Raw genomic sequence first — 144,179 nt, forward strand, 5'->3', positions numbered from 1 at the left:
CACCTGATGATGATTGCTTGTGTTGCAGTCGAAACGTTGTGAGAATTTATATGTTATATTTTTATTGTATTATTTCCCTTCTAAGTGACTTTACCGAAAAAAACAAGAATATGAATCCCTGCAGTCACGAAAGCTTTAAATCAAAATTTAGTCTAAACTTTATTTTTTAAATCGCGTTATAACTTTTATTTTTGGCCACTCCGGCTATCCGTAGTTGTCCCCCACCCACCCCCGGCGTGGTAAACTTCCGGGTTGCCCCACGTGTGCCCTGCTCGCTGCCCTTGTGCGACGGAAAGTCGCAGCCGCTGTGATTTTTGGTGCGGAAATTTCGTTATTAATGATTTACTCGAACAATTGTTTTGCTTGTTATCTTTGGTAATTGTCTTAAATTTTTTTTAATAAATTCTCCAAATTTTACTTCCCATGGGACGAGCATGACGACGCTGCGGTGAAAGTGGTTCTCGACAAGGCAGGGGGTCGCGCGTCTTCTCCCGTCCGCTGCGTGGGCTGTGATCGGCATCGCGAACTTAACTCCACGTAAATTAATTAAAAGTCTGGGCGATCTCAGGCTCAGTCGCCCGATTCACTTTGATTTCACAGCGTATGCGTCGTGTGCACGGGTGTTCCCACTGCGAAGCGAATTTTCCGGTGTCTTACGTGCTCTGCTGTTGTGACAATTTGTGCCTTACCCCATTGGAACCTCATTTGCCAGTAAAAAAATATGATAATTGTTTTTTTACCCTTTTATCTGGCAACAGATAAGTTTGAGTTGTGCGCCTTTTGGCGTCATCTGGTCCAACACCATGTGAGACTAGGCTCTTAAGGAACGCTGTCTCGGGTGTGGACCAATCAACTTTAAGGACATTGCATACATTATCAGAGTTATGATTTTTGTTTGCATTATGACTGCAGGTATTGTGGTCTATGCAAACATGACTCCTTGTAAAAAAAAGTGTCAGTTTTGTTGCCAGATAAAAGGGTAAAAAACCAATGATCAATTTGTGCCTTGTTTAATTTGTTCAAGCGGGGGGGGGAAGGCCCTTCCGTATTGAGACTGAAGGAACGTCTCCTATTTATATCCGTCTCAACATACAAAAAGTAAAACAAAAATATTCAACTCACCTTCTGGCATTGCATAATTACAGCAGCAATGGTTTAGAAACAAGCAATTTCAATAGACCTGTTTCGATCTACAGTGTCCCATCAGCTGTCACGCTTCCTGCTGGTATTGCGTGACTTTACCGAAAGACCCAAGAATAATATTAACCCTCTTGTTTACGATATGGGTTTGAAGCAATATGATCCAATCGGTGTTGGAGAATACAAAACGAAGGAATGTCTGAACCAGGACCCGTATTGAAAAATAAAGTCCTTGCCTATCGCAAGTTCGCCAGGATCGATTCAAGCGAGGCTAACTGCTGATGAGACTCTTCTCGAAACCGGTTCACAGTTTTCTTGCCTTGAATCAGTGCTGCCCTAATGATGCATTTATAGCACGCAGTACGGCTGCTGGGCTGTGTACGAGATACTTAGGTGTGTACATTTAAATAAAAATGCGATTGAACCATTTACATTCGCGCATTGAGATTTTGAAATGATACTTGGGTTCAAAAGAAGAAAAGTACAGCTTACAATCAAAATTTACTTAATTATCACAGTTATATGCCAAAAGTAAAACAATATGACAAATTACTACAATCTGAAAGAAAAGTCTTTCCCATGATCTATTAGCTACTTGCTCAATGAAGACCTCTCAAAGCCGCAAACCACCTCTGGAGGGCGCTGCGTTGGCTAGGAGATGTTAATTACCTCGCCTTGTACACAGGAGGTCGTGGGTTCGATCCCGACCCTGATGATGCCTGCTGAATATTTGGAGTTTGCATGTCTCTCATCATCATCACGGTGGCGAGATGTTAATTACTTCGCCTGGTATACAGGAGGTTGTGGGTTCGATCCCGACCCTGATCATCACGGTGGCGAGATGTTAACGACCTTGCCTGGTTTACAGGAGGTCGTGGGTTCGATTCCGACCCTGACGCCTGATGCATGTTCTCCCCGTGGTCGTGTGGATTTTTCTTCGAGTTTCCCCCTCCAAATTTAGAAAAAACATGCGTTGAGAGTATTTGGCTTCTATAAATTTCCACAATAAACCACTCTGAGCAATCATTTGTGGACATGTCGCTTCTGAAAAAGAGCGAAAAAGCTCAGTGGACACAATACTGGTAAAATAAAAAGTGTATTGTGGTTAATGCACACATGATTCCTTGTAAAAGGTTTCAGTTTGGTGTTTTAACATCTTAACACCTGTTTTGTTGCCAGAAAAAAGGGGAAAACCTATTCTCATATTTTGGTACAAAGGAGGTCCCATGATAAAAAGTAGTTATCTCACGATCTAACAACCCATCTGAATGAGCTGATATCGATCTATACCGCGGTGCCACGCTGTGGTTTGTCCAGAATCACTGGCGTCATATCTTAAACTAGCGACGTGTCCTGCCTCAAGCCCACGTTTTAACAGGCAATATGATGCATGCTGCATGTGTTCCACAGTTTTATTTATTCATGTGTAATGACAAGTGTGCATCTTGGAATGTTTATTTTTGCTTTTTTCAGCTTTTTGTTCCATTTTTTTCTCTGTCAATGCCCATTTGTATATATATATACCGTGTATATATTTGTATTAGTGTCATGGTAGGTAATATACATTGATGTATCTTTCTAGAGGCACATTGATAATGTTGCTTTTCTTTATTCAGCTCATATATTTAATCGTTGTTATTCTTCAATTCCTTTAATAACTGCCAGAGTTATACATACTCATGATTTCAGGTTGTCCCACTCACAGATGCCTTTAATATTTTAGAAAGCTCGCAGTATATGACTTGCTTTGGGAATTTTTATATTGAGCCTAACGTTATCGTCATTACTCTTTGGTTCTTTCGGTAAAGTCACGTAGGTAGAAAAATAAAAAAAAGATATATATCACGACGTTTCGATCGCAACACAAGCGGTCGTCCTCAGGTGGAAAAAATTGTCCAGCAGTGGAAAGAAACACGGCGAGAGAGCTGTTACAACAAGACGTTATATATGTGGCGAAGGGCAAGCAGGCGGGGGCTGAGCTGGAAAGGAATTCCATCCCCGCATCCGTCGCCGCATAAGAGTATCGCCCCCGCATATGCGCACAACAGCAGTGTCAATGGGAGATTAGTACTATGTTGATGGGAGAGATTAGGCAGGGAGATTAGGGGGATTCGCAGGTTAATGTCATGTCTATGTGTAACACAAGCTGCGGTGCTGCCAACTGCGCTGTGAGGCAAGCACGTCCACGCAAGAGAACCACCGCAACGGTGGTCGCGCCAGTCAGACACACAGCCCATCACACAGCCAGAACCATCAATACATCGAGGCTAAGGGAGCAGAGGTGGCCATGTTAGTGAGACCCCAGCCCGTTAATGCAGAGGCACCCAACAGGGCAATGCAACTCAGAGAGTCGGAGATAACAGCCATACGGCAGGGAAGAACGCAAGCACCACAGCAAGTTACGACTTTGCTTGGTTAATAACGTCCTTCCAATTATTGCTCAGCTTATACCCATCTTCTCAGTTGAAATTGTGTCTGTTTATATATCTGGATGGCTTCATGGACAAATCTTTGATAGTAGCCCGAAGGTTTGCAGAGTACCTTGGTCTCGGAAAACAATATCGTGCGAGCCCACTGCGTTATAACAAAGATCAGCCACGGCAGAGGTATTGGTTCTACCGTGTTTCAAATCTGCCTTGTGTTAGCGAACGCGGTCCGGTACATGTCGTTTCGTTTCCCCAATGTAACTTCTGCCGCAGACACAACTTAGTTTGTAGACACCAGGGTATTGCATGTCAAGAATGACATCCTTCACAGATGGGATCAAATCACGGATTTTGTGTACTGTATTGAATCGGACATGGATCTTGTGTTTAAGATTTTTGGAAATATTTTTGGTAACACCTGCTATGTATGGCAAGGTGATAGTCTTGATTGGGTCCTCAGATGGTTTTCTCCCCATGGTTGGGGATACAGCTTTGCGGATTGTGCGTTCTGAGTTTCCATTCATATTGAGGGCTTGGTGTACGTGCTCCAGTTCACTGGCTTGGTGGCGCTGGTCGGAGATGCAGCGGGCCCTATGGTGTAGTTTTTTGATGAGGGAGTTCTTCTGGGCCGGATGGTGGTGGGAGTCAGGCTTTAGATAGGAATCCGTGTGGGTGGCTTTCCTGTAGATGGAATGTCCCAATGAGCCATCAGGCCTCTTCTCGATCAAAACATCCAGGAATGGTAGCTTGCCATCATTTTCCACTTCCATGGTGAATTTGATGGATGGGTGTATGAAATTGATGTGGTTGAAAAATTGGTTCAGTGCTGGCTGGCCATGTGGACAAATGCCGAAAGTGTCATCTATGTATCTCTTCCACAGGGAAGGACGTAGGGTGGATATCAGGATGGCATCTGTTTCAAATTTATCCATGAAAACATTCGCTACCACTGGTGATAAGGGAGAACCCATAGGGGTACTTTCATTTTGTTTGTAGAATGTACCATTCCAGATGAAGTAAGCGTTGGTAAGGCAGTGCCTCACCAAAGTTGGTACATCAGGATTCGGTCCCTGTTGGACCAAGTCTTCAATGATTGCTATGGTGGCAGGTACAGGTTCCTTGGTGAACAGAGATACTACATCGAAGCTGACAAGCAAATCATCTGGAGAGAGTGAAATGTCCTTGATTAGAGAAACCAAGTGAGCTGAGTTAGGTACTGCTGAAGTGGTCTTGTCCGTGAATGGAAGCAGGGTCTCAGACAGAAATCGGGCCAGTTTGTAGGTAGGTGAGTTGATGGTGGAAACGATTGGACGGAGTGGAGTACCTTTATTGATTTTTGGAAGGCCATAAAATCTGGGTGGTCTAGCAGCCGAAGGTTTTAGAGAGAGCTGCTTGGTCGGTTCGATTAGAGAAGTCGAATTAGTGATGATATTATTGGTTTTTGTAGCCAGGAGGTTGGTAGGATCTTTGCTGATTTTGGTGTAACTGCCATCATTAAAATGGTCCTGGATTTTGTTGTATGTGATTTTATCCATGATGACTGTGTAGTAATTAATTTATTCAGTAATTTTATTCAGATCAATTTCTGTTGATTATGTCCGTTGCCTGTAATGACTCGTACGCATATCTAGGATGGTTACTATTGTTGGAATTTATGTTCATGTATTTATTCCCCAAATCGAATGTTTAAACAATACTAATCTCACTGGATAATTCGCAAAAGCTTTGCAGCCATGTTTGATTTAATTTCTGATATGCATTTTGTTGTTGCATGCAATGTCCAACTTCATTTTTTTTTACAAAAGTATAATTTTATCTGTACAGTGTATATGTAGGCCTTAGTTTGTGAGAACTTGTATGACTGCATTTAGAGCCAAATGCCTTTTAATATGCATTAATTTCGAGTCAAATATCTTTTCATAGTCCACAATGCCTTTGTACACATTAATGGTATTAGATTTGCATTAGTCTTTTCCAGAATCTGATTGTCTGTGATCAATGTAGGCAATTATTTCTTAAACATGGCTTGCCCATGTGCTTGGTTGGGCTTAATTGTTCTGTTCCAAATGAGACTCACAGTTTTTTCTATGCCATAATAAGTTTAATGGATCTGTAATTCTTCAGGTCGGTGTTTCACCCTTTTGATAGATTAATTATTGAGGCATCATTCGTTCCACGATTTCACATTGCTCTCCTAAATGTTTTCCGGTTGACCATGCTGTCCAACATTTTGGTGCGCATGCTAAGAGCTGCAATTCAGTTTCTGCAAATCAATTCCTGATGAAGCTCCCAGCGTGCGCAGCAAAACGTCGAACATGAAACTGAACAAAATGCCGTGCAACCAGAAACACATCAGGAGAAGTGTGTACAGCACAATCACGACAAACCCATGTAGGAGTATGTCCCTAATACAGATGTGCAGTAAATACCAGCGTTCAGACAAGAGTACAAGTGGTATTTGTTGTGAAGTCACCAGCTTTCAGTGTCAACTTTGCATTTCATATTCTTTGGGTCTTTCGGTAAAGTCACATAGGTTATTTTCTTTCAACCTATTTACGTGACGTTACCGAAAGACCCAAACAATATGAATTCCTGCGGTCACGAAAGCTTTAACTTTGCATTTGCTTTACAACATTTATCGGTTGAACAAAGAAAATGTTACTGATCACAATGTTACGAATGGATGTCAACCCTCATCATGATTTCTGGGTGTGTGAATATCAGGTGACTGCAGGATGTCGAAGCTCAGGAAGTTGAGGGATGTGGATATCAACCCGTGTCTGGAGGTAAAAGTACCACGGCGATGCATCACTTCATTGACGTTAATCATATGTTGTATAAGAAAATGTAAAATAATTCTAATAGGATATTACATACGTTGTTTCACTGGTCTTAAAGAAAGCATTACTTTGGAATATTAAAATTTTAACCCATAGGGTACGCAACATTTTTGTTGATTCTCTGTTTTGGCCATTTGGGAAATTCTATTTTGATATTGAGTGTGGGAGATAACATAAATGCTTCAAAGTACAAACATTTTGTTCCGATTGTGGAACATTGTATTATATTGCAAATAATATTCACAATTTTAATTGTTTATTTTAAAATAATGTATTCTGTCAAGACATTACGCCTGGTACAGTTGCTGTAAATCTTTGTGAATTGACATAATTGGTTCATAATCATGGTAATATAACTTTAATACGTGGATGTTTATGCTTCAAAGGAAACTGATGCTTCCCGGAAGTGCATGGAACGCAATGGCTACGACAGAGACGTATGCACAAAATACTTCATACGATACAAAAACTGCAGGACGTTTTGGGTGAGTTATTTTTTTCATTCATTAGAACCAATTGCATGTCGCAAAAAAACATTTGCACCAAATATCAAATACATTTATACAGTTTTAAAATGAATAAAAAATCTCTGTTTCAGAACAAAATTATAGTGAGACGCCGGGGCGAAGGAGTGGAACCCGCCATTCCGACTGCGGAGGAACGAAAGCACATTCTGGAGGAACTTGGACAAATACCTTACTAAATCCTTGAACGCAAGGACCTGGAGCAGCATTGACATCGATTTCTCCACCCTCTTGGTTGTCTGCAGTGTGAATAATCCTACGAGGCACAACATTAACAACTGCCAAGACGCTGAATAACTTTGAAATGTATGCAACCTGTTATATTTTGACACGTGCACCGACTGCACATTTCTCCGTAATAAACATGCTTGTTTGAACGATTGTTTTCTCTCAAGTTAGGCACACACTCCACAAGTTTCCATTTGCAACAGCTGCCGGGAACATTTTTTGGTGACTCACCGCCAACCACTGTGGCAGGGAGAGTGTTGGAGAACCTCAGCAGTTACGGCGGATCAAATTTGTTTATATCCCCTGACCTGACTCGCCAATCTGGTTGAAGTAAACAGCAACATATGGTCCAAGAATGCCTGACATCACGGGACCATGATGCGCCCATCTAAGCAAAGTGTTTTTCATTGTGAAAATAGAATCGTGTACAGTACTTTTTTTTATTGAATAGGAATTAAGTACTTTGAAGTATTACAATAGAGAATTGTCGCACTGGTGTCGTGGTTAGCGCATTGCAGTCAGCCCGGTGACCCGAGTTTGATTCCAAGGTCATGCGTGGCTCATATCAGTGGTGAGTTTTTGTCTACACTGTTCTGGGGCCACCCTTCTTCCCCAACCCGCACTGATTAGTGATGTATGGCCAACACCTGACACGGTGTGGTGAAGCTTTCATCCAGTAGTGGATTGATAGGACTGTAAATGTTACATTTGGAACTACCTGCTCCACGACTTAGGGCCATGCCATGGGGGTGTTTTAACCATATTTCACCACACTTGTCACTGAGTTTGTGAAGGCGTGCAGCATGGAAAAGGTGGCCCATAGAAGTGCAGTACAATAATTGAGTTTGCTTCACTGCCTTGTGTTGTGCATCTTATAACACCTGGTATGCATAGTGGGCACTCACCCAAGCACTATTTTAGTTGAACACTGCTTAGCTGGTGATATCTAATGATATAAAGAGCATTGTTAGTCAATAATGTGCAGTAGATTTACACAAATGCTTATGCACATGAAGCAAAATCACTTTTTGAGAGTTACATCTGCATTCTAGTAGGCTCTAACTTGGTGACTTTTGTTGGATTGTGGGTAATTGTGGGAAACTTGTGCAGTGTGCACCCAGTGTTGGATGTGTTTGATCTCTGTTGGCTGTATGAAATGTATTCAGTTATTTGATCATACAATTATATTACAACTGGTGCTGGAAAACAAAATTTTATGTTTGTACTGTCTGGGATTAATGTACGTAAATAAAACTTTACCGTTCCTGGAACGGTTCCTTTATGCTTCCCATTGCTTTAAAGCTTTCGTGACTGCAGGGATTCATCTTCTTGGTTCTTTCTGTAAAGTCACGTAGAAGGGAAGTAATAAAATACTAAAAATAAAACATAATAAAATAATTCTCACGTTTCGGCCACAATGCAAGCAGCCGTCCTCAGGTGAAGACCAGGTCTGCCTTCACCTGAGGACGGCTGTTTTATATGTTTTATTTTATTACTTCCCTTCTACGTGACTTTACCGAAAGAACCAAGAAGACTTCCCATTGCTGTTTGCAAGATGACTCAAATAACCTCAACGTACTGCACGGCATGGAGTCCCTCTTGTAGAATTGTGTTGACAAAAAGGGATGTTCGTATGAACGTGGGCTAGCTTCACCCAGGTTCCCCAAATGTGTTAATGGTTCTAATTTTAAAAAAGTCGCAAGGCAGTAACTCATATTTGCCCCATTAGAAAATAATTTGGAGGCCACGCAACACCATCACTCTACATCCCTAATTGCACCGTTAATGTGTGTTGGTCATGCGAACACAAGTCCCATAATTCCCTCCACACACAGCCAGAGAAGTCCTTTAGGTCTCGTGAAAGCAGGTGAGGCACATCTTCTTGGTTCGTTCGGTAAAGTCACGTAGAAGGGAAATAATAAAATAATAAAAATAAAACAAAATAATATTTATTATGTTTTATTTTTTTATTTCCCTTCTACGTGACTTTACCGAAAGAACCAAGAAGATGAATCCCTGCAGTCACGAAAGCTTTAAATCGAAAAAGGTGAGGCACAGCTAATAATCACGTCTTGAGGATCTGTAACCATTGCTGACATTCCTAAAGCTCACGAGTAGCTAGCTGGTCGCAGTGGGATATGTTGAACAGCTGGTCCCTGGGGTGAAGAGACTGCTCTGTTGACGATGTTATAAACCTAGCCTAACTTCATCTTCTTGGTTCTTTCGGTAAAGTCACGTAGAAGGAAAATAATAAAAATAAAACAATAAAATAATTCTCACGACGTTTCGGCCACAACGCAAGCAGCCGTCCTCAGGTGGAGAACAGGTCAGTCACGAAAGCTTTAAATCGAAATTTAGCCTAACTTCGTTCTGTCTCCATGCATGAATACAATTATACAGTATACGCTTTCGACTATCAGCCTAGTGGCTTTACAGACCAATGTTATTCAACAGCGTTTACGGGTCTCAGCTGTAAGGCTTGTTTTAAAAAAATATCCTGAAAGTCAAAGCACAATGAGTTTTGTGTACGATATTGCTTTTGGCGTTGAACAGGGTCCCGTAATTTATAATTGGAGTGCTCTTTTCCGATAACATCTGGTAATCCATCACCATTTTCTCAACAAGCCTGACTGCCCATGACACCCATAAAGTTGAAACCGGTCCGGAGTTTGCCTCCTTAAACATAGGCCGCTCGATAGTGTTGGTCTGCAACCGCGACAACCAATACGTTGAATTTTGACTTAAAACTTTCGTGACTGCAGGAATTCATATTCTTGGTTCTTTCGGTAAAGTCACGTAGATAGAAAACAAAAAAGACAATAATAATAAAAATAAGAAAAATAAAATAAGAAATTTAAAATAATTTTATTATTTTTATTTTAACAAAAAGTTTTCTATCTACGTTACTTTACCGAAAGAACCAAGAATATAGCCAATACGTTGGTTGGACTAAAATAACATTTATTGTTTTTTATATATTAGACCAGTGGGTTTTTCTTTTCTACCTGGGGTGCACGCACCCCCTGTGAGTGCGAGATGCCCTTTCTGGAGGTGCAAGACATGCCAGATTTTTTTTTTTGAAATCCACGTTTCATCAAACCTACATTTATTCTAATTAAGTTAATATTTATTTTTAAAAATTTAAAGATTGAGAACCAAATGGGTGCAAAGGCTGCGGCAGAGGTGACAAGAACCCACTTGTTTTAGACCGAGTATAAAAAAGAGGGGGGGGGGTAAGTGGGTGGTGGAGGCAAAGCCTTAAACAATTTTGTCTTGGGGCCCCTTTGTGAGTCACTGCCAAACGATGACGACGCATGGTCATGAATGGGCACGGGCGGGGCAATGGGCTCAGTTGGGGCGGGCCCAAAGGCGGAGTCTCTCTCTCTGTCTCTCGAGTTTCGAACGGAGTTAACTTTTTTTGGAGTTGCCATTGAAGAAAGAGGAATACTGTTAGGTTGTTGTGAAAACCGTGCTTCCTTCTACAAACGACCAACCACTTGTACGGTGGGGTGGGGGGGCATTGGAAATCCTCCACCACGGTGTGCCCGGGGTGGTTTGTTGGTGGTGGTGGTGGTGGCTGGGGTGGAGAGGGAGGGTGTTCAGATTGAATACGGAGCAGAGAGGAGTCGGGGAAGAGAAGGAGAGGCGTAAGGGGAGAAGGTGGGGAGGAGGGGGGGCGTCAAGGACGGGGCCAGCAATGCGTCTTCAATGGGGGGCCCTCCGGAGTGTTCTGCTCGGTCTGCTGTTGGTCGTCTTCGTCCTGCAGAACACCGGCGTGCAGGCTTGCCCGAGCCGCTGCCTCTGTTTCCGAACGACGGTGAGGTGCATGCACCTCATGCTCGAGACCATACCCGTCGGAGTGGCTCCACAGACCACCATCCTGTGAGTTGTTTCCCTGTCTGCCGGCAAAACCCAGACCCACTAACCACCACCATCACCACCAGCCATTTGCGCATCTCCCCCCAACTCAGCGCACATCACAGATGCGTTGACTTTTTGGTTTTTTTTGTTCTTCTTCTTGTACATACAGGGGGGATGCAGCACCGTAGATTCACATAACATTCAATCACGCGTGCCTGCAGGGCATTGTCACAGTGCTACAGGGTCGTGCACCAAGCGCTTAGATTCACATCGCATTCAATCACTCACATCACCACGTGCCGTGGCAGCTGGATTATCAGTGTACCGCTGACAAAACTCAAACTCAACTTGTACACCAACAGCACTCGCTGGCTTGAAAGGACACTTGATGTGCGAGGTGACGTTTCGGGCAACGACCCCTCTGATCATAGGACGCATGGGTTGTTGCAGCACTCGGATCAATCACGTCAAATATTGCGAAGTTCTTTTGTTTTTGTATCGGGAGATGTTGCGGCACGGTGGGGTGGGGGGGCATTGATCCTGCCCCATCGCGTCCCCGTGCTTGAAGAAGATTATTGCCATACCGCAGGTCACTGCGATTTATGTACTATTGCTCCTGTCGTCGTTGCAGCACAAAGGACCCATCGCACCGCAGTTGCGCTCTTTGGATTGTGCAGTGCACGCACTCTCTCGCCTGCATCGTCCGAACTGATCCGGATGAAAGCCATCTCGCACAAAGACGTGTTGAAAACGAGATCCGCGCGTCAATCGAGTACACGCGTTCGGTTTCTGGCTAACAAAGAGGTCACTCTTACAGACACATTTGCCACCAGGAGAGAGAGAGCGAGAGAGAGAGAGAGCGATTTGTAAAAGAGGGATGACTACAATGAGCACACGGAGCTTAGGAAGGGGGGAAAGAATGGCTCACACAATGCCTAAAAGGGAGAGATGCAGTAAAGGATTAAAAGGTTTGTTTAGTGAGTAAACAAAACACGATTGTGTTGTGGCCACGGAAATCAGCACTTAATGCACAGTATTTTGCGAGTGTGGTGTACTCGTCACCATTATCATCCATCATTATTAGGCATTATCAGTCCGCTACTGGACGACGAATGCCCCTCCAATTTGCTTCCATCTCGCCCGATCCTGCAATTATGACAGTTCACCAATCGACAATGTAAGTCCACAATGTAAGTCATCTTGGGTGCGTTCATTATTCTTGGTCATCTGTCTTCATCTCTTCCAGCCTACGACGTGTACTACTAAAAACCCATTTACTTATTTTTTTTTAAAACAGTTTGATGTCATTAACTTGCCTATATTCTCTAATCCACTTGTCCTACTTTCACTCTCTCAAGGCAATTAATTTCAAGCGTGCTTCACTGTTGGGAAAAAAATGTATACTGCACTTGGCAAGGAGAAACGATAACGCAAGATATAACTCATTACGTAAAAGTCCTGCTTTGCATTACAACAATGGGCGTACAAAAGTGTCATTCTTAATTAGGCTGCATTAAGTTTGGCGATGCCCGTGACCCAATGTCATCTGCGATGTGACCGATCATGGAAGCTCAGTATAATTTGGCCTGGATAGTGCTTGGATGGGTAACCAAATAATAGTCATGGCCAGCAAAGCATGGGGTGATCCTCATCCAGCATTAGATTGTCAAAAGCCCGTACGTACTTTACTACTTTCTACCCAATAATCGTTTCCCCACTTTAACGTGAAACGTGGACTAGCAGTATTTAGAAGTTGCCATGGGTACTGTATATAGTTTGCACTTGTGTGGGCTGTGGAATGGGAGATATTTCAGACATTGTATTAAATTTCATTACTGTCTAGACTCGCCATTTAAATTGTGAGACACCTTTCCACTGCAGCTGAATAAATATAGTTGTCCGAACTGTGATAAGGGGACGTCATAAGAAGTCACCACTGTGCTTGACATTTTCCAATGCTTGGGCAATCATAAAAGATTCCACAGAAGTTACCCCACATTCATTTTAGCACAACGCGGTACATGGCGTCTTCCCATATCAAAACTGCATTCCATGAACCGATACTTATTAGTTTCATATGGGGTCACTGAGCATACTTCATTCGATTAACTCTGCAATCAGCACATGCGAGTAAGCCTCGCATGCCACCTTGTTTATGTAAACACCATCATTGCAGGTGCTTAGCATTCTTTGTTTCTTATATTGCCCATGGCAGGGAAGACCATCAGCAGGACTGGAAATGGGCAGAATTTTACTGGGGAAACTCATAAATTATTCTCCTCACCCCCCACTAGATCGAGACCGCAGACTAAATCTCAGGAGGAGGCGCTTTGCTCCGTCTGTGGGTCTCTGTGGTCATCTGTGGGTCTCTCTGCTCCTCTGTGTGTCTCTGTGAATTTATGTGGGTCTCTGAGCGTGTCTTTTGGTCTCTGACCGTGTCTGTGGGTCTCTGTGTTTGTCTGTGGGTATCTGTGTTTGTCTGTGGGTATGTGGGTGTGTATGTGGGTCTCTGTGTACGTCTGCGGGTCTCTATGAAATTATGTGGATCTCTGAGCGTGTCTTTTGGTCTCTGACCGTGTCTGTGGGTCTCTGTGTTTGTCTGTGGGTCTCTGTGTTTGTCTGTGGGTATATGGGTGTGTTTGTGGGTCTCTGTGTACGTCTGCGGGTCTCTATGCATTTATGTGGGTTTCTGAGCGTGTCTTTTGGTCTCTGACCGTGTCTGTGGGTCTCTGTGTTTGTCTGTGGGGTCTTTGTTAGTTTATGGGTCTAGCTGTGATAGATAGACACAGTCGGGTCCACATTTTCACTCCTACAACGGAGTTCCGGGGTGCTCCGGCCCATTTTCACCACTGAATATACCCAATTTTGTAGTCTTTAACTTTTCCAATACGGATTTTGCTACTGCTTCCAGTGACAGAGTTTTAACTTCTGTAAATGGATGCCAGTGGTGGTTATTTTTTTTGTAAATAAATCGTTATAAAGTTGTGTCAGTATATTTTTGTAAGGCAGCAGTAAAGGCCACAACTGAAAAAAAATGTAATTACGTCAGTCTGGCATTTGATATTATTTTGCCAAGAAACTTTCAATGGAATATGTGATACTTGAGAACCGCACGCTGTTTTTATAGGTTTAAGTACATTTATTTTACAGCGCTTCCTCTTAAAGAATAAAAAAATAAAGCACTTTCAAACTCTTAGTAACACATTTGCAATTGTAGCACTTGCTTATTTGTGCTAACCTTGCAAAGATATTGCATGTTTTTGTTTTAAATATATACACAAATGTGTTAACGCTTTTACAGCTGTTGACATTTTTCCGGACTTGACCTTTTGAAGCCAATAGTGTGGCGAGACTGATTGAGAAAATAATTGGACCTGTATGTTGCTGACTAAGTTTGGAATATAAACAATGAAAGCCTGTGTGTTGGTTCATGCCTTGGTGAAACTCGTCTCTCGTTGGCCGAGTGTTTTTTTTTGTTGTTGCCCCAATAATCACAGATGGTAATTTTAAATGCGTGCTCCATTCCAGGCAATGCCCAGTGGGAAAATGTTTACCTCGTTTGTGCTTTGTAATACATAAATATCACCGGTCTCAACCACGGGGCATCATCCCTTCTTATGATGTATCAAGCTCAATAATGAAATGGCAGCAGCGGCAGAGAATTTGCCCGAGAGAATAGCCGCTGTGGAGATGGAAACGATTAAATACATTCTTGCGGAGGAGTTGAGACGGATTGTGGCATCATAGAACCGTGAAGGCTGACGGTGTTATGGGGAGGTCTTCATCCAGCAGTGGATAAACAATGGCTAATGACGAATATGGATTTACTTTCGTATGTGTGTGCACGATATCTAGACACTTCATACACAGGTGACTGTATACACCTCCTGAAGAAGGACGCTTGTGTTGCGCCCGAAACGTCGTGATTTAATTTATTTTAATTTTTTTACCTACGTGACTTTACCGAAAAAAACAAAGAGTATGTATACACCTCCTCTATGGTAGTTAATAATTATATTTGTTATATATGGGGCCGTCCATAAATGACGTCATGCACCTAGGGGGGGGGTATTCAGACATTTGTGACGATGTGTGACGGGGGGGGGGGGTTGAGTAATGTGACGTCACATCAAAATGTGCAACTTTAAATAAATATAAACACGTTCTACTTAATTAAATACACTTTTTAATACATGTTTTCTCCTACAACATCAGAGTGCAGCGACACATTAAATACGCACTACAATGACAATAGTCTAAAGCGATTTGAAGCATGTTTTATTTTCAAAATGGAAATATGGTTGGGGGGGGGGCAGAGCTTTGTGACGTCATATTTGAGGGGAGGTCTGACTTTTGTGACGTCGTCTGACTTTTGTGACGTCGTCTGACGAGAGGGGGGGGGGGTAAAACATAGTCCAAAATCGCGTGACGTCATTTATGGACGGCCCCTAACCGTCTCGTGACTTTTGCGTCCAACGTGTAAACGCAACATTTATTACCGCACAAGAATAGTGACGGGAGTAGCAGCCATGCAATGAAAGACATTCGAAAGTGTACCCACCAGAGGTGTGGACTCGAGTCATGTGACTTGGACTCGAGTCAGACTCGAGTCATGAATTTGATGACTTGCGACTCGACTTGGACTTGCATAACAATGACTTTGTCCCACCTATGAGATGTGGACTCGAGTCATGTGACTTGGACTCGAGTCAGACTCGAGTCATGAATTTGATGACTTGCGACTCGACTTGGACTTGCATAACAATGACTTTGTCCCACCTATGAGATGTGGACTCGAGTCATGTGACTTGGACTCGAGTCAGACTCGAGTCATGAATTTGATGACTTGCGACTCGACTTGGACTTGCATAACAATGACTTTGTCCCACCTCTGAGATGTGGACTCGAGTCATGTGACTTGGACTCGAGTCAGACTCGAGTCATGAATTTGATGACTTGCGACTCGACTTGGACTTGCATAACAATGACTTTGTCCCACCTATGAGATGTGGACTCGAGTCATGTGACTTGGACTCGAGTCAGACTCGAGTCATGAATTTGATGACTTGCGACTCGACTTGGACTTGCATAACAATGACTTTGTCCCACCTATGAGATGTGGACTCGAGTCATGTGACTTGGACTCGAGTCAGACTCGAGTCATGAATTTGATGACTTGCGACTCGACTTGGACTTGCATAACAATGACTTTGTCCCACCTATGAGATGTTGACTCGAGTCATGTGACTTGGACTCGAGTCAGACTCGAGTCATGAATTTGATGACTTGCGACTCGACTTGGACTTGCATAACAATGACTTTGTCCCACCTATGAGATGTGGACTCGAGTCATGTGACTTGGACTCGAGTCAGACTCGAGTCATGAATTTGATGACTTGCGACTCGACTTGGACTTGCATAACAATGACTTTGTCCCACCTCTGGTACCCACAGAGGAGATGGAGGCAGTGGGGGTGGCTGGATGAAACCGGCTCGTGTGTAAGTGCTGGGGGGATTGTTACAAATCCTAGGATTGTGACAGATGACAACGGCTTTCCTCCAGTAGTGTATTGAGCATGGATGATGATGATGATGCTGATGAGATGGCTTTCACCCTAACTTAAATAATATATTTATCTTCGCTTAAATATTTTTTAAGTGTCCAATAACAGAATGAAATACCACGAAGTGGTTTTGTGAATATGCCCCTTTACCATCACAACTGTAAAAATACCGGGCACTCTGTTTGAAACATTTCGATTTAAAGCTTTCGTGACTGCAGGGATTCATCTTCTTGGTTCTTTCGGTAAAGTCACGTAGAATGGAAATAATAAAATAATGAAAATAAAAAATCTTATGTTTTATTTTTATTATTTTATTAAAATAAAACATAATAATGTTTTATTTTTATTATTTTATTATTTCCATTCTACATGACTTTACCGAAAGAACCAAGAAGATGTTTGAAACATGTTTATCAATAGTCTATTTTGCAGTGATTAAGGTTAATGGCTTTACCTGGCAGAGGTGAAGTCTGGTGGAGCCCAGTAACTTGGCAATATCATTAATGTTGACAGGTCAACACTGTTTTAGCCTTGGCTCTTTTGCTTTGTTATTATATGTTCTATATACTGTCATTAAATATTCAAGGGGACATTAGTACAGTACTAATGTCTTTGGCGATGATAGTTGATAAGCATGTGAAAGTCATTGCACAGTAGGACAACAATAGTCCATGATGATATTGGGGAACCCTATCACGGATCTTCTCATCCACGGCTTACCTTGTAGGTTTGTCCCGTATTGTGCGGAAAAGATTTTGCACCAATGCAGTATGTGTCAAATTATGTGAGGAATAAGCCACACGCAGAAAAGCTCCAGAAATCCGTGACTTTTTTGCAGATTTCAGGATCAATGTCCCCACGGATTATGGCAGGATTCACGAAATACCAATGCTCCACGAATTACAGGAATTCGCAGATTATTGAAGTCCTACTGTATATATATAGATGTCAAGGGTTTAGAATTCTGAGCTGGCAGCACTGAAATCCTGGATTCAAACCCAGGAAGTCATCTTTTATTAAACCAGGTTCTGAAGTTTCGATTTAAAGCTTTCGTGACTGCAGGGATTCATCTTCTTGGTTCTTTCGGTAAAGTCACGTAGAAGGGAAGTAATAAAATAATAAAAATAAAACATGATTAAATATCCAAGCAATTATTTTATTATGTTTTAATTTTTTTATTTTATTACTTCCCTTCTACGTGACTTTACCGAAAGAACCAAGAAGACATGTTCTGAAGTGTTGCGAGTTGATGTTCTCACCTGATTTGTCTGAATAAAACATTTCTATTTGACTGTAATGCGTTGAACATTCCTCTCTATGAGCAGAGCAGCTGGGGAAAGTTCTGCCTCGAGTTGTGGATCAGAGGTCATTTGAAGGGACTGTACACTAGTTCTGTGATATATGCTTCCATGGGCAAGTTCTCTGACATCGGGTGTTTGTTTTTGTGGTGACATAATGCTGATAGCACAATTTGGCTAAAATTGTTATGGGTAAAAAACAAATATACAGTTGTGTAATTTGTATATTATTTTCAAAGCTTGGTGGATTTTGTTGTTGTTTAAATCCAAAACATCTAATATAACATAAATTGCTGCTTGGATATTTAATTTCATAAATCAAATAAACACACCAGGTGGTGGGAGGAGGAAATGAGAGGTGAGCTGTAGGAGCTTTAATCTCCAGGGCCCACGCTTGCCTCCCGTGACCACTCAATCGGACCTCAATGATGACAAACATACACACTTCGCTTTTTGTGTTTGGTCTCGCCAGCACCGTTAGACATGAGTGCTCAGCAGGATCCAGTGCAAGATCTGGGGGCAGATTAAAAAGTAATGTTGACACCGCCCGTTCCAAAATGTATTTAAATATAGACCTGCTGATATATATTTATGTAAAACTACCGTATCAGGTAATGGTATTCCCTGGGTGAAAAAAATCGAATGCATTGTCACGATCTAGATGTTGCGTGTAATTATTTTCATATTTTCCAAAAATAATTTCTTACACAGCTAATTTGGTGCTTGTCTATTTGATGCATAAAGGTATGATTATTTTAATGATGGATATGTTTAATTTAATGTTTACTCGTAATGTATGATCAGTATATTCATTTGACCTTTACAGAGGTCAGATTTGACTGCTTTTTGTGCTGTGTGCCTTTTCACAGCACGTAGCACATGTGTTTTACATTTCTACCACAGCCTGATCTAACCCCATTATAATTTTTTCATGGATTTCATGCCACCCTGACAAATGCTATGCATGGAAACAATATAGTATTCTCACAGTAATGTGTCTATTCAGCAAGCTCATTTAAAAAGTATAAAAACAGTATTGAGGAAAAACAATGTATACAAATAGAATGTTTTGGTAAATGCCATTCCATACTATATAATCTGTTCATCATTAATTTTGTAGAATCTGCAAACATTCTTAGTTTTAGAGAAATTGAAAATAGTCACACCTGCATATGAATCGTTGATATTATTTTTTAAACTAAATAAATTTAAACAATGTTTCATAATAAACGTTTTTGGGTTAGATCGCGTTATTTATAAATGTGTCGTAACCCTCCACCACCCGACACGGCCAATCAGTAAAAAAGTGTGACGTTGACAAAAGACAAATAGTTAAAAAATGTTTGTTGGAATACATTTAATAATGAGGAATGTTATGTGGAAAGGCATGTGGTAACTTGCCTTGCGGGGTCAGACTGCCATTCTGTGCACAATTTCTAACACCACATGCAAATTATTACAATTAAACATTTCTATTGAAGTTATATTTTGACTTCCCAAGCAGTTGTTTACTGGCATGGACAACAGATGGCATTGGCAAACGCTTGCATATTTGTCTCTTTCGAAAGAAATACAACTAATGCCAAACAACATGTTGTTCTCATTAATTCAAGCGTAAACATAATAGGAATGCGGTTTGAGAATGTTGTGCTCTAGTTAAGCTAAATCATATTTTGCTTTAAATCCACAAAACAATGTCTTCGCAAGGTGCATCCTTACAGTGTGCTCCACTACTAATTTGAAAAGCCTTGTTGTCAGGGGTGCCTTGAATGTTCGTATATGCTGTAGATTATACTGGTAGGAACCTCCTGGTTACACCAGCCCACAGGGGATTATTGTGTCCGTCCGTCGTGCATCCAAAAATGGGAGGGGTGGGGCTGGGTGGAGAGGGGAGGGTGGGGAGGGGCTGGGTGGGGAGGGGAGGGGCTGGGTGGGGAGGGGAGGGTGGGGAGGGGCTGGGTGGGGAGGGTGGGGCTGGGTGGGGGGTGGGGCTGGGTGGGGAGGGGCTGGTCACCCCGTGGTGCCCTTATAAAACTCAACGTTTAACCTACTCATGCCGGCTTGTGCCCACCCTCACAGTCGGGCATATTTGCGGAATACACCACGCCGCCGTTGACCCTGGCCATTGACCAAGCAACCCAACGTTTCTACCAGCTCCCTCCGCAGGAATGTGTTAAACTCACTCAAATCAGCCCAATCTGCCGGTCTCCTAATAGGTAGGTGGCATTGCTGTTTGATCACGGTGTTTATCGCTACACCTGGGAAATGTACAAACGTGGCACTAAAGTTATGTTCAGAATGCGACTCGAGTTTTTTCATTTAATTTCACATGATTGCTTTGCACAGCGCCAAAGGCTTCAAAAAACTCAACGCGGTCAACAAGAAACAGGACAAGTTTAGGGTGTAAGAGAAAAAAATTGATATTACTTGAATTGAGCAAGGCTACAATAACTTGGAGAAAAATAATACGTTGGAAGGAAATTCCAAAGCCGTGCCTGTGCGAAGAAAGAATCGCAAAGAGCGGCATGTTGGGTTGCGGTGTGGTAGTTGAACACAGTATGGATGACGGCAAAAGTCAGTCTTGTCCTTCACGTTGGTAGAAGGGATCAATGAGTGAACTTTATTTGGAACAGTAGCCATGGGTGGTAGGGATAGAAGTGTTATAATAAGATGACTGACCGCCAGTAAGTGAGAGACGTGAGTGAATTAGTGAATGCTAGATGATAAATTAACGTGACTGCTTTACGTTGAGCGGAAGATTGGGGAGGAAAAATAAAAAATACATTCACAGGTGAATATCCTGAGCACTGCTGCTGTTACGACATTGTACCTGTGTGGGCTGGAGTTTGGTGAAGATGGATGATGATGGGTTTTTTTGGGATGCCTGTACGATGACATGGGCAGGCAAACATTTTTTTCTGTCCTGCTGCCAAACTTTTATTTGAACGTAGTAATACTCGGGTTTTCAGTGGTTACAATATTGCGGTGTGTGTGTGTGTTTGGGTCAACATTTTTCTATTTTGTATGTAGTGCCATTCACATGTTCATTGTTCAATGCATACCCCCCCCCCCGCGTCTTTCATAAAGTGCCCGGTAAATGGAAATCCTCACCCTTAGTGTAAATATGCATGATATACAATCATTTTCATACTTCAAAGAAAACTATTGTTTGAAAAAGGTAAGGCTGCGTTTGGTGGGCAAAATATCGGCAGCTATCCATTTCATTTCGACGTCTTGTTTTCCCATGTTTTCCAAGTTACTTTGAAAGAAGGCAGCCGTATGGAGTTGAACACAAAATGCAATATTTACCAATGGCCCTCCGATGCATGTGAAATTTTCATTCACGGGAAATAGGGTTTGTAAGGTTGTGAATGGAAAAGCAGGGCGTGCTTTCCCGTCAGAATAATTGATGGGCTTGTGGCTACTCTTTTATGGCATTTCTGTGCAGCATGCGGTGTGGCATTTGCTTGAAGGATCATGGTTAAAAAGCAGCTTTTGGCGAAGGCGACAATCCAATTGTAAGGAAAACAGAAACAGGTGTACTGATTGATATGTGTTTTTGCAGCGTTACCATTTTAACGGCTTACTTACGAAAGCAGCTTTAATTGTGTCAATGTTTAAAGCTGCTTTCTGAACAAAACTGCACATGCGTCGTGCTGTTTTCCATTAGCCGGCATGTTGTAATTGCAAGCAGTTAAAATGAGTCTAAACGGGAGAGCAGTTTAAAAGAAAAAGAGTGTGGGGAAAATTGAAACAGATTATCTCGTTCCACCTGGCTTGGAAATTATCGGGCAGGCCAACTTGTGGTACCAGAATACACTTTTGGTAAATTATGTAACACAATGATCGCAAGATAATGCAGCCCGCGTATGTTGCAGAGATGCAGTTTTTTTTTATTTACAGTACAGGCAGGCATGATATCAACCAGCCCAAAATAAGTAATTCATATTACGTGTACATTTTGTTTTCATTATTCATAAAAGGACCTGTTTACTGACATCAGTATAGTAGCACTTGATTACATTGCTTTTTTAATTACAAAAAGTGTAACATTTAGGGGGGAAATTATATTAGTAGATGAGTAGGTAAATTAATTGAAATAAAAAAAATGTGGCTTGGGAATTGTAATGAATTAGGTATTGAACAATAACAAAAAGTGTAAAAATAGACTCAAGACTCATCAACAAGACTGCATTAAAAGAAAATATATATATAATCAGCGACGTTTTGGTTAATGGCCCTTCTTCAAAGCACACATTGCATGTTTTCTTACTTTAAAGCAGCGTTGTTGACGAGTGTGAGTTTTGTTGTTGTTAATTGTGCCTGTGATCCACTTCCCATGTGCGGCATCACCGAATAATCAGTTTGAAACGTGTTGTTTAATGTGGGGTGCTTACATATTGTTTATTTCCTCCATACGTTTAATAATTGATTACTGTTCATTGCCTGCCAGCCACCTGCTGGCAGTAAGAAAAGTGGAATGTGACGCTTTGCCTTGGAATCTTACAGAGCCATGAAATGTGACCTAAGTACTCCAAATAAACCACATTCTCGACTAAAAATTACGTTGCTTGCTTTTTGCCAACGTAGCAAGTTACATTCGTTTGTGAAATAAAATACTTGCATAATAAGACCGAAACACGTGAAGTCCATTGTCAGCCTCGCTGTTGCATGAAGGGCTTCCCATGGGCTAGTCGAGGAGATTGTTTGCCTATACTGCACCACGTAGGTTGGTAACAGAGGATGTGCAGGACTGGTCTAGAATTCACTCGTCACTGATACTCTTAGTTCTTTCGGTAAAGTCACGTAGGTAAAAAATTAAATTAAAATTAATGAAAATAAAACAATAAAATCACGACGTTTCGGAGGCAACACAAGTCTCCGTCATCAGGTGGGACCGTCACAGCCAGATTAGCTGCATCAAGTGAGGCAGGGATTCAAGATGTAAGCCCTTAAATGAAAGTTGAGGGGGGAGGAGAGGGGGGGGGGGAGCTTATCAGAATGTGGTAGCCAATGAATGGAACGTATCATTTTTTGCCTACGTGACTTTACCGAAAGAACTAAGAGTATGAATCCTTGCAGTCACGAAAGCTTCAACTCGGCACTGATGTTTGCCTTGGCCATGAATTATGTTGAAACAAATACAAAATAGCAGTGATCACCAAGTCCCTGTGGATTGCATGACATAACATTGTGGCAAAATATATCATGTCTATCAGTAATGTTTACAGTGATGATGTCACTTATGCCATCACGTGCACGTGTTCTTGTTTTCATTGAGTATGTATTATCGCCCATCCCGTTTTGCAACTTTGACCACAAATATTTGTGGAAATCGAAAACATTGCATTTTAAATGCCGAATGAAACATGCAATTTCACTCGGAATGCGTTATATAGACGATGACCCATGTGTATCCCTGGGTGCCAGGCATGCGTGTATTTAAATGAACAAAAATGCTAAGTGACAGTTTAATTTTTGTGGGAAGTATTTGAACTTGGAATACGTTAAGACTTGGAGGTTGTGCTATGCCAACGTAATTCCACTATCAAAGTGTGAGAGACAATACATGATGTGGGTTAAAGTCTGCACAACGGTGAAAAGTGTAAACTTCAAAGGATTTTCGTCTTGTGTAGAGTTGACACTTTTATTGAGTGGATATGTGTGAATGTCGTACGGATAGCAAAGAGCCAAGTAACATCTATGGGATCTTTTTTTTTCAGAATCAAAATGATGAAAGAATAAGAATAGGCTTCACCCTTTGTGGCAATCAAACACCAAATAAATATATTCGAAGCTTTCGTGACTGCAAGGATTCATACTCTTAGATTTTTTTCGGTTAAGTCACATAGGGAAAAAACTAATAATAAAATTAAATAATAATGATTTGATTAAATCGAGCTATTTTTTTTTACTTTATTTATTTGTTTTTCCCTACGTGATTTTACCGAAAAAACCTAAGAGTACCAAATAAATACCTATTGTAAGGCATCACATCTGCATTAACCACACATCCCTGTGGTAAAACATACAACCAACATGCTCTGGTAATATAAGGCATTGTGTTTGCAACGTATTGGCCTACACCAGAGACGGCCTTCTTTATGGCCTTGTCTAATTAGTGTTAGACCAGAGAATGCCAAAAGGCGAACACGACAAAGGCAATGCAAGTTTAAAAAGTGTTAATATCTCGGGTTGAGCAGTTATATCGATTTGACCTTTTTTCTCGCCAAGGTAACATTGAGTTCAAACAGAATGCATGTGGTGTGATCAAGACATTTTGAGGGTAAGGTGATTAAAAAAAAGTTCAACCATCTTCATTCGAGGCTTAGTTTGAAGGCTTGTCTCTACTAATAAAATGGAAATATTTGTCCGCATTAAGGGTAAATTAAAATCTATAATTCATTCCAAACTATAATTCATTCCAAACTTATGAAGCAATTCTAAAATTTATTTGACTGCTTCTTTGACATTTACAGTCATACATCCCTGCATGGGATTAATTAAACTAGTCAAAATTGTAACGAAAAAAAAAACCCTCACATTTTGACAGCTAACTTTTCAAACTAATAATCTGCGAAATAAATGTCTCATATGTGTCAGAAGCCATTCTGAGGTGAGCATGAAGTATGTATAATCGAGGGAATTTTCTCATTAGTATATAACGCAAAGGAGTAATGCATGACTGTTATTACCTATTTTGCAAGACATCCTTCACACAGCACACTCCCATGTGTAAGTAACGAGGCCTATGCGGTTGCAATGCCAAATGGGATATTACATTCTCACGAACAGTCACTAATGTGAAAAACAGGAAAACCAAACCCTGGACTTTGAGGTTGCACGTGCACTGTACACCACCAGGCAAAGGGACGAGGGCTATCAAGGCCTAGCAACTAAACCTTAGGATTAGCTTTCATCAAAGAGGTTATATTTAAGTTTGGGGGTTGCTGCCGTTGGGCAATGGTCCGTGCATTGCACCTGGAATCAAGCGGATCCTGATTCGATTCGGCCTCTTAGCGCTGCAGTTGAAACAATGGGCAATTCTCTTAAATCCTCCCACCTCCAACGGTAAAAGTGTTTATACTGCGATTAGTTAATAAGCAGGTTGTTTGTGACGGGGTAAAAGTATGGGTAGTTCCACATCTTCAAAGACCTCTTCCCAGCATGGAAGAGAAGGTGAATACTATCGAGAGCAGAGGTCGGCAACCAAACTAACAAGAAGAGCCATTGTTTTCTAATTCGGAAAAAAATTACCCGTAAAAACAAAGTTTTTCACTATAAATCCTTTATATGCGTGGTATCGGGGCGGCTAGAGTCCTCTCGTCCTCTGGCTTGAGATGGCTGCCACCTATGGGTCAGATGATTGTCTGGCAGCATTAAACAATTGGTAATTAAATATTGAAAATTTTTTCCCTAAACAGTGTAAAATTTAGGAACTTTTTTTTCACGAAAATGCATTGTCACGCACAACGAGTCTGTGTGCAAAATGTCAGCTCGATTGGATAAAGGGAAGTGGGTTAAAAAACGACCGAAAGATTTGCACGGTCCTAAGCAAGCAAGCGAACTTAATATAAAGGATTTTAAAAAACCTCTATTTCAAGAGCCGCAATGCCATGTGAATACGAGACGGTGGTGATCCTTAATAAATAATGTCACGAGGCAGTCCTTGAAGAGACGCACGTTTTCGACCCCTGATCTAGAGGAACTCTACAGGCCCCATGAGTGAAGGTCCTTCCACCAGCAGTGCCGTTAGCAAGCATTTGCAGGGCTGTGCCTTTAGCAGCTTTTACCTTTATTAAAAATGGAAACACCATTTGGAAAATTATTACACTGTGCATAATTAGAAAGATTGAATAGCTGGAACCATTCCACAGCGTGACTGCAGTCATCTTAGATTCAGTCTTATTGGACGGTCAAATGGGTTTTATTTGATTTCATGGTCAAAGTTTATTCTGCTTGTTCGTATAGCTCATGAGTTGTCGAGCCACGAGTAAACTAAAATGAAGCTGAACACATTTGTTATAAACACTCGCCTACATCAGACAAGATGATCAGAGGCTCGTGGTTATTCACCGAGGATGAAATCAGCTCATGTGCAGGTTGCTGGGTGGATTGTTGCATCGCGGGATCATGAGAGGCGGCTGCGGTTCGGGGAAAACCTTAATTCATCCAGCAGTTGATCGATCATAGCTGATGATGCTGAATGGTTATTCAGAGAATGGCCATTGCCCAAAAAATTAAGCCTCTTATTCAGTTTTTGTTGTTGATATCGGTCAAGGTTCATGATGAGCGTGGCGAATTTTATTCAGTTGCCCCCCTCTTTATATAATTGCAGTCTTATCACTGAAAACCGAATCTCTCGATCTCGTTTACTTCCTCTGTACTTCGTTATTGACCATTCCGTGCTTGGTGTGCACTCAATAAAAAAAAACCCGTGAAGGAAATGTGTGTGGAGCTCGTGGCATTTGTGGTGCTTGATTGTTTCCAAACTTGATGTTTCCAAAGCTAATGGTTAACATCACGTATTTTACATCTCAAAATACAGCAATGGCCTTAATGATGGCATTCGATTAAACAGAGATCTGTGGTATCACGTATTGAAGGGCATGTTTTCTTTGCGTAATGCTCGTAACAAAAAAAAATCCTTTTACAGAATTTTCACCCCCGTAAAGTCTGCAGTCACTTCATCAATGCCGTAAACATTATTTGATGTCTTTCATGACTTTGAATACAGTTGATTGAAGTGCAACCTCCACATCGCATTGCATCTCTGTTTAACCTGACTCATGAACATTATTCTGATGAGAGAATTTAAAGTAAAGGTGCGGCTCTGAATTTCCTTTCTCATGCCAATGCCGGTGGAAGGCCCTAGACTAGAATGAGTTCTAGGGAGAATATGGCCTATTCTTCCACAGTCGTCATATGCCCTGAGAGAGGTGGAAGTACCCACACTTTACTGCACGCAACCACAGGTTGGCTAATGTGGTCGTACAAACGTTATACCGCTGCGTGGACAGAGGCGTGGGGAATTAAGATGTGTGCCCAAATTTACTGCTGTGCTGGGAGATCAAATTGAACCGGCGATCTATGGATTTCAGGTTCGGTGTGCGAACCATGGCAGCAAGGGGCAGTAACTCATAAGAGACTGCTCAAACAATATATACTCGTACAACAAACCCAGGTCACATAATTTTCATTGATTCAATTACCTTGTTCTGTTGTCGATAAAATCCAGTTAGACACAAGTCACAACTTGGTAAAGTTCTGCTATCGCATGCCGCTATCGTTCTTACATTGTTTTTTTTATTCCACGACTTGTGGAATCTTTGTGTCTTCGGTTATGCCTGGTTTGGTAAAGTCACCTTGATTCAAATCTTTGTGGCCTTTTAACTGCTTGCTGCTTGCGTGCCCTTGTGCTGCTTTGTTCAAACGTCATGCACAAGGGAACACGTGGGAATGAATGTGTTGAGGGACGAAAAATAGCGTACGTTTAAGGCTATTGATGTCTTTCACTTGCAATGTATATTGATTGTTCACCGCATTGTAATGGCATCACTTTAAAGAGACATTGCGCGTACTGTGGAATAAAATATCCTTTAGATTTGGAATTTTGCATTAAAGGTCACAATGTCCATACCTGCTTGTTAATGCTTATGATTATTACTTTCTCCCTCTCTACCCCCCCCCCCCCCCCCAGAGATTTGCGCTTCAACAGAGTGAAGGAAGTTCCTGCAGGGGCTTTCAAGAGATTAAAAAATCTGAACACTTTGTAAGTACCCAAAGCTGCTAATGCTGTTTGATGAGGCCTGGAGACATTCTTTAGCGAAGTTGTTCTGGACAGCTCACCGATGTGTTTTCCCTGTTGCCCCGCTTGATGTTCGGCACAACGTCTACGATTTCCGCTCCTCTGGCTGGGAGCTTCTTCCAGGAACTAAATGGAGCCGCTTGACTTTCTTCTTAAATTGTCTTCATTGCTGTCTGCTGCCAGTGTTTGATGTAGCCTAGCCAATGGTATTTATTAGCTTCATTTATGTATTAGCTCTGTTTGCCGCATTTGCTACCTAAAGAACCTCCCAGCACATGGAGCGAAACGTCTGACATCGTGCCAAACGCCACGCGGCACAACGGAGAGCTGTACAGCACAATTGCGAAAACGCACATTGAAGCTCGCTATATTTCTTTCGACAAAAAACGGAGTATTTGCCTGCTGTATTTCATATTTGTCTGCTGTATTTCATATTTGTCAGATTAATACAAATGAGTGTGTAATGCCCGCATATATAGCCTTTTTATGCATAGTACTTAAAAAAATTTAAATGCCACGTATATAAGTTGCAAAACGTGGGTGTGATCCTTTGAGTATTGCGGCTGCTGGCATCATATTCAACTGGTGTATGCCAGGCCACACTAACATGGCGTACAATGGAAAGCATTCAATACAGTTCAGTGGATTATTATTTTTTTTACAAATATGGGAAAGCCTCTGTTAGAGTTGTCACCGGCAACTGTTCGGGGCTTGCTATACTGGTTCGATCTCCACATTTCCGTGTCTGTGTTTAAAACCAGCCCCTGGCCATGCATTTTTTATGCCACACCACACTCTGGCTGCTTCTACCTGCTGTACCAACAACGTTGTGCCAAGCACAACACAAAGATCAGTGGTATTTGTGTTTTTACTTTGCAGTGTCTTCTGTATTCTTGTTCATTCAACACAACCGATCTTTCCTTGGGATGCCTATGGAGAGTGAATGGACACAGCTTTGGGGCTGGGTGAATGGTGGGGTGAAAAAATTGAAATTCGCACCACATGCCAACTATAACAATGCCTTGCAGCACAAAGATTTATGACTTGTTGTAGAGCTAGCTATAATGTACTTTTAAAAGTTTGCTGTAGACAATGCAGTTGTTTACATAGTTGTGACTTTCAATCATATTTGCATTCCTGATGTTCAACAAAAGTACAGGACAAAAGTATAGTCTGTGGGTGATCGGCAAGAATATGGAGAAAAACAACCCCGCTGTTTTTCCTGAGTCGTACTACTTACAGGAAAGCTATGGGGCAGTAAGGAGATGGAGAGAGAAGGGTAGGAGGCGACAGAAGAAATTCAAAGAGCAGAAGGGGACAAGGGGTGTCCAGATGGATCGCATAATTGGGAGGATAACATCGAAATCAAAAGAAAGGGAGACCAAATGTTCATACACACCACCAGTGACTCTGGATTTGCATTGTTTTCACTTCTCATTAACATTTTTAGAAAAGCCATCTCTTTGTTCAGTGCTGTTCCATTACAGTAGACGTTTCTAAAATAGTTTATTTAAGTATCAATACAATTTCCTACACACCATTCTAAGGTTCAACTTCGGTGGCGGAAATTGGAAGTGGTAAAGCTTTTTTGTTGTTGTTGTTGTTGTTGGTGATCGTCACGGATTGCTATTCTCCTGAAAAGTCGTGCCTTTTATTTTGGCGGGTCAGCGAGGTAGGGATATGGCTGGAAAAGCAATTTGTGGGCGGTGGATTTGTTTTCATTCCCCGTTACCATGGGGTTGAACCTAAACAAACCACGCTCATGAATGTGTCCACGGCCCCCCCACACGCGGATCGATGTGCAGATTTTGCACCTCTTTTCCACGGTACAGCCGAGCTGAGCTGTGGGCCTGCAGATTACCCTGCCTGGCGCCATGTTGTTTTTGGGCCACAGCAGCAAACCACCGCCGTGCTGTTGACCGTGACACGTTAGTCGCGTTTGCGCACCTGCGATTAGCGCGGGTGGCTGCGCACGGCGCGGAAGAAGCTCAACATACGTCCATGATTCTCTTGTCAAGTTGCTCGTCTTGTCTTGCACGGTGTTGATTTGCTCCGTAAAAAGGTCACGAGGCAGTCCTTGAAGAGCCGCAAGTGTGCAGCCCCTGCTCTAGAGGGACTCTAGAGGGCCCCTCTAGTGAAGGCCCTTCCACCAGCAGTGCATACATACGTTTGTATGTACAGTATATACGGTGAAAATAATTCATAGTTGCAAGGTTTGATTTCTGGCTCGGAATAGCAAGTAGCCAGTGGAAAGCCGCCCATACCGAGAGGGCCCACACTAGCACAGTTGCTATGTGCCAGTGGAAAAGGGTCATTACAAAACATCGGCCTGTTCCTTTGGCACTGACTTACCCACTTTGCATTAATCCTAATTCTATTGAATTAACATTGATGTGTCAATTAGATTTGTCTGGCTATAGTTGAGAAAACAAAACACCAAAACGTATCTGGATAAGCAAGTACACTCGCAAAATACTGCATTTGTGAATGTTAAGATCATGGATAATGTCTATTCATCATAATCACCATCATGTCTGAACATGTATTTTATTACCTGTTTTTAAAGATTGTCAAGAGTAGCCTCTGCACCGTGCATGGTGTTCAATATCATCTTCATCATCAACACTTTCATGAAAAGACTGCTTCCAAACTCAATTTATAATTAGACTAAAATCTAGAAAAAAATGCAGACAACAGTAAAGACAGGTCGTTCCTCCTGCAAATATATATTTTTTGCAGATTTGTTTTACCCTATAGTTTACCTGTCAGCTTTTTGTTGTTGTTGGATCAGAGTGATTTTTGGATGCCTAGAAGCTGTCGATTACCAGCATGAGCGTTATCATTTATTATTTCTACATCGTGTTCATGTACAAAGTTGTTTTGTTGCAGCACACACAATTCAAAATCAGTTCAAAATAATCTTAAAAAATAAAAACAGCCAAGAGAAAAATATTGGCGGTCCCGACTACAAAGAGCTTTCACGCTGTGATATTAATCAGTTGAAAGTTCACCAAACAGATTGCGTTTTTTTGTCTATGGAGGGGATGAAAGGGGGTTTTGCATGCTTTTTTGTTGATGGTTGGAGCATTTGGGTGGAGTTGGGGATTATATTTTTTTATGATCGTTAAGTGCAGGCCCCAATGTGCCCAAAACCGCTGCTCGGCCAGTTGCAAACAGCACTATTCAAGACACATTAGTTCTTACGTTTCATGACCTTAGGAAGGTTGTGAGCAAGGTCTGGGCACCCTGTTTCAAATTGAGGAGTTAGGTGGGAGAAAGTAAGGTAGGGAGAAGAAATGTCGGCACAACGAGAAGAGTAGGGCCCCTCAGTGCTTGAAGTTTGTATTGTTTATCACAGGAGCTGCTATATGTGTGATAAAACAGCCACCCGCTGTGGCGTGGTGTGTGTTGTAGAGCTGGGATGATTAATAATTACATTATTGAGTTCATTAAATTGATTAGTTGACAAGAAAAACTCAATTTAATCAACTGCTCTTTTTGTAGTTGATTATTTTGGCCCTTTTGAATTTGGCGGTTGCTTCAATAGCCTGCACCCCGAAGGCAGGAAACCTCCTTTAAGCCACGTCCAGTGTGATGCGCATGATGATAGCGGTGAGGTCATGGTCCCGTCCAGGAGCACAAGTGCTGAAAGAGGGTGAGACTTTTTTGTTTGTTATAATTTTTGTGTTTTACGATTAGTCACAACTGCTTAAATAATCGGGAATAACCCAGGACTAGTGTTCTAACTGCTTGTTAAACACATTCCTGCGGAGGGAGCTGGTAGGAACGTTGGGTTGCTCGGTCAATGGCCAGGGTCAATGGCGGCGTGGTGTATTCCGCAAATATGCCCGACTGTGAGGGCGGGCACAAGCCGGCGTGAGTAGGTTAAACGTTGAGTTTTATAAGGGCACCACGGGATGACCAGCCCCTCCCCACCCAGCCCCACCCCTCCCACCCCCCACCCAGCCCCACCCTTCCCACCCAGCCCCTCCCCCACCCTCCCCACCCAGCCACTCCCCACCCTCCCCTTCCCACTCAGCCCCACCCTCCCCACCCAGCCCCTCCCCACCCTCCCCTACCCACCCAGCCCCTCCCTGCACGACGGACACAATAATCCCCTGTGGGCTGGTGTAACCAGGAGGTTCCTACCAGTATAACATTACTGACTACAGTATTCTGTATATTTATGTGGGAAAAGTAAGCATTCTACTTTTCTGTAATCGTGTTGCTGTCTTATATTTGTTTCCATTTGACCTGAGCCGCTTGCAAAGTATTTGTGAAAGTTTTGCTTGCAAATTGTTTAAATATTTCCATGGAATTCTGTTTTTATTAGCAGCGTATTGCCTTACCACTGGCTGAACAGTGTGTTGCGAATGTGAAATGCAATATGCATATCGCAGACCAACATAACAAGCCAAATTATACCCAGCTGTGTTTGTTTCTCATTGGCAAATATACCAGCAATAAGTTGAGACCGTAATTGTGCAATCTGTGTAAACCTCTCTGCATCGTACGTTAATCATCGTCTGAATACATGTTGACAACAATCTAGCTGCATCCAGCTTGTGTTGTACGATCAGTGCATAAATTAAATACCAAAATGTTAAACGGTATTTTTGTTTTCTATAACATAGTTTGTATTTTATCAGCCAATTGCAAGCATGTGCATAACCAATTGCTTGCAATTTACATGAGCAATTGCTTGCAATTTACATGAGCAATTGCTTGCTCATGCCACCGTCGGGGGAGAAAAAGCCCCTTTCGGAAGGAGCTCTTCCGATTCCCCCGACAGGACATTGCCCTACCGTGCCAAGCTAAAAGAGGTGGGAGTCCCTAAACTCTTACACCCCCCAACCACCATCACAACCACCAACACATTGCAACCTTGCTGATCGACGTTTCAGAAACTCTCCCATTGTTTCAACTGGTTGTGCTTGGGAGATTTATTGAACCAGTGTGGCCTCGTGCATTGCAAGGCCAGGGTTCTGGCCATTGCACAACAGTAGCGCATGTTATATAATGTATCTATTGTATTCATTAAAGACTAAACAACCCTTCCCCACCACACCGCTTCTTTGCGCGTCCTATTGCCAACAGCTGGCAAGTCGGGAGGCGGTGTTTGAGCCTTTCCTGTAGCTGGAACAGCACAGGCTTGTCCGATACGCCCCCGAGGGGATTTTCTCCCATGAAAAAAAGCAGGTGTGGTGGCTCTGTAAACGCCTCTCTCGATCCCGTCTGTGGCCTCGCGTGTGATCCAGAGGGTAGACAAGCCTGAAATAGCCGTGCTGCAGCTGTATCCAGCAAAGCAGACTTTGTCATCTTGCTTGAATGGCAACAGGTGTTCACTTTTGGCGTTGTAGGATGTCAAGAGTACGTGCACAAGGAGAGGTCACGCGGCTTTTTTGAGGGCGAGATGTTGTAAACAGCAGTTGCGGCAGTACAATGTACGGATGTTTAGTCTTAGGGGGCGTCCATAAATGACGTCACGCGATTTTGGACGATTTTGGACGATTTTTGACCCCCCCCCCCTTCGTCACACGGCGTCACAAAAAGTCAGACCCCCCCTCAAATATGACGTCACAAAGCTCTGCCCCCCCCTCCCAAAAAAATTTAACATGCTTCAAATCGCTTTAAACTATTGTCATTGTAGTGCGTATTTAATGTGCCGCTGCACTCTGATGTTGTAGGAGAAACCATTTATTCAAAAGTCTATTTAATTAAGCAGAACGTGTTGTCTATATCTATTTAAAGTTGCGCATTTTGATGTGACGTCCCATTTCTCAAGGACGACCTCGTCAATCGGAAGCTCACATATAGTGGGGTAAATTGTGGGTACCCTCGCCCCTTCCAAGACAGCTGATCGGAGTGGAAGAGTAGGCCAAACACACGCGAGATGTGCTCTCTCAAGCTCACTCTCGTGCAGGCCGCTTCGCCAGCAATGCTGTGAGAAAACAAATGCAGGGCTGCACCTTTATATTTACCATCTATATATAATACGGTGTTGGATGATAATCGAACTGCAGTGGTTAAGTTGTGCACTTTTAAGTCCTGATCCTCAGCATGTCTTGAAGAAGTTCCATTGCTTGTTTTTGAAAATGGGTTTAATAAAGTCGGCGTGGAATGTTCGATATATTGCGGCTCTTCAACGGAAGCACCGAACAATAGCTTTCTCGAGTTTCCACTATATTTTGGCCAATTCGTAATGTTGCAGAGAAGGTGAAACATTAAAATAACATGTCTTTATTTTTCACCATGTTTCATCGCACATGAAATAAAGATTCTTGATTAAAGCAACATTGGCAAATGCGGGCTATTTTGCTTTGTCCCTTTTTCCGATTTTATACATTTAACAAATGCCTTTTTATTAGCATACCCAAATCCGAGTGAAGTTTGTCAGACGGCGGCATAAATGTTTCTAAAAAATCTGGTAAGACGTAAAAAAATATATATCTGCCGAGTAGCAGACACTCCCACGAGATACAAAGTGCACAAACATTCCGACCTCGGCGTGTTGATATGATGGAATGTGATTATGTTGAGCTAATTTAACACATTCCTGCGGAGGGAGCTGGTAGGTACTTTGGGTTGCTTGGTCAATGGCCAGGGTCAACGGCGGCGTGGTGTATTCCGCAAATATACCCGACTGTGAGGGCGGGCACAAGCCGGTGTGAGTAGGTTAAACGTTGAGTTTTATAAGGGCACCACGGGGTGACCAGCCCCTCCCCACCAATCCCCACCCCTCCCACCCCCCCACCCAGCCCCTCCCCACCCAGCCCCTCCCCACCCTCCCCCTCCCCACCCAGCCCCTCCCCACCCAGCCCCTCCCCACCCAGCCCCTCCCTGCATGACGGACGGACACAATAATCCCCTGTGGGCTGGTGTAACCAGGAGGTTCCTACCAGTATTAATGTTTTCAACTCTGCCCAATGTCACGTACTGCTAGATGGTGAATGTGCAGCGCTGCAATTGCTCACGCCACTGCTGGCAGAATGGCCTCCGCTAGAGGGAGGTCTAGAGAGCCCCTGTCAGAGGGTATTTTGGTCTACTTTTCCACACTGGACAGACATCTTCGTGGTGAAGATGCAGCCCTGATATGTATTGCTCATGCAACTGCTGGGAGAAGGGCCTCCACTAGAGGGAGCTCGAGAGAGACCCCACTGGATTTGGTAATTGGTCTACTCTTCCACGCTCACCAGATGTATTGGACAGAGGTGGAAGTACCCACACTTTGCCCTACCGCACGCGATCTGTCGATCACCTTCCTCTGGTATGCTCATTTATACTGGCCACGGTGGCGAGATGTTAATTACCTCGCCTGGTGTACAGGAGGTTGTGGGTTCAATCCCAACCCTGACGCCTGGAATTTTGAAGTTTGCATGTTCCATCCATTGGTCGCGTTGATTTTTCTCCAGGTCCTCAGGCTTTTCCCTCCACATTTAGAATCAACGTAGCGGTTAGAGTATTTGGCTGCAATACATTTCCACGTGATAAGCCACTTCGTTGAGCAATCATTTGTGGCCAAGTCGCTTCTGAAAAAGAGCTACATAGCTCAAGTGGGGGCCTTACCTGGTAAAATAAAAAATGTTGACACAGAGTTTTAGTTTATACTTTTGGGTGGATAGAGGCTGGGGTGGGGGGTTAAGATTTTTTTGTTTTAACCGTCACGCGCGAGATCAAACCGGTGACCTCTGGATTGCAGGTCCAGTATAAAACCAAAAGCATTTTATTTTTATTTTACCAAGTAAGACCCACTGAGCTATGTAGCTATTTATCAGAAGCAACCTGGCCACAAATGATAGCTCAACAAAGTGGCTTATGTAAAAATGTATTCTCCGGAGGAGCCGGAGAAAAATCCACGTGACCACGGGGAGAACATGCAAACTCCAAATATTCTGGCACCAGGGTCAGCATTGAACCCACGACCTCCTGTATACCAGGCGAGGTAGTTAGAATCTCTTGGCCGTGGCGCCCACACCAGTATGCTAACCATTACACCACAGCGTCATCCCTGAACTTACCAAGAAGTGACCAGGAAATGCCTTGAGCATATTAACTACTGTATTGCATATTTCTTGGGTGCCGGGGGAAGGGTGAAACCATTAGAATGTAAAAGTAACTTTTCCAGGATTCCTTTATCGCTATTAGGCTCTACTTACTTGTGTTTTCTCGATGTTGTTTTATTGCAGGTTAATCAACAACAACCAGATAAAAAGAATCCCCAGAGGAGCCTTCGAGGATTTGGAGAATCTCAAATATCTGTAAGAAGGTCTTGCACATTGTTAAACATTGGTAAATAATCTTGTAATCGCTGCCACTGGCCTCCAAGAATGTCAACAATTTGTTTGTTTACTTTGCTTTCCAGATACACCATGGGAATGTGTATCTCAGTTCTAAATGTTTGCTGTTGTTTCATACATTTGCTGAACATTCCATTCGGGCCAGCCAAAACGAACTCGCCGGCTTTATTTTCATGTTGTGTGTTTACGCTGACATGCGTGGGTAAGATAAGGTTGAAGCTCCATGAAAATATCCCCGTGCATGTTGATAAAAAAAAAACGAAATACGTTTACAAATAGGCAATTGTCACTTGTAAACTTTGACGTTTTAGTTTTTTTGTCTCCAGCCCTACAATTGTGTTAAACAGCCACTTTAAATAACCCTGCCCCATATCACATTCACTTGCACTGTTTATGTTTTTAGGGTAATAACTGGAGTCATGTTGGGCAGAGAAACCTGAGCTGTTCATTATTGTTCTCCTTGTCCACACTTTAGCATTTTTTTCTCCATTTAAATGTGTTCATAAAAAAATACTGCATTATGATCGGCAATATATATAACGTGTGAGATTGTTCTTATTTAAAACCTATTATGCTCCTAACAAACATACATGTTTTGATTACTCTGCACTCAGCCAACGTTGTTTGTCATGCAAGATTCCCAAGTAAATGTAATGTCCATACAAAACATGACATTCTGTCTTCAATTACAAGTACATTTTGGCTTAACCAACCATTGCTTTGGCTTCACAAATTTTAAGGTTACGTTGAGTGTTTTTTTTTTCTTTCCAAATAATGTCCAGCTTATTGTTCATCTACTGCTGGATGAAGGCCTAACCCTGGCCCGTGACCATCATAGGGGTTTTTGACCATACTTCACCACACTCATAAGTGTAATACTTCTTCAAATGTAGGCCTAGCATCGGTTAGGAAATCGCTTGCCACTGAGATTAAACCGTGACCAGTAATCAAACACAACGACACAATGTACTAACCACTTTTCCACTGCTCACTCTCCCGCCCCCCCCAGATATCTGTACAAAAATGAAATCTCCTCCATTGATCGTCACGCATTCAATGGACTCGGCTCTCTGGAGCAGCTGTGAGTATGAATAACAACAGTGGCTTTGATGCCTCACCTGATTACATCCATGCACCACAACAAGTCACCGTCCGTGCAAATGTGTGATTAAAATCAACAGCAACAATAATTGAGTTTAATACAGCGTATGACACGTACGTACGCCTGTGTATGCTTGTGTACACTTGTAATTGTGTGTGTTTTTCTCTCTCGAATCAGTTGTCTTGACAGCATGGATTTCCGTGACATGTCTCTGTACAAGACGGAACAATTTGGCGAATGTTTAATCTGATCATGTTACGGAAGTCGTTGGAGATGTATCAAACTAATACGTCGTAATTTGTTTGATTGTAAAAAAATCTTAAACTGAAAAAAAAACCGCAGTGAATATTAATGTTCCACAGAGGCAGCAATTGCGGTAATTGCTATAATCTGCTTGGGTATATGTTTCACATGCATACATATTCCACAGGGAATGTGTGGTTTTGGGGAGATTGGCAGGAGCGGATGTAATGACTTTTTGACGAACAACAGAATGTTTATGCACTTTTGTCTGAAAATGTCGTGAAGATTTTGTCTCTAGTAAAATGTGCATATTTGGGAAAATGTCTTAAAAATATATAAATAAGTGATGACAATCTACGAATTAGATTTCCAGCCCTTTGTCATCCCATGATTGGATGAAGGCCTCCCCATGCCACGTCCGTCATGGGAGTGGCCTTGACCATACTCCACCACGTGTCTGTATGGGTTTGTGACGTGAGATCCGAGGAACATAAATTTCGATTTAAAGCTTTCGTGACTGCAGGGATTCATCTTCTTGGTTCTTTCGGTAAAGTCACGTAGAAGGAAAATAATAAAATAATAAAAATAAAACATTATAAAATAATTCTCGATGTAAAGCTTTCGTGACTGCAGGGATTCATCTTCTTGGTTCTTTCGGTAAAGTCACGTAGAAGCAAAATAATAAAATAATAAAAATTAAACATTATAAAATAATTCTCGATTTAAAGCTTTCGTGACTGCAGGGATTCATCTTCTTGGTTCTTTCGGTAAAGTCACGTAGAAGCAAAATAATAAAATAATAAAAATTAAACATTATAAAATAATTCTCGATTTAAAGCTTTCGTGACTGCAGGGATTCATCTTCTTGGTTCTTTCGGTAAAGTCACGTAGAAGCAAAATAATAAAATAATAAAAATTAAACATTATAAAATAATTCTCGATTTGAAGCTTTCGTGACTGCAGGGATTCATCTTCTTGGTTCTTTCGGTAAAGTCACGTAGAAGGGAAATAATACAATAATAATAAAACATAATAAAATAATTCTCACGACGTTTCGGCCACAACGCAAGCAGCCGTCCTCAGGTGAAGAACAGCTCTTTTGTCAAGGCGCTCTTCCCCCTCAAACCCAGCTTAAATAGACGCTCCAAGCCTGGGGTTGTTTCATTCAGACTCTGTCTTCTCGACAGACCTGTTCTTCACCTGAGGACGGCTGCTTGTGTTGTGGCCGAAACGTCGTGAGAATTATTGTATTATGTTTTATTTTTATTATTTTATTATTTCCATTCTACGTGACGACTTTACCGAAAGAACCAAGAAGATGAATCCGAGGAGCAGTTCAGATATCACTCATAACTGAAGTTAGCCACGGCTGGGAGTTGAACCCGGATTACCGGCTGCATAGGGCAGTGCATTCAACCCACCGCGCTACTTCTCCATCCAATGAAGAAGTAAATAGAGAAATGGCATTTATTACGAACGATGTAATCGTAGTCCGTTAAATGCAGGTAAGAGCTCATTCTGACCGAAAGTGGATTTGTCAAGGGAAGCCTATGTTCAGGACAAATACAGAAAACGTAAATATATAAAGTACAAAACGAAGGCAAAAATGTTTACGTCGTGGTACAATGGCAGTGGAATCACTTATTGTCGCGATGTGTTTTCCCCTTAATGGATACCGCCAATACATGTTAAATACCCCCTTAGCTGCTTCCCAGTAGCCACATGTTTTAACACTGATTGTCAATGCTGTTACCAGCCAGCGTTTTCTATAAAACACCCTCATTTGGCAATTTAAGTGGCTTAAACAACAGCTATGTGTGTAATTCAGTCATTTTATATCTACACTCTTTAACATTTCATTGCATTCATCGCAGATATGTATGACTTACATATTACGTGATGGCATTATTTTAACCACCAATTCAAATTTAGTTGGGCCTTTACAACGTAATATTATTTTTAATCTGCGCTACAAACAGTATTTTTACTGGTGTTTTTTTGTGCATAAACAAGTACATCTAAAATATACCAGCGTAGTGAAATATGGTCAAACAACCCCCCCCCCACCCCATCAGTGGATTGACAAAGTGCTGTAACCCGTTTTATATATTTAAAAAAAAAACTTATTTATTATAAAAGATTTACCTTGCTACGAACTTCTATCATCTATCGTAGCCACTTGTGTTTTATCATGGCAAACGTCACAAGAGCATGAGATTTTCAATCGGTTCATCTCAGTCCACAAGTGTGCATATGCTTTGCTCATTTCATTTGGTATGCCCCTAAGCATCGATGCAAAAAAACTCTGTAGGATCCCCCGTGTGGATACCCAAACCTAAAAAGGGCTTGTCACAGTGAGATTGCATTTTTCCAAATTTCCTTTGTCCAGATCCCAGCTCAGAACCATAGAGAGAGAGGGAGAGAGCAGTGCACATTTTATCCACCAAAGAAACACTCAAGATGTGAAGTCTTACAGGATTTGGCATCGACAGAGCACAGCTAACAATTTATTTTATAGTAATCAATTTCATACATGATTTTTTTCTGTGGCTGTTTCGTCATTACTTGGTTGAATGTTTATTTTCTCTCTTTTGAAAGATGTATTTTAAAAAAAACAAATACACAATGTTGGAAGATCGTTATGCTTCTCAGATACTATTTAATGAGAATAGCCTTATCGTCGAATAATAGTAAGAGCAACCATAAATAAAACATGGAATCAAATGTAATGAGAAAAACACAATTTTCAGTTTATTATGTATTTTACGTAGTTTAGAGTTTGTTTGCAACATATTTATATATCTAACCGCAGTGCATACAGATATCATGTTTATTATTATGATTACATTTTAATGCGCTAGTTGACCGTTATTCTTTTAAACACTTTTTTTTATCAGCATGTCGAACATTTGTCCCCTCTTTGTTGTATTATTGTGTGTGTGTGTAACTAAGCTTGATGTCCAATCTGTGCATAATTACTAACGCACCGACGATTTGCTCACTTGTTTTTGACAGATACATGCACTTCAACCAGATAGAGATTCTAGAACCAGACACCTTTAGCCATCTACCCAAACTAGAGCGATTGTAAGTGTGCTTTTCATGTCCACCTCATACGTCCTCAGTGTTAATGTGCACCAGCTGCTTGAGAATGCATGCAGATGGCCGATGCTCCCACTCATACTCTTCCTTTGCATGTGTGTTTAACACTCATGCGAGCATTGCTAACTCTCCGATATTCAATTTGCCATTGGAATCATTCCACAGCTCCTCGTTGTTAGTTTAGTTTCCATATCTGTCTCCACCGCACGCACACACTGGATCTGTTGCAAAGAAGTACCCACGATTTTTGTTGTAATTAAGTCGTTGGTAAGTTCTTTTTTTATTTACATCTCGTCATATAGATACATTGGGACGCTGCCACTAGTTAAATGGTTCGCACACTGGACTTGCGATCCAGAGGTGGTTGGTCTTATTGCATTCTCCAGGCACGGCAATTGAAACAATGGGGCAAATTTCTTAAATCCCTCCGTTAGCCAATCGGCAGGTCCCCTGTGGTGGGGTAAAGTGTGGGTACTCTCACCTCTTCCAAAGCGTCTGGTCAGCGTGGAAGAGTAGGCCAAATATCCTCTATAAGGCCTCCAATAAGGCCTCTCTACCACTCCCTCAAGTGGATGCCCCTCCACTATCAGTGGCATGAGCAAGCAAATGCAGGGCTGCACCTCTATCCTTTAAATAACCCAACACACTCGTATGGCCAAAACAAGACATTACATGCATGCCATGTTCGATGATATGCTTATATTTCGTAAAATAATTATAATTTATATATTGTTCATGCTTAAATCTATGAATGCCATGGCTGATGTGTTTGTGTGTTCAGTGTTCTATTTGAATACATTTTTTTTTCGTGTACAGGTTTTTGCACAACAACCGACTGGCAAAGATTCCTTCCGGGACCTTTTCTCAGCTCAGCTCGCTGAAAAGGCTGTAAGCGATGCTTGCATTGTGTCACATCATGCAAAGTTACTTGCGAATTTCTGCTCGCCCCAAATGTAAAACAATCAACAAATTCATCTTCTTGGTTCTTTCGGTAAAGTCACGTAGAAGGGAAATAATAAAATAATAAAAATAAAACATAATAAAATAATTCTCACGACGTTTCGGCTACAACGCAAGCAGCCGTCCTCAGGTGAAGAACGGCTGCTTGCGTTGTAGCCGAAACGTCGTGAGAATTATTTTATTATGTTTTATTTTTATTATTTTACTATTTCCCTTCTATGTGACTTTACCGAAAGAACCTAGAAGATGAATCCCTGCAGTCACGAAAGCTTTAAATCGAAAAATCAACAAATTACCAAGCAGATGAACACCCTTGTTCGATACTATGGGACCCCTCTTGCCAGCAATCGAAATATAAGAATAGGCTTTACCCTTTCTGGCAATGAAACAGCTGTGCTAAGATGTTTAAGCACCCAACAGAAACCTTTTGCAAGGAATCCTGTCATTGCATTAACCACACGTTACTTGTGGTGAACATGCAAAAAAAAAAGCATTCTCTGAGAATATAATATATGCATTGTCTTTGAAACTGATTGGTCCACAGCTTTCTTTTGAGCCTCGTCTCAAACAGTGTTAGACCAGAGGACGCCAAAAGGCAAACAGCACAAAGACAATGCCACCATCAGGGCATTTATAGCTTGGGGTGAGCAGCTACATCATGGGACATTTCTTGCCAACTTTCTGTCTGGTGTGGACCAATCAAGTTTCAAAGACAATGAATATATTATCAGAGCATGATTTTTTTTTTGCATGTTCACCACAAAGTTCGTGCGGTTAATGCAGACAGGATTCCTTGCAAAAAGGTTTTATTAGTCTTAGGTTCTTTCGGTAAAGTCACGTAGGTATAAAATAAAATAAATCACGACGACGCTTCGATCGCAACACAAGCGGTCGTCCTTAGGCAGAAAAAATATAATCCAGCAGTGGAATTGCTGAACCAGTGAGAGAGCATTTCGATTTAAAGCTTTCGTGACTGCAGGGATTCATCTTCTTGGTTTTTTCGGTAAAGTCACTTTACCGAAAAAACCAAGAAGACAGTGAGAGAGCAGTTATAACAAGAGGTTATTATATATGTGGCGATGGGAAAGCAAGTGGGGTCTGAGCTGGAAAGGAATTCCATCCACGGATGCAAGCACCTGTTTTATTGCCAGAAAGGTTCAAACCTATTCTTATACCCTTATTCAGGACTATGCCACCAAAAATAGCTTAAAAATTCAGCAAAACACGTCTCGGTGTTAGACCCAAGTTCAGCTGCTATTATTTTCATTTTTTTTTAACATATGCGGTGCGTGATGAGACAGCGTTGGCCTTGCCCGTCATCCAACAAGTTGCGCTTCATTACCCGATGGCATTGGAGGTGAATGCGACCTTACCTTCGACCCCTTCTCAATTTCAATTCTTCACTCCTTTCATTAGTGTACCGCGGGGCAAGGCCTGTAAGCGAGCACCTGCGAAGACCAGCAATACACACGAGGGCTACATTATTCATCACCACTTGTGTCAAATTTGTCTTCCGAGTGATGTTTGAAGCACTGCAGCAGTTACTTTTTTTTAGGCGAAGCCTGTGACTAATATGTGTACCAGTTAGATATCAATTACGAATGACTTAAGTTCCATTTCCTACTGGTATGGTGCATGTTTTTTTTTAATATAAGAACAATTGCTTATCAAAAGTGCAGAGACACAAAATATCAAGCGGCCAACAACAAACAGCAATTGCAGTAATCTGTGTATGTCCAGATATTATATCGACTGGGTTGTTGGGAAAGGTCGTGTATAGTGATAATGATCGTGCCACAACTCACCATACACATGTACTTATGTGTAAATATCGAGTACGGAGTTGAGTTGTGACTTAGAATTATTCCTATATTATTGTGTGTGACCGAGTCGACTAGGCACGTATATTTGCGCTCGTATTTATTATTTCTGTACGATGTACTTGCCCGCTTGCTATGTTTGCTCTTGTCCACGAGCATGAAGACACACACACACACACCAGACTTTTCGTCAGCAAATTTCACTTGACGCACATCAAACCGAGGAAGTGGCACGACCTTTTTGCGCCGCACTGAAACACGACGCCTCGACATTCGCGGCGTCTCATTATAATTAACAGCAATTAATGACAGCGGAGGTCAATTAACCTTGAATGGGGCGGCGGGGGGGGGGGGCGTGTGGTGGTGGTGCTGTCTCCCCCATCCCATCTCTTGACTTTTGATTGTCATTGCTCCTTGCCCCGTGCGTGTCCTTTCGGGCGACGGCGGCGGCGGCGGTGCAGGAGGCTCGACTCGAACGTGCTCATCTGCGACTGCGAGCTGCTCTGGCTCATGGAGCTGCTGCGCGAGTACGCGTACCACGGCGCCACGCAGGCGGCCGCCACCTGCGAGTTCCCGCGCCGCCTGCAGGGACGCTCGCTCGCCTCCATCACTGCTGAGGAGCTCAACTGCGCCGGCCCCCACCACGGTGTGGAATGTCGCCCCCCCCCCACCTCGTTCCCCCCCCCACACCCCCTCGTCCCCCGCCACCCCCCTCGCCCTCCCCCTTTGTCTCCCCCACCCCTCGCCCCCCCCACCCCCTCCCACATGTCCCCCCCCCCTCGACCCCCCCACCCCCCCTCGTCCCCCCCACCCCCCTTTCCCCTCCCCCCTCATCCCCCCCCACCCCGTCCCCCATGTCCCCCCCCCCTCGTCCCCACCCCCCTCGCCCCCCCCCCCACTCCATCCCCCATGTCCCCCCCCTCGTCCCCCCACCCCCCCTCATCCCCCACCCCCCCTCGTCCCCCCCATCCCCCCTCGTCCCCCCCCCACCCCGTCCCCCATGCCCCCCCCCTCGTTCCCCCACCCCCCTCATCCCCCCACCCCTCCCCATCCACCCCCCACCCCCCCTCATCCCCCCCATCCCCCCTCGTCCCCCCCCACCCCCCCTCATCCCCCCCCACCCCGTCCCCAATGTCCGCTCCCCATCCGCCCCCCCCCCCCCACGTGGGAATTTTGCTTCGAGCAAATCCTGCTCATCCTTGACACGTGCATTCGTCTTCTGCCAGTCCCTAGGTGTTTTGATACATTGGGGCACGGCCTATTTGCTTAATCGATATCTCCTCGTAGTGCTTTTCCACTTCTCTCTGCCCGTCGCTGCGTCTTTCAACTGGGACATCTTTCATACCGCCCAGTGTTTGATGTTTGACGTCCGGTCGAATCGCGGTCTTCCCTCTTACCCAGTGTTCACCTCCGTCACCATTCCCGTGTAGCCGGTCACCATTCATTCTGGTCACATGTCTAAAATGTCGCAGTTTCCTGTACGGTATCAGACACACCGCAGCTTTGATTCTTTATCTACATATTATTATGTGCGGAGCTTCCTCGCTCCAGTTGCATGCTCTTTATACGAACATATTAAGAATTCTCCAGAAGGCTTTCAATTCCAAAGGCAGCGATTCGTCTGTCTTCTTATTCTTCACACGTCTGTTACAAGGGGGAGATACTTTTCATGGAATTCAGCTGGTAGTGGAGAACAGCCCGAGAGGATGTCACAACACTTATTGTTACCTCTGGTTTATGACGGGAAAAAAATGTTGTACGTCAATGTTGAGAAATGTGTCACCTCTTCACTCTCTCTGCTCTGCACATATAAGCTTGCTATTGGGTTGTGCAATGAGGATGGTGCTGAGGTTTCCTTTTTCATTTTGGTCCCAGTACAATGCAATGTGAATGAATAATTATGTAATGGCTAAGTTACTTCTCAAAATATACACGCGTAGAATTAAATGTCTTAAATGTATCGGCAGGTAAGTTAAGCTAATAAATATAGGTGAAATGTAATTTGGAAAGCGATTTTCAATACCAATGGAATAAAAAAACAACTTCCAGTCTAAATTAACTGATGATTCTATAAACATTTATTATCATTATTATAATAAAAATCTCAAGTGGCTTTTCCCCTGTCAAAGTGTATAGCACACTGCGTCCGTGTATGTTTGTGAATCTGTTCCCTCTCAGAACGTCCACGGATCACATCTGAGCCTCAGAATGTCGACGTCACTCTGGGCAACGTCGTCTATTTCACCTGCCGAGCGGAAGGAAACCCCAAACCCGACATCATCTGGCTCCACAACAAGTCAGTGTCCACGCGACTCCGTGCACCCCCTTTTCTATGTACCTCCCCCCTTCCCCCGTGCAGATGTCGCAGTTCCATGCAGGCAGCTATGAATAACCTTGTGCAGACAGACACGGGCCGGTAACGTTTTCCATGTGTGCGTTGTGCACGAGTGCATTCTTGGCAGAGAACTTCTTTTTACTGACACAACTTTGTGAGCAATAGATGGAGGTTGGTGTGGGGGGGGTAAGAATGGCAGGGCCAAAACCTAACTGGAAGGTCACATTGCATTGGTTGGTAGCAGTATTAGCGAAACTATTCAAAGGATTTATAGTGCTTTGTTCAAGCCATTATCTAGGTCCATTATCTTAAATACCCGCGGATATATTTATGGCTATTATTATATGAGAACAAAGAGGCTTTCCATTAAATCTGGTGCACGCCCCCTTTCCAACAGCATGTTTTAGAAAAAATTTAAACGTTTCCATCGTTTCATCTTCTTTGATGGAAGAAGAAAAAAAAACTTGAAAGCAACGTTTCATCAGTTTTCAAGTCTGGTACAAAAAAGAATGCACAATGCTAACCAAATTAATATTTCAAAACGCTTATTACAATTCATGTATTCCCTCTAATTAAAAACCTCGCTTAAGTTATTTACTTTTAAATTAGATTTACTGAAAACGAGGTATTCGGAACACATAGAAGTGCAACGCTGCATGGTGCACTGAAACATTAATGCCTGCACTGTGCACCGGCCATTGATTATGAGCACGGGTATTGTCCAGGAATTACCCACATGTACAGCGTGCAGTGCCTACTGCCGTGACCATCGTCGTCATCATGATTTATTTACACGGTGCCTACCATGCACTACATCTCGTGGCACCAAAATAAAATGTGTAGTTGAGATCATTACAAAGGGACTGATTGCCAACTAAATGTGACGTTCAAAAACAATGTGGCATGGACAATATGCACAACAAACGTCCTTTCCCCGCACCTCCGACTAGCATGGTTGGCTACATACAGTGCGAAATAAGTTCGGCACACGTACGACAAATGAAAATAGGAAAAGTTAGAAAATTCAGCAGTGCTTGAGATGGCTCTCCTTATTGTCCACTTCAATGAAGTTGTGCATACTGCAGGCATATTTTGTGACAGCCGTCCCATCCTCCCCTACCCTCCCCCATCCCCCACATTCCACTCACCCCACTTAAAAACCTCTTGGCCTGAATGAGCAGCTCGCACGCGTCGATCAAACTTGCGATGGACTTTTCTCCGGCGTGCTCTCTCTCCTTTGGCTGCCACTTTCGCTCTTAATCTGGGCCACCGGTTGTCATCGCTTTTCCCAAAAAACGTTTCGAACGAGCCCACTGATCATATCTATTTGATAAAAGAGCCCGGTATGGAGCACGAGTGGCAGCGGGGGAAGGAGGAGGGAGGGAGGGGGGGGCACAGATGTTTCCGTGGACGACAAGCCCGAGGCCAGGTTTCCCTACGGGGCAGGGGAAGGTGGTCGGGCTCACTGCCCTGCTATTCACATAGGAGGCAACGTGTGTGAAACGTGGTATTTTTAGGAGGGGGGTGGGGGGCGTTGGATAATGTACCCAAACATAACTGCAAAATAAAGTAGCACGCACGGTGCCGAGTGAGCCTGTCGTTATTGCGAGTCACCTGGGGCAGTGACTACCTCGTGTCCATCCATGGACTGGTATGCCAAAAGTCCATCCCCTCCACCCCCTCCCGTCCACTATTTTTTTTTATTATCGTTGAATATTAAACGTCCCCTAACGCCCGCTGCCTTAGCTTGAACGAAAATAGCAAACCATTCTTGGAAAATAGCTGTTAACTTGTGGAAGGAGACACCCTCTGCGCACAGTTATTTGCTGGAGGCAATTTTGGCTAAGGCACAAAAGGAAAAAAAAAACACCGTACGTTAGAATTTAAAACTGTGACAGCTGCCGCGGGTCTTTGTTCAAAAGTTTAGAAATTGCATTACATTCAAGGGTGGCACTGTCTGCATACATAATTAAAAGTATTGGGATGGTCCAACAATAACTCCATACGCGCCTTGATCGAGCATATTATGCAATGTTGTGACACACCATTATCCAATAGGAGGCTACTTAGCCCTTCATTAGTATATTCCATTACATGGTAGGTATGCATGCCACAGCCAGCACCACCTTACTCAAGTAATGTTTTGATTTATTTTACCAGGTAAGGCCCACTGAGCTACGTAGCTCTTTTACAGAAGCGACCTGGCCACAAATGATAGCTCAACCAAGTGTTTTATCGTGTGGAAATCTACAGCACCCAAATAACTCCCTGAAGGGCTTTCATGTCCTACAAGGGAAGTGCGATCCATGGATTGAGGACGGCTGCTATAGAGGCGCTCGCTAATGTGAAACGGCGAGGACACTTTCTTAGCCTTTACCCTCGTTTTCTTTTTTGCCGTGGCTGAGCAGTGATGAGATCGACATGTCTATGGAACGGATGAATCTGCTGGAAGACGGCACCCTCATGATAAAGGACACCCAGGAGTCGGATCAGGGAGTGTACCAGTGCATGGCCAAGAACCTTGCAGGGGAGGTGAAGACTCAGGAGGTGCTGTTGCGATACTTCGGTGTAGCCGGTGAGGGTCTGCGCCAAGTGTAAAATGCGTGTGTGGTTTGTTTTCTTTTTCCCCCTGCGCAAGTGCATTCATGCAATTGTGAGTGAATCTACGGGCATCTGGAGTTTCCCTGACAATTCATCGATGGAGTCGATTAATTGCCTAAACATTGCAATCGACTAATTTCACGTGGTTCATTACTTGGGCGCCGCTTAAGCAAACAAACAAATAATCCTGTCTCTCGGAGATTGAGAAACCCCCGAATTGCCACGCCCAGGGTGTGATGTGGGCTGATGTGGGCTGACGATGCCACCAATTCCTGTCCCATAAACCTCCTTTCCAGCAGTGCACATGGGGACAGGTGAGACTCTTCGTGATGACTATTTTCATGTTATCCGTTTCGTTGAGTAATGGAAATGATAATCGGTAGTCACTGAATTAATTTTTTTTTGTAGATAACCAATCCAAAATTACATCTTTTACCTGCTGCTATGAATCCATACGAAAGAAGACGACCAAATTCCGCAAATAATAGCATTGCCTAGCTCTAAACTATAGACTGTATGAAACAAAGAATCAGATAGGATCCTTGCCATCCAATGTACATGCAATAAAATAGTTCTTGGTCATGTGTTTGAAAACAGGCTCAATCACCAGCGAGTAACTCTTCAAATTTGCCAAGATTATTTGGGCAGGACAAGCAAAGGGGAGGGCATGGGTAGCAGCAGTTACCCAACCGTATTCTTCTTCCTTCGTATGGTGGTTAGTTGATGAACAACGTTTGCTACGTTCGTGTGGAGGTTAGCGAGTGAGCCAATGGACATCTTCAGGAGTGGCTCGACTGCCGGTGAACAATGCAAGCAGGCAGCGACATTGCTTTGCGGTCTATAGCTTGAGACCGGTGACCACATTTTCACTCCTGTGGGGCTATTCTCAAATGTCCATTCGTTTAGGAAATAGCCACATTCCGGTTTAATACAGACCATTGCTTTTGGGATATATTGAGAAGGGGGAGGTTCATCCGTGGAGGTTTGCGATTCACACATTCGTGATGGATGCTGGGCATCGTCCCCAGGTTTTTTTCTCCACTCTACATCAGGATTTTGCACGCGGCCTCTCTGAGACCTCGCGCTCAATCCAAATGTGGGTTGCAGAACCAGCGGTGGCAGGCGCTCCTTGGCACCATCCCCCGCGGTAGTCAGCCCGGCCCGACCTGAAACTAAACAAAACTTTTTTGTATATTACCAGGTAAGGCTTACTGAGCCTGTATTGCTCTTTTTCAGAAGCGACCTGGCCAAAAATGACAGTTCAACAAAGCGGCTTATCACGTGCAAATCTAGTACAGCCAAATACTCTGAACGAGCAAACTGATTCTAAATGTGGAGAGAATAACCGGAGGACCCGGAGAATAATCCACACCACCACGGGGAGAGAAACATGCAAACTCCAAATATACAGCAGGTGTCAGGGTTCGGATCGAACCCACGACCTCCTGCGTACCCGGCGAGGCATTTCACATCTCGTCAGACCGCGGCGCCCAAAACGAAACGAGGGTCGTGTCTTGTGTGGGCGCAGCGCGACCCAGCTTCGTCATCCAGCCCCAAAACACGGAGGTGCTGGTCGGTGAGAGCGTGACGCTGGAGTGCAGCGCGACGGGGCACCCGCAGCCTCGCATCACGTGGACGCGCGGGGACGGCGGCCTGCTGCCCTCCGACCCGCGCTTCGCCATCACGCCCTCGGGGGGGCTGTTCATCGAGAGCGTGGCAGAGGCCGACGGCGGGCAGTACACGTGCCACGCCGACAACAACCAGGACGCCATTCAGTCCACGGCTTTCATCATCGTGCAGGGTAACGAGGGGCATGGCGAGCCGCGGGTCTTCTTCTGGCTGTCGCCTGATGATGCTGGTTGTAATCACCAGCGAGACGTCGTACTCGGATTGCGAATGTCGTGGGTTTACTCTCCAGCACATCGGTGTGCTGAACTTGTAAGCAATTGCCATGTTTTGTTTATTCTTTGGTTCTTTCGGTAAAGTCACATATAAAGATAAAATAATAAATGAAATACTAGCATACGACGTTTCGATTGCAACACAAGCAATCATCATCAGGTATAAATGAAATAGAAACACAAATCTAGTATACTTAGAAATGGAATGTAATACAACAGAGAGTCGGATAACATAACAGTCAACACCCTACCTGGTTGATTACGTTCTTCCTGAGAATGCTAAATTTGAGAGAGAGATAAAACACAGAACCAGAGACATATAGACAGACCTATAAGCAGACAGATATCACAGAGATACATAGAGAGATAACTAATTGGCTGTAGTGGGTTTAATGACACATTTATATATACTCGATCTCACCCGAAACACCTCTGTTTTGGATGTTATTGGTTGCAAAAGCCTACGTGTTTAACCACGCAGCTTTTCTCCATGGAGAATGTTCATGAAGGGCGAATGTCACCTTTTGCAAACCTTTTCTGCTGGACAAATGTGAAAAAGAGCCTTATAGCTCATTGGATTCCTCGAGTATAAATACATTTTCTGGTTCTGACAATACTTGCGATATCTCAGGCATGTGACGATGTAATTATTCTGCAAAAGTATTGCAAGACCACTCTTGCCAATGACATCTTATATTCCAGCAGAATTTGTTTAGCAAGCCTCACTCTGCGTATTAGATCCAGAAGGTCAAAACCAGTCCGGAGTTTTTAAACAAGTGCTGCTTGATTAGATCTGTTTTTAAAGCCAATCGGCTGATGGACTAAAACTTACTTTCATGAATATGAGAGATGGATTAGAGTTCAGCTTGTTATACATGAGTTGTCATGCGTGTTCATTGTATTACACATACCAGTGTAAGCAATGCTATTGGTTGCCTTGCAAACGTTTTGCAATCCTAAGTCCACATGTACACCCATGCACAATGCTCCGTACAATTTGTGCATCTTAATTTCGTGGGCGATTCAGGGATTTTGTTCCACTTGAGTGTGGCACGTTGTGAATATGGTGATGATAATGATTGATAATGATGTATGTATGTAAGTTGAACTTCTTTCGCTCAATACCGTGCTACTCGGAGGTGCGGCAGGGGAAGAACAAACAAACTAAACACGTAAAGAAGTGAGTTTTCAATCTCTGATGATAATGATTGATAATGACGATGATGACGATAATGATGATGATGATTGTGATTGCTATGTGCAGCTGCCCCCGAGTTCACCGTGACTCCTCAGAACCAGCAGGTGGTGGAGGGGCACACCGTGGACTTCCACTGCGAGGCCGAGGGAAGGCCTCGGCCTGTCCTGGCCTGGACCCGAGCAGGTGCCCATCCACATCGCTCGCTCGGAGGGGGCGTCACGGCGGGCGCGATGTTAACTACCTCGCCTGGTATACAGGCGGTCGTGAGTTCGACCCCGACTCTGACGCCTGTATAATTTGGAGTTTGCGTGTTCTCCCCGTGGTCGCGTGGATTTTTCTCCGGGTCCTCCGGGTTTTTCATTCCACATTTAGAATGAACATGCAGTTAGAGTATTTGGCTGCTATATACATTTCCATGTAAGAATCCACTTTGTTGACCTATCATTTTTGGCCAGGTCGTTTCTGAAAAACAAGTGAATGCCTCATTGGGTTTCACCTGGTAAGATAAAACATAGTTTAGTTGTATTTGTATATTTGATTGAAGTGATTTGTTTATCTTTCCTATACTTTGCACTCCTGTTCTAATTATTTGTCGTTGGCACATTCTGACCCGCCCCCACGGGGCATCCAGTATGAACAAATATTCTGATGATTAGTGGAGGCCCTTCCACCAGCAGAGGCGCACGAGCAATCCGAGGAGGGCTGCCCCCTTCTAACCTTTGTTACCGAAACGAAGGGGGGGGGGGGGATAAGCGAAAGGCAACCACCGAGGTGGACGCTAGCTGGTGTCGGCCGAACGAACGTGACGCGCCGCTCGTCTTCACAGGGGGCCCTCTGCCCAACGACCGGCGCCATGCGGTGCTGGCGTCCGGCTCCCTGCGCATCTCGCGCGTCGGCCTGCACGACCAGGGCCAGTACGAGTGCCAGGCGGTGAACGTGGTGGGCGTGAAGCGCCACGCCGTGCAGCTCACCGTGCAGCAGAGAGGTGGGGCCTCGCGTGGCTGACACAACCCCCCACCCCTCCTACAAACACATCCCATGCCCCCCCCCCACACACCCACTGGGTTGTGCTCTGCCTGGTGGCCATGGTAGGGATCCTTCGTCTGTGGCTTGACATCTTTCGCTGGTTTGTAGCCATAATGCGTTTGTCGATTTTGGTGGTGAGATGTTAACTACCTCGCCTGGTAGACGGGAGGTCGTTGGCTTCGATCCCTGACTCCTGTATATTTGGAGTTTACATGTCCTCCCCGTGGTCGCGTGGATTTTTCTCCGGGTCCTCCGGTTTTTCCCTCCACATTTATAAACATGCTGTTAGAGTATTTGGCTGCGAAACATTTCCACATGAATAACCGTTGCACTACCATTTGTGGCCAGGTCACTTCTTAAAAAGCGCTTTTCATACAGTCTTGTTTAAATAATATTCATTGTTTACACATGTGGCAATGGGGGAAGAGCGTTGGCGCATTGGTTAGCGCACTGACTGTGGACCAAGTGACCCAAGTCCGATTCATGGCCATGGCTAACATCGGTCGTGAGTGGTATCTGATGAACAGGTCCTGGGCTACCCATTTTCACTAACCTGTACGGGACCAGAATGGTGAAGCATGGTCGTACAACCACCGATGACTTCGCCTCTTGGGGAGGTCTTTGTCCAGCAATGTCTTGACAAAGGCCAGCAGATGTTTTTTTATATATGTGTGGAAAATTGTAACCATGCATCATTATAATTTTACTTTGCAAATAAGAAAAAAAATACGAATTTGGTATGCATAACATGTGTCGTGTACTAATTCAGAGACACTAGTAGCAAGCGTTATCTCTCTTGTTTATTTCGGCTTTAACAGCCATAGGGGGATAACTCCATGCCAGGTCTGGACATCCAACATGTTTCCAGACCCACAGGTTGAAGAGGCGAAGACCACGATGACAGCAGCATGACGAGTTCTATTCCCGATAGCAGCAGCCCCGACTGGGAGTCGGAGCTCGCCTTTTATTCTCCCCAGCGTGGCCAGGCTCCGCCCTCGGCCACGCCCCCTTCTGGATCCCCCAGAAGGTTCTGGGCTTGGCCCACGGGTCCAACTGGTAGAACGGGCTGCTACCCCCAATCCCATTGTCTACTAATCTCCCAGCGCCACGCTCTACAGTGACTCATTCAATGTCACTACACATGCATTAAGTATTTTCGTCTTATCACTTGGTGTGCCTCTGAGGTGCATATTCATCATCATTTGCCTCCTTTGACTTGAGTTGGATGGAGCGCTGGTAACACCAAAAAGCTCCGTCTGAAAATCTGAATATTAACCATGCGATATCATCCTGTCCGAAGGGCATTACCATGTACGCCACACACGCACCGCACCACAGCGGTTTGTTTTCGAGTCTTCCTTGACAGCCAGCTCCTCTGGGGGGTGGGGTGGGGGGGGTACCATCGAGGTGTGGAGGTGTAGGGGTCAGGGCAGGCCTCGGTCTTACCAAGGGGGCTTAACAACACACCCACTCGCACGTATGCCAATGTTGATTCTGTCAACATTGTTTATTTCGGGCATTTGTTTTTTTTTGTCGACAAAAGCGGCTTCATTTCGAGTCCAGTCTTAGTTATTCAATGTTGGTGTGAGAGGTGTGAAACTTCCCTTCCCAGCTATTATGATCAGGGTGGCCAATCCATGACCGCGGTACAATAAAAAAAAAATGTTTACTTACCTCCATAAGCAATTAACACGTTTGGTTTTCTTCACTTCACTCGATGTATGTATGTATGTATGTTATATGTATGTTGAACTTCTTCCGCACTGTACGTAGCCAACTGACTACAAGCTGCAGTGCTAATCAACACGTGAAGCACTGCAGTTTGTAGTCAGTCGTGCGTTTTGTCTTCGGTGGGCAGCGGTATTCATCGTCACGCTTTGATGATAATTATAATTGTTTTCACTCCACTCAGTCGTCGTTTGCTAAAACAGAATAAATGCACTCGGTTTGCTGTATTTCTCGTCACCCATTTCGTTGACGTGATCGACGCCGGCATGCGCGCTCGTCTTAGCGAGCCGCTCGTCTTAGCGAGCCGCTCGTCTTAGCGAGCCGCTCGTCGCAGCGAGCCGCTCGTCGCAGCGAGCCGCTCGTCGCAGCGAGCCGCTCGTCGCAGCGAGCCGCTCGTCGCAGCGAGCCGCTCGTCGCAGCGAGCCGCTCGTCGCAGCGAGCCGCTCGTCGCAGCGAGCCGCTCGTCGCAGCGAGCCGCTCGTCGCAGCGAGCCGCTCGTCGCAGCGAGCCGCTCGTCGCAGCGAGCCGCTCGTCGCAGCGAGCCGCTCGTCGCAGCGAGCCGCTCGTCGCAGCGAGCCGCTCGTCGCAGCGAGCCGCTCGTCGCAGCGAGCCGCTCGTCGCAGCGAGCCGCTCGTCGCAGCGAGCCGCTCGTCGCAGCGAGCCGCTCGCCATGAATGCTCGCCGTGAATGCTCGCGTGTGTTGCAGTCACCCCGGTGTTCACCACCTCCCCCACGGACGTGGCCTCGGTGGCCGGCAGAGACGTGCAGATCCTGTGCAGCGCCCAGGGGGAGCCCACGCCGATCATCACGTGGAGCAAAGTAAAATCGTCGTCACCCGCAACCGCCGGCACTTTCCGCTCGGAGATATTAACCCCCCGCTGTTGGTTTCGTCGCAAGACGGATGCGATAACGGTTGAACGTTGGGGGCGTCTGTCGCTGCTTTACGCGCCGCCACGGTGGCGTCACGGTCAGCACGGTGGGCTTGCAATCCGGTTCGATGCGTGGCAGTTGAAACGACGGGGCAAGTTTCTTCAATCTCCCTGCCCCCCGTCCACCCCCAGCAATATAAAATGGGGTACACCACCACCACGGTGTTTATTGGCAGATCGCGTGTGGTGGGGTTAAGTGTGGGTACTGCTTCCTGGCGAAATATGAACGAGAAGGTGGAAATACCCTCGAGAGTGGCTAGGGCTTCCTTTCGTGAAGACCCTTCAGCCGGCAGTGTCATGAGCAAAACATTTCAGGGCTGCGCCTGTACCTTCCCCACTGACCAACGACTGCTCTTCTTGCTGGTCTGCGTACACTGCTGTACAACATCTCCTCTGCCGTGCGGTCGTGTACTAAGCCGGGTTTTTACAGTGTATGCGTGTTGAACTTCTTTTGCACCCCACGTAGCCAACCGTGCTAATCGGAGGTGCGGGGGAAGGACAAACAAAACACGACGCTTTAAAGCTTTCGTGACTGCAGGGATACATCTTCTTGGTTCTTTCGGTAAAGTCACGTAGAAGGGAAGTAATAAAATAATAAAAATAAAACATAATAAAATAATTCTCACGACGTTTCGGCCACAACGCAAGTCTGAGGACGGCTGCTTGCGTTGTGGCCGAAACGTCGTGCGAATTGTTTTTTATGTTGTATTTTTATTATTTTATTACTTCCCTTCTACGTGACTTTACCGAAAGAACCAAGAAGAAAAAACACGACGCATAAAGCGGTTCTAAAGATCGGTAACTCCCGCAACGTTGCTCTGATCCAAAACCTCCCCGTGGCCCAGGACGGGGTGCAGCTGACGGAGAGCGGGAAGTTCCACCTGACGGCCGAGGGCTTCCTCACCATCCGGGACGTGGGACCCGCTGACCAGGGCCGCTACGAGTGCATCGCACGCAACAGCATCGGCCACGCCTCCACCAACATGCTGCTGACCGTACACGGTGACGCTGGGCACCCCCCCCCCACACCGCCCGTCCTCTTCCCACCTCCCATCCCATCTCCAATCGAAAGTCGAAGCGGTTTTCGTGCTCCAAGTGAGCACTGTTGCACCGGCTCGTGTCTTATTCATTATAGTTCTGAGCCAGCGTTGGAACGTATGTATTCCTACAGCGGGGAAGAGGCTTTCCATAGGGCAACCGCTGTTAAATTCTCTACAAAGTGGTACTCAAATTTTGATTTAAAGCTTTCGTGACTGCAGGGATTCATATTCTTGGTTCTTTCAGTAAAGTCACGTAGAAGGGAAATAATAAAATAATAACAATATATAAACAATAACAAAAAATGTGTGTTTTTTTATTTTAATTCCCTTCTACGTGACTTTACCGAAACAACCAAAAAAAGTGGTACTCGTTTTATAGATTCCCAGAGGGACGGATGGTGGTCTGAGTCAACCCTCAAACAGGATTCGAACCCGTAAGCTTTCCGATTGGGAGCTACTCGCTTTGCCACTGAGCCACTTGGTCCCAACAAGTGGCACCTCACCCTGCTCCTCTCCCCTTTTCCACGGGAGAGCTTGACCCCACACGACGCTGTCACGTAACCTTGTTTAAAGGGGGGGGGGAGGGGGTTCACAACACAGTCAACGTTAAGCTTTGTAGAGATTTCAAACGATGAACAGAATGTGTAATGTGTCTATCATGCATTATGCTCTACCTCTCAGGCTCTCACCCCCGTGTATATGAACGAAGGCGGAAACACCTATTGCTTAATCGTGATATTTTTGGCATTTTTGTCCTCGTGGTAAAACCGACATTGCAATATTAAGCATTTTTCCCCATTAAACAAAAAAAAACTTAGCTGAATCGAGTTAAGCCATTGTAAAGTTCTCGAAGCAGCGAATGTATAAATGCGCATTCACGAATTATAAACAGCACACCGAAACAGGATAGGTACATTGATTGAAAAATGCTTTTACATTAAGGATATATGAGGGAAATATATATATGTGTATGGCCACAATGATGAGTTTTGCCTGCAGGTGTATTGGGGTTGCTGTTAGCTGCCTTTAATTTTTTAAAGAAAGAACTGAAGCAGCCATTATTGAATTGTCAACGTGAAGGATTGCATTGAGGTTTGCCAAGCACGCCATAAATAAATGTACCTTAACATGTAAAATCACGTAGCAACATTTAAGAAGTTTTTTTTTTTAAGTCGGTTTGGTACAGCTTTAATGAGCGTGGCACATATTCCTGTGTGTGTGTTTTTTTCCGGAGAATAATGGCTCTTTGAATGGGCATGCAGTCGAGCATCGCTAACACTATCCGACATGCTGCATGTGGTGCTTTGGCGGCTAAGCACTATTTTTTTTCCTCCCCTGTCCTTAATTCTCTCCCTGTCCTCTGCTGATACAGATAAAGATCACACGTTTACGGTGTCTGGTGGGCGACCAAAAGGTCTACGCTTGTAACCAGACGTGGAATTAAAGCATTGTGTGTGATATACAGCTCTGCGGCACGTGTGTAATTAAGCCTGCAGTCCATGCCTCTGAAGGGTAAAGCTTGCGGATCTCTGGGGCAAAGCACAGTGCTGCAGATCAGCAATACCGATCGCCTGGGTTCTTATTTTATTCATGAAACATTGAAAGAATTTGCTGTAATGGAGAAGTCCCAGTCGTTTACTGTTGCGACGCTTTAACAAAGAAATGCTTGGTCATCTTAACCCAACTTTGTACCGATTGTGCTGTCAACAGCGTGTAATGAGATGAAGTATTGATTCGGATCTCTCACAGAGCAGAGAACCCCTTTATTGAGAATGGCCCACGTAAGTGGATATCGCAGAGTTACCTCTGATATCGCTTCAAGTGGTCCACACAATGGGGAGGCAGCACTCTTCCACCTGTTCTGCACATGACAGAAATGTTGCTTGGGTCTTAAACGTGTGACAGCTACACGTGTGTTAGACATGTTGCAGCAATCATGAAACATGTAATTAAGTAATTACGTAAACAATAAGGGTATGTAGGTTTGTGTCTTGCGGTGGCAGGAAAAGTGAGTTGTACAATAGCGACACGCCTGTCGTGATAACCTTTCGTTTTCTTCTCGTTCTCAGGCTTAGTTTAAAGCAAAGGCTGTTTGGCCGTTTTACAATAATAAATATTTGTGCTGTTTTCCTGCTTAGTCCCCGAGGGGAATCGCACGGGAGACTCTTTCGTCGAATCATCCATACAAGAAGCCATTTTTAGCGTTGATAGTGCCATCAATTCCACCCGCAGAGAACTCTTTGACAGGTGAGCACAGTATCTTATCCCATTTGTTTCGCGTTTTTTCTTTTGACACGCGTAGTATTGAGAAACGGAGTTGCATCTCTACGTTTGACTCGCATGTGTTTTTATTGCTCCTTTAAAATGTTTGTGCAAGAAATACATCCTATTAATGCAAAATAGGCATGTACACCAGTCAGAAACCGGGCACGGGGAGGCCATTGTAAATTGTGTTTATCGGTGCATGTTCAGTGGCTGTTTTTGACAAATAAAGTAAGAACATTTTTTTTATGTAAGAATTATTTTGCCTTTTGGAGATTTAATCATTCAAGTGTAGGAAACCACCACTATTAAATTCCATTTTTGCATCGCACAGTAAAATAAAGTATGCATATAAATGTATAGATATGCATTGTTAAAAGTTTTTTGTTTTTTTTCTCATCCGGCAAAAGGGAGAAAAAAAAATCCTAAAGAGATTTAATTTCATTTAGCATGCATGAGAAATGCCAACCATTCAAAGGTTAAAGCAAAATGAAAAGAAAGCTGTACAAAAAATCCAATTCAAGGAAAAGCCAGGCTGTGCCGAATGAAAGGTTTCTGGAGTCGAGCGTAATTAAAATCAATGTTGGAGGTGGCCAGGGTCTATTTGGCCACTGGATTCGTTAAGTCTCCCGCGCGGCACGTATCTCTGCCGCTCAGGAATCCTCGGACTCCCAATGACCTGCTGGCTTTGTTCCGCTACCCGCGGGACCCTTTCACGGTGGAGCGAGCCCGCGCCGGAGAGATCTTCGAGAGGACCCTGCAGATCATTCAGGAGCACGTCCGCGGTGGCCTCAAGGTGGACATGAATGGCACAGGTATATGTTGGCCTTGAACGCTGCTCGCTGTTCAACTCGGCAGTCCCTGTCAGCGGGATGACTCTGAACTGCTCTTCGGAAAGAAGGCAATCGTGTAATAATACTCATTGTGATGATGATGATGATGATAATAATTATTTAGCCTCGCTGGGTCTCAGTCAATTCCTTGATTGTTATTGGGTATAAATGGTGGTTGCCTAGCCAGAGAAAGCACTCGCACAAACAAGAGAACACTCCAATTTGGAGGCCTATCATACATCTACTTGCTGTACTGCCTCATACGGAGCGCTTAGTTGGCCTGCATTCGAGTGCCTCAGGCACACGATAGCTCCACCTTGCATAATTCAACAAAACCTAAGTCACTGCAATACGGGCAGCACTAACTTACAAATCCAGTATAAAAATGATATAAGTAAAAATTATTTTTTTTATAGGTGTTTACTCACTACAGTTTGTGTGTGTATCTTTAAAAAAAATACAAGCCATATTTTGTTAAATCCATTTAGCATTATCAAAACTGCCACCAATTAACAATGTTTTTTTTATTGTAAAGGCAGAGATGCAGCCCTGTGATTTCTTGCCCACGCCGCAGTTGGCAGAAGGGCCTCCACGTGAGGGAGCTCTAGAGATGCCCGCGGCAGGGTATTGATCTACCCTTTCATGCCGCCCAGATATCTCGTAAGAGGTGACAGTACCCACACTTTAACCCACCGCACGCGACTTGCCGATCAACTGACTGTGGTTGTACCCCTCCATATTGTCGCACCGCGAGACCTCTAGATTTTAAGTCCAGTGCGCTAACCGTTACACACACACACACGCGCGCATCGTCCATAATTTATATTGAAGACGCGTATTACGTCCGCGTAACTAAATGGGATCGCGCGTAACTCGCTCGGAAAACCTTCCCTCGCGTGCAGCAGTAGAAATTCCCCTTGTGCTCCAGTCCTTTCCCTGCACAGAAGAAAGCTGCGCCGAGAGTTTTTTTTACTTTTAACAACCGCGGCTATTTCCAGCAAAAACCTCACCGCTGGCACAAACGCGTCATTGTGCACCCCCCCCCCAATTGAGAATAGGGGGTCCCCCAACGCTCGGCACGTACACGGCACAGCAAGGGCTGAGCCAAGTGTCCACACAATTAACATTTTTTTTTGCTGCTGCTGCATGAGAACCCGCAAGAGGTGTGACGCAGCAGCTTTGGGAGCTCTGGGAGCTGCTGCGTGGTGACACGGCGACACACCGGGCAACACCGGAGAGGCCTGGTCCTGCTTGCCGGCGATGAATCTGGGGCGCGGAAGCGAGTGCATTAGCACTGGATCGGCCCTTGCGTTTTATCCATTACGTGTGCTATTGGGGGGACGCGCAAGGTCAATGTAATAGGTGAGGTGGGATTTCTAAGGCAATTTCTTACAGTAATTGCTAGTGCTGCGGAGGAGTGGAGGGGGCAGAGGGACGCTAAGAGAGTGTGGCTGCCGGCAGATGTTACTTCTCGGCAGAGCCTGTGAACGTATTGTCTGAACAAGTGTCCCGGAACACCAGTAGGTCTAGAAAAGCCATAATGAAAGGTTGTTTGGCTGCCTCGCATCCTTTCTGTTGCCTCATGGTCATCATTCGTTGTGTCTTTTATGGAGTTGTATGTATGTTGAACGTCCTTCGCACCATACGTAGCCAACCCATCGGAGGTGCGGGGGAAGGACAACAAACTAAATGCATAAAGCTGTTCTAAAGAAATGGGTTTTCAATCTAGATGACTTAAAAGTGCATGGTTCCAGTGGCTTCCTAATATCGGGAGGAAGAGCATTCCAGACGGCTGCAGAAGCGCATCTGAAGGCGCGACGCAATGTGGTGACCAGTTTTTATTCGATGACCAGCCAAAATCCGCTGTGAGGATGACCGGAATTCGCATGGTGGTTCCTGCTCCCTGACGAGATCAGCAAGGTATTGTGGTTAATTTGTGGCAAGCACTTTGCGTGTAACGAGTGCGACCTTATAGTTGGATTGTCAGCTGTCAAGTACAGGCGTCCTGCTGCATGGAGCCAAGATCAGCAGTAGAAGCCGTCTTGGCACTCGGATTTATCGAGGCGCACTCTGCAAGGACACACTTTGACGAGAGAGTTGCGCAGGATAACCTGGGGCATTAAATCCCTGCCACGCTTCGGATCTTAGGAAATATGCTTTGGTTTGGCCGTTTGAGCCTCTGACATTTACATTGAATCGTAAGAATCCTAAACGATTAACATGTAGGGATTTCGCGAACAATGTTATGATTGATTTTTTATTCGGATTTCTCAAGTAAAATGCGTATCGTGAACTCTCCTCCGCCCGCCAAAGGCAACGAATAATGTCGTCACGTGAACAAACGTACAAATGTATAACTGCCGATGTGCTGCAGTGGTAGGAAACTTCACCTGATGGGTTCAGTGATGACGTCGTCCTGCACTATTTAAGACAAATCGCCCGACGATGCTGGATGTAATTACCAGCGAAACGTCGTTCTACTCAAATTGTAAATGTTGTGGATTTACTCTGCAACACACCGGTGGGCTGAAGTAGTAACTAATTGGTGTTCTGTTTACGTGACATATCCCTTACTAATTGGATGTGTCGGGTGGTGGAGGGTTACGACACATTTATACTTACGTGATAGAACCCAAAAGCCTTTATTCTGAAAAATATTGGTCTCAAAAGCCTACGTGTTAAACAAACTGCCCACGTGGCAGCTTCATTAATTGGCCATCAGCGGTGTGAGCAGGCATTTTCAGGGTTGCAGCTTTACCTGTTATGGCCACGGTACATTGTTTGCAAGGACAAAACAAGGTGTTACGTTTTACGCCATAAGCGACTGGAGCAAGCAATTCCAGGCGCTCTAACCTTTTCCCTTTTGACCTTTTAAAACGTACGAGCATCTCCCTGCGGATGAAACAACAACGAAAGCCGCATCTCTTACCGTGAACTCTCCGCGTTGTGCAGCCTACAACTACCACTACAACAACCTGGTGTCTCCCTACTACCTCGACCTCATCGCCAACCTGTCGGGCTGCACGGCCCACCGCCACGTGCCCAACTGCTCCGACATCTGCTTCCACCGGCGCTACCGCACGCAGGACGGCACCTGCAACAACCTGCAGCACCCCATGTGGGGCGCCTCGCTCACGGCGTTCGAGCGCCTCCTCAAGCCCGTCTACGAGAACGGCTTCAGCGCGCCACGCGGCCTCGGCGGGGCGGCCCTGCACAACGGTCACGTGCTGCCCCTCCCGCGCGTCATCTCCACCACCCTGGTGGGCACCGAGACAGTGACGCCCGACGACCGCTACTCGCACCTGCTCATGCAGTGGGGCCAGTTCCTGGACCACGACATGGACCTCACGGTGGCGGCGCTGAGCCAGGCGCGCTTCTCGGACGGGCGGCCGTGCTCCGAGGCGTGCACCGACGACCCGCCGTGCTTCCCCATCGCCGTGCCGCCCGACGACCCGCGCGTCCGCGGCGGCGGCGCCCGCTGCATGTTCTTCATCCGCTCGAGCCCCGTGTGCGGCAGCGGCATGACGTCGCTGCTCATGAACTCGGTGTTCCCGCGCGAGCAGATCAACCAGCTGACGTCGTACATCGACGCGTCCAACGTGTACGGCAGCACGGAGCGCGAGTCGGCGGAGGTGCGCGACCTGGCCAGCCAGCGCGGTTTGCTCAAGCAGGGCGTCATCCAGCGCTCGGGCAAATCCCTGCTGCCCTTCGCCACGGGGCCGCCCACGGAGTGCATGAGGGACGAGCGCGAGAGCCCCATCCCTTGCTTCCTGGCGGGCGACCAGCGAGCCAACGAGCAGGTGGCCCTCACCGCGTTGCACACGCTCTGGCTCCGAGAGCACAACCGCATCGCCACCGAGCTGCTGCGGCTCAACCCGCACTGGGACGGCGACACCATCTACCACGAGGCGCGCAAGATCGTGGGTGCCCAGATGCAGCACATCACCTACGCGCACTGGCTGCCCAAGATCCTGGGGGACGTCGGCATGAAGAGAATGGGCGACTACCGGGGATACGACCCGAACGTCAACGGCGGCATCTTCAACTCGTTTGCCACGGCCGCCTTCCGCTTCGGCCACACGCTCATCAACCCCGTGCTGCACCGCCTCAACGAGAACTTCCAGCCCATCCCCGAGGGCCACCTGTCGCTGCGCCAGGCGTTCTTCTCGCCGTACCGCGTGGTGAACGAGGGCGGCATCGACCCGCTGCTCCGCGGCCTGTTTGGCGTCGCCGGCAAGATGCGGGTGCCGGCCGAGCTGCTGAACCTGGAGCTGACGGAGAAGCTGTTCCACATGGCGCACACGGTGGCGCTCGACCTGGCCGCCATGAACATCCAGCGCGGACGGGACCACGCCATCCCGCCCTACAACGACTTCCGCGTCTTCTGCAACCTCACCGCGGCGGCCGACTTCGAGGATCTCAGGAATGAAATAAAAAATCCAGACGTTCGAGAGAAATTGAGGAGGTAGGAGCTTTGTTGATGACATCAATAATTTTAACCATTTCCCGCTCCGAGGACGTACTCGTACGTCATCAGTTTTTCTTCCGGTTTCGTTTTGATGATGTACATGTACATGATGATGTACATGTACATCGTCAAAATGGAATCGGAAGAAAAACTAAAATGAAGTAACTTTATCTTGTACCGAGGCTCCGACAAGGCCATGCAGGAGGGTGTGTGGCACAGTTTGGCAGCAGCTATCATAGAGTGCGGTCGTGTCACTACAGTTCTCTGTGGTGAGTACGATGTCTCTGTAAAGAAAATCAATCTTGGGCCGATTGTGCATTCCGAGATTCAGAGGTAAACGGGACCCACCCTGCAACTTGCAGACGTCTCCGAACGGGAAAGGGGTAAGAGCGTTAAAGTGATTTGACTTTTATATTTACTTGTTTTGAATTCAGGATATAAATACCTTCCAGAGCTTCGTTCGTTAGAGGCCCTTCCATCAGAATTGGCGTTAGCAAGCGATTAAGAATTGCTTCACTTTTACCTTTGCAGCTGTAAAGGGGTTAAATTTTTATGATATGGTCGAAGTAAATATTAATGTAAAACTTGAATAAATGTGGCGTGTATATATACGAAGTATACCGTCAAAGTCAAGAAAGGTTTCGCTCTAATCAGTCGTGCAGTGTAGATGAAATAACTCATTAGTCTGGATTTAAACAGGTGACAGAATTGGAAATATTAATAGCAAAGAGGGAATTACGCCTATTGTTGTGTGAACTCATTTTTACTGAGAAACTGCAGAAAAGCTGTTAGAAAGTCCACTATCAATACTCGCACCGCAATATACCCTTGAATAAATAAGGAAACTCTGGCGAATTTAATATCACATCAACAAAACAGTGTAAAAAAAAAAAACCCCAATAGATTATAAATAGAACTACACTTTCCTCTGTGGGCCAAACCTACGTGCCATAACTATCCGAACACAATCCCCTCTGAATGCTCTTGACGGCTTTGACACGCAGTAGGGGGGCTCCGTGGACTCTGCTCGGTTGCCTTTTGAGCGTTACATTTCGAGAGCTCCGCGCGACTTCCCACAAAAAATTGTCACTCGATTTGCCCCGATGTGGCTTTGCCTTCTCGTCAGGCTGTACGGCACCCCTCTCAACATCGACCTGTGGCCCGCCCTCATCGCCGAAGACATCATCCCCAGCACGCGCGTGGGGCCCTCCCTCATGTGCCTCTTCCTCACGCAGTTCAGCCGACTCCGCGACGGAGACAGGTGATGAGCGACCCGCTCGCAGATACCGGCGGAGGTGATCCGTCAGCCCGGCGCCAACGCTCCCTTCGCAAGCTCGAATGTTTCAGTGCCGACCCTTTGCGGGGGTTGTATGTCGGTTTATAAGCGTCGTTGGTGAAAACTTGTAGAAGCAGAATTTCGGTCATGTACAAATAAAATGAATGCGAAGTCCCAGCCTGTTTACTTTCCTGGCCTGGCTCTGCTGGCGAGAGTCAGAAGGTCGAAACCGCTTCAGAGTTTTGCATGTGCAAACGAGTGCCACTGGATAATGTTGGTCTGGAGAGTCAACAGGGTGATGGACTGAATATCTTCCTTTATGCGTGGAGATGCAGAGCAGAGTTCTGCTTCTAGATGTTTCATGCATTTTGTCTGGGTTACATTTTTTGTCTCAATTGGATTTATTTTTTATTGCAATGGCCAAACGAACACTCAAAAAAGGTAGGCACAATTGAAATGTCCACAAAATGCTGTGTATGTTTTTTTTTATATGTGCATGTTCGCGATTATATATATATCCATTCTTCAGAATTGTGACCACATCTTGGAATGTTCATCAGCATGTTTTAGAGCCACATTTAAACCAGGCAACTAGGTCATTTAATCATTAATGGATATTGCCCTTTCATGTTTTATCACAGCCACACTAAGATTTTCTGAACATCAGCTTGCAAAATTATTAAACGTAATTAAATAATTAGATTCTGCTGGATGATTTTCTCCCCACACTCTGTAAGTCAAGGAGGTGTGGGGAGGGGGGGGTTGTTTGACCCTACTTCCCCATTGCTGTTCAGATTTCACTCACCACTGATCTTAGCCATCGCCTGGAATGACACTGGGGTCACGAGGTTCATAGTGCAGTGTGCGAGTCACCATGTTACTGCTGCCCCCTTCCCCACCCCGTGATTTACTCAGCTGCGAGAATAGCCAAGCAGAAAATCCGGCACAGCAAAATAATTTGAAGTTAATTGCAAACGACAACTGTAATTAGAGCATTTCGCACCTCCGATTAGAACGGTTGGCTACGTGCGGTGCGAAAGAAGTTGCATACGTACATTTAATGCACGCACCCGTGAGTTAAAACTGGAAACATTTTAACACGTAGGGTAACATTTGTTATCTTATTTCATAAATCGACAACAAAAGAGATGTATGAAGTGAAACAGCAGCTATGTATCGACCTTTGGCACGTTAATATCAAATCGACGTGGACACGTACATCATCTAGTGGTAGGTTTTTACCCTTTCAACTGGTACAAAAACTGACACCTTTATACAAGGCATCATGTTTGCAATAACCACAACACAAGCAGTCAAAATTCAAACAAAAATTAACAACTCTGATAATGATATTCACTGTCCTTGAAGTTCATTGGTCCACACCCGATCAACTTCAAGACAGTGCATATCATTATCTGCGTTGTTTATTTTTTTTTGCATTTTGATTGCTTGTGTTGTGGTTATTGCAAACATGATCCCTTGTATAAAGGTGTCCAGTTGAAAGGGTAAAAACCTATCACTATATTTTGCCACTAGTAAAGGAGGTCTCATAACGTACATCATCGTCGATGCTTTCGTTGGTTTCACCCCACCACGCCCGTCGTCCGATGGCAACGGCGTAGATTTTGGTACGAGAGCCCCGGAGTGTTCACGCCAGCTCAGCTGACCCAGATCAAGCAGGCGTCGCTGGCACGCGTTCTCTGCGACAACGGAGACAACATCACCAGGCTCCAGCGAGATGTCTTCACCGTGGCCGAGTTCCCGCACGGATACGTCAGCTGCGACGCCATCCCACGGATAGACCTGCGCCTGTGGAATGACTGCTGCGAAGGTCAGGTCCTTGTTCGGCCAAACGTTGATTAAAAGATCAGAGGCGTAGCCACGCTATGGAAGTTGGGTGTGCTCCAATGGCCAATGGTTCCCGTTGGTTATTGGTTAGGTTACAGATAGGATCTTTGAAGTTCCCCACACCCTCCCCCAATTCATCATGGATAAGAGATCAGGTTTCTGCTATGCTGTAATTATGCTATTCTACGAAAGTGTTTTGGTTAATGACTCCGTACTTAGCGTACTGTTTGTGCGCTCCCGTGTATTCAAAGGTTCTATCATCAACATAATCATCATTCGTTCCTTTGCTGTCCAGTCATCCATTACACCCACAGTGCCTGTGTCCATGATTGAGATTGCACAATGTGCTAGTGTTATGTAGTCGCAAGCATTCATAGTTGCAGGGTACGATCCGTCAATTTTCAGTGGCGTGGGTTAAAATATAATTGGACACATTGCGGCTGATATTTCCTGAACGTGTTCAATTCAATCTTAATTTGGAGCGTTCGTGACTGCAGGAATTACTCTTGGGTTCTTTCGGTAAAGTCACGTATAAAGATAAAATAATAAATTAAATAATTGCATACCACGCAACCACGGGGAAAACATGCAGACTCCGAATATACAGATGTCAGGGTCGTGATCGAACCCACAACCTCCCGTATACCAGGCGCGGGAGATAACATCTTGCCAGCGTGGCGCCACGTGGTTGCGTGGTATGCTATTATTAAATTTATTATTTTATCTTTATACGTGACTTTACCGAAAGAACCAAAGAGTGTTCAATTCACTTTGAAATAAGGCATTTTACCTTGGGAGGCCTCGCTGAGTCTCAAGACTCTTTTTTTTACGGAGGGTCCTGCCGCATTGTGACATTTGCCCAATTCTACCACTGAGTGTCTGGCTTCTTGTGGGAGGAAATTGGAGCGCCTAGAGAAACCGCCCCTGGCAGATCTGTAGTGAGAGAGATTCCAAAACATTCATTGCTGCACTTTCATTTCCTGACCACCTTCCAGCCAGCCCCAACCTTTGCTATTCCCAATGAGTCTTCCAATAAACTAAAAACCATAAACCGTTTTTTTTTATTTTAGCAGGTAAGGCCCACTGAACTACGTTGCTTTTTTGAGAAGTGACCTGACCACGAATGATAGCTCAACAAAGTGGCTTATCGTGTGGAAATTTAAAGCAGCCAAATAGTCTAAACGCATCTCAATTCTAAATGTGGAGGGAAAAACCGGAGGACCCGGAGAAAAATGCCACACAACCACGGGGAGAACATGTACACTGCAAATATACAACAGGCGTCAGGGTCGGAATCGAATCTACGGACCTCCTGTGTGCATGGTGAGGTAGTTAACATCTCGCCACCACGGTGCAAAGAGATGAATTCACCCCCCTCTAGGAAAAACATGGATTCCCCTGGGGATCCCAACTAAGCATGCAGTGCAGGGGGGGAAAAAGAATAGAATCAGGAAAATTTGCCCCATCCACCCCGTAAAATCGCACCTTGCTAAGCTGTCAAATCAGGTGGAGATAATGGTGTGATATAGGTTATATAATAAGGGGACATGGTATATCCACGAGAAATTATTTTTATTATCAAGATACGGACTAAGACGCTACAGTCATGTGATGATAGTGGATCCATATATTTTCCAAAGGGAGTCACAGTAAAACTACATTGTGCCAAGGAGTGGTTGAGAGTCACAGTGAAAGCAAGCGGCTTCTTTCCAATCTGACATTGAGAGTACCTTGGAAATTAAAGCACTTACCAAATTAATGTTGCATATTAGTGGCAAGCCCTAACTCATAGTGCCACTGTAGTAGCAGTGTGGGGAAGCTTGGTGTTGCCGTTTAATGCTATCGTGAAATGCATTTTTCTAAACTTGGGGATGATTAAATTACGAATAAATTAATTACCGTAATAGTAACGTCGATGGCGTGCGAAGTGGTGCAACTGATGTGCAAAATGTTATCGTATTAAAATGCAAAATCAAATCTGAATATTGGAGAGATAATTGCTTGGAAACTTTGTTTGAATTTAATTTGTTTAGTGATGAAGTCATTTGTACATTGAGATGATTAGATCAGTTTAGGTGCTTTCTTTTTGGGAGGAGCTGAAAACATGGTTTGGAATTTGATTACACTGCACTTTAAACGTGGACTTCATCATGCTATACTGATTATAGCACTCAGTACATTGTCATCCTTTAGCTCAATCATATTTCTAGATGTAATCTAAAACGGTCTTACGTAAGCTACAAAGAAAATGTTTTCAAGTATGTGGCCAAATGAAGAATATAGGAACGTGTGGATATTTGCAAGATATTTTCCTTTACAATTGCCATTTCAACCATATATAATGTTAACATTTTATTATTTTTGTGCTCAACATTTGCATGTATTAGCATGTGTGAGTTAAAATACACCAAAAAAACCCCTAAAATATGCAAAAAGACTTGCACTGCACTGTTTAACATGCTGTGTACAAGTGATAGCCCCTATGGAAGCGCTGGAAAGCTTTTCATTAAAATGCTGCACATGGATAATTAAAGTGCTTGACATATGTGATGAATACTTTCACCTTTTTGAATTATATGAATTTACTTTCCAGCATCATGGCTGGCTTTATGTCATATGCAGCTGCATATTTACCGATGTCTTTCCGAAGCGGGCTTATTGTTGGATATTTTTAAAGGGACGCGTAGGGAGCCTTCCCAGTATATTTCATATTGATATATATATAAGTGTATCCCCAGAAGTTGAGAATTATAGGTGACGGGGTGTAGAGGCCAGTGCTGAATTTGCAGTCATATGGGTTCCACGCTTTATTTGTGGGCCAGTTGCTGACGGTCTGATTTAAAGAGAAGGGCACTTGGGGATGTGTGGAGCGAGCGGATAGAGGGCATGCAGGGCAGGGGGTGTCTAAATACCACGGGGAAGTCCTTGCTTTATGGTAAAGTGGACTTTCTTCTGCCTCCCAAAGGGCGGGATGATGTTGATGTTTGTTTTTGGGTTAGTCTTCGCCTCCTAACAAATAACAAGGGGTTTTCACCACTCCGTTGATAACATTTTGTCAATTAAGAGTTTCGAGAAAGGCAAAGCGCGTTTAAAATTCGCATGATGTTGGCCGAAGAAGAGGGGCAGGTAGTTTTCATTGATGAAATTGATTGTTTTTAACCTTTTGCCTATGCAATTTACTTTAAAACCTGTTTTTATTGATGAAAATGTTGGGAAAAAACCAATTCCACAGATTCTTACGGATCTTAACAGCTTGGAGTTGTAAATCATCAGTGCTTATAGACATTTTTTTTTTAGAAGCGGTGAAAAAAATATCACAAAAATGCCTTTGCATCTCTTCTTTGTCATTTACAATAACGAGGTAGAAAGAAAACACTACGAAAATAATTGTGATGGACTATGGATCGCCAGTCTGCGGGAGTTAACAGAAAATCCCATTCATTCAGCAATGCGAGGACCACTGCTCCAAATCTGTCATCGGAGTGATAAATGATGAGCACACCGATGTGACCTTTCTAACACTACCATTTTGCAGCACTGCTAACGAGACATGCCCTGTTTTACAGGATTACTTGTGTCGAGGAGAAATTTGCGATGTTACGCAGGACGCTACTCAGAGCTGTCTGTGACGAGGAAGTGTGCGTATCATGTGAAGCGGATTTGAATATCCCGACAGCTGACTGCATCTGTATTAACAAAGTGCCCTCCTCCTCCCCCCGCCATTCCAGCTCTGTCGCAACGAGTTTTTGCATCAACGCAAAGTAATTTTCTAGACTTATTAATTTTATGCGCGTGTCTCGTTCCATATTTTTCACGAGCTGTCATCCTTAGCCGTCTAATGTTATTTCTCGTTGCATCACGCATTCTTGGGCGTGATGTCCGACGTTTTCGTCCCTGAAGCTCGCGCGGTACAACCCGAAAAACATCGCAGAGCAGTACGGCACAACAGCGTCAACCTGGCACAGTACATTTTTACGCTTGGCTGTTTCCGACTGCAGAAACGTGGTTATACTTTTATTACCACCGACGATTTATGATTGCAATATTATTACAATGCGTGTAAATGTTGCCTGTAATGAGCACCTTCATCTTTAAACATTAAAAAAACACTTTAGATAAGTGCCCATTACAAAAAAAAAGACAATTCATAACATTTACGATTTCTGTTTCATGTACGGAGTAACATAAGTGATGCTTCTGTGGCCTAATGGGGAGCAAACTGGACTTGCCAGCTCGATTCGATCGAACGCCGTGGCACCTCCTATGAGCACAGTTGGCCGCGTACGGTGCGAAAGAAGTTCCACATGCATCCGTGGCAATTTCTTGCATCCACACCTGCCTCCGTCCACCCAGCAGCAACAACGAAGTGCGCCGCAGTTAAGCCGATCGGCAGACCGCGCGTGGCTGGGTGAAGTGTGGGTAACGCTCAACTCTACCAAGATTTTTTTTATCGTTTTTTATTATTGTTATTTGTTGTTGCAACTTTAAGACCTGCACACCCCCCCCCCCCCCCCCCACCTCTTTACTGGACATCGGTGAGAAAAAAAAAACCTTTATAGCAAATCGGATTCCTCCAGGGTAAATAAAGATTCTGATTCTAGCCAGCGTGGAAGAATTGGATGACATACCCTCAAGAGGGGCTCTTTCGAGCTTCCTCTCGTGGGCGCTCTTCAACCAGCAGTTGCGTGAGAAAGAAATTGCAGGGCAACACCTTTTATACCCCTCCCTTATGTTGCTTTGAATCGATATTCCAATGCTTTTTTCACCTTCTTTATGTGTTAGATTGCCGGACAAGGGGGCAGTTTCGAGCCATCTCTGGCCACTTCAGAACCAGACGCTCAACGGAATTCAGCTTCCCCGCAGATCAGCCGAGCCGGAGGAAACAAAAACGGGCGTCATCTCTTCGGTAGAGCATGGAGCTCATTTTGCTTTGCTCGGCACACATTTACTCGGCAAAGCTATGCACGAATCCACCGTCTTAGTCTTGCAGCGGGAAATCGCGCAATGCAAATGCCACCGCGTGTTTTCCGACGGTGAGTGTAAAGCCCGTGGAATGTGTATTCTCCGGCTGCCAAAATGCACCTGGGAAACACTGACCTTGACTACCTTCCACTTCATTAAACATATTGACTGGCTCAACAACACGGAAACAGAAATGTATTTGAAGTCATAGCATGCACTACCCCGACGAAGGTGGTTTGCATGAAAGCACATTGAGATACCATTGATCACGTCAACTTTGAACTTGTCCACGGTGTTTGACTCCCCAACGATGTGTGTTCCACCCATGTGTGATGAGCCGTCATATCCGGCCCACTAACGGTCACATAGAGATGACAGTGCTATGGCCTTACGCTGACAGAGTCGTTGTGCTTTCGCAAGTGGGTCGAGAAAGACACGGTGCATGAATTATGCATGGGAACTTGAGTCAGCAAATGTCGGTTTATTTCATCTGCTGGTTAAAGGCAGCATCCTGACTGTTGTTTTACTGTCGAACAGAAACAAAGAGAAGCCCAGCAATGCCACGATTGAAGGAGACGCCGGGAGCTTCGGTGGCTACAAAGATTTCGTCTTGGACGTCCACAACACAATAGCATCCCTGCGCAATCAGGTGTGTCCGCTTAATGAGCAGTAGACATTTATTCGGCGTATGCCGCATACATGCATGCGCACATCGCATTAATTGTAATTCTAGATTTGAAGCTTTCGTGACTGCAATGATTCATATTCTTAGGTTTTTTCGGTAAAGTCACGAAAAAACCTAAGAATATTAATTGTATTTGTTTATAATCTAGACATTTTTAGAACTGATATTACTTCGTGTGTGGCAGCTGCTGGCAATGCAACTGCTAGCACACTCGACTTGCAATCCGGAGGTCCCTGGTTCTATTCCATCTTCCGATGGCAGCCGTTGAAATAATGGGCATTGTTTCTCAAATTTCCATCCTCTCCCACCCCCCTTTTCTCACGGTGTATTTTACAACAAAAAAACACAGCCTTGATGTTATCCGATGCTAGAGTAGCCGGGATGATTCTGCATCCGACTTGCACGTTAAACCAGACATAGCCCACATGCCTGTATAGACTGCTATGGATGTCCAAATGACAAGCCAATTTGTTGAGCTATCCTTTGTGGCACGTCGCTTTTGAAAAATAAGTTAATACCTCCGAGGGCTTTGTCTGGTAGGATGGGGATGTTTTAGTTGTATTTGAATGTGTATGTGTTTAAGTGATTTGTTTACCTTTGACACTCCTATCGTGTTTTTGTATTGTTTGTAATGCTCTTACCCGCCACAATTGGACATCTGTGAAAAAAGAGCTTTATATGTTCTTGGTTCTTTCGGTAAAGTCACGTAGAATGGAAATAATAAAATAACAAAAAGAAAGAATAATAAAATAATTATTTTATTGTGTTTAAATTTTTTTATTTTTTTATTTCCAAATAATTATTTGATTATGTTTAAATTTTGTTATTTTATTATTTCCATTCTACGTGACTTTACCGAAAGAACCAAGAAGATGAATGCCTGCAGTCACGAAAGCTTTAAATGGAAGAGCTTTATTGCTCATCGGATTCCTCCAGTGTGAATACCCACTGTGGGTGAGTGAGCTGTCTAAGCGGTTGTGGGAACATGGCAAAACATGGTCTTAGGGGACCCTCTCCTTGTAACGTTCACACATGCAGCAAAATGTGGTGTGTGTTTTGCGACGACAAATGCGAGTGCTTTGTGCTTCTTCTTGGTTCTTTTGGTAAAGTCACGTAGAAGGGAAGTAATAAAATAATTAAAAAATAATAAAAATAGAACATAATAAAATAATTATCACGACGTTTCGGCCACAACGCAAACAGCCGTCCTCAGGTGAATTCAATCAGACGCTGTCTCCCCGACAGACCTGGTCTTCACCTGAGGACGGCTGCTTGCGTTGTGGCCGAAACGTCGTGAGAATGATTTTATTATGTTTTATTTTTATTATTTTATTACTTCCCTTCTACGTGACTTTACCGAAAGAACCAAGAAGATGAATCCCTGCAGTCACGAAAGCTTTTAATCGAAAAATGCGTTGTGCTTTTTTCTTCTTTTTCTACTCCGAGACAGATCAGAGTGTTGGAGTCGCGTTTGAGTCGAGAAAGTTGCGTCACCACGGAGGGAGGCAGACAGAGCGAGGGGAGCAGTTGGAACAAGGATGAGTGTACCAAGTGTCAGTGCAAGGTATGGGCGTTAGCGGAAGTGTTGGTCGCACGTGTGTCAACGACTACGTTATGAGTTACTCTTTGGTTCTTTCGGTAAAGTCACGTAGAAAATCTAATATAATAATAATATTTGATTTGATTTTCTACGTGACTTTACCGAAAGAACCATGACGTAAAAACTAGATCCGAAGCTTTCGTGACTGCAGGAATTACTCTTTCGGCAAAGTTTGGTAAAGTCACGTAGGAAATAAAATAAAATAATAATCAAATAAAATAATTATATTTGAATTGATTTTCTACGTGACTTTACCGAACTTTGCCGAAAGAGTAATTCCTGCAGTCACGAAAGCTTCGGATCTAGTTTTTACGTCATGAGTCTTCTTATTCCGGACTGCCGTGTGCTCTTTTTGCAGCGGTGTTTGAGTGACGGGAGTTTCGAACGACGTGTCAGTCAGCCGTGGGACTATTTCGACAGGTTACAAATGTACTTACTCTGTGACGTGAATGCCAGTCTTAAAACTTTATTTGTATGGTTTCTGAGCATTGCATTCATAAAAAAAAACAAATGCTGGCTACAGTAGGAACTTAAATGTGCTTGCTTAAAAATATTGGACGATTTGGAATGTATGTATGTTGAACTTCTTTTGCACTGTACGTAGCCAACCGTGCTAATTGGAGGTGTGGGAGAAGGACAACCAAACTAAACCCAAAAAGTAGTTCTCAAGAAATTAGTTTCAATGTAGATTTTAATTAATACATGTTATGAATATTCAGCTAATGACAATTGCGGCAATACTGGAAAAAGACAAATATTTGTGTGATAAGGTTATGTCAGGATAAATTGATGTTATACCTATCAATTGTTAATTTGTAGAAATCATATTAAACACACAATTGTAAAAACATGCTACAATTACAAAACACCTCACTGCCTTCTAACTTAATGTGTAAGTCGTCATCATCCAAGGCCTCCTCACATTGGCACCGTTCTTCACGGTCTTGTGGTACCAAGTTTAATTTAACGATTTCTACATTGTTATGCATTTGATACATCTTATGAATGGATTTGGTTACCCATTCTTAGCAAACGTCCATAAAATGTTCTCTTCTAAAGGACTGTTGGGCATAGGTGTCATGTGCTGCTTATCAACCTTTGATAAAAAACCTTTACCTGCGCACTCCACAATGTGAAACGACCAGGGCTCTCTCTAACCACAGGGGCTACTGGTAATGGCAACGTGTTTCACTGCCCAGTAGGGTAGATCATACAACAACGACGAAAAAGATCCCCCGTATAGCTGTTAACAGGCTGTTGGTGCTGTTAGCAAGCGCCTATTAAGACCGGCACAGCAGCCAAGACGGCGGGTGGCCAACACCACTCGTCGCCGCCTTTGTCTCCCCAGTACTGATGTTTGTACACTGCATCAGGTACTCATTTAAGGCTTAGTTGACCTACGGGAGGCCCAAGACCGGTTCAGATATTCATCACTGATGTTAGTCATCAGTGGGTCGCTGGTTCGTAGAGCGATGTGCAAACCACGACGCTACCACTTCCCATTTCATACATATACACACACTATCTTCAGTTTGTTTTGTGGATTTGGAATCTCAGCGGAATTGATGAGTGTAACGTGGGATTCAGGTTCCTGGAATGATTTTCCGCACATGCTTCGTGTGTATATATATAGTATATCTTTTTAGAGATTTGTGCTCCGAAAATATTTACAATCCTGTGGGGTCCTAGCGCATTTCTGGAAGGCGGTCATGAAACTAAAATAGTATTGCCATTTATTTCCCCTGGCAGGACGGGCAAGTGATGTGCCTCATTGAAACCTGCCCTCAAGCAACCTGCCCCAACCCTGTAAAAATGGCAAGTCAGTGCTGCCCAGTCTGTCACGAATATCCTGAAGTAATCTGACTCGGCAATGTGAAGACTTCGACAAATCGTACGTTTCTTGCTTCGTTGTCATTTCTACATAACTGATCTTGAACGAATATATATACTGCTTATCCTATCTGTAGCAACGCATGGTAGGATAAGTTCTTGTAATGAATGAGATACTACATCTCATTTGTACTACCTTTGGAAAACAACCATATTTGAAGAAAATGGAACTATTGAGTAAATGGCACATGGAATAATGTGTAAAATTATCATGCAATTCTGGAATATGCTTGATTCTTAATCGACATTCGGAGTGAAAGTGTTTTGCTGCACGATGCACCGTCTCAGTTCATATGCAGTAAGTTGGAACCCCAATGTTGTAACTGGGAAGTGCTTCGGTCTGTGAACATCAACGTGCCTCTGTGCATGATTGAATTAAGTGGCAATTTAAGTGGGGAGTATTTGTCATTTGTGAGTATATATGACATGACAAAAGTGGAATGATTACTCAGGTTATAAGTACGCAAACTGTACTTACATTTTTCATTCTCAGTCATATACAGAGAACACAGTACAAGGACGAAAAGGTGAACACGTGTTTAAACCGTTTTAACGCATTACACAAAAGTCGTAAATATGTGTACGGCAAACAATTGACGGTGGTGTAAACCAGTATTATACCCAGTGCCTGTGATATTCAGTGTAATTTTTTCCTGACCATTAACCATAGTAAAGTTTAGTAACTTTGTGTCATTCAAGGCCAATGAGTCTATACGTGAACATGAAACACCACTGCCGTTTCCTTGTCATTCGATAATTCTCCTCTCCTGAATATCATTGAGCTGTATGCACAATTCCCCCCATTCTGGTTTCACGTGCTACAGATTATGTTGCAGAATACCGAAGTGATTGCAAATTATACAAAGGTGCATTTTTACCATCATGTAATGTTTTTTGTTAATGGAAATCAAATTCCATGGTCAATTCTCCTTTTTGTAAGTTTTGTTCAATGTTCAATATTTTCAATGTCTCTTGATAGATATGATAAGTAGTTAAGTACAAGGTCATACTTGTATTGTACTAATATACTGTAGGTATGGTCTTCCACAGTTGTGAAGGAAATGACGGTGATCTCTGGTTTTGTAAACAGTTGAACTCTCATCTGCTGCACTATTACCCACAACTCTTATCGTCTTTGGAACCTATAAGGTCCACTATCTGCAACCGCGATCTTCCTATTATCCGTGATTATCTTAGGTTACTTCCTGTTCTGTATTGCAGAAAAGCCTCCTATTATCCGCCAGTGTTAAGTGGATAAATATGGTCGTGTGGAAAATTCATCCTATTATCTGCATTTATCCGTGTTACTTTCTTTTACATAAATTGGAGTACATTTGTTGACAACATTGCAGACAATAAGATCCGTGATGCCTGTCCTCACTTCGCTGCAGATGAGAGAATTTCTACTCTTGTTAAAACAAGCTACTACATACGATGCCAGTACTTTAGTAATTTTTACCAAAGGTAACACCATCATAATAAGCCATGCCAACTGAAAAAAAAATACATTTGTTAATGCTTTTAATATAACTTGTTAATTGAAATAAGCTCCTTTGCAGTTATGTATTACGTATAGAGGAGTTGTTTTAGCATTTCTCAATGCAGTATCTAATGCCACACCAATAAACATTGTTTTTATGAAAATATGCCTTCTCACTTGTATTCCTTTATCTCTGGAAGTCGATTCATTTTTCACCTTCCTGTACCAACTTTATTTTCTGGCATCGCTTGCTCCCACATGCTTGCATTGTCGTTTTTTTGAATGGCGTCTATTTGTGTCATGGCAAGACTAAAATATAGAGCTTAATTACACCTCTACCTAACCTTTTCTCGCACCTCTTGCTCTCATATGGAATTTGCGCAGCGTGTTTGATCTGTGTGTGTTTCGTTTACGACAATTAACTACCTCGTTTGTTCGCTGTCCGATATTCCTCAAGGACCCAGGACGCGTTCTCTGCGATATTGACTTGTTTGTCTTTATTTTATTGTTGCTCTGCTCACGCGCCGGGAAACTGACTAATTGGGATCATCTGTGGAACAAACAAAATAGACCCAAACCTACGGATTGCATAAAATGGAGCCTCAAGTATGATATTTTTTTATGTTTTATTTTTTATTATTTTATTATTTCCATTCTACGTGACTTTACCGAAAGAACCAAGAAGATGAATCCCTGCAGTCACGAAAGCTTTAAATCGAAATTTAAGTATGATATTTTTTTGTCAATAGCACACGACAATTCTGTTTTACTAAGTGAAATAATTTTCAGTTTTCTACATTTGTATTAAACCACCATTGTGGTCACTACATCGCGCGCTTTCAGATGCACTTCTGCGGCCGTCTGGAACGCTCTTCCTTCCAACATTACGAAGCCACTGGAGCTTTGCGCTTTTAAATCCAGATGTAAAACTCATTTCTTTGATAATGCTTTTTGTGTTTAGCTTGTTGTCCTTCCCCCACACCTCCGATTAGCGCGGTTGGCTACGTACGAAGCGAAGAAATTCAACGCACGTACATAATATCCAAGGAGTGCCACGCATGCTTTTCAAGCACAACACGGGGCAACTAAAATGGTTCCATTTGCACGCACGTCACTCTCAACCGCACGCCCACGCCCAGGGACCATCGGCTCGCCTCGGGGTCAAGTTGACTTCTGAGGTTTTGCACGAGACGCCTGATCATTTCTTGCTCCCCTGTGGGTGGTAGGCTTGCGAGAGATAGAGGAGGATGGGCCGAGTGGGGGGGGGGGGGCGGCGGGGAGTGCACGTGGGGGAGTTGACCTTCATGCCCGCTTGCTGGAGACCGGACGGTCCGTGTCTCGTTCGCGTTCCGTCATTCCCACCACAGCCGGCTGGGACCTCGTCCAGCGATGCCGGGTAGCCGTGGTACAGCGCGATTGCTTCTGCGCACCTACGCTAAGCTCGTTGGCCCGTTTTGATGGCTCTGCTGCACGAAACGCCCCGATGCTTTGCATCGGGGCGCGTCCTTTCGGCTGCCGTTCGTGACGCCCGCTGACGCTTCTCTGCACAAAGCACGCCGACACGGCTCAACTTTGTCAATGGAGACTATATTCATTCAGTGCGCGAGAATTCACAATAGCACATTATTGTGAGATGAATAAAACATGTATACATGTAAAGTTCCACATGTTTTTGAGGAGGATTGATGTAATGTATAACTGTTGGTGACTAATTGGCAATGTCAAAAACTGGCATTGCCTTCCAGTCATAACTGTTAACCATGCTTTCCAGTAGAATAACCTATGGGAGGGAACTGGTTAAGATCATGGGGACACATTTTGAATATGAGTTGTACATTTATAAATGCACTTAGTGTACTGCAGTGCTTCTGCAAGTCTGTGTTATCACTATTTTTGAATAGAATAATGATTGAGGCATCATTCCAGGGATTGACGCACTTGATTTCCGTGTAAACATGTATTAAATGTCTGATAATTTTGTTCCATCAAATGGTCCCGCTTCTTTGATGTCCGCAGTTATGCCACCTGGTCAAGGAGCTTTAATTTTTGTCATTGTGTGACGGGAAGTGGTTAGTTCTGTAAGCATGACGTCTGTCACTTCCTCCCTTCATCTGAAAAATGCTTTGCTTCTTGGGATATAACGTTTTAATAGAGATCTGCTTCAAATTACTGAACTAACTTTAAGATTCTATCTCTATAATGAGATAGGACTCTATCATTCTCCCTAATGGCTACCATTTAATTCTAATCATTCACCATCTTGCTGCTCTAATGCTCCAATTCGTCTGCTATGACATCTTCAATCATCTCTGTCCTGCTTTTTCTGATTTCTCGTTCTGCGCCAAATAGTTTCGCTCGGTGGATATCAATGCAGGCATCCGAGCTTTCACAAACCTAGACCTGAAGAAAAAGTATTTTAACATCTAGTAAAGCCATTATCAAAAATGCAACAACTCCACTGAGGATGTATGACTCATGTTACAAAATACATGTGAGAAGCGGAGTACGACAAGAAGGACACTCTTTCACCATGGTAATTCACAAGAACATGCAGGAATGTTTTCTATAAATATATATTTGAAAAAATCCTTTGAAGAAATACAGGCATGCCATTTAACCATCTCCGATTTGGTGCAGACATAGACATGGAAACACGGAATGGCTATTGACTCCAGAAAATGTATTCCGAATTCAATGAAGTGAGTGGGGCTTTGGCTGGACACATTTTCTAGAAGATGTGATCACCAGTGTTCAAGGTTAACAACAAAGTGGCACTTGGGATTTACGGAGCAAGGAGATCGGCTCGTGTGATGGCTGCATCGAAGAACTGTGAGAGGTCGCAACAGCTTGAGGGAACGTTCAATCCAGCGGTAGGTTGATCATGGCTGTTGATATCGGTGCACATAGAAAAATATACAGCGCGCTTTATTGAAACACATTCCTGCGGAGGGAGCTGGTAGGAACGTTGGGTTGCTCGGTCAATGGCCAGGGTCAACGGCGGCGTGGTGTATTCCGCAAATATGGCCGACTGTGAGGGCGGGCACAAGCCGGCGTGAGTAGGTTAAACGTTGAGTTTTATAAGGACACCACGGGGTGACCAGCCCCTCCCCACCCAGCCCCACCCCTCCCACCCCCCACCCAGCGCCACCCTCCCCACCCAGCCCCTCCCCACCCTCCCCTCTCCACCCAGCCCCACCCCTCCAATTTTTGGATGCACGACGGACAGACGGACCCAATCCCCTTTGGGCTGGTGTAACCAGGAGGTTCCTACCAGTATAATAACAATTTATATTGCCAAAGAAGTACATACGGAATACAGGTAATCAGCAAAGTGTTTTAATAAAATATTCTCTTTTTTTTTTATCAAGTTTACATTGAATATGGGTAAGACAGTAGATTCATTAACAAGTGCTTTATTTTAAAACACTTAATATGAAGAAACGTAATTACAAACACGCTCTTTCAAGCTAAGTAACATCTGATAAATGTATCTGTGCCATTTCTTATACAATCAAAATGTGTTTATAAACAGGATTTGCACTCAGAAGTGGGCCACTGATATGTACAATTTTATATGTAATAGACATAAATATGCCACTGCTGTTTAGTTATTACCATATACTCTGGATAATTAAATGCTCTGGAAAGTAAGACACTCCAAACATGCCCCGGTCAATAAAATTATACAAATCCCTGACAGATAATAAGATGAATCCCCCCCTCAACCTTTAATTTAAAATACAGAAAAACGTGCATAATGATCTGGAGAATACGGTAATAATCTGTATGCAGTGCTATGCAAAATTAAGATACACATTCTATTCCCAAACCAAAGCGTTCAACTGTATATTCAAAACAAAATAATGCACTCTGCACGGAACATGCGATATTCTACAACAATATAGTACTTGGTATTCAAATAATGTATGGCTTTGTTAAAAAAAAAATCCTATAGTACAGCATTTTACCCTGTATATGTAAGATGTGTGCCGAATGCATATGCTTCACATATTACTTTTAGGTATATCTACTTACACGTAAAGCAAAATTAATTAGCGCACGTTCTACGTATGTCACCTTTATCGATCCTCATTTATGAATTCAAATTAAGTTTATATATTTTCTCTACTTTGGCATTAATGTAATGTGGAATGACATCGACATTCAGTTCACTCGACGGCGAACGCATTTGCACTCGGGGTAGAGGTTAGCACGCACGCGCGTGTGTGTGGGGGGGCAGGGAGGGGGCAGGGGGGGGGGGCAGGGGGGGGGGGCAGGGGGGGGGGGCAGGGGGGGGGCAGGGGGGGGGGCAGGGGGGGGGTGGCGAAACCCTCCTCCGCTTTTTGCCTGCGGAGCAAACCTCACGGACGCGGCACCGCATAATGCCTGCGGGCAACGCGCGTTCGCCAACCCGCCCGCCCGCCCGCCTGCCCTCCCGTCGCTGGGGCAGGCACAGCGGAGCGACGGATCGCGCCGGTCACACCGCTCCGCATCCTCCTCCACCAGTGGGTCTCTCTCTCTCTGGCTGCAGAGAGAGAGAGAGAGACCCACTCTCGTGCGTGGCCACGCAGAGATGAGATGCGGGAGAAGACGACGTCTCGGCGTTAGCCACGCGCCCTTCTGCACCACCAACCCACCCACCCTGAAACACGTCTGGCGCCGAGCAGTGAGTGCCAGATCTCCTACCAATGAGGGGGGGGGGGTGCAAGGATGTAAGCCCCCCCCCCCCCGAAACGCTCCCACCCCACAACTTGCTGAAGGCTCCGTGTTGTAATTTTCAAGCCTCATTTGAATACAGGCGGTGGTAGTTGAATATGGCTGTACAAAAATGCACGTGTTTTTTTTATTTTACAATTAAGCGATGGGGTTCACAGCCCTTGTTCATATACATCGGGGACGAGAGCGTAGAGCAGAATGCACCACAGGCAAACGCAGACCATATCGTCACTCGTTCTGTTTGGCATTTAACATGTCTTTAAAAGTTTGTTTCACGGTGACTGCGTTGTACCACACTCTGAGGTTGTGTATCCCCGCCTTCTTCCTTTTAACAAGGTCAATGCTACAGGGCTGCCGAGCGCAGGCAATACCTACAAGTGCAGGAGCTGAGTACGGCTGGCTCTAAACCGAGATTGTCTTTCAATCTGAGAACAAATTGATGGCGCTGACATGAAAAGGCGTGCTTGCTAAACCGCACTCATTCAGCCGTGAAAAACTGAGATTTGGAAAAATGCCGTTAAAAAAACCCCATCTTGAGCACAAGGTTAAACGGGGATTTGGCTTGTCTAAACCGCGTGTAAAAGTGATGTTGCGTGTTGGGGTATTTTTTTCATATCCATTTTGCCACGACACCTACGACTTACCATGCGAGTGTTTGTGCTTGGATTGGGCAAAGGGGCCACATTTTCTTCGTAACAAAGTGATTCACGCGATAACGTGACTCACATTTATCCATGACAACGTGAACAGTTCGGCGTAAAAAAGTTACGGACCAGAATTTGTATTGTAACAAATATTGCTGTGTTTATACAAGTCGGAAATAGTGTGAAGATTACGCAGTTGATGTTCAAACACCATGAGGGTAAAATCGTTAAAGAAATTTACGTAAGCCGTATGCCCAGGGTCTTAATTTGTATGTGATATGAAAGAAGAAAAGAGAATCGAATCCCACAAAACCACAGAAGTGCTTCACTTACTCCATCCACTTGGATCGACTTAAAGCCGTTTATCTAGAAAGCGCAGGCATCACGTTGTGGTTTTAGGTGGCATTTTGTGAATCGTGACCCTTTTTTCAAAACTTCTATAACAAGATTTTGAATATAGAAAAAATATATAAATATATATTCATATACAGTACATGTGTCCCGGTAGGGGCTGGGGGGGGGGTATGTCCTTTGGCTGGGCCCATCTTCTCTGTGTTTGTTGGAGCCACGTGTGCATTGCCCAGCACAGCCATCGAGGGAGTCGGGGCTTTCCAAAAACACCCGGCTGTTTCCTCCTTCACGCGGATCAACGCCAATTGGACTCGTCTATTCTTTATACATCGGTGTCGTTATTTGGCTGAGTTTCAGCTCATCGTCTCTCGGCCACCCTCGCAGGGCCTGTTTGCTCGTCAACAGTTTTCAAGTCGTCAAATGGAGATCGCTAAACCCTCACGAATTCACTTGCAGTAGATTTGCATTTTCCCTCCGCATTGGCTCTCCACAAACAACGGATCCACCAGGGCCACCTTGGCAGAGATGAATGAGTGGATGCAATGTAGCACTGCCACGAGGTTGGGAAACTCCAGCTCCTGAAACAACAAGGTCAAAGGTTACGGTTAGAAAGGCACAGTCCTGCAATGACTTATTCGTGTTACTGCTGGCGGAAGGCCCTCGGAGATATTCCCACGAGACGCAGGAAGCACAAACCCTCCTCCAACATATTGTGTGAATCCGGTGGAAAGTGGTTATAATGAGGGTATTAATTTGGGGTCTCTGCCCCCCCCCCCCCCCAAAAAAAATATAAAAGAATGCATATCCTGTAAAAGGTAAAACCTGTCATTTAATTGATCATGCAACTGCTATCGAAAGGTCCTCCCAAATATCATTGAGCCCAACTAGAGGATACTTGGTCTACTTTTCTACCCTTTCACGTTAGCCGGATATCTTGGAGGTGGGAGTGCCCACACTTGCTACGACCGCACGCGACCTGCCAATCGACTAACTCTAGTTGAACCTTTTTATACTGCCGAGCGGACAGAGGCAGTGGCATTTAAGAAATGTGCCCATCGTGTCAACTACCGCGCCAGGAGATTGAACCCGCCTCATCTGCATGTTAAGTCGAGTGTGCTAACTATTATAAGACAGCAGGGATACCCTGAGAAAGGATTATATATATTATATGGACACATTTGTAATTGTTTAATTTTCTTTGTAGTTCACGTAGTTTTATTAACAATTATATATTCACGTACATGTAATTAATATACGGCAGTACGGCAAGTTGGCAGTAAAACCACGTAAAAACAAATGGATAAAATGTTTAATACGGAAATGCAGAATTTTATTACAAAATGCAGGATGGAACGCATCAAAATGTTTTTGCCTCCTTGGAGATGGAGTGGTGAAATTGTTCCGTTGCGGAACCATGACGAGGTGCTGTCCATTTGGTGAGACCTTCATCCAACAGTGGATTGATCATGGCTGATCATGATAGTGATGAAAAAGCAGAGTTTTGAAGTTATCCATCTGTCACATGAAGCAAGTTCAAGAGTAATAGTGAACATTCATAAAGCCATCTTACCTTTGTTTCTATCAATCTAGGATCGTTTTTTTGAAAAAGAAACTTTATTTTCGATTTCCCATCATCAGATGAACCTTTCAGCTGGCAGAATTTGTACCGCCAAAATACTTGCTGTGGAAACAAACAGTGTTTATATTTTTATATTTGTAATATAACATAGTATAACTGGCTCTCTGAGGACTGAGGTCAAGGCAGACATGTGAAAAGTTGAAATATGTGAACATCTAGATTTGAAGTTTTCGTGACTGCAAGGATCCATACTCTTTGGTTCTTTCGGTAAGGTCACGTAGATGAAAAAAAAATGAAAATAAGTAAATTAAATCACGATGACGGAAGCATGTGTTGACTCCGAAACGTCGTGATTTAATTTAGTTATTTTCATTTAATTATTATTTTTCATCTACGTGACTTTACCGAAAGAACCAAAGAGTATATGAACATCTGTAGAAAATAACGGACTGTGCACAAACAGGTTACTGGGCAAACATGAAGCGCAAATCACTTTAAGCATGGGGACATTGTTTAGTGTGCTGTAGAGGTAAAATGATGTACGCAACATTTAGAAGATATTACTGCTTGTTTAAAGGTCTGATTTGTGAACGTCAGTAGAACATGACAGTTGGGTGTGGGCGGTTAATTGGTCAGGGCGGATAAGTGACGGTCGGATTTGCAACACTCGTGTACATTATACTAATAGGGGGTTTCCCCTTTTTTCTGGCAACAAAACTGACACCTTTTGCAAGGAATCATGTTTACATTAACCACAATACTTGCAGTCAAATGCAAACAAAAAAACAATACTCTGATAATTTATGCATTGTCTTTGAAACTGATTGGTCCACACCAGAGACAGCTTTCTTTAGAGCCTAGTCTCGACCAGATGACGCCAAAAGGCGCACAGTTCAAAGACAACGCACTACTCGTGTACATTATTTTGCGAACACCTTTAGAAGTCACCTTGGAGTTGGCTTCAAAGCAAGCAAAGCCGAGGTTGAAATCTACTGTGAGCCCGGTCGCATGACCACGCCATACGCAGCTGTAGGTTTTGCTCTGAAAAGAAATGTTCATGCGCAAGATTCCCATTAAACTGTAATCTAATTTTCACAATGCAAGATCGATACGAATATCGCGAACAGATGTCGGAAGATATTTCTGGTGTAACATATAAACTGTAGGACAAATCAAAGTTAGGTTTGTAAAACGACCGTGAAAGTCTGCTATGCTTTTCACGAAGATCCCAGTTCTATTTACAACCTCATTAAGTTTACAAAGACGCAACATTTGTTTTTATAAAGAAAATGTGATGTGAGTGCTAATGTAACCCAATGAAATATCTACATATTTTCCCAAATGAGATTGTAGATTGCATTATAATCATTAACAGATATTGACATACGCTGTGTGTTTTTAAATGATTAGCTGCTAGTTAAATCAGATACGGACATCTCCATGACGTTAATTGTGGCGTCGTTTACATATCATTGCTGCCAAGGTTTCAGAGATGAATGTATGCAGGATGTGGTCAGAGGTTAATTTAATTGAGAATGCACATTTTAATTCTGTACACGGTTATTGAATATGAGAAATGGTGTTTCATTAATGCCAGTGTCAACATGGCGTGCAGGTGATTGAAATGCGTTATTAATTTAATAAGATAAAAATGTAAATTCTACAGTGTTTAAGAGCAATTTAAAGTACGATTTTTTATTTAGTAAAATGTTATATGTTTCTTACCATTTTGGCCTCAAGTTATGCACTCGTGCATGAATAATGTATGCTTTATTTAATGAGCATTCCTTCAAGGACTGCTGCTTGGCATTCCGCCTTCTCTTGGCATTGGATTGAGTGCTACCAATTAATGTTGAAAAACCACAAATATTAGGACTGCACAAAAATCGTGTCCGGAGAAGTGCCCGCGTGCTTTCCACACTGCGTCAATCAAACCATGCACATCTGTTATTTGCACCATTCTCACAGCGCAAGGCTACGGCGAAGGTGCGATGCTTCACAGATGACTCCATTGTGAGTCGGCAGGAGTTTCACAGGAGGGGCGATGTTGCTATATGCAATAGTAATTTGCAAATCACTTTAAAATTTGTCAAATTTGGACCGTAACACTCGCGCTCATGGCCTACTATTTTTTCAAATCAAGTCACGTGATCTCTAATGTCTACTAAGGGGCAGATGGGGCATGTTTATGGTTAATGCAAGAACAGTATTCACCAGGGCTGGTTGTGATTTGCGAACTTCTGCAACAAGCGGCAAACATGCTCCTACTGCTTGGTCATGTCACCACCGGTGTAAATGTGTCATGTCTAGCCAATGAAGAGAATGATATAACATGAAATGTAGCTAACATTCGTGTTGCATTAAGGTTTGTTAGTATTCACCAAGAGTTTCCTGTTGTCTCGCTCTCGCCAGCATTTTATGTGGCCAGGATTGCAACTAGCCGAATGAAAACAGGGTAATCTATTTGAAGAGCAATTTGACACCTCTGGAACATTGACTGTTGTGATGCTAATTAACCACTAACTTGCAGACATTCAATAGCTGCAACATAGTGTCTGTAATGACTTTAGATTGCACCGATTACGCGAAGTGTATACTTTGAGTACTTTTGCAGTGCTTGAATATATTTTAGTAGAATCATCACCGATACAATTGGTCTGTAATTACATACACCGTGATTTTGCCAGTATGTGAGAATGCAAACGTATAATACAAATGCTTTGTTTTGTTACAGTCAAAACTATTGTGAGATGTTTATTTTAATTGTACGGCAAACATTTCCACACTCTCGTAAATTGTGCGGTACAAAGCACGCGACTTTTATCTGTTATCTGGGCGAAAACGCAATTGAAAGTCTAGCGTATAATGGTGTGCTTCATGTTAAATTCTGCAACGTGTCGAGCATGGGAATGTAAATTGCACATAATATTTCTAGCAGAGGTGGGACAAAGTCATTGTTATGCAAGTCCAAGTCGAGTCGCAAGTCATCAAATTCATGACTCGAGTCTGACTCGAGTCCAAGTCACATGACTCGAGTCCACATCTCATAGGTGGGACAAAGTCATTGTTATGCAAGTCCAAGTCGAGTCCCAAGTCATCAAATTCATGACTCGAGTCTGACTCGAGTCCAAGTCACATGACTCGAGTCCACATCTCATAGGTGGGACAAAGTCATTGTTATGCAAGTCCAAGTCGAGTCGCAAGTCATCAAATTCATGACTCGAGTCTGACTCGAGTCCAAGTCACATGACTCGAGTCCACACCTCTGATTTCTAGATTTGAAGCTTTCGTGACTGCAAGGATTCATACTCTTAGTTCTTTCGGTAAAGTCACGTAGGTAAAAAATAAATAAATAATTGAAAATAAATAAATAAATTCTTTCTTTTTTTACCTACGTGACTTTACCGAAAGAACTAAGAGTATGCACATAATATACTCCATGAGAATGCACATATTGAAAAAAAGTCCCCTCCAGCATGTTCCACTCGAGGCAAATGTACACTGCATCCGTTCGATCTGCAACCGAGGCAACGCGCTTGTTAAATAACCGGGTTGATTGCCGATTCGAATGTTGCCGGGAAGTTTGATAAGCACGGTCGGAAGGCACGAGGAGAGCCGATCTTGAGCGACCGTCACCTACGGGAGCAGAAGCTCGGAGGACCACATTGCGTGTGCTAGCGTACCCCGACTCGCTGCACCTCGGAGAACTGCGCCTGCTGATATGCCTTCTCCCAGAGTGCGATGTCGCCCGCCAGCTCCGTGCTGAAGTAGTGGCTGTCGCCCGTGCCGGTCAGCACGCTGAAACAGCACGGCCTCATGTCGCGCAGGTCAACCTCCTGGGGAAGCCTGCCCGTGAGTGCTCCGACTGCCGCCGCTCATTCGCAGCCAAGTAAACCGAGCCACAACACGGCGAACAACGCGGCAAGCCTCGCTCCGGTCAACAGAAGCTTGGGTGGGATGGTGGCTGCCCGTTTCGGGACGTGTTCTTTTCTTTAAATCCTTTATATTAAGTTCGCTTGCTTGCTTACGACCGTGCAAATCTTTCGGTCGTTTTTTTAACCCACTTCCCGTGATCCAATCGAGCTGACATTTTGCACACAGACTCGTTGTGCGTGACAATTAATTTTCGTGGAAAAAATTTCCAAAATTTTACACTGTTTAAGGAAATGTTTTTAAATATTTAATTACAAATTGCTTAATGCTGGCAGACAATAATCTGACCCATAGGTGGTAGCCATCTCAAGCCAGAGGACGAGAGGACTCTAGCCGCCACGCATATAAAGGATTTAGAGTGAAAAACTTTGTTTTTACGGGTTAATTTTTTTCACAGCGTTTGGCGCACTATTGTTGCGCCGTGCATTTATTTTGCCGGCTCATGGAATGGACGCAACAGTTGGGGCAGACCCACAGACAAAGATGCGATGCTGCTTCGAATCAAATGCATGATTTGTTAATCTTCTGCTATTAGCAATAGGTCACAGTGGCCTTGTTGTGCATTTGACACTGGCCTCCAACCAGCTCACAGCTATAATTTATTTTAGCACGACGAGCGTGCGGTCTGCCAATAATAATCAAAATACACTTTAAAACAATTACACAGAAATCAATTCAGACATTAGCAGTAATATATTCCATTGTTGCAGGAGATTGGCTTAAAATGATACATTGTCTGTGAAAGGCCTTCATCAAAATAAAAAAATATATGAAAAATGGTTAAACGTTTACATTATGGAAAATTGCTTTGCAGAATTCCCACGAAACACTTATGTGGTTATACGTGTTAACCTCTGCTTTGTTTAAAAAGGTTAAATTAAGGGTGCAACTCTGCAATTCGTTGCAATCTATAGCTCATGTGACTGCTGGTGGAAGGGCCTCGCCTAGAGGAAGCTCAAAAGAGCCATCGAGATCTATTTTGTCCTGATCTTCCACAATGGTCAGACGCCTTAGAAGAGGTGGTAGTACCCACACTTTAACCCACCACACGTGACTTGCTGATCAACTGCCCGTGTTGTGTTCCTATTTATACTGTGGGTAGACAGCCCAGCATGAAACACTGTTGACAAATGATGCCATATGCTCAATTGTGCAGTAATTTTATTGAAATTGAGAATTCGCTATTACATTTTGATTTAAAGCTTTCGTGACTGCAGGGATTAATATTCTTGGTTCTTTCGGTAAAGTAGAAGGGAAACGAAAAAATAATAAAATAATACTACAAATGCTTCCCTTCTACGTGACTTTACCGAAAGAACCAAGAATACGCTATTACATATTAACATGTAGATGTATCGTCTAACGACAGATAACAATGTTAATTTCGATAGAACATCAAGAAAGCATCCATAATAGAGGTTTTTGGGTTAGATTGCTTAAATATAAATGTGCTCTTAAACCCGCCACCCGAAAACCTCTATTATTGATAATATTGGTCGTGAAAGCTTACGTGTTAAACATGCACATCATATATGTTCATCGTAACCTTGAACTATGACCACCAAGGCTTGGAAATCAATTACGGGTGAAGATACTGTGTTCATTGACCATCGTTGAAAATGCAGTCAATATCGGTCCCACTGATGCACAAAATGTGGCAGGAAAATAGAAATGGATATATGAGTATATACTCACACCGATCATCTTTGATGGAGAACTACAATTGATTTATTGCATCCATTAATCGATGCTCAGAACAATCAATCGTAATGCGCTATTACATTATTTATTAAATACATTTACAACATTGTGTGCACTGAGATAGGACATAAATTGCGCATTCGACTGCCATGTTAAAACACATATATTTTTGCGCTTCAGAATCTGAATCTGAATCTATCCTGGAGCTATGAATCTTTTTTTTCCCACAGATGTCCAGTAAGGGCGGGTCAGAAAGGTACAACAAACAATACAAAACACGACGGCATTGCAAAGTATACAAGAAAGGTAATGAAATAACGAAAAATAAATAAAATTAAGTATGTATAAAAATGCTGAACTGTGCAACACCTGCAGCTGTTACTCACCTTGTGGGTTTTCAGAAACGTTTCGCACAGATCGTACGTCTTCTCTCCTCTCGCCCAGTCACATAAGCTGAGCTGCGTTGACACGAAAAAAATAAGATGTCAACACTTTGGCCAAAATAACATGAGGTTAAATGATTACTCCGTACATTTCCAGCCCCCCCCCTCCCTCCCCAAATATTTAAACTCTGCCACGTAGTAGATGTTTAAACAGTTCAAAATGGATGTTGCTTTCTACGCTTGTGCGGACTACTCAAAACATCACACTTCGTTACAGGTCAAGACATTGAATGAATGCAAAAGCATTTCAAACATTAAGTTGTATCTCACATTTTTTTTCCCACCAGCTTTAGAAGCACGATTTCTCTATCATGGAGTAATGCTCTTGTGGATGCCTCATTTATCTGATTTGTCAATTCGATTAATGATGTATTGTGCTGCTTTCTTTGGTGCTTGCGCAGTTAGTTCATCTGGGCTCCCTTGATCTGTCCATTACATCTTTTTTTTTTTACGGCAGGCCTCGTAAATCTTTCTGTAATGATTTCTCTGATGGCTCAGTGGATGGAGGAGCTCATTTTTGTTAGCCCATGACCGTCCATTCATTATTATGTCCTGTCAACACAGGGGAGGGAGGTGGTGGTGGTGGTGGTGAAGCTGTCCTGTTTATAGGATAGACAAGGTGGTGCCACTTACCGGGGGTCCCGAGAACAGATAAATGTTGGGGCCTCTCAGGGCCAAGAAACGTGACTGGTAGTGCTGGCCAAATTCTGCATCCTGAATTTTCTCCTCCACCCAGCCCATGTGCACAATCTAAAGTAGAATCGGACATGCCTCCAATTAGGTATTGAACCGCACATACCTATGTGGCGCCGATTAGTAAGGTTGGCTACATGTGGAGCGAAATAAGTTCAACATACGTACGTAGTCCACATTATCACGCGGTTTCAGAAAATATTGTGCAATGCATCTTTGCATATAAGTGACATAGGTAGCTTCTGTGACTTTGTTTTTGTAAATTTATGCTATAGGAAATGACAAAGATTTGCGCAGGCTGTGAACGTATAAAATTCATTGCCAGCAATTTCATTTTTACTCTTTTCAGTTGATAAGGAAAATTGCATCTGAGAATAACTCCGTTGTTTGAGTTGAATTAAATTTAAAAGTGTGGTTGCAAGAAAATTATTTAGCCCAGAGGGGATGATTCTTAACTTTCAAATCATTTTTTTATAAATATAAAAGTACAGTTAACCCTCCTTTGTTGTTTTAATGAACTTACCCTATAATTGGAACCTATAGGGAAATGTTATAAACTTGCTAAGGCATTCACTTTACAATTAAACAAAAATTTCACCATGCTTTTTAAAGGTCATAAAACGTCTGCGCGCGTGTAATAAGTATGTTTTGGCCGTAGTGGTGGATTTTGTGTTAAATTTAGATTTGAGCACTGTCTGGGAATGGAATCGGTGAATGTAGTCACTTGCATACATTTTCTGTAAATACTTTATTTATGTTCATAACACTAAGTGCTTTGCTCTGGACATCAACATTGCTTTAATGGAGGGCCACATTTCAGTTGACTGTAAATCATGCTGCAGGTGTGCATCATGTTGGACGTGACCTGATTTGCCAAAGCAAGGACGTTTGATTGCATAAATGCATTGGAAAGAGTAAGTGCAAGAGTAAGTGAAACTAACATGTGTTTGAGTTTTATATGTTTCACGAAATATTCAATCAGTTTATTTACAATTTTCTGACTCTTCAAATTGTTATAATCTGCACATCAATGATCGTATAAGGTTAAAAGGTCCATTCAAAACTGTTGATAATTTAACTTTGTATGACGCCGGACTTTACAGCCACCTCACTGCATAGTGCAATTTAGAAACATTACCTACCCAATGTATCTCTCTCTGCTTTGCAGAAGTACAATTTAGCAAAATATTATCCTCCTGTATATATATATATTTTATTATATGGCAGTGTTAATAATGGTGATTTTTTTAATTGGCCGCAATTCAATCAAACCCACACTCAAAAGACCATATAGGCGAGTAAACACCCCCCCTCTCCGTTCTGTCCGTCTACCTCCTGCTTACCTCACAGCCCATCATGGTTTGGAAGTTTCACGAATCTGCATTGATTTACCAACCCTTGCAGTTGTGAGCTACTTCTTCTCGCCAAATATGTAAAAGGTACAACTGATGTTCAGTATTCAGGCATCTGTTAAAGGTGTCTCTTTCGAGAAAATGGGCAAGTATGGTTAGAGGAGGCCAAAATACCCTCAAGCGGGGCAGTTTGTTCTAGTGACACTTTTAAGGGACTAAAACGTATTATACATTTCCAATTTATAGATTTTATTTTGCGTTAAACTTGTAATTCAAAGGCTTGCTTTGGATTGAAAAATTACGGTCTATCTAGTAAAGGCTTCATTAGTCGAATATATGGAAATAAATTGAATGTTTTATGTTATGAGTACTGAAATACAGTGACTAATGTTTAGTATGACTGGGGAGCAGTGATAATAATGTAATATATTTTCCATTATCTCATCTTTTCCACTGTCCTAAAACATGTGTTCCCCCTAGAAGGCAAGGCACTTTTATTATAAGTTATTGTATGTTATTTAAAAAATGTTTTAACAAGTACAACAATAATTATAGTATAAACAATTTCAAAGACTTACCTGCTCATATAGTGATAGATTTTTATTAGTCATCCTAATCTGAAACAAAATATAATAACCATGTTTAATGCGAAGGGTTGGTATAATGTAACAAATATTCTTTGGTTCTTTCGGTAAAGTCACGTAGATAGAAAATTTTTAATAAAAAATTAAGTGAATAAAAAAAACAAGAATAAGTCGACATCATAGACTGCCAATACGCTCACGAGCTTAAAAACCAGGCTACAGTCTACATTATAGACTGCCAGTCCACTCACCAAGCTTAATAACCAGGCTACAGTCTACATTATAGACTGCCAGTCCACTCACCAAGCTTAATAACCAGGCTACAGTCTACATTATAGACTGCCAGTCCACTCACCAAGCTTAAAAACCAGGCTACAGTCTACATTATAGACTGCCAGTCCACTCACCAAGCTTAAAAACCAGGCTACAGTCTACATTATAGACTGCCAGTCCACTCACCAAGCTTAATAACCAGGCTACAGTCTACATTATAGAATGCCAATACACAAACTCCGATTAAGAACCAGGCTACAGTCTACACTAGTGTTTATTTTTTTTATTTACTTTTATTTCATTATTCTAATACTATCTACGTGACTTTACCGAAAGAACCAAAGAATTGCTGCAGTCACGAAAGTTTTAAGTGAAAATGTAACAAATGTTTGAATGTGTGCATATTTGTTTTTATTCTACTCTGTGGCGAATCATTCAAGGGAGTCATGTTTCCACCAAGAAGCAATCCATTTAACGGAGCTTATAACATATTCTCGGGTTTGATAAGCCTTGTAATCTTAATGTAGTACGTAATGTATTCCAGTCACATAGTCTAATCATGTGCCTTTGTGCAATGTGTGTGCCAGCGTTCCACTTCGCATGGTAAATCTAGCAGTAGCCTCTATTGCAGCCACAAGGCACGGGAAATAGCATTCGGCCAAAAACACTTACATGCTGCAGAATGAGGTCACCTATTGCAGTGGAAATGGATCTCAGCCAGTCGGCACACTCCTGTATGGAGTAGCATTGCAGAACCCCAGAGCTGATGCCATCCATAGCTATGACTTCAAAAGCATTGGGTCTGCAGAACAGAGAAGATGTTACACAAATTATTTCAAGTGTAATGAGCAACTAACTCTACACTACATAATGTATGATATTGCAATGCGCGATACGGTTTTTCTTTTTCGCCAAGCAAGCCAATGGTTGGCACACACGCGCATTGCAGGATTAAAGCCTCCCTATGCTGTGTTGGTCATGGAGGATGATTGACCAGCGAGGGCTGGCGACGTGGGAGATCCAGGAACAGTTCAGATATCACTCACCACTGACGTTCGCTGTAGGCAGGTTTCGTAGCGCAGTGCACTAACCACAGTGCACTAACCAACGGGTTGGAGGCCATGGCCGTTGCCATCCGCTGTGCAGATACATTACCGAATTGATATTTTCCGAACTATTAATATGAAGTGACTTGGGTTTCCATGAGTTTGAGGTCTATGCCTCATTGTGCCTCATTCCGTTTGTGTCTTTCCCTCTGTCGTTTGTTGACAGGACGTCAGTCGACTGCATCCACGCTGATATTTATAAATGATTGAACGTAGCTCTTAAATGTCAAGTTTTACTTTTAAAATGATCGCAAGCGAACGCGGACTATAACATATACGACTGGCACCTCTCAATCTTGATTTTGAAGCTTTCGTGACTGCAGGAATCCATACTCTTTGGTTCTTTCGGTCAAGTCACGTAGGCAGCAGTTTTTATTTATTGCTGTGGTTGTCCCACCTGATGACGATTGCTTGTGTTGCGATCGAAACGTCGTAATCTATTATTTTTCTGCCTACGTGACTTTACCGAAAGAACCAAAGAGTATGGCACCTCTCATTCTAAAAAATGTCTATTTAAAATTCTGAAGTATTGTACACGAAGATTTATACCACCTTTTATATTTCTTTCCCAAATAACGCTGCCTTACCTTAATCCCACCTACCTAGTTGTATTGTTGTATTTTATGTAACGAGGGTACACACGGTTGTTCTCTGAAGTCTTCAGAAGTTCCTCTGTGATGCTAGAAGAGTTAGACAATTTTGGTACTGTGGGTTTTTTTTCCACTTCACACACTCATCCATAAAGATAACAACAATTTTAATAGTCAAGTCAATTTATTTTTGGTTCACATATGGCAGCTTTCTGGCACAAATATTTTACCCAAAGCGCCATCACATAATTAAACATAAAAAAAGAAACTATTATTTTCAGTAAAAAAAACATTAAAAGCAAGTTGTGGCTAACACTGCCATTGAATTAGCCATAAGAGCCTCTATGAGTCGTAACATTTCATTTAACGAAGGTGCTGCATTTGAATGTTTGGCCAATGTCATTGCTGAGTGTTTTTGCTTTGTGTAGAAGGGAACCAGAGAACCAACAGAAAACCCAAGATCCATACAAGAAAGGGACAGTCAGCACTGCAATCTGCTGACATTTATGCAGCCCACGCCAACAACACCTGGCAAGCCCTGACAGTCACCCATCTAAGTACTAAAATAAACAACAACAATAATAATTGACGGCCGTTTGCCAACCCCACTGCTAAAAATTTTTTTAAAACCTCCCCACACCGTGATAGTCCTCGGAGTTGTATCACGTGACTGATATTAACCGTGGCCGAGAATTAAACTCAGATCGTCCTGGTTACGGCGCAGTATGTTAACCACTGCACCACCGCTCCATGCCACGTAAACACTCATCGTGACTAAACTCTGACCTCCACATTGCTCCCCAGACCCTCTGTTCCAACATTGCACCATCGGTGGCCACTTTATTACCCACTACGCCCCCACCCTCTGGTACCACCTCCCCATGGCAACTCCACCTGAGTCCCCCCCCCCTCTCTCTTTGCTTTAAAGTCTTCTTTTCAAAAACTTCCTCTTCAAAAACCCCCATTAATTCCTTGCTTTCTCCCCAACCGCCCCCCCCCCCCACTGTTAATATGCAAAACTGCACTGCTAAACGTGTGTTAGGTTGTGGGTGCTTTACAAACATGAGTCGTTGTTGCTCAGATTTCAAGATCCGATGAAACCAGGTTGCGCTATTGGGTGAATTGGTTGGAGATGTATTGCTGGAAAACAGGCATACATGCACGCGTGTGTGTGTGTGCATGCGGTAGTGTAGCGGTGCTCGCTAACAGCACTTGCCCCAACCGTCTGTTAAGGCTATACGGGGGATCTTTGTCTTAGAAGCGGCTATTGCGCTGCGCTATGAACTCGACGATTCCCGAGTACGATTCGTGCTCACGGCCAACACCCAGTGACGATTATTTGAGCCGGTCATGGGCCTCCCGTAGGTCGACTCAGCCTCAAATGAGTACCTGGTGCGGTGTGTAAACATCGCCACGAGGGAGACAAAGGCGGCCCGGCGTGGTGCTGTCCACCCACCCCCTCGTGTGCCGTGCCAACCTTCATAGGTGCTCGCTCACAGCACTTGCCCCAGCAGCCTGCTAAGGTAATATGTGAGAGGTGGGGGGGGGTGTCTCTTTGTGCTCGACTCACCTGAGCTGGTCGGAGCCCGGCGTGTAGAGGGATATTCTGGCCAGCAGCAGGGGAATCGCCAGGGAGTCGCACCAGCGCTTCTCCCAGCGAGGGGTGGCCGACACGGGGGAGGATGGGGATGATGGGGTCTGCTTACAGGGCCATCACACGGGGACGTGCTTGCAATGGAGCCACTGGCTGTAAGCCTTGACTCCCCCCCCCCCTCCCCACCAAGAACGCCAAGTTGGTCCGTTCGTCACCATCAGCGTTCTCGTCAGCCAAGATCGATTCACTGCTGGATGAAGGCCCTCCCGCAAGATGTGGCCATCGCCGACGGTTCTTGCGATGTAACAATCCACCTAGCACCTGTGCACGAGCTGATTTCATCACTCCATCTCCACGGAGGATGATTTGCAGCCCTTACAATGCTCTGAGTTGTACTCTTTTTTTTTATAAAGTGAGCGTTGTTTAAAGTTCTAAATTGCATATTTCCTTTCTAGTTCAAGAGTTTATACATATATATAAATTGCCTAATCAATTATTAATTGTTATTGTAATGAATAACGCCCTTAAATTATTTAAACATCTAAAACTTCCTGGAAAAAACTTTTTTTGTTGGCCAACCATTATTGAATTTCGTGGATGCGACTACATCAAATTTTTTTTTTTTACCAATTAATCGCCAAGATTTACCGGCAAGGGCAGAGAGCAAGTCTGACAGTGGAACGACTCCCGAGTTAGAAAGTTAAACGCTGCCGTAAGCAGCGACGCGGTTTGTCGATTGACCCCGAGCGCTCTGCGGAATCGAGACAGATTATATGTTTGTTCCCTCTCGGACACATTTTTATTTGTACCATCGTAATTAGATCCACCTGAAATGAGTGTCAATGCCAATTTATTTATGCTCTTTTTAGGGTAACTGATGGTGACTGGGCTATGACCGTGGACGAATGCGCTGCGTCGGAGGACCATTTCACTCAGCAGTAACCTCCAGAGGTGTTACTTCGCCGCTCTAGCAATGACATTAACTTCAGGAGACACGCAGTTGCACGATAAATAGTTTGCTTTGTTTACCCTCAGGACATCACCAGCGGAGTCGATTCAACGCTACACCGTACACTTATAAAAAAAAAAACGCTTCGTGGGAACTACAGCCCCGATTAGTGTTCTGTGAAGTTCATAAGTTCAGCTATTATTGCTTTTACCACGAAGCAGATACATTAACGTGGAAGCAAGAGGTCGAATAGAAAATAAAAAATACGCGCAGCCGAATGGTTTTGTGATCACGCATTTGCTCCTGACACCAGCGTTAGCCGATCGACCTCTTGGTTTATTTTTGCCAATGCATCACAAGGGTATCTCGCGGCTCGGAGGACATTAGGGCCAATGTTCCCATCTGGCCACTCAATAATGCAAGACACCTGTGAATGGATAAAATTGCTTACATTCCAAAATGTAACCACTGGAACACAAGGCAGAGGTACTCATTATAAGCTTGCTGCACAACTGTTTAATTGAAGGGACATTTTGGAAGTAAACGAACGGATAAATAACAGCGCGATATAAATTCGCGACTTTTTGTTATTCATAATAAAGGGTTTTTTTGGCGTTAGATCGCGTTATTTATAAATGTGTCGTAACCCTCCACCACCCGACACGGCCAAACAGTAAAAAATGTGTCACGTTTACAAAAGACAAATAGTTCACTACTTAAGCCGACCGGTGTGTTGAAGAGTGAATCAACATCATTTACAATTTTGAGTACGACGTTTCGTTGGTAATTACATACTTTTCAAATGAAATGAGTATCTGACAAAGGATTAGAGTTTCAAATTAAAACGAAACGCTGTCCAAAAAAGTCAAGCCTTGAGAGATTATAACTTTTAAAAAATCCTCTAAACTTCAAAGGGGCTTAAAAAAAGAATGTTTTTTTCATATTACACAGTGTTTAATTGGTATACAAACGGCTTGAAAATATACCGGCCTTAGCTTGCTATCATTTCAATTCATTTTCATGATTTCCCAAAGGTACCAGCTGGCATATCACAATATATAATCTGCTTAACTGCGAGCATAACATGGAAACAGTAGTGTTTCATTGCTTAGTTTATTTTTGTACCTATTAAACGTTTTACTGGACCGTTAAAGCACTGTGAGTTTGCCCAACATGGCTATGAAGATGTTTTTTTAGTCATTAAACATGAACCCGAACAGGTTAAGATGCGGTCTTACAATTCCTTTCTCACGATTGCCGGCAGAAGAGCCCATAATTCGAGGGAGCTCCAGCCAGCTTCACTAGATGATATTTTTTGGTCTCCTCTACCACGTCAGATATCTTCAAAGAGTTGGGATTAGCCAGACTTTACGCAACCTCATGCGATCTCCCAATTAACGAACTGTGGTGTGCATATTCAAACTGCTGGATGGACAGGGATGGAGGCATTTAAGAAACGTACTGCTGTGCCGGAAGATTTAATTGAACTGGAGACCTCGGCGCTACAAGTCCAATGTGCTAACCATTATGCCATGGCAACGTCCTGTAATAACATACAGCGGTTAAATCAAATCTAGCACGAGGGATCACCAGTCTGTTTAAGAAAACAAACTACATCCCGCATGCACACAGTGAGGGAACAGCAAAGGTACTTGTTCTCGCACAGGTTGTCGTCTTTGCATGTTCCATGGGCATGCCATTAGGGCTCCGCTACATTACCCTTAATGCTTGTGTGCTTACACTTTGTCACAAGAGGCATTTATTTCCAAGTGTAGCTTGCCGTGTTATTGTTTATTGTCGCATGAGACTTACTGTGTTGGTGGAGTTGTTGTTTAAGTGTAGCCCGCTGTCAAACAGAGGAGAGGAAGCAGTGCTGCTTTGATCACTGGGAATCATCGATGAATCTGCAAAACGGAATGAGCCCCTGACATTAAGGGACCACAAGTCTCCAAAGCATACGTTGATGGCAATAATGCGCTAATTGTCACCTCCATCAGGGGCGCCTAATGAGCTGCAGTTTAAAACCTCAGAGACGGCATCGCAATCAATAAATGTCTCGTGATGTTCACAGATTTTTTTTTTTACAAAGGTAAACTTTGTAAAATGTGGACATTGCTCGTCCGAGGTAGAAATCCCACACGCGGTGGTTTACTGCTGGCATCGATAAATACACGAAATAATTATCGTGGCTCGCGTTGTACAAGTGTGAATCATACCATCGTTGGGATAATTGGCAGAGAAAACAAGAGTGTTTTCCCCCCCTATATATTATTATCAAGTAACAAATGGTATGAAACAATAAAACAAGTGTTATTACTCACAACAGCTTTACAGGTTATATATTAAATGCGGAGTTATTGCAAGTCAATGAAATGAACACGCTGCAAGTAAATTAAAGGGAAGGAAATAACACAAAGTTGGGATTGTGTGGGTTTTTTTTGGGGGGGGGGGGGAGGAGGGGATTTCTTTTCTTCACTTCCATTGGTGACATGACAGCTTTTGTGAGATTCGTGCAGCCATCACGGCGTACGGCCGTACCAAGAACGGGGTTGGCGAAACAGCGCAGCCCAGAGGTCGCAAACAGGTTTTGATTCCTTACCCGTACCCGTACCCGGCCGCACCAGGGAACGGGTACCCGTACCCGTACCTGGCCGCACCAGGGTCGCAAACGGGTACCCGGGTATCGGGTAGGGTATGGGTATCGGGTACCCGGTTGCGACCTCTGGCGCAGCCGCTGTCTGGTCAGGAGAATGGGGCAGCCCCCCTTGAGGTGGTTGTCCAATTGCATTAACACTGATGATGCAACCTGCAGAGAGGCCGCGGCCCCTCGAGCACTCCCTCAGCTAGAACCACTCTGAGGCTATATCTGAGTTTGCTATTGACATTAACAAACAAAACAATTGGTATCCGTTTGAAATAAATGTGGCCAATTTTATGGCGGGGGGACTACAGAAATTCAGTAGACCCAAAGTCCGAACTCGTTGCACCTGGCTTCTGGGAAGAGGGATAATTCTAGATTTGAAGCTTTCGTGACTGCAAGGATTCATACTCTTAGTTTTTTCGGTAAAGTCACGTAGGTAAAAAATTAAATTAAAATTAATAAAATAAAATAATAAAAATCACGACGTTTCGGAGGCAACACAAGTCTCCGTCATCAGGTGGGACCGTCACAGCCAGATTTGCTGTATCATGACTCACTTGATACATGACTCACTTGATACAGCAAATCTGGCTGTGACGGTCCCACCTGATGACGGAGACTTGTGTTGCCTCCGAAACGTCGTGATTTTTATTATTTTATTAATTTTAATTTAATTATTTACCTACGTGACTTTACCGAAAAAACTAAGAGTAAGAGGGATAATCTTCTATGTAAAGCTTTCGTGACTGCGGGGATTCATCTTCTTGGTTCTTTCGGTAAAGACACGTAAAATGGAAATAATAAAATAATAAAAATAAAACATAATAAAATAATTCTCACGACGTTTCGGCCACAACGCAAGCAGCCGTCCTCAGGTGAAGAACAGGTCTGTCGAGAAGACAGAGTCTGAATGACTTTACCGAAAGAACCAAGAAGAAAACAATTGGTATCCGTTTGAAATAAATGTGGCCAATTTTATGGCGGGGAGACTACAGAAATTCCGTAGACCCAAAGTCCGAACTCGTTGCTCCTGGCTTCTGGGAAGAGGGATAATGTTGGGCTCACTGCCCCACTCACGTAGTAGGGACTGCGAGCATCGGGAGTGTCGTTTTTTATACGGGGAAGGGACGACAAGGGAAGAAGAACAAAAGTAAAGGAAAAATGTGGTGAGTGGGGGCCAGAATCCGATCTCGTACTCACACTGGCCTTCTTCGATAAGCGGAAGCTTGAGAAAGGCAGGGATCTTCCTCAGATACCGGACTGTGAAGGTGACCTCATCGCCGGCAGTCTGCAGCACTTGTACCTAATGGCACCACAGAGGGCTTGGAGTGTTTAAGTGCTACGCTAATGACAGCATACCATTTTACACGTTATTTATTTATTTGCTTAGTCGACCGAGGAAGGCCATACCGATCATTGTCCCCAATTTTAGGTAGAGTCCTGCTTGGCCGATTCACGCTTTTGGAGGAGAATAGAGTGACTGACAAAGACACTGCTATTTGTGGGGATAAGCATCAGAGCTGGGGCTGTGGCATTGGCAGCGATAGGCAATGATGGCTTTACCGTACTAATGGGGATGAAATTGGTAAATATTTACTTTGTCCTTCTGCTGCCTGTCTTCGTTAAAAATGCCACATTTCTTTATTGAGAGCGAGTGCCCATCAAAATTCTGCGTGCAGAATGTGGGTATAAATGTGTGATGTCATCTTCATATTCAAAGCATGCAAGGATCCCTGTTATGTTTTGCTGTTTAAGACAAATTTCGTGTATACATTATTTTGGAGAGATGTAGCAATTTTGAATGTTATTTTCTAGTCACTTTACTACATTGACGTTCTTTGTTATCCATACATCATATTTATGAGGGCAATATAATCCATGACTCATTTTCCATCGCAGATTTTTTTACATGCATCATGCCTTTCATTATAATATGAGTTGAACTTAAACTAATACCATTTTACCGACGTCTGAAAGTGCACCATAAAACTTACCACTTCTTCATGTGTTGCGTTTTCCACATTGATGCCATTTATCTGTTTGAAATATAAAACATTCATTTGGTTTGAAATAGAGTCACAACCCAATGTATGGGATAAGATGTCAACCTTGAAATGGCTTAGTAATATTTTGGATAGTTCCCAAAACTGTATATACATCAACTTATCTAAATCTACTTTTAAGAAGTCATACATGGTTAAAGGAAGAGGTGCAGCCCTGCAATTGCTTGCTCAGGCTACTGCTGGCAGAAGGCCCTACGCTAGAGGAGCTCTTGTGAGCCCTTCTAGAGGGAACATCGGCCTAGTCTCCTAATCTGGCTAAACATCTTGTTGGTGAAAGTAACCACTCTTTACCCCTCCACACGCAGCCCGCTGGTCGACTAACTGCGGTCGACCGAATTATACTGGGTGGATAGAAATCCAAAGATATGTTCAAAGGCTACGTAGAAACACCACTGGCACTTGGGAAAAATTGCAACGTATCGCTTTTAAGCAGGTACAATCAATCAGTGCAATAATTGTACATTACAAAAAAACAACACTAAAATGAATATAACATGAATCAGTTTTTTTTTCTTTCTCCTCGGGAATCACAACAATTCATCAAAATGGAAATGGAAGGTATTACTCACTCTCAAAATAGCATCGCCAATAAACAGCATTCCTGTTTGGTCAGCTGGATTTAAAAGAAAAATGTACATGATTTAACTTATAGAGGTAACAACACATTGTCTTGCAGTCAATTGCATTCTTTCTAACATATGTATTATTTTAATAAATTTTAATTAATTGTCAAATATATTTAGAGTTGCATAGTCTCTCCAATTTCTAGTAGTTACGATTCAACTTATTTTGCACGTACATACATGTGTTCGTGGTGGTTAGCGATTCCCGCTCATGGCCAACACCAGTGGCGATTTTCTGAACTGGTCATGGGCCTCCCCTAGGCTGTCTCAGCCATAAACAATTACCTAGTGCGATGTGTAAACGTCGCTACTCAGGAGACAAAGGCGGCCGAGCGTGGTGCTAGCCACCCACCCTCTCGTGTGCCATGCCGGCCTTCATAGGTGCTACTCGCTAAGAGCACTTGGAACCACTTGCCCCAACAGTTTGTGAAGGCTATCGGGGGCATCTTTGTCTTTGTGATATATGCATAAGAGGGGCGATGGCACGGTGGTTATGGCACTGCGCTACTAACCCGACTTCCCTTGCTGGCCATGGCTCTCGTCAGCCCTCGAGACTATTTAGTGTGGTGTGTAAACATTAGCACTGCGGTGATGCTGGCCGCATCACCCCCTCGTGTGCCATCAACGCCTTAATCTCACCTCGCTAACAGTATTTTCTTCAACTGCCTACACGAGGGGTATATTTCGTTGCTATATGTGCTATTTACACCGTAAAAAAAAACTTGCTGACTGCCAAAAATACGTTTCTAATGATGCGATTTCATTTGCCGATGAACGAGTATTCAACTAATGCCCAACTTTTACAAAATTAATTCATTCGGATCACTATTTTAAATAAGTGGCACGGTTGTGAATTTGTTTTGGCTTGTCGCAACGTGTGGTGTTGTATGTTGTTGTTGCATAACACCTTGTTACAATATAATGCGTGTTTATCACTGGCATCGCGCCTTTTACAGCCCTGGCAATTTTCACATACAGGGTGTCACATACATTTATTACGTAGCTAAAACACACACACATATATGTATTACACACAGTGTTAAGGTGTATTCTATAGATACGAATACGAGGTTTTAATTTACTACTACATGTATAATGAGCCAAGGATGTCTGTGTCCCGCGCGTGACGTCACTCCACGTCGGCCAGCCCCCCTCATTAATAATCATGAACATGTGACGTCACTCCACATGTAGCACCCCCCCCCCCCCTCATTAATAATCATAAGCAGGTGACGTCACTCCACATGGGGGGTGAGGCGCCTCCTCCCCCCTCCTCGGCGTCAACTCACAACCCTCACCACAAAGGCAGAACCCTCACGTCATCACGCGATCTCCGCTATTGAGACATCGAAGTAAAAAGGACGTCATGATGAACAAGAGATTATAACCTTTAAATGAAATAAGTCTGTGCCACCGCGCACTTCCAAATTGCACACGAATTGATGCAATGAATATATCACGTTATATTATTTTATTTTACTTTCATTAATTTTAATGTTTTACCTACGTGACTTTACCGAAAAAACCTAAGAATATGAATATATCACGTCGCTTTTCGCTTGCAAGTTTCATATTTACTGCAATACACCCGTCCTTGGACGGGCAAAAGGCTGGTAGTAGTCAATATAATCAGAACAAACATTGTTATTTTCAAATCAAAATTGTTATTTTGTCAATGCTTGCAAAGAGTTTGAATTTACCTGCCTGGTCTTTCATGATTTTGGAAATCACCACTGGAACCCTGTATTCAGCTCCTCCCTGTTTAAAGAGACATTTGTACAAACATGTTTAATTAACGTATGCAGCAGTTGTGTCTGTACATCATAGCGCGCGCACACACATATGTTTTCCTAAACTAAAGGAAACCTGTTGATGTTATGCTTAATTTTGTTTCGTCTGTGATACTGCATTGGCAGTAGTGCACGAGCCCAAATAACAACGCTTTGACACATTCGTCAACGCCACTGCTTTCAAATTTTAACAAAAATTAAGCAACGTTACGGGCAATGGACCTCCTCTATACACGTGCCACGAGGAAGGGCCATCCCACCCCCCTCCCAAAAAATTCGACTATTATATATGTTCACTATAGAGGTGGGTTATTGACGAATGTGTTGAGTCGTTGCTGAAACTGCAACGTTCATTCCATACGCAATTCAAAACAACGGCTGCATTTGGTGGCGTGCGCGATCTCCCACGTTGATGTGTGACGTCCCAGCGGCGCTCGTGACACCGTGTCAAGCTGTGTGTTGTTGTGTATTGGTGTTTATTGCGTTGCTGCCCGTAGGACCTCACTCCATCTCGGAGGTGGACCTATTCTGCTACGTATAATGGAGCTGCCATTTCAGCAGCTGCAGCGTTGACACCACCACACCATGCAGTTCAGAATTATTATTTTTATTAATTTCCGTGAGCAAAGAAAAAATACGCGTTGAAGTTTAGACGATTACGCCAGCACACTATGTGCCAGAATGCTTTGAAAATAAACACATACCTTGATGCTTAGTCCAAAGCCCCCTATTTCTTGTCGACGTAAAGTCACGCTTCGCTCCTAAGGAAACAAACAAAAAAAGTGTAATTTTTAAATCCTGTATATTAAGTTCACTTGCTTGCTTGCATGCTTGCGTGCTTGCTTGCTTACGACCGTGCAAATCGTTCGGTCGTTTTTTAACCCACTTCCCGTGATCCAATCGAGCTGACATTTTGCACACAGACTCGTTGTGCGTGACAATTAATTTTCGTGAAAATTTTTGTTCCAAAATTTTACACTGTTTAGGGAATTTTTTTAAAATATTCAATTACCAATTGCTTAATGGTGGCAGACAATCATCTGACCCATAGGTGGCAGCCATCTCAAGCCAGAGGACGAGAGGACTCTAGCCGCCCCGATGCCACGCATATAAAGGATTTATAGTGAAAAACTTTGTTTTTACGGGTTAATTTTAACAAGTTTGGCTTTCAGTGGAACTTCAATTCATAAATGCCTCGTTGGTTGCTCTTGAGATGTGACACGTGCGCATTTGAGCACCAGCTGTTTTTTTAAATATTTCTTTACCAAGTTGAAATCCTTTGTCGTTATCGTCAGTCATGCTCGACACACTGCTGCCTCCGCAAGCCTTTATCATCTCTCTCTCTCTCTCTGGGTTCTGTGATATAACAAGCCACCTAGCACGTACACACGAGTTGCTTTCATTGCTCCATCTCCCCAGTGGACGTTATCTCAGACGCGTTCCATTCCTTGGCTGTCACTCCGGCACTATGTTCGACAACTGACCAAGTTTAAACAGTCTGGATAAATTTGACTCAAAGCACAGGTGGTGCAAGGGTTGCTGGAGGTTGAGGTCATGGGGGTAATCATCTCCATCTGTGCAGACTTTGGGATGAACAATGGACAAACATTAGAATTCCCTTTGAAGGGAAGCATAAGTCAATTTACTTAATTTTAAAAGCATGTATTGTGACATACTACATTTAAAAAAGTCAATTGTTCAAGTACAATTTTAATTTTATTAAACATTCAAAAATGGCAGCGTGCAGTAGAGAGCTGCTGTAGCCAAGATGATTAGTAAAACAAACTAATTCAGGGATTGAACCGTGCATATGAAGGTTACGCCGATGCTCATGTCCTATCTCCTTTGCAACAACTCCTCTGCACAACAGGCACTGTTTGTTTTTATTACTTTTTACATTTTATCTTTACCACTTTATTTTCAACAAATAGGATCACAACCAACGGGGATGATACCAATACATTACAGCGACATCAGTGAAACCATTTCTGTCCCTGTCCAAGTTGCTATTGTAGTACTACAATATGTGGCAGCAGGGACAAAAAGATGAGATATTTGGTGTTCTTAACAAACACCAAGGGTAGGCAAAACTGTCATATCACTTGACGCGTGAACATTTTATGAAAGCGTGTGTAGTCAAAGGATCCCACTCCCTCTTCAACTCTTCGACGTCTTCATCAACGGAAGAGCTCAAGTTCTGTAGCATTGTGGCATTCAACGTTTTGGCAATTTTAGTTTTGTAGTGCTGGCACTTTGTGGTCTTTCCAATGCCACTGTAGTACAATATGTACCTGGAAGTGTCCGTTGATTGTACAACACATGAGCTGGCGTGAGGTTGATGAGATTGAGCAAAGGTTCGCTCACACTCAGTTCAAATTTTTAACTATCTTTCAATTAAGCTATTGCACATCTGGACAGCCAAAAACTTGTGTCCATATGAACACGAGTTTTCTCTGAGGACTTCTAGAGCAACAGACATCGATCAGAGGTGCAATAATGAACTCCGCATGTGTTAGTATGGTATACTCCATGCAGGGATTGAAACGGAGTCAGCCTTAACTGTGACAGCTCAAACTCTCTACCCCTTGCTATGAGACAAAGCAGGACATTATTCCATTCCGCAAGGATAGCAACTGTGTTCTGAATGTATTCCATGTTTATGGTGCATGGAGTATTATATAACATTGGGATGTTGTCGTTTAGGCTTGGTCCCTCAAACCGTCTTCGAAGAGGAGAGGGTGTTTGTCATTTCTTAAGGTCAGCAGTGTCACTTTAGCCCAGTGTTCTTCACTCACGTTCGGAAGGGGGAGTGGACACTGTCGCCGATAAGACATCAGTGTGAGGGCCGCCACACATTTCAAACCATTGGGGTTTGACAGCACGACGGGGGGTGTTGTCACGTGTTGTGTATTTGTCGGGGGGGTGCACGTCAGGGACTGCACTAAAGGCACCAGGGGCCGCCAGCGGTCCGTGGGCCTTGCAATGAAGACTACTTCTATAGCTCCACTTTCCAATCTCCACTCCCCTGCTCTCTTTATGCATCTCCTACCTACCTTGCCCCCCTCCCCCCTCGCTCCACAGAATCAGTAAACCCTCATCGCTTGTAAAATATTGCAATCACCATCAATTACTCAAGGTAATGGTCAGCTGTTGTGGCCCCATACGAGAAAGAGCGATGTTGCGTAAAATCGTAAATGTGACCCTGCTGGATTAACTCACTTTGCCGCTGCACTGGCTGCCAGTGACACACACCACCTCTTGGTGCTGGATGGTCAGGAGGTCCTTGGAGATTTTCAGCCGCACCTCGTGTGGTTCTGATTTCCCATCAATGAGCAGCACAATGCCAACTTTAGTCTGCGAGAGTGTGACACAAATGAAAGAGATAACGAGCGAAAATCATTAAAGTTGTTCGTCTGAGCATTTTTAGTTTGATCTGATAGGTTAATGTGTCTGACTCCTATAAACGTACCACAACAACTGACTGTTAAGTCATTCAAGTGAATAGAAGTAATGAGAATCAGGACACGTTTCTCCCACACCAGAAATAACTGCAATACTCCAGCAATTGCTTTATGCTGGAATCTGCTAACTGAATTGATACATTAATGGATTTCCTTGTACATGAGGAGATTTTTATATAAGCGTTCCAATAATAGTACAGCAATACGTGAAGCATAGGATTGACAATTTGATTGACAAGCCGTTAAAAAATAGCCTGTTTGCTATGAATTGCTATAAGCAAGTGCAATATCATTTAAATAACAAAATATAATAAAAATAAATACCAATAAATAATATCTTTCAACACAGTTGCTGAGCACAGGACCAAAGGTTAAAAAAGCCAAACGGCCAGCAACAAAAAAGCACCATTAGAGGTGCAATAGATGAGAGTCGATACGTTTCTTTTAATTTATACAGATTATGTCTAAGTTGGGAAAACGGACAAACGGGAGAGAGAATTCCAAAACCGAGCAGCGTGATGAATGAAGCAATCTGGGAGGTGGTTAGACCAGCTGTGTGCTTAATTGAACACAGGCCAGGATGAGATGAAACAGTCAAATGTGCAGAGATGTTGCCTGATTTTTGTCGGAGTTTCATTTGAAGGTATTCTGAAAATTATGTCAATGCCCCGTGGATTAAATGCAGCACATTGCAGCTGAACGCAACGTCATTTAAATAATCCGAGGGGCGGTAAGTTCACTTGTGAGGTTTTGTTTTAGCTCCACAAAGCAGCGTTGCGTGGAGCAGATACACATGTAACACAAAACAGAATACTATCGTTGCTGGCTGATAATGCCACAGAGTGGACCATGTTGTTTCATTTATAAGTAAAGTAAAACAAACGGTTCAACAAAGTTGGTTTCTTTTTAGTTAGATCGTGCAACATCCATTTGCGACTATTACCCTCCGTCAGCCGACAGAGTCACTCGAATCAAGTTGTCACGTGGACCTTTTAAAGACTGTCGAAACTTTGCTCGATTTTCAACTCTCCGGTTTTGTTGATGAACTAAATCAATTGGCGCATTTGCCCACTTGTGGCATCGTGATGGTATGGGCTCTGTCGGGTGGTAGAGGGTTATAGTTAAAAGACTTCCACTATACCTACAAGACCTAATCTAACATAAACTAATTATGAATTTATTATATTGGTCGTAAAAGCCTACAGTATAAGATTAAAGTGAGTTTTATCATTAACGCTGATATTTAAACATTGAATACAGCAATACGTATTCTTATTTGATAAACATCATTCAGTTTCATCTTCTCGGTTCTTTCGGTAAAGTCACGTAGAATGGAAATAATAAAATAATACAAATAAAACATAATAAAATAATTCTCACGACGTTTCGTTATGGTTTATTATTTATTATTTTATTATTTCCATTCTACGTGACTTTACCGAAAGAACCAAGAAGATGAATCCCTGCAGTCACGAAAGCTTTAAATCGAAATCATTCAGTTTATGAAACAAGTTCAGACAAGAAAAGTCCGTTCTGTAGCTAGTGTCTGAGGTATTGTTCTTTAGTTTACAATTTTTTGCTAATTTATGCTGGAATCGTTGCACACATCACGTTTTGTAAGTTGTCTGTGAGGATTCCTGCTTCAGGATGAGTATTTTCAAAGACGCATACATCAGCAAATGAGAGAACATCTGCAATGTACGTGGATAATGGGTTTCATTGATTTTTTTTGCGAAGGTGTAAAACGGTATCAACCAGAAACTGCGTGACGGGACTGTGTGAAAGGATTGCTGGGCAAGAAAAGTGATGCTTAACAAGTTCAGTAACAAGCAAAATACATATATGCATAGCCATGAACTACACAAACACCAATACTATGCAATCACCATTAACTAATTATGTCAGATACATTTCATTTCAGATGTATGCTTCAATATGCTTGGTATTGCGTACGTATTCGATTATATAATATACATGATAGCCTTTCCCACATTTTGTGTTATCATATTATTATCAAATCACACAAAAGTAGAATGTATTATAAAAGTAACGTTAAAAAACACTGATTTCACAACCATACTATGCGGCAAATATGCCACTTAAAAATGTTGTTTGCCATATTACAAACATACATTGCAGTTTTCCCGTGATTGTAAGCCATTATAAATATAGCTCTAAGATTGCTCAAGAGGTGTAGTTTTGTACAGCATGCTGAGAATCTCATTATGATTCTGTTGGCTGGATTTAATAAGTTGTTCAGCATTATGCCACCCCTGACAGTCTGCATTAAATGTAATGCAAACAATACAACTAAAAAAAAACACGCCCCAAGCAGAGGTTGAATGTAATTGGTAAGAATGTACCAATAATATAATAATATATTCTGAAATATGTACTGCACGTAAATATAGAATTACATTTCTAAAGGCCATAAAATATTGTTGATTTAATCGTTGACTCATTTTCTTGCAGATATCTACATATATAAACATATAATTGGCATGCCTCATCTTTACACTATACAATTATACTTTTATTATCTGTACCGGCTGTGGAATATCAGAGTGGAAACAATACCGCACGGCATGCGATATTGTGTTCACTTTATTTTATTTTCTACGTAACTGGCTTCAAACAATGTGGAGATCGCAAAATGTGCCCAAAGCACACCACCACGCACCCACATTGTACAAGATACATCGAGAGAATACCTGTACTAACACGTAGGGTTCCACAGCCAATATGAATCATCATCATCATAGATTTGTTTTGATAATTGTTTTTTTACCCTTCTATCTGGCAACAAAACTGAAACCTTTTTTTACAATGAGTCATGTTTACATAGACCACAATACCTGCGGTCATAATGCAAATAAAAAAAGATAGAAGGGTAAAAAAAACAATTATCATATTTTTTACTGGCAAATGAGGTTCCAATGGTGTAGATTTGTAATGGTTAGGCCACGTAATATATTGACTAAAACTGTATCGTAAGACCCCTTCCCACCCTACGCGGCCAAGCAAACACAATTGTCACGTGCACAAGCATGTATGGAACCAAATATTTAAATATACAAATATGTCTTCTTGATTCTTTCGGTAAAGTCGTCACGTAGAAGGGAAATAATAAAATAATAAAAATAAAATAATTCTCACGACGTTTCGGCCACAACGCAAGCAGCCGTCCTCAGGTGAAGAACAGACGCTGTCTTTCCGACAGACCTGTTCTTCACTTGAGGACGGCTGCTTGCGTTGTGGCCGAAACGTCGTGAGAATTATTTTATTATGTTTTATTTTTATTATTTTATTATTTCCATTCTACGTGACTTTACCGAAAGAACCAAGAAGACGAATCCCTGCAGTCACGAAAGCTTTAAATCGAAATTTATATAAATATGCTTTCCCACCTGATGACGGACGCTTGTGTTGCGCCTGAAACGTCGTGATTTATTTTATTTTTTCACCTTCGTGACTTTACCGAAAGAACCAAAGAGATATGAATTCCTGCACTCACGAAAGCTTCAAATCAAGATTGATACAAATTTAGCTTTGAGAATTTTTCTTCGAATCATATAGATTGCGCACGTGACAATTTGATTTGCTCGGTTGTGTCGGGTGGTGGGGGGGGTAGTCGTCGCGATGCAAACATGGCACAGTCGTTAACGCATTCTACTGTGAACACGCAGACGCGGGTCTGGTTCCTGGCCGGTGGTTATCACGTGATATCTCAAACCGGCCATGGGCCTATTACCTCCTTCGCTAACTCACACTGACCAGCCTGGTGATACTCTTTCGATCTTAATTTGCGTACCGTACCACACGTCGCCCTACTCATAATTTTTCCTCTGCCCCCTCCCTCTCTCCGCCCCCGCCCCCTCTCCCTCTCTCTATTTAAGGCCTCGTCACAGAGACGATCTCTCTCTTTGTGCCGATGCGTGTCCTCTCTCTGTGTATCTTTGTGATATCTGTCTGCTTATATGTCTGTCTATAGTTTTCTGGTTAGATTTTTGTTGCTATTTCTTTCTTTTATACCTGATGATGATTGCTTGTGTTGCAATCAAAACGTCGTAGTATGCTATTATTTAATTTCTTATTTTATCTTTATACGTGACTTTACCGAAAAAAACAAAGAGTATGGACCTTTGCAGTCACGAAAACTTCAAATCTAGATTTACAGCCTGGTGATGTATGATAAAACTACTCCAATAACGGACACAACGAGGGGGCAGGCCTTCATCCAGCAGTGGATTGGCATAGATGTGTGCAATATTAAAAGCAAAAGCAACAACGGATATTACACAAATGTATGGAATTAAGCAAATTAGAGGTTACAAAATGTAATGCTCGAACAAACAAAATTAAAAAGAAAGTCAAGCTGCCACATTATTCAACCTAATGTATTCAAGGGGCAGAATAATCCTCTGTACATTCGTACTTCAACCTTATTTGTTGCAGTTGCAGTCAATAACCGTTTACCAAATTTAAAGATAGATTGAGTGAGCCTGCAGCTAGAATTAAGCAGGCGCATAGGTCCCTGCCACACCGCTTTCATTCTGCAGAGAACTGCAGCCAGATTTAAATTGCTATTAAAACCTCTGAGACCCAGCCACAAAAGGCATAATGTGCTACATTTTTGCAGGAATGGCATTTCTATTAAAAACATATATAGAGTTCTCATCGAAATTATGTTATTCTTGAATTGCCTGGTCTGTTGCTTCGTGAAATGCTTACTGCATTCGCTTCGTTTGGTTTGTAAATGTACCAATTCTTTTTTCAGGAATGACTCCTTTAGGCTAAAAATGTGATGTCACTACCCAACAAGCAGAGCATTCTACTTCATTGATTTATTCAATGATTTCCACAATGGTACACACAGCAGGTAGTCTGCTGACACTGGCTAAATGCAGGAATGGAAGCTCACTTTGTGAGTTTTATTCCTCCAGCAAATTCCATCCGGAGCTGATTATTACATTTCATTGGACTGATGCTTATACATAAGCAGCGTCGACATCTGCGCAGAGCGAGCAAAAACAAATCCTGGGGCATCTGGACGTTGATATTGAGTTTGAGCCAGTGGCTCTGCTACTCCATAGACGGTTGCAAGAGTACATTATATGGGGTTGCTTCACGTCACTGCAAATATTATTATGTACATGATACACAGCGTAATGATTTCAAATTGTGTGAAACTGTGGCGTTAAGAGACTGATTATAATTAACGTAGTTTTCATTGTGTTATCATAATGAGTTTTACTTATATTAATCAAAAGGATCCGAGTTTGATTTTGTGTATTTCCATGAATCAAGGTCATATTGAGCTGTTTGGAGCCCTAAACGTTTTGTTTTTTGTTTGCTTTTGCCTAATGCCAGCACTGCAATTAGGGCATAGCTATCTTTGCGTCTCTCAAACAAAAATCCACCAGTTGTGTGTGGGCATGCACCTCCGATTAGCACGGTTGGCTGCGTACGGTGCGAAAGAAGTTCAACATGACACACATGTTACAGATAACAGACACTTTTAACGTACGTGTGAACAGCTTCTCCAAAATAATTGTCCGGATACTTACTTAGCGTTAATTAAGCACATTTATATTGTTAAGTGGTGGTAAAGGGAACTGAAAATAACATTCTTGGACATTTTTATTCAGTTCCTGTCAACTCAACACAGGCTCGATATTCGTGTATCAAAATTGTAAATTTTACCGGAGCTGAAAGAGTGTTTCTGTTCTAAGTTTTTCAAATTAATTTTGGATGTATTGTCGACCACAGAAACGTCCATATTTACTACAACTCTACATTAGAGTATTGTATGTACATTTACAGCTAAGTTATATATGCAGCATGACAATGTATGTAACATATTGAACCAATCTCTCAAACGATTTATGCCAAATACATGTTTTGGCTTAAAAAAAACAAGCATTACCATCCCAAACAGAGAATAAATTTACCGACAGTAAAAACATCATTATTACTAAAATTACAATTTCAAAATTCCCAACTATAACATTCTGAGTGCTGTAGCCAGCACATTGTTCTATGTATGGAAATGATTATATGTCTCTACTGGTAATATGCACGGGAACAGCTTCAATTTCCTTTGTGGTTCGTGCATTTCAGTATTTTATTTTCCTACAAAGTGTTCTTTTCATCTGATTTTTTTTTTCGTGTGGGTTTCGTATGCAATTTTTCAGAGATTGAGAGAGCGTTGCCACTGTGTGGCTGAGCTGGGCATGGGGGAAAATATGACAGCTTCAACAATTGCTGCGATCCCTGTAATTGAACTGCCAGTAACACTCACTCGCTGCTCCTGTGCATTGTCACACCTTGAGTGCAAACTATTTCTGATAAACCAGTGTTGACAACAATTATTATTTTCAATTTTAAACACCAAAGTGTTTTGTTTCATTATTTAAAAAATACAATGTTTTGTCAGTTCACATGAACCAATTGCAATTTAATTGCATGGATATGTCAGGTAAAGTTGTTTCTCTATTCCTGATCAATCATGCCCTACATATTAAACTTTAATGAACAGGTTTGTTTGGTGGTAAACTAAAAACGAAAGCAATAAAAACCAGACTGATGATCAACATTCATGTTTTATATTTTTTCCATATTTAGCACTCACTAACATGCATCTGTGGTGTCATGGTTCGCACATTGTACCTTCTATAAACGAAACAAAGCTATTTTTATTATACCAGGTGAGCCCCACTGAGCTCTCAGAAGCGACCTGGTCACCAATGAAGGTTCAAAATGTGGACATTTATTGCAGTCAAATACTCAAAACGCACGTTTCTAACTGTGGAAGGAAAATCCGGAGGACCTGGAGAAAAATCCTCGCGACCGCAGGGAGAACATGAAAACTCCAGATTTCCAGGCATCATCAGGGTCGGGATCTAACCAACAACCTCCTGCATGCCAGGTGAAGTAGTTATCATCTCACCACAGTGGTGCCCATTCCAAAGGTAGCCGGTTGGATCTCCTGGCATGGAAGTTGAAACAGTGGGCATGTTTTTGGCGTCCTCTGGTCTAACACCGTTTGAGACTAGGCTCGAAAGAAAGCTGTCTCTGGTGTGGACCAATCAGTTTCAAAGACAATGCATATACTATCAGAGTATTTTTTGGTTTGCATTCTGACCACAAGTATTGTGGTTAATGCACACTTGATTCCTTGTAAAAGGTTTCAGTTTGGTGTTATAACATCTTAACACCTGTTTTGTTGCCAGAAAAAAAGAAGAAAACCTATTCTCATATTTTGGTACTGGCAAAAGAGGTTCCATAATGTTTTTTTTTTGTTCATCCCCCTGCCTCGAGCCAGTCAGCAATATAAATGGATACACTACAGTGTGGTGGAGTAAAGTGTCCAGCATGGGAGAACAGGCCAAAAAAAACCCCTGTCCCAGCAGTGGAGGCCCTTTTGTCAGTCGAATCTTTAACGGTTACCTTTTTAGCAATGACTGACATGTTTCAAGGTTGACCTTATGCACACGGTATATATTTACCAAACTTTTTTCTGCGCTTTTTCACAATCTCACTAAAAAGTAGTTGATGCACGCTCACATGTCCAGCTGCTTTGGGTCAGTTCTCTCAATGAAATTAATGAAATATAGTCGTAACACGTTCCTTCGGAGTGGGCAGGTAGGAACTTGGTTGGACAGCGCATTCGTGCACGACAGAAAGCTCGCGGTCACGTGACGCACTTCAACCAATCCGGGAGCGTACATGTTTGGGAGGGGGCTATGCACGACAGACAAATCATCCCTGGTGGGCAGTGTGGAACTGTTGTTCCTACCTGTGTTAAGTTTCACGTGGTTGCTTACAGACCCTTTTAAATATGTTGTCTGTCATGTGTTCAGAGCAGCAGGTCTCACTCAGGGCGCTTCTCTGCACGAGGAAAACGTGTGCAACATTACCCTTGAAAATAAAAATCAAGGGATGCAGGAAACACAGGGGCACCTTGTAGTCCAACAGAGTGTGATGACCTAATAGACCCCAGAGGGGACATTGCAATTGATCTCTTTTCGCAGTGCTATTCGGAAATTTCCACGGGTGGATACTGTTTCATTTTTTTTGAGACAGTTATACTGTTAAAGCATTAGAATAAAAAAGATGTGAATACAAAACAAAAGAGTCACCATTCTGGCGAATTGCCCGATGATGCTGGATGCAATTACCAGCGAAACGTCGTACTCAAATTGTAAATGTTGTGGTTCCACGCTTCAACACACCGGTGGGCTAAAGCAGTGAACTATTTGTCTTTTGTCAACGTGACACTTTTTTTTACTGATTGGCCGTGTCGGGTGGTGGAGGGTTACGACACATTTATAAATAACGCGATCTAAACCCAAAAATCGTTGATTATGAAAAGAGTCAATAATTGCCTGCCGTGATATATAAGGTGTTATTTATACTCCTTTAGTACATGATTTTGTATATGTGTGGCCTTGTAAGCTGTAGAACTTCATATTGTATGTCTCTTCATACTTACCATAGTTCCTCATTCTAATGCAAATGCATTAAACACTATATAGTGTACATAGTTGTAGGTTGACTATCAGCAAAATATAGAGAAATGAAAGACATGTCAGTTTAACACGTAGGCTTACGCAATCTAACCCAAAAACGTTGATTATGAAAGACATGTATTTATAGTGTTTGGGAAAGATTAATTAGTATGTCTTTAGATACTACAATTTAGAATGCTACAATATATGACCCATAAGCGTATGTTGCGAGAGAAGTTCAACATACATACACCCAGTATATATGGGGGTTGGATATGTCAGTACAGACATTGCTTACAAACAAAATAAAGCAGTTTTTAATGTCAAACTTTATGCTTAGCAAAACAATTCCACGGGAGAAACCTAGTGGCATTTGGGTTTAAAATACATATAACTCTTACGCAGCACAAATATTTTGAGTGTAGCCATTGCAAAGACAAGTGGGTTTTTACAGTTTGCCAAATCAGTCATATTTCATCCTGCTACTCTTTCCAAAAGCAAGTAATCACAATTGTGGGTACATTAAAAAACATGATTGTTGAAGACATAGCCTTGCCTGATTCATGCAATGTACTGTGGAACATGTATTCCTAATACATCTCTGCCTCTATGTCATAGCCACGGTGAACTATAAAGGCATCTTCTTTCGCATACCAATTGCACACCATTTTCATTTTAATATACCTTCCCCCGACCACCCATGCATTTGCATAAGCCACTGAATATGGTAATCGTGCTTTTTACCTGTTCATGTTTCTGATCACATGACTGGTTTTTCTGGTTAATGGGGAGCGAGGGAGCAGGGCTTTTGTTGCCTTTAACCACTTTGCCATCCTTGGAAAAATGTATCTTCTCTTCCGATACATTCTTTGGTTTGTGAACATTTTACGCTGATTTTAAAATACGTTACAGTGCCATCTACCAAAGCCACGTTTTTTGGGGCAGTATACTAGCTATCCCATAGCAAAGTTAATATAGTTGTGCAGTGGCCTATCTACACCACATAGGAAATGCTAATTTATTTTTCATCACAATTGCTGAACACAGGAGCAAATGCCCAACATGCCAAGCGGCCAGCATCAAACAGGGATGTTTAAATAGTTTTGATCTAGTCCATACAGGCTGCAAAAGGACATGATGGCTCAACAGTTAAAATCAGCTTCTATGTGGCCTCAGTGTGATAGTTGCCAGTCCATGCGTCCATCTCAAGGTGTGACGTGGGCTCCAAAAGCCTAATTTTTACATAATCACTTTGATAACATTATCTTCAATTATTTTGTGTACGGTACCTACCATGCAGTGCATCTTAAGGCGTTACAACATGGGAGTATTTGAGATGATATCGGTAAGAAGGTGATTGCCGCTCAATTACAACGTGAAAAAAAGCAATGCAGTATTTCGATTCAACTTGAGCAAAAACGCAGCCAAGATCAGGGGTAGCACCTTTGAAGTTCATTATGTATTACGTGTCCGCAAATACCAGGCTAATTCAGGGGTTAGGGTGACCCGGTATTAATGTTTTCTTAAAATAAAAATCCATTATTTCCTAACAGCCCATTTACAGCTGGCCATGTTGTTTATATTGCATTTCATATTCGAAAAAAAATAGAAAGCAATATAAAATAAAGGTCAAAAGACACCAGACAACCAAAATGTCACAAGCAAATACTGGAACACACACGTCCAATTCCTGCAAGTAGTCACTGTTCAGTCTTATACTCTGACTTGTGGTGACGTTTCTGTGCGGTGTAGACTCCACAACGAATGAGCCGGCATTGATTTGCACGCAGTTCATTGCACGTGAACTGGGGCGCCACGATGGCGAGATGTTAACTACCTCGCCTGGTATACAGCCGGTCGTGGGTTCGATCCCGACCCGGACGCCTGTATATTTGGAGTTTGCATGTTCTCCATGTAGTCGCGTGGATTTTTTTTTTCTCTCCCGGTCCTCCAGTTATTCCCTCCCAATTTAGAAACATGGGTTTAAAGTATTTAGCTGCTAGAGTTATTCCAAGTGACAAGCCACTTCGTTGAGATAGCATTTGTGGCGAGGTCTCTTCTGAAAAAGAGGTATATAGTTCGGTGATCCTTATCTGGTAAAATAAACATAGTTTCGTTTCGTTTGGGGAGTGCGATTTTGCGTTTCCAATTTCTTTCTAATGTTTCAATATTTAAGGCCTACCTCCTCTCGCCCCCTTCATGCTCCCTCCGCCCAGAAAACAAAACATCTCCAATAAATAAGGTACATCCACCCATGGCTTTTGCGTAGCATGTGGATTGGCTGGGTCTCGTGGGTGCGAGCACAAACATTTGGGCGGCAGGTGCAGAACAGAGTGGGGATGAGTGGCTGCTCAGGACAGAGTCGGTGGCCTGCTGTGTGTGCGTGTGATATTGTAGTTTGAGCCTTGGGACTCGATCTCTGTTACCATGGGGCTCGAGCGCTTCAGAAATTCATCATTCACACACCCTGTTATGTGCTTATGGAAATCCACAGGTGGATTCACCATTGTGACAAGTGATGTGTTTTTCTTCTCTTAAACAGGTTTCTCTTGATTTAAAGCTTTCGTGACTGCAGGGATTCATATTCTTGGTTCTTTCGGTAAAGTCACGTAGAAGAGAAACGATAAAATATTAAAAATATAAAGAATACAATTCTCACGACGTTTCGACTGCAACACAAGCAATCGTCATCAGGTGTACAGTCGAAACATCGTGAGAATTTTATTGTTTTATTATTTTGTTTCCCTTCTACGTGACGTTACCGAAAGAACCAAGAATATAGGTTTCTCTTATTTTATTTCATGTGCACGGTGCGACGACATGCTTTACCATATTAATATATATGTGTCTCTTAACATCATGACATTGCTGAGAAAATGAAAAATACATCCATCAAAAACTTTCAAGTGGAGCACTATATGGATTTTGAAAAGATTGACCTCTTACTCAGTCAAAGTAGTATTTAATAAGCTTGTTATGAAGTAGCATCAATGTTACGACCCAGTGTGAGATGGTCAGGATTCACAGTTGCCCAGCCTGCTGTGGTAAAATCAAACAAAGGTCGAAAAGGTATATTTTAAAAATGACTATTTTGCTCACGCTCTAACTTGTATGGCAAACCTTGTTATCTCTCACCTGCCGCTTGGGAGAAATATAAGAAGCAGTCGAGGTGTGAATGCCATGTGGGGTGACACGGCATTATGGTTAGATGCGGTGCATTGTTTCGCGAAATATACTATGCACCTGACGACCTGAGTTTGATTTTCAGCCACTGCTGATATAATTCGTGAGTGAAATATGAACTGGTCCATGACCTTATGTAGGATGACCCGGCTTTAAATGTGCAATGGGGAGACAAAGGCGGTTGATGATGGTGTTGGCCACATAAACCCCCTTTCCTTGTGGTTGAGTGCAGATCTTAAATAGTAACCTCTTAACAGAACTTGCTCCAAGTCTCTGTGAGCTATATGGGGGATCTTTATGTGTCTTGAATCCTTATAAGATAATCTATTATATTTGCATATTTACCTGAAAAACAAACAAAAATAAAGTATGAAATGCTGCATTGCCAATGATGATTTTTTAAATCTACTATATACCACATTGCAGTTTCTGTTTCAGTCCACTGCTGCATCAAAGCCTCTCCACTTGTCAGCGGGAAGCCTAAAACTTGTTCGTATTTTTTTCACAATTGGTTTTAGGAACTTAACTGATGTCCCTATGTTCATAACGCAGCACGCAAACTACTGTACCATATTTCCACCCATCATTATCGTTCTTTTATATGTCAGTGAAAGACTTTACATCCATCTCCATATATATAAAAGGCAAAGTTGTGAATATGTGTGTCTGTTCAAAATGTTTAGCGTATCCCGACATGCAAAAAACTTGAAATTTGCCATGTGGGTACTTTCCAGACTGTACACCATGCAAAAGTTATGCAAATAAACTTTTTTTTTGGGGGGTGGGGAGCTCAATAATGCATATATTTTTTGCACGGCAATTGAGCTGTGACGTCAAATCTGTCACGTGACCCGCGCATGTGGAAGCCTAACGCATTGTAGTGTAGTGGGTAGCGCGCTGCGCTATGAACCCGGCGATCCGAGTTCGATTACCGCTCACGGCCACCACCGGTGACGATTATTTGAACCGGTATTGGGCCTCCCCTAGGTCGACTCAGCCTCAAACGAGTAACTGCTGTGGTGTGTGTGAACATCGCCACTGGGGAGACAAAGGCGGCCGGGCGTGGTGCTGGCCACCGAACCCCTCGTGTGCCGTGCCGGCCTTAATAGGTGCTCGCTAACAGCACTTGCCCCCTACAGGCGTAGCGATTCGCGCGCTGCACTACGAACCCGGGGAGACAAAGGCGGCCGGGCGTCGTGAATCCAAGTCCCGGGCAAAGCCGGGTAGTAAAGCTAGTATTTTATAAATCGTCATGAAAGTATACATAGCCAACATTTAAAATGGTTTCTTCCCTGATTCCATAATGAATAATGCAATTGATGTTTAAATAATTTCACCACCCGCTACTTTTTGTTTAACATAAACAATTTAGCATTATTTTTGTGAAGTCAGCTTTCGTTTTGTTGCCTAAGTCTGGAGATTCCACAACGGCTCCTTTCTTTTTTTGGACTTTTCTAAGAATTTATCTTTCGAATAATTTACAGCATAAAAGAAATAGATTTCACTCATATTTCCCCCCCTCAAAGGATATCATTAAGACGATACACATCGTCTTAATGATATCTAAAAGAAAAAAATATATATATAAATTGCTCACTTTTTTATTCAAGGCTAAATGGGAGCGAATGACTACCACCAATTATTTCAAGCAATTCTCTATTTCCATCATTAGCGATCTTTTATTTCAATGTTTTTATGAATTTCAAATCTAAAATGTATCCTTGTAACCTCAGATTAAAATAAAATGCGATGCAAGGAAATGATTGGAACATTTTATATATTAGCATACACCGTGTCTCCATGAACCATATCTAATTCACGAACGTTAGTGCACATACAATTTCCTTAGAAACGTCTGAAACGACTAATATTCCTTGAATTATTCAGAAAAGAGCTGAAGAACCAGTGAACGCCAGTATTTTCTTTTTCAGCAACAGCACTTTACGGTATGATTTGTCATGCAACTGACATGCAAACTAGAAGATATAATTCTAAATTTGAAGCTTTCGTGACTGCAAGGATTCATATTCTTAGGTTTTTTTCGGTAAAGTCACGTAGGTAAAAAAATTTCAATTAATAAAAGTAAAATAAATAAAAATTTTTTTACTTAAAATAAAAATAAAATATTTTACTTTTATTAATTTCAATTTTTTACCTACGTGACTTTACCGAAAAAAACCTAAGAATAGAAGATATAACCAAAGGCCGTGCCACGTATAAAGTCCACAAGGGGAAATACGACCACATCACGTCCACCGTTCGTGATGACCTGCACTGTCTGCCAATTAAACAAAGGATTGATTGAAAAGCCATGCACATTTGTATAGAAGCGTCTACACCAATCTGCTCCACGCTATCTGACGGAAACGTGTGTGCCGGTACACACACACAAACAAACCCCCATGTGTGTCCCAGTACACTTCATTGTCGATCGTCGCCATCTTCATTCAGAAGCTTATGGCAACGCTCACACGGACAGCGAGATTTAGACCTCGCAGCTTCGCGGTCAGGAGTCCCTCGGCTTGGAACTGATCTACCCACTCACCTACTCAACTATTCACCCACCCACTCAGCCACCGACTCACTTACCCACTCACCCACCCACTCACCTACTCACCTATTCACCCACCCACTCAGCCACCGACTCACTTACCCACTCACCCACCCACTCACCTACTCACCCACCCACTCACCTACTCACCTATTCACCCACCCACTCAGCCACCCACTCACTTACCCACTCATCCACCCACTCACCTACTCACCCACCCACTCACCTACTCACTTATTCACCCACCCACTCAGCCACCCACTCACTTACCCACTCACCCACCCACTCACCTACTCACCGACCCACTCACCTACTCACCTATTCACCCACCCACTCAGCCACCCACTCACTTACCCACTCATCCACCCACTCACCTCCTCACCCACCCATTCACCTACTTACCCACCCACTCATCTACTTACCCACCCACTGATCTACATAGCAGTCTATCGGTCTGGAACTCACCTACCCACTCACCCAATAATCCACTCACCAACTCACCTATTTACTCACCCACCCACTCACCGACTCACATACACCCACTGACCTATTTAGCAGTCCATTTGCCTGGAACTCACATACCCACTCACTCACCTACTCATCCACCCACTCACCAACTCACCTATTTACTCACCTACTCACCCACCAACTCACCGACTCACACACACCCACTGACCTACTTAGCAGTCCATTTTCCTGGAACTCACATACCCACTCACCCACCTACTCATCCACCCACTCACCATCTCACCTATTTACTCACCTACTCACCCACCCACTCACCCACCCACACACCCACTGACCTACTTAGCAGTCCATGTGCCTGGAACTCACATACCCACTCATCCACCTACTCATGCACCCACTCACCAACTCACCTATTTACTCACCTACTCACCCACCCACTCACCGACTCACACACACCCACTGACCTACTTAGCAGTCCATTTGCCTGGAACTCACATACCCACTCACCCACCTACTCATCCACCCACTCACCAACTCACCTATTTACTCACCTACTCATCCACCCACTCACCAACTCACCTACCCAGCGATCTATCGTCCTGAAACTCACCCAACTACTTGCTCACCTACTCACCCACCCACTCACCGACTCAGCGCTACCATGGTCCATCGGCTTTGAACTCATTGCCGTTGCACGATATTCGAGACTCATTAACAGACATTTAACCAGTTCCATAGAAATGCAAGACAACTATTTAATAGTTCTTACAATATTGAGCAACTGTGACAACCTAGGTTATCAGAGTTGCGCATTTGTAAATGTACATACTTATGCACTCTGTCACCTTTGTACGCAAAATTCCCATTAGGCAAGCTTACAGATTTTAACGAGCTATTAAAATATTTGCAAAGTATATCACGGAAACTCGACATGATACACTTAATTACATTCACTAAGGAACATGAACAGCTATCAGACGTGATATGTAAATACCATGATAATTTCAAGCCCTTTGTCAATCCACTGCTGGATGAAGGCCCTAACACACCTTTAGTAATTGAGGTTGTTTGACCATACTTCACCATGCTGTGTGAGTTAGCAAAGGGAGTGGGAGGCCGTCCAGGTATACAAATTGACTGTATTAGCTGTATTATCAACCACCACACAGCTCAAGCAGATGTATTACGTGTATCTGATATTATTGTATTGTACATAGCATTGATATTACAAGGCAAACATGATAGCAGTTCATATAAAGATAAAGTTGTTTTGTAAATGTTACTACAGTGGTAAAATGTGTTGTGTATTTACGAACTAGTTAATTACCTTTTTTAACAGCCCTTTGTTAAAAAAACAATTATTCCAATACTACAATGGCCATGAAGGTGGTTTGACCGCAGTTAGCTACACTAGTTAGTGCTGGCCGGTAAAGGGACGGGCCTGGCAAAATCGGTTAAAATAAAAATTAATTAAGTACTGCTATTAGTCGTAGCTGGGAATCGAACTCAGATGGGCCTAGGTTCATCGCGCAGTGTCCATGCCACTGCGCCTCCGCTACTTGTGAGGCAGGGTGAATGCCCCCACTTGCCCTGAATATGCACAATCAATGGAGAAGGTAAGCAAATGGAGAAGGTGAGCAAATGGAGTGAGAAAAATGAGCCGACCAAATTTTTCTGAATAATGCATATAAGTGTCTTAAATATTTGATAACAATTTCCATTAAAACAACTGAAACTAACTCTCTTTGAGCAATGAGTGATCTTATTAGTTATGCAAATTATATCATTAACTCTACTTCTAATTTAGTTTTGACAAATGATATGCTGCAGTTTTTTTTTTCATCAAGTAGGCCTAATAATTCACAATTCTAAAGTAAGCAAACCATACATGCCCTCCATCAGTAATAAATTAACTGATTAGATTTTTATTTTATTTTAATGCCAAACTTCTTACATGTGCAAAATATTTTGGAAGATCAAACATCTGATTCTACGGATATAGACACACATGCTGCCGTAATGTAATGTTTATCACATTTAAATCTCCCCTGGCTCTCCACCCGGCAGTATATATGGATACACCATAGTTCGTTTAATGGCAAGTTGTGTGCGTGTGGTGGGGTGAAGTGTAGGGACTCCCACCTCTCCCAAGATGTCTGGCCGGTGTGGAAGTAGTCGGCCAAAGTACTCTCTATCGAGGGCTCTTTAGAGTTACCTCTGGTGGGGACTCCTCAAAATACTTCATCGAGAAGCTCTTTAGAGTTCCCTCTGGTAGAGACTATTCAAGGTACTCTCTATCGAGGGCTCTTTAGAGTTCCTTCTGGTGGAGACTCCTCAAAATACTCTATCGAGTGGCTCTTTAGAGTTACCCCTGGAGGAGACTCCTCAAAGTATTCTCTATCGAGAGGCTCTTTAGAGTTACCTCTGGAGGAGACTATTCAAGGTACTCTCTATCGAGGGGCTCTTTAGAGTTTCTTCTGGTAGAGACTCCTCAAAGTACTCTCTATCGAGGGCTCTTTAGAGTTTCCTCTGGTAGAGACTCCTCAAAGTACTCTCTATCGAGGGTTCTTTAGAGTTACCTCTGGTGGAGACTTCTCAAAGTATTCGCTATCGAGGGCTCTTTAGAGTTTCCTCTGGTAGAGACTCCTCAAAATACTCTCTATCGCGGGGCTATTTAGAGTTAGCTCTGGTGGAAACTCCTCAAAGTACTCTCTATCGAGGGCTCTTTAGAGTTTCCTCTGGTAGAGACTCCTCAAAGTACTCTCTATCGAGGGGCTCTTTATAGTTTCTTCTGGTGGACCCTCCTCAAAGTATTCTCTATCGGGGGATCTTTTGAGTTCCCTCTGGAGGAGACTTCTTTCAGCACTGGAGTGAGCAAACAGTTTAAAGGGCTGCACCTTTGCCTCTTTAAAAACACGAGCTAATTTATTTACTGTCGTTGTAAACCGCCCATTGGAAGTGGAAGATGAGCCACAGATATGGGAGGACGGAACACAATAGATGGGGGGGGGGGGTGGGGAAGAAACGATCGTGATCTATCGGGCGGTTTAAAATCTTATCAACCGCATGGCTTCCTCGCCGCAATGCGGGAAGACAAAAAAAAATATGCCATGTTGCTGCTGGGTCCTAGCATTGCCTCAGGTGGTTACAGGACACGAAGCAAGAAACATAACAAATAAAGGATGCTTGTTGGTTTTATTTTTGAAACCATGCCCAGATGAGTGTGCTTTCCCGTTGTCCTGACGGAGAAATCAATCCAATCAATCAGCAACGGTGGGAAGAGAGAGGTGTTGGATCCAGGACTTGGACACGCACAATTGTCCTGCCACATGTGGACATCCCTATACACAGTAATGACAGGGCACCCCGACAAACTCTTTGATTCCTTTAACCTTGCTGTTGATTCTTTCTGCGCAAGATATATTTGTGCGCTCAGTCCAGTATTGGCTGTTAAGCTTTTCAAATGGTGAATCTCTGTCCGTCACAACCCACTTTCTAAGATGCATTGCACTTGGATATGTAGCGTTCATCTAAAAAGACAGAATGTGAATTCTAGATTTGAAGCTTTCGTGACTGCAAGGATTCATATTCTTAGGTTTTTTCGGAAAAGTCACGTAGGTAAAAAATTACAATTAATAAAAGTTAAATAAAAATCAAATAAAAATCAATCGATTGCTGTATCACTTGATACAGCAATCGTGCTGTGAAGGTTCCACCTGAAGACGGAAGCTTGTGTTGCCTCCGAAACGTCGTGATTTTTATTTTACTTTTATTAATTTAAATTTTTTACCTACGTGACTTTACCGAAAAAACCTAAGAATATGAATAGAATGTGAATTGCTGTTACCTATTGTCAATCCACTGCTTGATGGAGGTCCATCTCAAAGCCATGCCTGTCATGGTGGTTGTCTCACTATGCCGGTCAGTGGGAGTTGGTGAAGAGGGGGGGCGGGGTCCACGACCCGATACTGATGTCGGTCACCGTCAACCGCGACTGGCAATCGAACTCGGTGGGGTCACGGGCGTGCGAACCGCCGTGCCACCACCGCATTAGCGTCCGCCTCAGTCTCTAACAATCGGCCGCAACTTTTTTTTCTTAACTTGGTTGAAGCCATCGCCCATTGCGATGATAACATCGCACGCATTCGATCATTCGAGTGGTGGTGTGCGGAGTGTAAATTAAAGAGTGCACCAGCGACGACGTGGTTCCACGCGATTTGCGTTTTGATGGCGAAGAGACTCGCGAAGCTGTGTCCGCCGCCACGTTCTGACGAGGGCTTTTTTTTTAAATCCTTTATATTAAGTTCGCGTGCTTGCTTGCTTGCGTGCTTGCTTGCTTAGGACCGTGCAAATCTTTCGGTCGTTTTTTAACCCACTTCCCGTGATCCAATCGAGCTGACATTTTCCACACAGACTCGTTGTGCCAGACAATTATTGTTCGTGAAAAAAAATTCCCAAAATTTTACACTTTTTAGGTAAATTTTTTTTATTTTACATATATTCAAATAGAACGCATTCATGGCTTTGGCTGAACGTCAGAGTGTAAGAGCCCAGAGCGTAACCCCTCCACAGGCCGTGGCGGAGTAGCGCAGTTGGTAGCGCCCTCGCTTCCCATGCCAAAGGTCGCGGGATAGATCCCCGTGTCCTCCACAGGCGAATATATTTTTAAATCCTTTATATTAAGTTCGCTGCCACGCATATAAAGGATTTATAGTGAAAAACTTTGTTTTTACGGGTTATACTTATTAGTGCATGAGAGCACAGACACGAGTTGGGGGGCGGAGTTGGAAAGCAAATGCGAACGGTCGCTGCACGTATAAACAGCGCAGAAGGTCCCTGCGACAGTGTCTAGCGATGGCTGCGCATCGCTGCTTTGTGTTTTCACCTCGCCACGGTAAATCCGGTCGAGCTTGAACGCGGAACGCGTGAGACGTGTGCGACAAATGAATTGCAATAATTGCCATTTTAAAACCGCTAGAGCAAGGGCAAATCATAATCTGCTCAAGTGAAGTTGTACTGATGAGATATATTAGCAAGCATTGACTGCAGTGGATATTTTAAACATTGGGCTGCTCGAAAAATTGTGGTCGGATGACATTCATAATTGTGTTTTCTATAGAAAATTTAAAGTGATTAAAATCTCTTGCGCAAATGCAATGTAACAAAAATAATATTGGTTGAAATGCTGTTTTAAAATATAGTATTGAGAATCAAATCTATGGTCTCATTATATTATGAGTCTGTTAAATAACATTTCTATATTTCTCTATATTTCTTTAAAATTAGTTTTATATTCATTTCTCTTACTTAATGCTTGTAATTGTAATTCATCACTGGTTTCAATGAAAGACAAATAAACATGAATACATTTCACCGTGATTTAATACGCAAATAATCACATTTATATTCGTTTATCATCAAAGATGGAGATGCATAGCAAGGCTCAATTTAAAACGTTCTTCTTAGGAAAATTCATATGTTGCTTCTCATGATTAATTTCAGTTTACCAAAAAGAACTCAAACCTGATTGTGTCCATCTGTTTATCCTTTTATCTCCTTTATCCTCATCCTTTTGATCCTGATCACCTTCAACAAGTGCCCTAGGTACACACACGCTGATGCACTTTCCAGTTTTCCCTCAATCAGGCATTTTCGATTGTTTACCAGGCTGGTTGTTCGTGTATCTTCTTTTATGAAGTGTATCTCGAGTCTCACATTCTGTATTATGTTCTTCAATATTGCCTGCAGGTTATTTCTACATTTCTTCTTAATTTCACCTAATTTAACTATATGCTTCAAGGTACCAACAATAATTTTTATCCAGCAGTACATGTTTTATTGATGATGATGATGACACGGCTCAATGTGCACTTGAATGAGCTAATCTTTCTGCCATGATGTTTTACCTGTGTCAAATACGAACAAATGTTCTGCTCTACGTGATGACTGCTTTGCGTGTTTTGCAGCTTAATCGAGGGGGTGCGGGGGATGATTGATGATGACAAAAGGTGCACATGAGCGTTGATCTTTTCTTGTAGCTTTCCTCTTAGGAGGAAAGCGTCTAACTTGGCTGGACAAAACACGGATGCGTTCCCCCTAACGTGTGCCGTCACGGTGCGCTCCAAAAGGAAGGGCTCTGCCAAGCCGTGTGATGCCACATTTCATAATAACTGCATACTCCGCAGTTGATGCGGCGTGTGCGCGTGTCTCCTCGACGGGCGTCTGTGGGTACCGTGCCCACGAGGCAGGCACACAATGATGGAAAGTAGCGCAATTTTGGCAGCCATTCTGGAAGGGCCCTCTTCCTGCGGCCGGCCTAGGGGCTCCGTTCATCTTGCCACGGAAATTAATCATTGTGTGGAGCCCCGGAGCGAGAGCAAGTGCCGCCTCGGCGTGATGCTTATTTATCTGGAGCCGAGCTGCCAGACTGATCCACAGCCAAACCCCCCTTGTCGTGATAGGCACGTGTCTATTTTTACGTCAGTAGTTTTGGTGCAGTTTGGCGAATACACCGCAACACAAAGCAACTGATCTACAGGACATGGTAAAAGGTGCACGTCTGCAATTGCTTGCTCATGCCACTTGCTGGCAGAAGGGCCTCCACAAGAAGGCAGAGTTTCTCTAAACACTTGACGGTATTTTGGCCGACACTCCATGCTTCGCAGATGTCTTAGAAGAGATGGAAGTGCCTGCATTATAAATATTTTTTTGCTTGGTAGATAGGTGCAGGGCGCAATTCATGAACTTGCTCATTGCTTCAACTGTGGCACTGAACCGGTGACCTCTGGATTGCAAGCTCAGCGCACTTCCCATTATACAATGGCAGCACCCCCAAATGGCAAGGTAAGTGGAGACAAAAAAAAAGCAAAGCATTTGTCCTGCAAAATTAATGAGTGCCCAAGTGACAACATAGATGCAACAAATAAAGTGACAGCAGAACAGCAAAACATGATTGACAAAATACTCGGGTGTGAAATAAAAAAAATGGCCATGATCACGGAGGTTAGAAGGTTATGGGAGTCAATGGAAATAAGGGCCAATAAAATTGTAATTGGCAGTGGAACAGCATAGGGGAGGAAAGACGCGTCTTAAGTGAAATTCAACGTTATGAAGCACGGCTTAGCATCATTGCCTTTAATTACAGACCAGGAAGTTTGGGATGTCGAGATCCCTTGAAAAATGCAATTCGCAGTAGACATGATTTACTTTAACGCCCATACCCACACTCCTCCAATTAAAACAATATGTTTTCAAACTTTTCAAATGCTGGTAAGTTTTAAAAATGTAAATGACTAATCATTAACTTACTTGTATGCGGATGTGGCATATAGAAACTTTAATTATTCAAACTATCATTTATCTTTTAGGTGTAACTTTATATTGATATTCATAATGAACCAAGTTCACTTCTGGCATTTTTCAGCATTTTCACTCCAAAAATGAGCTTTGATGGTGTTTCATAAAGTTTGACGAGTGACAGTGAGCACAGCGCTTTAAGCACTGACAAATTCCAGAAAACAGTGACGTGTGTAACATTAAAGGCATGTTAAGTGCGGTTATTTAAATCATTGCTGACAATATTGTACAACTTTGATGTTAAGAGGGTCTTGTGATGACTTTCACTCTCGCCTCGATGTGTCCAATCCAATTTCACCAGTGGCACCACAGTCCTCTCCCTCTGCACAGGCACCTCGTCTGACTCCAGAATCTCTCGCTTGTTGGTGCTGAGATTGATAGACTCGTAAAACCCAAACCCTTTTTTCATGATAATATACATCATCACGGTGGCAGATGACGCCAAAAGGTGCGCCTTTTGGCGTCATCTGGTCCAACCCATATGAGACTAGGCTCTAAGGAAAGCTGTCTCGGGTGTGGATCAATCAACTTTAAGGACAGTGCACATTATCAGAGTTATGTTCTTTTGTTTGTATTATGACTGCAGGTATTGCGGTCTATGCAAACATGACTCCTTGTAAAAAGGTGTCAGTTTTGTTGCCAGATAGAAGGGTAAAGAATCAATTATCGATGTTGGATTGGTGTACTTGTTGGCAAATTGGGCTTGCAAACCAGAGGTCGCAGGGTAGATTGTCTAACGGTGCGGCAACTTGAAGTCCCCCCCCCCTCCCACCTCTATCGACGCAACACTACAAAAGGAGTACACCACAGTGCATGGGAAGTTCGTGTGCGGTGGGGAAAAGTGTGGGGGTATCTAGAGCGCATTCTAGAGGAGGCCCGTTTACCATAAAAAGTGTCGTGAGAAAGCAAATCGCAGGTTTCTACAAATTGCCTATACATGCAAAGTATGGGGTCTTATTCAGCAAAATCTATCGGGGTTCCCACTGCACGGGATATATCGGGATAATTTCGGCATTTTCTTCGTCCGCACATTTTGTGTAAAACTTTGGAATGACCAGCTTAAAAGAGACGAGATTGCAGCATTTTACATTTTGGCAGTAGAATGACAGAGTCACCTTAGAGAAACTTCATCATGATTAGGACTCATCAGTGCAGTATAGCCATCATTGGTGGCTGCGGCCATGTTCAATTTCCTCTGGAATAATCAAAGTGCTTGGATTTGATCCCTTTTTTATGCTTAAAATCAACCATATACTCCTCCGGTTCATTACTTCCAAATTGATAAATTCATTTCTCATTCGGGAAAATTGCTCCTGCAGTAACTTAATACATTTAAATATGGACATTGTCTCCCTTGCTGGTCCCTCCTGCTTTGCAGGCTGCCCGGGCAGGCATTGCCCAGTCTTTGCAATGCCCGCAATATTAGTACGAGCTCCACCTGGGTGTTGGGAATTTGGCTGGCTGTACGATCCCAATTGACCAACTTTGCATTTATCTTCTTGGTTCTTTCGGTAAAATCACGTAGAATTGAAATAATAAAATAATACAAATAAAACATAATAAAATAATTCTCACGACGTTTCGGCCACAACGCAAGTAGCCGTCCTCAGGTGGAGAACAGGACTGCCATTCAGACTGTCTCCTCGACAGACCTGTTCTCCACCTGAGGACGGCTACTTGCGTTGTGGCCGAAACTTCGTGAGAATTATTTTATTATGTTTTATTTTTATTATTTTATTATTTCAATTCTACGTGACTTTACCGAAAGAACCAAGAAGATTGTAGCAATATTTTTTATTTGAAGTTGGACTCTAAGAATTCGGGGTGGGGGGGGAGGGTAGTGAACCTTCAGCAATGGGGGCTCAGCCTCCTCCATCCCCTCACCCATCCCATCCTGGTGCTATACGATTGGCAGTGACCAATGATTAAACTGTCTGCGCAACTAGCCCACCACCCCCCGCTACCAACCTTCCCATCATATTAAATTAGCTTTTTTCTTCTTCACCAAATATGGGGTTTTTGCAAGCTCTGAGTATTAAACACTGCGGGATTGTCAGATATGCGACGAACACCCTCTGTGGAGGTGGGGGGGCATATAAAAGGCGGTGCGGATGAAGACTCATTGAGGGAGGCTTAAGAAAGAGTTCTGTGAAGTCCTCCACCGGGGCCAATCTCTGACACATCGTGGTGGACTTCTCACTGGGAAAATTGGGCTAAAACCATTAAAAAAAAAAATTAATGTGCATGACATTCCCAAACTCCAATTTAGGTGAAAGTAATTATATGTTTGCAGTAAAAAAAAAACATGGATTGTGCATTGAATTGTCTAGAATGTAACTGCACAATCTAAAGGAAAATCGCATAGCTATTTTTATCAGTAAAAAATAATATTAACAGTTTTATATATATATATAATATAATTACCAGGTAAGATCCACTGAGCTGTATAGCTCTTTTTGCAGAAGAGATCTGGCTATAAATGATAGCTCAACGAAGTGGCTTATCATGTGGAAATGTATAGCAACCACATACTGTACTCTAAACGCATGTTCCTAAATGTTGAGGAAAAAACGGAGGACCCGGAGAAAAATAAATCCACACGACCACGGAGAGAGACATGCAAACTCCAAATATACTGGAGTTCGGGTCTGGATCGAACCCATGACCCCTGCATACCATGCGAGGCAGTTAACATCTCCCCACCACACGTGCCTCTGAAGATTTGCACCTGGCCATATCTGGCTGTCAATCAATGTGTGCTTGTGCCTACTTATTTTATTGTATTTATTCAATTTTTTTTGTAATGTATTGATACCTATATAATGTGTAGTCTGAGTGTACTGCGTGTTGTTCTCCATGCTGTCTACATAGCACACCTGCAAAAGCATAGACAACAGATTGCTTTTTAAGTCAATAAGGAAACAGCAATAGTGATACGTACAGAGCGGCAGTGTGTTCGAAGGGACTAGATAAATGTTCGTGCTAATGAACATTACGGAGCTGAAATTCAAAGAGCGAAGACGGTTGTAAAAATTAACACAAGCAATGCTGTAGTTCTCATATTCTTGGTTCTTTCGGTAAAGTCACGTAGATATAAAAAAAATAGAAATAATATAATAAAAAATGTAAACAATAATAAAATAATAAATTGAAAATAATAAAAGCAGAAAACCACAATACAAATTTTAAATTAATTAATTTAAAATTAATTGAAAATAATCAAAGCAAAAAAACCCAAGACGTTTTGATCGCAACACAAGCGCTCTTCATCAGGCGGAGTGAAAATAGGGGGCAAAGCCTCCAAATGTAACTGCTTACAAGGGTTTTTCCAAAGTGAGTGGGCTGTAGCTCTGCCGCAGTTGTCTTTTTTTACTCTGTTACATTCATTTCAGGAAGGAAGGGGAGAGGCTGTAACTCGGTTGGGTATGGATAGAAAACAGTGTAACGACAAACTCCGTGGGGGAATGGGGCCCGAGTGCTTTAGAGCTTACGTCCTCAACCGTGCATGTGGTGTCCGAGGTGATCCGTGCGAGTAATTTCTTAAGTTGGAGAGGATTGTCGCCACTGACGTGAAATACATTTGGCATTTTTGGACCTCGTTAAATTTCAAAGGTTGTGTGCATGCTATGGCGCTTGTCAAGGAATGGTTGCTGCTTAGTGACACTGCCGTGTAGGTTTTCCGCAGTTATGCTGTATCACTGCCAAATGTGAACTATTGCATTCAAACTTGATTTGGAGCTTTCGTGACTGCAGGAATTACTCTTTGGTTCTTTCGGTAAAGTCACGTAGAAAGAAAAAGAAATTAAATAATAGCATACGACGTTTCGATTGCAACACAAGCAATCGTCAGGTACGAATGAAAGAGATAACAAACCTAGTAAACTTAGAAATGCAATGCAATACAACACAGAGAGTCGGCTAACATAACAGTCAACACCCTACCTGTTTGATTACATTCTTCCAAAGATTGCTAATTTTGAGAGAGAGACAAAACACAGACACGGAGACACATAGACAGACATATAAGCAGAGAGAGCTAATACAGAGACACACACAGAGAGACACACACACAGGCACACATATTGCATTCAGTTCCTGAAGAAGCTCCCCGAACGTGGAGTGAAACGTCAGACACAACGCCACAAAAACAAGCGGTACAGCTTGATGACGAGTGCATCCTGAAATTATACGAGCTGCGTCTTAATCGTAGTGCTGCAACAGTTTGGAAAATATCACACTTTGAAACAGGCCAAAATAACTAGCTGCACGTTACGTGCCAGGCCGTATTATCCAATAGGCACAGTAGGCACTGTGCATAGGGCCTAGAAAAACTGAAGGGCATAGGAAAAAAAAATGTGACCACGTTTTTTTTCATAATCAACGTTTTTGCGTTTAGATCGCGTTATTTATAAATGTGTCGTAACCCTCCACCACCCGACACGGCCAATCAGTAAAAAAGTGTCACGTTGACAAAGGACAAATAGTTCACTGCTTTAGCCCACCGGTGTGTTGAAACGTGAAACCACAACATTTACAATTTGAGGATGATGTTTCGCTCGTAATTGCATCTTGCATCATCGGGCAATTCGCCAGAATGGTGAGGCTCTGCTCTGTCTCCCGTTCTTATATAGAGCAGCAGCTGCAGGGTGACGTCATCATTAACTCTTTAACTCATGTGTAGTGACGTCGACACACGTTGTTTTCGGAATTTCCATCTGTATGATAATAATTTTTTTTTTAACCAAGATGACATAGCAAGGATAGACACTGTCATGTCAATGTCAAACTTTTTTTTTTCATAAGGTGAGAGAAGTTAACACTGGAGATGAACTTTTCGAGATTTTTTTCATTGCTAAATTTGCAATAACATCTTCAAATGGTGTTTTTCGCACAATTTCATTCTCAATAGAGAGTGGTACAAGGGAAGACAAGGTGTTGTTGTCCTATGGATGACGTACGCATGAAACAAGGGAGTGACAGCGGTGGTAGTAACATGGGGCAGCAGTATCAACTGTAATTATCCCTGAAGGCCTATGAAACAGAAGCGCCTAGTGCTAACAAGTACCGTAATCTGGCCCTGGTTATGTGAAGGGGGCTGCTCTTGCATTATTTGATATGGCCTTACTTCCAGATCCTATTGCTCTCCTCAACAGAGATGTCTCATGCCCATTTCCAAAAAGAGATAATGAGTTGTCTTGTGCAACACAAGGGACTTTGTAAGAATGCTAAGGTTAGCAGTTGAAAACACTCGATAAAGACTGGGTCCTACGTACTGGGTTGAAACCCGTCGCTTTGCTTACTGTGATTCTTAATGCTCATGGGGCAAGTTAAATTTGTTTCTCAGCTTTTCTAAATTGGTTACATGTGCAGTGGTCAAGCAAGCTTAATAGTCTTATTGTTTCATTTAGCAAAACTTTGCAGTTTGTTTCATTTCCATCTATTCTCAGGGCTTACTTGAAGTAGAAAGGCAAGTCTCTTGTTAGCAGCTGACGAATTCCCAATTTTGTGGTCAAATGCTGCTGTATTTCAAGTGAGTGCCATGTGAAATACGTGTTTTTGAATCTTGAAATCGGGTAACTTTTTTCTCATAATTGTCCATCTCGACTCCATACAGGGCTTATTAAAGAATATGCATTTATTCAAATTGCATATTGGGGGTGCAGTGAGTTGAGGTTGTTATGTCCAAGCGTGCAGTGTCTGAAGTCAAGCTGATGTGGTCGAGATATATAATATGATACCAGCACTCTTGGGGGATTTCTGGTGAAGTTAAGTCAATAACTATTATTAGTGGCATTCTAAATGAGGGGATTAATGCAGGTGTATGCATTGATTTTCATAAAGATTTTAAGATTATGATTGGTAGCAAGAAAAACTTGTAGATTAAGTTATTGAGCTGCTGCTTCAGTGAATAAGTAAAGGTGGTGGTAAATGTGCAGCCTTGCAATTGTGTGCTCACGCCACTGTTGCCAGAAGGGCCTCCACTAGATGGATCTCTGGAGGTATTTTGGCCTACTCTTCCACAGTGGCCAAATGTCTCGGGAGAAGTGAGAGTACCCACAATTTAGCTCACGACACGCCGACCTCCAGATCTACTCACTGTGGTGTACCCATTATTAATGATGGGTGGACAGGCGGGGGGGGGATTGAAGTTACTTGCCCATTGTTTAAACTGCCGTGCCAGGAGATCAAACCAGTGACCTCTTGATGACAAGGCCAATGTGCTAACAACGATACCGAGGCAGCATCCTAGAACTGTAGAAATGTGCTTCAATTCAATATTCAGGAGGGAGATGGGCAAAAACAACTGTTCTGGAAGCCATTGCCAACCTCGTGAATTAAAACCATGCTTGCTTCATCTGAAGCACTGTGGACGGAAGGTTGTTTACAGAAATTGCTGCTTTATTGTGTAAGGTAGTTGTGAGATTGTTTACTTTTGGTCTGGAATTGCATAGTGCTTTCTTAAGTTAAACCAAGGCTTTGTCTGGACCAGCCACTTCACCATTTGACGAGGAGAATGTTGTGTCTTCAATTGCCTTCGCAATAATTCCTTTGTTTACTTTTTTTAAATCCCCCTCTTGACAGACCAAGGGCCTGATTGTCCTTAGAAATGCATTAATCGTCTTTGGTTTTGGGGGGTTGCCTGAGCTGTATAGTTTTTAATAGAAATTTTGAAATGTTTGGTTAATGGTTTTCGTCTCCAGACAGTTGTTATCTTTCACGTATACCTTTGGCCTCATGAGATTCTATTACGTTTGCCAGAGTTTGAGTCGCAGTAGAAGATGCCTCGCATAAATGTGCATTTGCCAAAGAGGATGTGGCGGTTATTTGATGAAGAAGCTCGCCGCATTTGTATTTTGTTTAATCTGTTAAACATTTTACCTTAATTGTTATTTTTTTTCTGACGTTCATATAGTGCTGAGAATTGTTTTTTACTTTCGAGCACTTAGATGCTATTATTTGAAGATGTCTTCATATTTTTTTAAATATATATTAGGAGAAAATTATAAATTATAGTTGTGGCATGGCTAAATTTCTGGAGTTCACAAATGTGTATGGTGAACTTCAACTATTTGGATATATCTTCACATATTCCATATAAATCCATAGTTTAGCATTTCTATAAGTATTCAATGAAAAAAATATCGATGATTTGAGACCACTGCACTTCAACATGTTTGCATAATTATCTAATTGCCGAGCAGAATATAGAGAATAATGATTTTGTCTGTAAATGTTTTATGCTCAGTTGACTGAGCTGATCTTTGAATATATGAGATCATTGAAGTGCAACACAAGATCTTGTAGCGTCTGATTGGTAGAAGCAGTCCTGTACCTGTATCGTGTGTTACCTTGAATGATCTTTACAGGGCAATTGAAATTTGATAATTTTAAATGGATTGCTATAAGATAAAAAGGTCTACCAGAGCGTACACGCAGAATATGTCTGCTCGATTCATTATAGCGGTACTTTACGTTAAAAATCTTTATGCAGTTTTTATCATTTTTGTCGTCTGTCAAAATACCACATGTAAAGCTACTGCTAATATAACCTCAAAACCCCCAGCCGCATGCCTTGACCTGTTGTGTGCTCTGGTGCTGGCTGTCAAGCTAGCTTAACAAATATATATACGCACTTAACCCTACTCTGCCATATATCACGCATTGAATACCAGTCACCATATTAAGAAATATCTAATTTCACTTTGTGCCTAATTGCATCATGAAAATGCAGAGGGTGAAAACACGCCGAAGCCCAGCACAGCGAGGGCTGCTCGCGACTATTGATACGCAAAGCTCATTATAAAGCAGCAGCTGCTCACGTCACGTTCTTATCTCCAGTGCCCTCTTTTTGCTGGATTTAGTTGATGAGCCATTTCAGCTCGTGCATTGGCTCCATGTTCCTCGCGAGGACTCGCACATCTGTAGCTCGCGCCTATTTAGTTCATGGTTTGGTATCGAGTTGAGCAAAATGCGAAGGCATGATCGTGACACGCGATGTGCTTGATGGCGATGCTCTGCGAGTGTGCACGTTTCAGTAAAATCGTTGGACGCAATGGGGACGGGTTTTTTTTGTTTTTAATTTGCACTCATACTCGTCGGCGCCACTGTATTGACGTGAAGCCCTGCTGGAAGAGCTCGCGACGATGACGCATTAGTATTCTGCGCTGCACTTTTGCAGCTGCTCTGTTGCACAAACAGAAGAAGAAAAAACACATTGAGGTCTGTGCAGGTCAATGCATCACTCTACGGAGTGCTAATAATGCCGTCATTGTAGTTAATAGTGCAGTCATGTTTTTTCAATGTTTATTAGTGCTTGTGCTATTGGAATTTGTGTAATTACTATTTACTCTATATTAAGTGAAAATTATATATTTTTCCAAAAGTGCGTTTTCAGCTAAAATCTTACGCGTCATAAAACGTGTACATAGGTGGTGAAACAAATTTTGACTGATTAAAAAAGTGCTCGCGATTTCCCAAGTAGATTTAAAAAATGGCAAGGTTGACATCAACATGGAAATCGTAATAAAAAAAAAACATGTAACTCGGTTTAATCACCATTTCCAGAGGCATCGTTCTCCCTTTCATCAGCCATAGTTAATCCAACTGCTGAGTAAAGGCCTATTCATGGAGATACCATCCCACACGGCCACGCTAAAATTGCAATCCCACTCATGCGAGCAGAACAAGGTGTCCTCTTCACTCTGTGTCTCTGCAGTGGCTACAATTCCATCGGCCAACGTCTCACAGTGTGTCTGGTCCCAGCCCTCTTACCTTCCTCAACAGTAGCCATGATTTGCATTGAACACAATACCTGCGGTCGATATGCAAACAAAAACACAACTCTGATAATGTATGCACTATCCTTGAAATTGATTGGTCCACACCCGAGACAGCTTTTCTTAGAGCCTCGTCTCACATGGTGTTGGACCAGATGATGCCAAAAGGCGCACAACTCAAGGACAATGCACCATCAGAGTATGAGAGCTCGGGGTAAGAATTTACACCATTGGAACCTCCTTTGCCATTAGCAAAATATGATAATTGTTTTTTTACCCTTTTATCTGAATGTTTGCAGGTATTGTGGTCAATGCAAACATGACTCCTTGTAAAAAAAGGTGTCAGTTTTGTTGCCAGATAAAAAGGGTTAAAAAACAATTATCAGTAGCCATAATATCCCTTAATTGTGTGTGTTCTCTCATCCAAATTGTTCTCCTTTGTGGAACATTTGTGGCCAGGTTGCTTTATGAAAAAGAAGCAAATGACTCGGTGGGTCTCACCGAGTACGATAAAAAAAAACGTTGATTTTATTTGTATATATTTTAAAGGGATGTATATTCTTGGTTCTTTCGGTAAAGTCACGTAGAAGGGAAACAATAAAATAAAATATGAAACAATAAAATTCTCACGACGTTTCGACTGCAACACCTGATGATGATTGCTTGTGTTGCAGTCGAAACATCGTGAGAATTGTATTGTTTAATATTTTATTCTATTATTTCCCTTCTACGTGACTTTACCGAAAGAACCAAGGATATGAATCCCTGCAGTCACGAAAGCTTTAAATCAAAAATTAAAGTGATGTGTTTACCTTGCCTATAATTTTCACTCCTATCGTGTTTTTGTATTATTTGTAGCTGTAACCTTATGACCTGCCCCTACTGGAAAACTATCTTTATAGCTCATTACATTTCCCCAGGATAAATAAACATTCTCATCTTGTGTCTGTAAGTACGATTCCAAGTACACATCTATCCACGCTTCTTTCTGTGGTTTTAAGTTGTTTCATTTTTTTAGTCATTGTTCATGTTTGTCAATCCCCATGTCATGGCAGTTGATACCAGAGGTGTGGACTCGAGTCATGTGACTTGGACTCGAGTCAGACTCGAGTCATGAATTTGATGACTTGCGACTCGACTTGGACTTGCATAACAATGACTTTGTCCCACCTCTGAGATGTGGACTCGAGTCATGTGACTTGGACTCGAGTCAGACTCGAGTCATGAATTTGATGACTTGCGACTCGACTTGGACTTGCATAACAATGACTTTGTCCCACCTCTGGTTGATACACACTGACAAACAACTTTCTTCTTCCAGCATTTAATTACGTAATTCAGCTTCTTGGTAATAAAATAATTCTCACGACGTTTCGGCCACAACGCAAGCAGAAGTCGAAACGTCGTGAGAATTTTATTGTTTCATATTTTATTGCGTTGTGGCCGAAACGTCGTGAGAATTATTTTATTATGTTTTATTTTTATTATTTTATTATTTCAATTCTACGTGACTTTACCGAAAGAACCAAGAAGATGAATCCCTGCAGTCACGAAAGCTGTAAATCGAAATTTACGTAATTCAGCTTTCCTTAAGCAAATATATCAGTGTCGGAGGGACAAAATTGATAAACATAGCAGCATATGGATACCAAAGGGCATATTATAGAAGGTGAATTGGGGTCAAATAACTTAATTTCCACTTCTAGAACAAGCACAGTTTTCTACAGCAGATGTAGTGGACTTCAAACAAACTAGATGGGTGATGCTGACTTTAAATTTGCCCCTTAATCTGCCCATGTTTATCGGAGACAACATGATGCCAGCATTGTCGCTGTCAGAACATAACAATGAATTGTGGAAATAGTGCACAGAAGGTTATACATTCACAATGAGAAATGTTAAAGTGATTTTACCCTCAGTGAGAACTCTCAAGAAAACATGGCTCTTAGTAATTTTCCCTGATATTAATAAAGGGCTTACTTGTCACGTTTCATACTATCACATTTTCCTCACAGCCAGCATGTATAACCATAGTAGCTTGGAAAAGGCCGCTCGGATACGTACCAACGTATATTTCCGTTTCTATCCATCCAAAAACAGACTTTTTCTAGCATCACATTACATAGCGGGATATTTCGGTAAAAGAGTTTACGCAGGAAATATATGCACGCATACAGAGATTTGTTATAACTGTTCTTCAGAAGCGACCTGGTCACAAATGATAGCTCAACGAAGTAGCCTATCATGTGGAAATGTATAGCAGTCAAATACTCTAAACGCGTGTTGATTCTAAATGTGGAGGAAAAACCCGGAGGATCCGGAGAAAAATCCACGCAACTACGGGGAGAACCTGCAAACTCAACATATACAGCAAGGGTCACGGCCGGAATCAAACCCACGACCTCCTGTGTACTATGCAAGGGAGTTAACATCTCACCACGTGGCCAGCACTCGCGGATTATTTACAGTCAATTCCTCACCAGTGGTCAGTCGCTTCCTTATCACTCGTCTATCACTACTGTTACTGTTGCTACGAACTTCACTCAATGATTCCTCCTCCTCCTCCCATGTTGAGAACTAACCAAGTCCCATTTGAAAACCGTTTCGTCTACAATGACCTTGAGTTTAGTTGACCTTGGCTTGGATGTTGCTATGTGTCCAGCAAAGGGGAATTTTATTTATTGCTGTTTTCTACAGCGTTGTGAGAGGCAGTTTTGCACGAACGACACCATGTAAACTTTATTATTATTATTCTTTGGTTCTTTCGGTAAAGTTACGTAGGTATAAAATTAAAGATAAAACTTTGAAGATAAATTAAAATATATATTTTTTATACCTACGTGACTTTACCGAAAGAACCAAAGAGTATGGATTCTTGCAGTCAAGAAAGCTTCAAATCAAGATTGTATTATTATTAACTAAGTCAAGCAGACTTGACTGTTTATTCCAATGCATACTGCATTCAGTCACCACACTAAAGGTCAAACACGTTGTCTTGTTGCCACTTGCATCACGTTGCTTACTTAAAAATGTCCTACCATTGTCTCTTTTCCCAAGATCTTACAACCTTGCTCAATGCAAGAAACATATCAGCTCTTATCCATCACACATTCAATTGAGTTATTTGGAGCTGGAAAATGTCGGTCCTTAGTGCCTTTCCCGAAATCCTGATAAAAAAAAAACATTTCATAAAATGTTCACACGGTCGTTTTCAACTTCAACTATCACCAAGTAATATACCACTAAATTGTACTTTGAAGATTGCTTTGACATGAATGAAATCTCCGGTAATGTTAAAGTATACCGAGCGTTACCCTGCGTAACGATTCGGAACCTGGGGACGGGCACACAAATAAGTATCGTCGTAAATATGCCAGAAGCACAGGTTCTCCGTGATGTAAAAGCACAAGATGATGTCCAGTCAACTGTGTTGTGTGTGTGTGCGTGTGAACAAAAATCCCAGGCGCAAACATCAAGTATTATCCATGAGCAGCGCTCCCTTGACATAGTCAATTCTGAAAAAGCTGTTTAAATATTTAAAGGTGTAACCAGATAGCTACATGTTCCTACATAGCAAGTATTTTAGTTGGCTTATTATGTATTAAACATATTCTTTAGAAAAGCAACCATTATTCTTCACAATGATAATCACAAAATATTATTTGGTGGGGCATTTATTTTTCCATTTGACAGTGGTTCAAAGTAAGAGTTATTCATGCGAGACATTGGAAAATTCACTCATATTTACATAGAAATTGGTTGTCACTTTATTGTAATTAAACTACTTAAGGATCATATTTCCCACCTGAACATTTAAAACCACAATTTTTTTGCTGGTAGCATGATTCTGTGTGCTATTTTACTTTATTTTAACACGTAATAGGCTAACACGGTAGCATTAATGAGTTCCATCCCCCGTACGTATAATGAATGTATGCACATTTCCAGCATTTCCTGACGTTATTTTTAAATAAACTGAAGCCTGTATGCCCCAGTGTCATAATTAAAATGTAAGCTTTCAGACAGATTGATTCCATCCACAGGCAGCCCATTCCTTGTTGAATTACACACGTTCACTGCTCAGTCTGGTTATTTTCAGCTTGTAGATCTATATTTTAAAGAAGACTCTAGCCCTTTTCTTTATCCACAAGGTAAGGTATTTATTTCTCACCCACCCATCCACCCATTCACCCACCCACCCACTCACCCACCCACCCACCCACTCACCCACCCACCCACCCACTCACCCACTCACCCACTCACTCACTCACTCACCCACCCACCCACTCACCCACCCACTCACCCACCCACCCACTCACCCACCCACCCACTCACCCACCCACTCACCCATCCACTCACCCACTCACCCACCCACCCACCCACTCACCCACCCACTCACCCATCCACCCACTCACCCACCCACCCACTCATTCACCCACCCACTCACTCACTCATTCACCCACTCACTCACTCATTCACCCACCCACTCACTCACTCATTCACCCACCCACCCACCCACTCACTCACCCACCCGCTCCCTCTTTTAACCTCTTCCTGTATCCGCCCCTCGTCGCACTCCATCTCCGCCAATCAACCTTTCTTACCCTCACCTGGCCTAACCGTCACACATGACGCTTGCCCAAACCCTCCAGCTCTCTTCCCTTTTTAATATTCGGACCTAACCTCTTGCTCCCCGCGCCCGAACCAATCGGAGCGTGAAGTGTTTGCTCCCGCCTTCTTGATTACTCTGTTCCAGGGATCGTGTGGGAGAATCACTACATATTCAGTTGAAATCTCTGCTGCTTATATACTGTATATGTTTGAATTAGGCATGCACTTTTAAGTGTACAATACTGTGTGTAATGTGTTATCCATACTTATTTCATCGCTGCTTCGCTAATGGTAATTTGTGCAACACATAACACATCATATTCTTAGGGTTTTTTTTTACCTACGTGACTTTACCGAAAAAA

At 43.0% G+C, this 144,179-nt stretch overlaps 3 protein-coding genes across 6 annotated transcripts; 2 read left to right on the forward strand and 1 right to left on the reverse strand.

Annotated features, from left to right (window-relative positions):
- The first annotated feature begins 218 nt into the window (after positions 1 to 218).
- Positions 219 to 7,307, forward strand: CHCHD7 (coiled-coil-helix-coiled-coil-helix domain containing 7). Of its 3 annotated transcripts, none has more exons than XM_078593644.1 (4): positions 219 to 317; positions 6,291 to 6,352; positions 6,793 to 6,891; positions 7,005 to 7,307. In XM_078593644.1, the coding sequence occupies exons 2-4, from the start codon at positions 6,302 to 6,304 to the stop codon at positions 7,107 to 7,109; spliced, it is 255 nt and encodes an 84-aa protein (XP_078449770.1). In that variant the 5' UTR covers positions 219 to 317; positions 6,291 to 6,301; the 3' UTR covers positions 7,110 to 7,307. The 3 variants fall into 3 exon arrangements, with proteins under 3 accessions (XP_078449770.1, XP_078449772.1, XP_078449773.1); XM_078593646.1 differs by having other exon boundaries at positions 260 to 537; XM_078593647.1 differs by lacking the exon at positions 219 to 317 and adding an exon at positions 353 to 469.
- Positions 7,308 to 10,545: 3,238 nt separating this feature from the next.
- On the forward strand, positions 10,546 to 77,439 carry LOC144717891 (peroxidasin homolog). 2 transcript variants are annotated; one of them, XM_078593648.1, is made up of 23 exons: positions 10,546 to 11,040; positions 27,582 to 27,653; positions 35,876 to 35,947; positions 36,996 to 37,067; positions 40,347 to 40,418; positions 41,250 to 41,321; positions 43,675 to 43,859; positions 45,392 to 45,509; positions 47,957 to 48,123; positions 49,678 to 49,950; positions 51,315 to 51,431; positions 52,075 to 52,233; positions 54,709 to 54,821; positions 55,777 to 55,933; positions 58,110 to 58,218; positions 58,891 to 59,048; positions 62,019 to 63,531; positions 64,661 to 64,795; positions 66,433 to 66,641; positions 71,441 to 71,564; positions 72,158 to 72,269; positions 73,756 to 73,869; positions 75,655 to 77,439. In XM_078593648.1, exons 1-23 carry the CDS (start codon positions 10,856 to 10,858, stop codon positions 75,766 to 75,768), a joined length of 4,422 nt encoding a protein of 1,473 aa, XP_078449774.1. In that variant the 5' UTR covers positions 10,546 to 10,855; the 3' UTR covers positions 75,769 to 77,439. The 2 variants fall into 2 exon arrangements, with proteins under 2 accessions (XP_078449774.1, XP_078449775.1); XM_078593649.1 differs by lacking the exon at positions 40,347 to 40,418.
- Positions 77,440 to 82,036: 4,597 nt separating this feature from the next.
- LOC144717981 (gamma-2-syntrophin-like) lies at positions 82,037 to 109,442 on the reverse strand. The gene is made up of 17 exons (XM_078593841.1): positions 109,434 to 109,442; positions 108,120 to 108,254; positions 105,605 to 105,661; positions 104,811 to 104,868; positions 103,057 to 103,100; positions 102,419 to 102,460; positions 101,625 to 101,727; positions 99,596 to 99,687; positions 96,811 to 96,941; positions 94,217 to 94,346; positions 93,266 to 93,304; positions 91,276 to 91,392; positions 90,586 to 90,657; positions 88,249 to 88,401; positions 85,514 to 85,606; positions 84,557 to 84,667; positions 82,037 to 83,564 (listed from the first exon to the last, which is right to left on the reverse strand). The coding sequence occupies exons 1-17, from the start codon at positions 109,440 to 109,442 to the stop codon at positions 83,433 to 83,435; spliced, it is 1,518 nt and encodes a 505-aa protein (XP_078449967.1). The 3' UTR covers positions 82,037 to 83,432.
- Positions 109,443 to 144,179: the final 34,737 nt, after the last annotated feature.

Source organism: Lampetra planeri, chromosome 4, assembly GCF_965212315.1.
Source record: "Lampetra planeri chromosome 4, kcLamPlan1.2.h2, whole genome shotgun sequence".
Lineage (NCBI taxonomy): Eukaryota > Metazoa > Chordata > Hyperoartia > Petromyzontiformes > Petromyzontidae > Lampetra > Lampetra planeri.

Excerpts from the sequence above, each read along its gene's own strand:
- CHCHD7 (XM_078593644.1), top strand. The coding sequence starts at position 6,302 with ATGTCGAAGCTCAGGAAGTTGAGGGATGTGGATATCAACCCGTGTCTG. Across the intron at positions 6,353-6,792 it reads ATATCAACCCGTGTCTGGAG|GAAACTGATGCTTCCCGGAA; the intron begins GTAAAAGTACCA and ends TATGCTTCAAAG. Across the intron at positions 6,892-7,004 it reads AAAACTGCAGGACGTTTTGG|AACAAAATTATAGTGAGACG; the intron begins GTGAGTTATTTT and ends TCTCTGTTTCAG.
- LOC144717891 (XM_078593648.1), top strand. The coding sequence starts at position 10,856 with ATGCGTCTTCAATGGGGGGCCCTCCGGAGTGTTCTGCTCGGTCTGCTG. Across the intron at positions 52,234-54,708 it reads GCTCACCGTGCAGCAGAGAG|TCACCCCGGTGTTCACCACC; the intron begins GTGGGGCCTCGC and ends CGTGTGTTGCAG. Across the intron at positions 71,565-72,157 it reads AAACGGGCGTCATCTCTTCG|AAACAAAGAGAAGCCCAGCA; the intron begins GTAGAGCATGGA and ends ACTGTCGAACAG.
- LOC144717981 (XM_078593841.1), bottom strand. Across the intron at positions 102,461-103,056 it reads TTGGCGATGCTATTTTGAGA|ATAAATGGCATCAATGTGGA; the intron begins GTGAGTAATACC and ends TATTTCAAACAG. Across the intron at positions 101,728-102,418 it reads ACGCAACACATGAAGAAGTG|GTACAAGTGCTGCAGACTGC; the intron begins GTAAGTTTTATG and ends TGGTGCCATTAG.